Source organism: Numenius arquata, chromosome 7 (genome assembly GCF_964106895.1).
Source record: "Numenius arquata chromosome 7, bNumArq3.hap1.1, whole genome shotgun sequence".
Lineage (NCBI taxonomy): Eukaryota > Metazoa > Chordata > Aves > Charadriiformes > Scolopacidae > Numenius > Numenius arquata.
Genome location: NC_133582.1, coordinates 27,876,126 through 28,020,304, shown reverse-complemented (window position 1 = coordinate 28,020,304; position 144,179 = coordinate 27,876,126). Strand labels below are relative to the sequence as shown.

At 39.9% G+C, this 144,179-nt stretch overlaps 1 protein-coding gene across 1 annotated transcript; it reads right to left on the bottom strand.

Annotated features, from left to right (window-relative positions):
- Window positions 1-31,257: 31,257 nt before the first annotated feature.
- Window positions 31,258-115,572, bottom strand: SPTLC3 (serine palmitoyltransferase long chain base subunit 3). Its single transcript, XM_074150646.1, has 13 exons — window positions 115,519-115,572; window positions 113,246-113,359; window positions 84,070-84,261; window positions 82,325-82,479; window positions 81,229-81,377; window positions 69,712-69,836; window positions 67,461-67,554; window positions 57,603-57,708; window positions 50,138-50,357; window positions 47,856-47,982; window positions 34,832-34,967; window positions 33,711-33,840; window positions 31,258-31,371 (listed from the first exon to the last, which is right to left on the bottom strand). Exons 2-13 carry the CDS (start codon window positions 113,357-113,359, stop codon window positions 31,258-31,260), a joined length of 1,662 nt encoding a protein of 553 aa, XP_074006747.1. The 5' UTR covers window positions 115,519-115,572.
- Window positions 115,573-144,179: the final 28,607 nt, after the last annotated feature.

Below are 144,179 nucleotides of genomic sequence, written 5' to 3'. Positions count from 1 at the left end.
AAACACAGCTCAAGTAAACTTGAAACATAAATAAAGTCACCAAACAAAAAAACGGGAGTTTTGGAATCTTTGTCGTCGTTCTTCCACAGTTGGGAATGTTTTGTGTAAAAAATGAGGATACAAGCGATCAGGCCCTGTGCGAGTGTGTGACAGCTGGGAGGCTGAACCGGTATCAAAACGTCTAAATGGGCAAATTGGGGAGTAAGTGTTCCCCATCCGAAACATTTTCAGTGCGAGACCAATGTCCTCAGCAGGGTTCCTGCGACGTAAAGGTGAGATGTGCTTCCAGCGTGCGGTGCCAGGAGGCACCAGAAGTGGGACCCAGGAAGCTGGCAGATTTGGGGCACGAGGAGAGTCGGAGCTCGTGGAAGGTTTCTTGCAGGTCTTGGTGCATCTGAGTCTGTGGTCACGAATGAGTGAGAATGACGTCTCGTACCCTTCCAGTCAGATAGGTTTCCCTTCCAGTGATAATTGCTGTAAATGATTAACCATCAGGCAGCAATATGGTTAAACTAATTGCACGGGAGTATCGTTAAAGATGTGACCAAAAGCCACAAAACCAAACCCTTCAGATTTAAGGATTTTTAACCTGCAAACATGTTCCACGTTAGCACTGCAGTAGGAACAACTGGCGCAGATGATTGTGCAGGGCAGGGACTTCCATGGGGCTGCCCCAAGCGCATTACAGCGAGGTACAATCCCTCTGTCTCATGAAATCACTTGTTGATAAATACCTGATATTGCACCGATGCTCTTGGTTGCATGGGAAATCATACAGAGCTATTGAATATTACATAAAGCCATAACAGCCTGTGGGACCATCACGTGGTTTTAAAAAAAATGTGTTTTGTTTTGTTTTTTTTTTAACCCAAACATTCCTTGGACTAATCAAAATATCGAGAAGATAAAAACACTGATGTACTTCAGCTGTCATTGCTTGGCCTGGGCTCTCCCCCGCTGCCATTGCTGTGATGCTGGTGGCTGGCGGCTGCGCCTCCAGGCAAGCATGCCAGAGGGCAGCGAGCACCAATCCAGGCGGTTAAGGAGGCAGGTCTGGGGAGACAGGCAGCGAAGAGGCAGGAGAACTGTCCTCACGGGTTTGCCAAAGCCTGAGTCTACCTAGTGGCTGTCAGTGGATCCCGGCTGTTGAAGAGAAGTGGAAACTTGGCACGTGAGTTCTGTATTTCAGAGCTTAATAGTACAAATCGACAGCCAGAGTGAGACTGAGGGCTCATAATGCGAAACAGTCCAAGTGACAGCCTGGTGAAAAACACACACGGATCTGCCGCCGAGCTCTGGGTAATGTAAGTTCTCCCTCTCCTTATGAAGAGGCTGAACCAAAAGACATCTTTAATCCAGATGAGATGGGCCCGTGCTGGTGCGCGCTTCCTCGTGGGACATTAAGTTTTATGCGTTAAGCTGTTGGGCAAAGACAGTGAGGGACAGAGCAACGCTACTATTAGCAGCGAGCGGGTGGCAGCGAGCAACTGAAGCCTCTTCCCACTTGACGTCAAAGCGGCACTTGGGTTCGGCGATGCTGCCTGCGTGGCTGCGCTGGGGGCGACCAGAGAGGACAGCGTGCACATGCGTGTGCTGTAGTGCCAATTTAAGTTCACACTGTTAAATCAGCAGATGACTTCATCGGTGAATCCAGATGGCTGAATTGCAACCTGCAGGGGAGATGGACTTAAAAGCAAGGGGAGAAGCTCTCTTTTCCCAACTGGATGAACACTTGCTCCAGCAGCTCCCATCTAGTCCCTGGAAAATGAAGTCAAGGTTCGCCTGGGGGAGGAGACCCATTGGTAGCCTGAGGAGGATGCTGCTCCCAAGGTGTGGTTATGGGCACCCAGCAGGCAGGTAAATCAGCAACTGGCTCTGACAGTGCTGCTGGGGCAAGGGAGGTGTGTTCCTTTGATATCTCCTTCCCTGTGAAGGTTCGCAGCTTGCACCTCACCCCTCCACCCCCTGCCTTTACCTTCCATCTCTTCTCCCTCCTGCGATAAATGCAGACTCAACTCCTCTGCACTCCCAGCCCCTCACCAGTGCTGGGGAAACGCATTGATCCCAAGCTCTTTGAAACAGGGTTAAATTTACACATTTTAGGCAGCATTTGTGATAAGACAAGCACTCTATACAGTCAGGTAGACGTGTGAGGAGTCAGTAAATCGTGGTAGCTCATCATCTGATGTCCTGCCTCTCTTGAGCCCCACGGATCCTATGTTCCTCATTGCACAGCTTTGAAAGGGAGCTGCAGCTGTCCATGCTGCAGCCTCCACCACGTGGTGAGGACTCTCTCATGGGGAGGTGTTTCAGGGGGTTGTTGGCTCCAGTCATGGTGCTGTGAGATGAAAGGCCCCATGGTTTTCCTCACACCAGTCTGTCAACAGAAATGAACACCAGTTATTCACGGCCACTGTGCCACCTTCAGTGCTCAAGGCCAAGAAACTGTGTCTGGGGTTGAATTTGCGATGTCCTCCCTGGCATGTCCTGCTGGTGGCCATCACGGCTTCCCACCCCACATGCTGCCCACCACACTGCCTAGGGCCAACCCCGCTACACCTACACTTGCTGTAATAAGTCCTGAAAAACAAAATATTGCCTGAGACAACAGCACTTTACAGAATAGGGGTGATCCTAGTGACTGAAATGAATAGTACATTGATTATACCTGGTCAAGTGTGAAAATCCTCATTTTGGATGACTGCCACTAGGTGACATCCTTCAAGGCCAGTGTGAGAATTGCTGGATGAGGGGGCAAGAAAAAAGTACAGTATGCTATAATATAAACAACATAAGTCACTTCATATGCTTTATGTCAGAAGTGAGGAGGGCATAGAGGTGGGAGCATCACTGGGTTTTACGTCAGAGCATCATGATTCACTTGGGTCCCGCACCCCAGGTATCCCAGTGGTTAAAAGATACTGGTGCTTACCTGCTTGTCCACTTGACCCCTTTATTGTCAATCTTGGTATTGCTCCAGGACTGTGGAGGCATCCTGTCTGTAAGATAGGTAGCTTTTCAGAGGAGCATAGCTGGTCGAGCCCCATCTGCCCTCCTTAGCTTGGTCCTGCCTGCACCCACTCGCAGTGTACCGTTGTTTTATCTTTAAGCCTGGGGGTTGCTTTAAAATTATCTGGGACGAAAACCTGGCTCCGCTGAACTCGTTGGCAAAGCTCCCATTGACTTCAGAGGAGCCAGGATTTCACCCTAAGACGCTTTGTAGATTATTGGTGAATGGAAAGCATACATCTGGCTTCTTGAGGGTTATTATTGTTGGTGGTGACCTCTGCTCTGGCGAGCATTGAGCAAGCCTGGGTTGAGACAGATGGCTAAAGCTCTCCCTGCCTCTTCCCCTGTGTCCTCACAGGGGCTTTGCTTTATGGCTCATCATCTTGGATGCTGCTTATCAAGGAATACCTTCCCATTGCCTGACAGTGGAATTTAATGCCTGTTTGCCCACATTCCCCTTCCCCCAATGCCAGCAGATCAGCAGATAGGAGACAGAATGGCTGATTAGCTTCTAGCTCCAACCTCTCTCTTACCTGTAAGCTGTAAATGCACACACAAGGGTCTTCCCTAAAGAAAAAAAAAAAAAAGAAAGAAAAAAGAATTACCTTCCCCTGTAGGAAAAGTCTTTCTGTGATGCATGGTTCCTTTATTTTAATAAATTACAACTTGAATAGTAACCACTGACTTTTTAGAAGCTCTGATTAGTTTAGAGTTCTCCATTTTCCTAGACCAGTGCTTTCCTTGCCATCTACATATTTTGCCACCAGCTGGACCTAATGGCTGGGTCAAGATTTCTGAATTCTGCAGTGCCTTCTGTGACAGACTGGAAATTCAGCAGCCACTTTATTAAAACTTAAAGCCAAAGTGGAAATGTATAATGAGTAGTCTGAATTATGGACTATGGAAATGGAGAAAACAGTCCCGCCCAGTTTCTCGCCTGTTTTTTTTTTTTTTTTTTTTTTACTACCAAATTCTGTTTATTTTACTCTGCCGCATTTTCACTTTTCAACATGCTGCACATTTTTGTACTGATGATGTGCAACTGCACTGTAGCATTTGCCAAGACGCGGCAGTCTGGGACTGTGGGAATCAGCACGCTGGGCAACATTTTTCAAAAGTTGCCCAAAGAGCCTAAATTCTGCTGACTTTCATAAGAGCTTGCCACAAGGCAATTTTTGCCTCTTTAGAGAAACACAGTGAAACCAGCAAACGCCTTTCCTCTGAACGCAGTTTTATCGCTGCAAAAGTACCCGGGTTGGTTTAGCCGAGACAAGTGCTACTCATGGAGTAAAGGCTCAGACACCTGATTGAGTTACTTTGGCTCAGGGAGTCACAGCGCATCAGCTGAGGTGAGCGCTTTCCGGGTGGTTTTTCCGGCTGTGGTGCCAGTCATGTGGCAGAGCTGGCCCCCTGGCCCAAGCAGAGAGGCAGCCCCGCATTTTGGCAGAGATGAGCCATTAAATTGGCTCATCCATTAGTGGTTCAGCCAAATTTATCATTATATTTAAATTATTACATATAATAATGAATAATGTGGCAGCTCACCTATGCGTACCTATGCAGGCAATCCGTGAGCGCATGGCAGTGGGTTCTGCAGAGAAGGAGCTTTATATGAATACATCCAGTGGGAGCTAAGAGCAGAGTGAGGAGGTGGCCTTGACCCAGCTGATGGGTGGAAAAAGTTGTAAATCACCATAAGGGGTTCTGTGACTGAGACTTGAGTTGCCTGATCACTTCTGACAAGTCTTGTCCTATGTTCAGCAACGTAGCAGACAAGCAGCCTTTCTGATAGCTAAAAAAAATAATAAAGAAATAAACAGAGCAATTCGCACCTTCCACACCTATGGTTTTCAACCCTTCACTTCCCCAGGGAAAACATCAGATTACTGGCTTGCATTTGGCTTTTTTTCAAGATTACTTTTGTGACTCTGGAGATCAGGAACTTAATTAAAAAAAAAGAAATACAAAAACCCAGAAAGCCAGCTGAGTAACTGAAGGACAGCTCTGCAGCAGGGAAGGGAAAGGAGGATTTCACAGCAAACGCTGTGACAGTGGGTGAAATAAAGAGCTGTCTCCTAAAAAAAAAAGGATTTAACTGTCTACATTGCAGGGAGACTTTCATTCCCACAGAGTAGGTAAAGAAAATATAGCTCATTTCTTGGTGGCTTCAGATGGTGTCACCTGGCTTCACTTAGGTGATTTAACACAGCCGGAGCATAGCCTGTACACGGTGACTCTGACTCCTGCTAGCGCACTGCTGCACTGGCCCAGGTAAGGATCTCCCTGGTATAGTTATGCCTCCTGGAGAGCGGCTTCAGGGGGTTTATTTTATTTAGTTCTTACTAAAACAGCTTCCCTACTTGACAGCCAATGCTCTGGACTTTCTAATATCTTTGTGCAGTGCTTTGTCAAGTTGGAATTACGCCACATCAATGAAACACTCAGTTTTGAAAACTGCATATTCCAATGCCTGTACTACTAGCGTGTTGAATTTACACTGAGGTTTCTCAGCTCAGTTTTGAGCCAGCACTTTAGGAGCTCAACAGTATTAGTGATAAATATCCTCTTCTTTTCCACAACAGAATCTCCAGCAAATGCTTCCAGATAAATACTCCACACCACATACCGAAGCAAGTGGAAAAAGGCCACAGTCCTGTCATTACAGAGAGACAAAGGTGGTAGAAACGTGGAGAGGGAGGGCAGTTTTTTCCCTGCCAGTCACCTCGTTCTCTGAGGCCCATTGGTACCTCAAATCTAAGCCTAGTGACAAATGCTGTGTTCCCTGCAAAGATGTCTGAATGATCTGCATCAGCCTTTTAAAACATATATGTTTGCTGAGATGCAGGAAAAAATGGGAAGTAAAGCTCTTCTGTAGGGATTGTGACAACGTGCTTAGTAAAGGCATATCTGTTACACAGCCACGCGTGGCATGCTGCAAGGAAACAGCAGGAATAGGCTCATAGTTATTACTGCAGGTGAAGAAATCATTTAAACTAGCACGTGTCCCTTCTTTTTTTATTAAGTTGCTGAGGTCTCAAATTCATTTGTGCTGGACTAAGGGTGGGCAGTTGGATTAGATGTTCCTTCCACCAGTGTTGAAGTGCAGGCTGGTTTATGTATCCTCCCTTAGGGTAGCTTTTAACATAGTGGTGCCCGTGTTTGCGATACCAGAGCACCTACAATGATAATCATAATAGTAAACAGTGATAGAGTCCCTGGGGAATGTCCCACACAGCAGTGGACAGGAATAATTTGAAATGTGCCTTTATAAAGGAGGATCATATTATGTCAAATAAAGTAATGGAGAAAGAAAACAGAGAATCTGGGGCCTCTCATCTAAAGTATTTAATTCTAAGAAAAACATTCTCTGCTACCCAACTTCAAGCATGCTGTCTGGCAAACAAATGTGCACATCGCTGGTGCTCTCAAGCACAGTTTGGATAGCAACAGCTTCACCTGCTGTCCACAGTGGGATGGTAAAAGTCTCAGTGGATCTGGATGAGATGGTCAGAGCACAGAGCTAAGCTGGAGAAATGTGCTCAGAGAGCTTCTGCAGCAGACCTGTGCCTGGTGCCAGCAAAGATGGGGGAGGGAGCACCCACCAGTGCCTGGGAAAAAGACACAAACGTCTCTCCTGGTCCTGTCAGAGGCAGAAGTTTTGGAGAAATTGCTCTGGTCGGCTGGAGACACAGGGCTGGGCTGGCTGGAGGCTGCCCTTTATATGGCTATGTTGGGTTTACAGCACTGCTTGCGAGAGAGGGAGGGAGGGAGAACACTTTTAATATGCAACACCCCAGTAACACAGGACCAACCGAGGAAATCACTGAAGATCAAAGTATTGGTTTATTCAAGACAGCTGACCTGTTTGTAGGAGATTTTTTCTCCTCCAGTACCCTGAAGACAACAGCAAATGTGAAACAAAATGGCATGGAAAAAGCAGTACCTGGAGCTCCACCTTGCTGCCTGAGACAGCTCTTTGCTGCTAATCAACAACTGAGATTTTTCTGCTCTGCTTATCAGTAACATCCCAGTGCAGTGAGAACAGTCTTCAGGAGGTGGTGCAACCCTACACAAATCCTTACCGGAGGGTTTAGAAAGACTGGTACAAAAAAGGGGCAAGTGCCACTGAGTAACAACACAGCCCCATCTGATCACCCTCAGACTTCATCTTTCCACTGAGCTGGCTATAACCGTTGTTCATTTTATGCAGTTATATCACATAACAGTTTCTACATTTCCAGTGCATTTTCTTATACATAATGTCATTCTGCTAAAATGTGGGTTGTGTGGGTTTATTATTGTTACTGAAGCTGCTGCATTTTTTTTCTGGATAGTCCACCAGTCTGATACAATGGCAGGCAATTCTGGCCAGTCTCTTGCAGTTTTAGTTCCAGAGTTGCCCCTTCATAAGGTTAAAAACTCTGAGGCTGTTTCTAGTGCTAGATCCACAAAGCAGGTGGTTGATAAGATTATTGGCTCAAGAAAATAGAAAATTTGTGGCTGGGCCCACTATAAAAGGAAATTCTTTTCAAAGATTTACAAATAAATGAACTTCATTGCAGGCATGATCAGACCCCTGTGTACGAAGAGTCTTTTTACTGTATATGGAGACACTAGAGACATCTTTTTTAAACAAGAAATAACTTGAAATAGAACGAGAAATGGAGAGAAAGAGGGGGGAAAAGGCGAATTAACCCTTTCTTGACTTCTGGCACTTAAGTAGCTTTTTAGTAGAACCCTGGGGGAGTTCGTTTGTAAAATACTACAATTTACAAGTGGATTTAACTACAACATGTTGCTTTTCAACCACAGAGAGACAGGAAAAGAACCAATTGACACCTGCTTCAGACAACAAATGGGACACAAAAGATGAAACTCATTTCAAAGGGTCTATTTGTTTGTCTCTTGTCATGGATTAAACCAGGGGACCACCAATTCAGGATGGATTCTGCTCCTACTCCAGTCAATGGAAAAAAAAGTCTATTTGTGTGAATAATGAAGAACTGGCCCTTGGTGAGGGAACAAGTTGGTTGTTGCTGAAGTTTTACTGACAATTCTGTAGTAAGTGAGGATATAGTTCCTCTGAAATGCTTGATTTGCAAGCCAGATGTTTGAAATATGAATATTCACACTTGCAGAACTTTAAACAGACCGATGAAAGTTTACTGAAAAACAATTGGGAATACAAGAATTTTTTTAAGAATGCAAAGTACCACAGTACTTTTTAAAAATAGGTTTTCATTTATTTGATTCAAGTCTAACTCAATTTAGAAAATTCTTCCTGTCTAAAGCAATTTCTGTGTGTAAGAACAGAGAAAAATTGCTGAAATTATGCTTTTTAGAAATTCAAACCAAACGAAAAAAAAATTCCTACCTCATTGCCAGTAGTTTCATTAAAGGACATAATGAGATGTTGAAGCCAACACTCCAAATCGATACGCATCGATATGCTTAAACAACCCCCCTGCACACAAACTGTTACAGGGCTCCCCGAAACATGTGCATGCCTAATAAACTCTTTGCGTTTTCTGTTTTTGGGCCCAGCAGCCATGCTCCCTGGGTGAGGGTGAGGCCATGAGCAGCTCGGCTGCAACCCAGCTTTGCCTGCCCAAAGGACAAGGGAAAAAAAAAAAAAAAAAGCCTGACACGAACATTTTGGCAGCTCTTTGTTTCCAAGAGAACAGAACTTTGTCTACTGCTTGCCGTCCTTTGATTTTTCATGGATGTGGTGGAGGATGGGGTTTCCAAATCCCTGTTCCTGCCAAACAGCAAGCCAGATTTTGTCCTCAGATACCTGCTTCTAATTCCCTGGAGCTGCACTGAGTTTGGTCCACACAAAAGCTTGTGTATTTAATCACTGGGGGTGGGGTGTGACAGTTAGAGTCTGGACTGATATCTACTCTTCTGCTCTTATGATTTACCTCACAGTCTCTTTTTTTTTTCTTCTTAAAGCCTTCAAATGTCAAGCTACAGAGCATATTAAATTAGTGGGATTTTTTTAAAACTTGCATTTCTAATGCTGACATATATAGAGGAAATAACGAAGCCAAAGAGGCTCCAAAGCAGAAGACAAACCCCAGTACCCCAGTAGCTGCAGACGTAAACTCCCAGCTCCTTAGCTCTGGGCACTTGCAGCCAGCAGGGCTGGCGAGCCTGCCTTGAAGAGGCCAAAAACCTCCACTGGAGAGTCTTGCCCATGCTGGGGTTTGCGGCTGCAGAGAGGCCATACCATGGAGACCACTACTGCCAGATGAGGCTGCAGAAACCAGGCTGTGTAGACAACCGAGGAGTGGCCAAAGCTCACAATGTACTGTGTGTTACAGAGCACCGGTTCCATCGCCCACGAGCATGAAAGGTGATGGTGCACGGAGGAGTGCTAACTCTGAATATCCTGCCTTTTGTAACGAGTACCTCTGCCAATGTTAAAATTTCATTAACAAATAATTTTGTGTTAAATGCTAGTTTTTAGCATGCATTTACTGAAATGCTTTAAATCTGATTTCTGCCCTTTTAAGTCCCAATGGTTCCTCGAGGCTAAAGGACACAGGGTTTGTGTATCGGCTTAACTCTTCTAATATGAAACTGGGATACTTAAATACTGTGGTACAACTGCCCGCTCTCTGCAGGTAGAGATAATACAAACATAAAGTGTGTTCCCATCTGCAGGAATAAGCTATAGCAGTATAAAGCACCTTTTGCTGATAATCTTACCTTCATTAGGGCTTTTACTAATTTAACAGATTCAACTAAAAAAAAATCATACCCCTAGGTGAAATAGATAGACAAATCTATGTGTAAAACAGGTACAGATATAAAAGGGCTGGAAGGCATGGTTGTTCCTAGCTAATAATACAATTTGAGGTATTAGATTTTAAATAGATCAATTGGATGTGTGTGGAACGAAAAGCTGCTGGTTGTTGGTGCATTAGATGACACGAATGTTAGCAGTGGTTAAGGGTGCTGAGCCTGAATGCCCCCCAGGAATCCCAAACTTGTATTATTACCTGATAAACTAATTTAAACTGGACAAGATTTAGGATCTTGGGGGAAAAGAATGTGTAAATGTTTAAATTGCTCTGTTTTGTCTCTCTCTTGTGATCATCAAGGCTGTGAAATCTTTTCAAATGAGTTAAGTGTGGCAGCTTTAATTCTGTCTCTAGAAAACACATGGCAATTCTCTTGGAAGCAGTTAGACTACAAACAGTTCTGGTTCATGTTGCACAGTGGTTTTATCTATAATGGCATCTACTTACTGTAAACATCAGTACCAAGTAAAATAGTCGATAAGATCATTAAAGAAATAGAGGACTTGCAAGCACAACATGAAAAGATACCTCTCCAGTCCACTAGCATTCTTTGACTGCTTCAGCAAAATAACAGACAAAGCTTACTTGGCCTCGCAGAAAGACTCCTGCTAGAGATTATTAAATGAACTGAACAATCATGGTTGAAAGGACAAAATTCTACCACTGACTGAAAATGATTTAAATAGTAAAAATTAAAAAAAAAAAATTACACACACATATGTGTGCATATATATATGAATATAATGTAATGTAATGTAGACATATGGATCTCTGTGCAGTTCCCGGGCCGACTGACAATACATCTGCTTTTCTTAGCTGCTTGTTGCTGCCCCACAGATTCATAAGCTACAGGCTGAAAATCTCTTTTCTAAAGGATTTCAACCCTTGGAGCTCAGGACACAGCCATCTCAAGACCAATTAAAAAAAACAACTAGTGATGGGAATGGAAAGATTGTCCATTGGACTTAATTATCTAGGGCAAGGAGAAAACATCCCTTTCATCCAGGGATTGCATAATTGTCTATTACGGGCTCCAGTCTTGGCTTTAAAATGAGTGACAAAACTCATACTGAATTAAACGGAAGAAGGATTTGACCCATGAGGGTTCAGACATTTTGAAGGATCTGATCTGCCAATCACTGACAAAAAGAACCTGGGAAAAATAGTTCAGTACTCAGACAATATACTTGCAATGTCTGATAAGCCTCTCTCTCTCAAAAAAACCACCCCAAACCACACGAGAAACCCGGGCTGATTCTGCCTGTCTCCACAGTGTATACATACATTTATGAGAGAAAGTAAATTTGCCTCTTGCCCAAGTGGAAGTCCAGGCCATACAGAGGAAATAAATTTTGTATGTATTTTGGGGGTTTCCTTAGGCTCAGAAACGTGTGTGTGTATATATATGTATTATTAAATAGAAGTAGAGTACAGGGAATCTAGAAATAATCAGCACTCAAAAGACTGGTCAAGGCTATCACTACAAATAAAGAAACCAGGCTAAGAAACCAGTTACAGTCTTTGTTAGGCTGGCAAACTGGATTTTAAATTAAGTTTTAGCTGGAATGAGTTTCTAAAGTTATTTTTAGCCTCAACCATGTGAGAAGCACATGGCTCCATAAATACATTCCCCACAAGAATAAGTTAACGAGGGTGGGGTGCGTGGAAGGAAAAAACCTTCATTTAAAGTTAATAATTGAGTTACAAATTTTATAGCTTTGTTTTTGAAACATTTGTCATTAAAGTGTGATTCACTTTTGCAGTAACATGCATGCATATACCAACAGTGCATGGGACAGTAGACTGACAGATTCAAATGAGCCTCTATTAGCCTATAGCATCCCTGCATCCCCCCCTGGTGCCAAGTGAGAGGGGAATCGTTCACAAGAGCATTTTGGTGCAGCTGTGGTAGGATCTGTCTCTGAAACACCCCACAAAGGAACCTGCCTCTGGGCTTTGGGAGAGCCAGCCTGCGCAAAACTCTCCACGAATCATTCTGGACAGCTGTGCGCAAGAAAAAAAAGGAAAGAAAAGAACAGTCATGCAATAATGCTCATACATTTTCACCACATATAAGGGGAGGGACCCACTAAATGCACTGAACATGTTTGGTCTTCTGGTGGAACAGGGACCTTAGAAAGGGCTTGTGCAGCAGACATTTAGTCTGTTTTTCCAGCTACATCAGCAGATCTTACAAAAAGACAATACTTCCTCCACAGACCTCCTCTCTGCTCCGGGTAGAGATAAAGATGACAAAGGGCTTGTGCAATTAAACAGTATCATTATGTCTCAGTCTGCAAGCATTTCGGTTAGGAGATGCTCCTTAGCTACAGGGAAAAAGAAGAAAAAGAAGAAGAAGAAGAAGAAGAAGAAGAAGAAGAAGAAGAAGAAGAAGAAGAAGAAGAAGAAGAAAAAGAAGAAGAAAAAGAAAAAGAAAAAGAAAGAAAAGGAAAAAGAAAAAGAAAAAGAAAAAGAAAAAGAAAAAGAAAAAGAAAAAGAAAAAGAAAAAGAAAAAGAAAAAGAAAAAGAAAAAGAAAAGAAAAAGAAAAGGAAAAAGAAAAAGAAAAAGAAAAAAGGAGATAAATGGGTCTACGGGGCTTGTTTATTCTGGTTCCCTCCCTGACCCAAGAGGTCACAGGCCAGTCGCTTGGGTGCTACAGCTCCCTAGGTCTGCAAGTAGATGAGCAAATTCAATCCTGGTAAGAGAGCAGACACACAGGACTTCGCTGCTTCTGCAAGACAGAAGCATTTTGGTCATTTTGTTAAGTCAACAAAGGACCCAAATTGCTGTTGCAATGGCAAATTTGGCTCCCAGTCTGAACGGGACACTCTGAGGGATCTCAGGACCATCCATGGCCAACAGGGCCATGGAGCAAGGACAGATGAACCTCCAGTGCTGATAAAGAGCCTGGAGGACTTAGCTGGCCTTTGTAGTCTGGGAGCATTATTATTTATTTTTATCGTGCTGGATGGGAGGTGTAAAGGTTTTTCCCTCATTTTACACGACTGCTTTGTTACATTGGATTTCCTCTAGTGAATGATCCACATAAAGGTTAAAATAAATGCAGTCACTTTGAAATCAAGAAAAGGGACTTCATTAGCTGAAATGGCAATGAATTGTATTTTTTGGCATGCTGGAGTCTGGGTTTCACCTCCCCACTGTATATGTCCATGTGTGTATCTCTGACTATGGACTTGATTTTTATAAACTCTACAGAGAAGTTTATCTTCGGTTAGTTCTGCTGTGGACTACTGGCTTTGCCTCTTTTCAACTTACAAATCAAAGCCGTTATGTAAAAACAGTGCAATTAAACACTTTAAAATCTGTTACTGCGATTTCATCCAGATTTTTTTTCTAGTTTTGCATTAACACTCATGTGACTCAATCAGCATTGGTAGCAATAAAATACACGTGATAATCCCCTGCTGATCCATCATTTGTACCCAGAAGACTTAAGTGATGCAGCTTGTATTTTATTTCCTATTTCTAGCCTCTGTCAAAAGTACATGCCCTTATGAAATGCACACGTGATACTTAGAAATCAAAAGAACAGCTAATTAATTACATCCCACCTCCTCATATGGAAAAGGGATCTAAACTAGCATCTAAAACACAATGTGTTTGCTTTAAATAGCCAAAAGCGGAGGGACCAGAGAGATCTGTGGGGAATTTTTGGCACCATATGAAGATTCTTTCAGCCCTCGAATCCCCCACCCTTGAATTCTGTGGTGGGTTAGTAGGGAAAGGATATAAAATTGTGGAATTTTCTTTAAAGGCTTTTCTCTTTGTTTTCTATTCTCCTTGGCTGCGCTCTTATATTTTAATACCGTATAATAGTAAGGAACAAGGAGGGTCATTCAAAAATATTTTTTAATCTTTATTAAAACCAGAACTGCCTTTTGCTGCTGCCGGACCACATTTACCTACAAAGTTCTAAAATGGCTGAAAGGACTGCAACCATAGCTTCTACTTAGGGGTTTTGAGGGGTGCCCACACAAGTCTGAAAGACTGCTGGCAGTGGAGAATACCAGTCTCTCGCTAAGTTTTTACATGGTGCTGACCACTTCAGTATCAAGGCATTTCCCAGGGGTCCAAAATTAGATACCAGCATTGCCCTTTTGCTTCTGAACAAAAAAGATGCTTTGCTTAGGCCTTTTTCCACTTAGCCCCCCTTTCATTAAGGCATATTTAACTTTAATTCACCATGATGGGACAGTAGGATGAATGTGAGGGTTTTGGAGAAAGAGGAGGGGATTGCTCATGTATTAATAGCTATGAAGTGCCACAACAGCAAGAGATGGAGTGAATGCTTGGTCTCAACTGTGATCCGATTTAGTTCTTTTGCTTTCAAGGGTACGTTTACATTTGAGCTTTTTATATGGCCATATATATACTTGCACTTTCAGACTTAATTTTACTCTCTGCACCAGAAAAAGGAACTCCAAAGGCCTGAAGGAGGTTCCTGGAAGGAATAAGAAGGCTATAGGGAATATGAAGGTTTAGAACAGAAGGTTTAATAATTCAGCAGTATTAAGGCTGGCCCACCTTATTCCAGTATGGAGAATGAAGTGCCTATATTTGCTTTTCCTTCCTTCTGCATACTGTACAATCCCAACAGCTATTGCCATTTGCACAGATCAGCAATAAAGCCTCAAATGACTGGAATGAATGTATTTCTTCCACCTGCGGGGATTTCTAGTTCTTGCCCAGTTTGTAAAGGATAGCGTGGTCCCCCCAGCCTCCATGCAATGGGCAAGACCTCAAACTTCTATATAAAGGAAGTCAAACTCACTGCTAATACTTATAGAGACTAATCAGGTAATCTGAGTGCCTTGCCTAATCACACAGGCACAGCTGCTGGGAATTGGGGAACTGAATTGCTGACATGATCTCAAATAGTACGTGGAATGTAACATGGAACTATTAGGAATTAGGAGTCATACTTGCAAACAAGTAAACAAGACTTAAACAAACATAAGCGTTAGAAACAGGTGATTTTAAAAGGAGGAGAATTTAAATTTGTTTACATGCCAAAAGAAGAGCAATATAAATGCTCAATTTGGCTTGTATAATGCATGAACACACCTTCTCCATTATTATCTTTGATCTTGGAAATAAAAAGTCTCAGAAGATTAGAGAAAAAAAATAATTAGAAAGAGTAAAATGCCATGTTAAAAATCACATGAATCATTCTCATTAGAGTGTACACACCCTACCTCACACTCTTCGATGTAGTTAAAACGGAATTTTTTTTTCTCATAAAGAATGGGGGAAAGACAACTTCAGTAAATCCTGTGTAGCTACCAAAATAAATGGATCAACAGCATCTCATCCTGAATTATCTTGGTAAAAGCATCCAGCAGAAATTACAACACAGATAGGCAGACGAAGTATCTTAGACCAGTCAAAGTATCTATTATTGCTTGTTTTTATCTTTCTCTAAAGGGAAGCTATGTTTGACCTCTAAGGAAGGTCAACAACTTAATTATTGTACTCGAGACAAAGCTACTCTGTGCACAGGAAATGAAAGCTAAAGAGAAGCACTTTGAAAAGAAAGACGTTTTACTCTCTTAAATAAATGAGACCTGCAAAATTCAGTATTGTTTTCATCCTGATCAAGTCTTCTGGCTGGATGCTAAGCGATGTTCATCGGGTAAAGACAGGAAGCCCAGGAGCCTTCCTGCCTTTGCAACACAAGAGTTGTAGCAGGGCAAAGCAGATTGGGAGACAGTAAAAGAAAAAAAGTCTGTACAGGGAGGGCTTTCACAGCCATACTTTGTTAGAAAGCCAAATCCATTTGCTTGAGAAAACCAGTACCTTGAGACACTTCTATTAAAAAAACCTAATTGCTTATGCTAGGACACCAGTTAGGAGAGCATGCCTCAGATCTTCTAGAAAGCTGCAATTTGAAGAGCAAGTAAGAGGCAAGAGCAGCTAGGCTCTATGGCATGCCACCTTCTGAGAGAACAGCTAACATTACAGTTTGTCCAAGACATCCAAATCAGAACTAAGAAAAAAGCTTCTTTGCCAGCTTGTACCTCAGGTTTTACTTTACTGCCATACATAGGAACTATGAGAGGTTTGATTAATCTTTGAGGTCCTTTCAGTAAAAATGCCATGTTGTTATTTGGGTTTGAGCTAACTGGTGCTAATCAGCAGGAAGGAAAGGCTGTTGCTCACAGAAAACAAGGAAGGCTACAGCAGGAACGTGAAGCATTACAGTTATAGAGGGAATCCAGCTTCACCAAAAAGTGCAGAAAAGGGATGCTATTCACCGGTGTTGGAAAGGCATAAAACTTTAACTAGGGTGGTCTGGCAAAGGGTGTAAATCACTAGCCACAGGCCTTTTCCAGAGAGGAAAAAAAGCCACTTCCAGTGAATACGCAAAGGCTACAGCCCTGTTCTGAGGGGTGTGTGTGAACACTACCATCAATCAGATGAATGTCCAGACGACATGAGCTTGGAGTGTTCCCAGGCAGATGAACATGGGCAAGTGTGTATGTGTCTGCTACCTCTTTCTAGAGCTTAACAATACATTTTTCCAATATTTGTACCAAAGTTTGTGCCCATAGGTCACATGTTAGCACCTCCATAGAAATGGCCTGTTTCCAGTGCAGGGTGTTGCAGCTTCTCCTATAGTTAACAAGAACTGTCAGCAAAGGGCTCTGTAAAAGCCAGGCTGCTTTTGCTGAGATCTCTGCTTATGGACTGAAAACCAAATTTCCTCCTATCCATCATCGTAGAGTAGCCAAGAAGCTAGGCTCATCATCACCACTAGTCCTCTCTTTCCTTTCTCATCCTACTCACACTTTGAAATACCTCCCTGGTGTTATATGGAGGAGGGTGGGAAGCCCAAGACCAAGATGCTTATTTTTGGCAGCTTACCTGCTCAGTGATGTCTCAACGGGATGATGTTTTCCAAGAGCACTGCAGTGATTTACAGTTCGCGTTGCATTTTCAGAAGTCAGAGCGAGCTCAGGAGCCTGTATTAAAAATAATGCAAATGGCAAATCAATAAGGTAGGGGACCTGTGGAAAAATCCATACCAATCATACAATGAGAAGCTATTTTAATCCCTACCCACAAGGAAAATTACTTTGGTTTGCACAGGTAACCTTAATCCTGAATATCTGGGTATCTATATATATATGGATATAATCTGAATATCTGACAAATCCTTTCTTACGTAAAATGAAGAACAATCTGAAATGCTCAATCTTGACGTGTTCATGAGCTCCAAGAGCACAGAGTGATCTTTCCAAACCAACATCACCATCTATCCAACAGATCTTTAGTGATATTTTGAACTCTCTGATTTCCACAGGGCCTTGTTTCTTCACTTACAATTGGCAAAGCTGCCCTAAAACTAGACTCCTCTTCAAGTAATTGGTGTGATAACTGGAAATGTTCATAATTGCAGGATATTCACTGCAGACGATAAGGCACTTCAGAGGGAGAAGAATCAACTAAGTTTCAAGTTCATAATCAGGTACCTTCTGCCTTTTTCCAACTATTGGGAATACAGGGAAAAATTGTCCCAAGCATGCAGACTTTCACCAAAGTCTGCACAGTAGCTGAGAACTGAATAGTGTGGCTAACGAGAATGACCGATTACAAAGATTTAACACAAACACATTTTAAAATGGTTGAGCTTGTGTTTAATCTGTCTGCATATATGTATTGACAAAGCCCACAGCCTGTATCTGGGCCAAGACTTTCACAGTCACTGCTTCCAGGATGTAGACTGTCATCTGTAGTCTTTGTTCTCAAATGTACGACCTTGCATTTTTCTGTTTTTAAACACATGTTCAGAGGAGTCTATTTTACCGAGTGTTGCAGTTTGCCTCGCAGACTTGTTTATTTACCACTATGGCATATCTGCAACTTTTCCAGCAGCTAATTTATTTATTTTTTCTTCCAAATCCTTGATGACAATAATGAATAGCCTGGGGGCAAGAACAAATCATTGCAGAACCTTGATAAAAATACCCTTCTGATACCCTTCAGTTCTGATCTATCAGTTTACTCATTTAATATTGCTACATTTTGGGTAGTAACGTTTTCCAACTACAATGTACAGACATTTTTATTACCAAAACTATACTGACTGGTGTCATTTACGTCACCATCTCTTTAAGTAGATGTTGACTATTTTGCACATCTGATTTTCTTGTAGCTGTCTCAGAAGTGACACCAGGTTAACTGGCCTATATTTACCCAGGGAGGCTGGGAGAAGGGGATCACCTCCTTCATGCTTCTAAAATAATGAAACATTTGTTCACTTCTAGCTCTCTGGAATTCCCCTAGAGCCTTATGAAGTAAGGGGGTCCACAAGAGATGTTGATATAAAGTACAGACTGCTATAAGCAAGAGAAAAAAATATCGGCCTTGAGGCTTGGAAACAAATTTGTAACTCTTGGTTTCAACCAGATCAGTGTGGAAATGGATAGTATTTGTTTCTGTAGATTTGATTCTGATGTATTCTGCTCCCTTAGAACCACGTTCAGTCTCTGCAATTTACACCCACCTAAAATCTCCAATGTCAAATTACTGAATTGCGCTGACTCCAGCGGGAGTGTGACATGGCATTACCAAGCGCTGCCTAGTTTCCACCTGTTAAAGTAAATTTCTTGCATTCGCACTAAACTGTGCCCCAGTTTACAAGTATCAGCACAACTGGCCTCAATTGCAGGATTTTATTAGACCTCCTGAAGTAGGCAGTTTTACCTGGTTTTGAGTTTTATTAGGAAATCTTTGCTCCAGCTTCAACCGTATTTAAGGGTAACAGGGCATGACCACACCTGTTAAAAATGAAGATAACTATTCATCCTTCGGGAGAACATCACTGCATGAAGACATCACTAGGAGACTGTCTTTGACAGCAGACATGTTTTAATAATTTTTTTTCTCAACCTAATTTAAAAGGCTCAGAGAGAGATAGTATTTGGCTTTTCCCTACCACAGTAAATGAATTGTCTCCTCTTTCACACTTCGGTATTTTAAGGCTGTGCCTGCACATGGCCATTTTAATGAGACAGCAGAGTTGCACTGAAGTCACAGAGCGCTCTCTGAAGGCCTGACAGATAAACAGATGGCAAAGAAAGGGAATTCCTGGACACCAAGGAGCAGTAGTCAGTAAATACACCTCTGAGGAACAGCATGAAGTATGCCCTGATGTACATACAGCTATGTCCAGTTGACATTTCTCCTATATACACTGCAGAGGAATTTATTCTACTGAAAATTCTGGCTGTCTTTGACACTAAACCCATCTGAAGTCAGATCCTTAACTCTGGAGGAGAAAGGACACTTGAACATCGATATTGAATTACGAGAAATTCAGCTAATGAGACCTCTTTGGTTAATGATCTGTTTTTAAGAGACTCCCCATAGATTTCCAGAAAACATAGAGTAGATTCAGCTGTTTTCCCTCATTCTTGGGGGAGGGAAAAAAAAAAAGATACAGCTAGAGTTAGAGATCCCTCTTGTCTTTTTTGTTAGGATACATCATATCTGTTTGCTTAGGACATTATTTTCCTTTCATCAAGAAGTATGTTTTTCACAGACACACTGTTTACATGGGCACAGGGTCAATCTCTGCATTTTCTTCCACCCCCTACTCACAACAGAAAGAAAAGAAAATTGCATAATAACAGAATAGCTTTCACCACTACTTTTAGGGCTGATCCAATATCAGCATTTCTCTTTCAAGAATAACTCCCACTCTCAACACCACAGAGGTAGAACTGGTCTTTATTCTTCATTAAACATCCACAGGGCCAGATACCCTGCTGGAGTGCATTAGGGTAGTGGCCACTGAGCTCAGATAGAAAGAAATCATTCTGCACCATGGTTTCTTTCAGTTCTTGTGAAGTCTTAAGGTTGGTTTCCCCAGATGAAGCCGCAAAAGCACCTGCAGAGAGAGATTCCTAAGCTTGAGAGGCAGTACTGGCTCCATATCCTTCATTTTCACACCTATTACTTTAAACATTTATTCAGAAGGTCAAAATCTTAAATTACTTGATGCTTTTTTGTAAATCAAGAGCACTCCTGTTCGGTGACTATTCCATGGCAATACAAAATTGAACAAAAGGTTTGCTCAACAAGAGTATGTGAGGAGTCGCAGTGGTTTAAAGAGGGATGGAGAGCTCCAGCTGTAGACTTTGTGCCTTAAGGTTTGCTATAAGTATATTTATGCCCTGTGAAGTTCCTTCTATTCCTTATATGGTGTTTCAGGACGTCCTATATCCACTTAAGCTTTTTCATTGATGTTTTTGTGATGTTTTTCATTTATCTTCCTCAAATTTGTAATGGAAAGACTGTGCTGAACAGTGACACTATAGTTCAACCAGACTCCTCTGGTTCTTGACATTTCTGTAAAGACAACACAAATTTGGGAGCACTAGCTGTGATACACAGTGAGTATGATCCACCAGCGGCCAGGCAGGCAGGGACAGCCAGCCTCTCTTTCCAAAATGACAGTGGTGGAGTCCCAACTGCGCTTTTCCTCAGGTGTGTTATTCAGATCAGGAGGAGGAACCACCTGTAATAACTGCCTGGTTCAGCTAGTTTTACTGTAATCACATCCCACATCTTCTCTGACCTGTGTCAGCGTGCAAGCTGTCAGCAAAAATATACTGGGTCCCTCTTGTGGTATTAATTCTGCAAGCCTTACAGATAGTATTTCAAAAAAATGGAAACCTGTTAAAAAGAACACGTCTTTTGTCTCCATCAATAACAAAGAGTGGAATTTAATGTTATCTTGATGCATTCGTTGCCACAAGAGTTTCCTTCTGAAGTATAAAAAGCGACTGAAAATCAATGTGTTTTATTGATACAGCACTGATACTAGAGAACTTCAAAAGCCTTTGCCGTGCTGCTGCTTCCGTGGAGAAGGTGGCTAACTCCCTCTGTACACACATGGGCAAATGCATCAATTTCTGTCCATAGCTTGTGTCTTGGGCTGCAGCAAACAAGCACTGCAATTTATACCAGACACTGGAGAATATGAATATTTTCTTTACTACTCAGCTCCAGGAAAGGATAATTACTATAAGCAAAACCAGATGAAAATCTGAGAATATTTTATGATCCACTTTCATTAAAAAAAATCTCTATTAGCCTTAGAACAATGGGGCCAAATTCACACTTGGGGTAACATCACTGACATCAGTAGAATACTACAATTAATTTGGCCCATGGGATCTACTTGAAAATATAACATACTGTCACAAGGATGACAGCCAAATTCTGTGTAGAAAATCTTTCTATACCGACTAATTTGGCTTTAAAAAGACAGCACAGCTGTACAAGCAGTAATCCAGTGGGCTGGATCTTCAAGTGCAACTCTGCCTACATCTGTACAATAAAGCGCAGTAATAACTACCTGAGAATCTGGCCAAATGCCTTTTCCAGACCAAATGGGAAATCAAGCATAAATATTATTCAGCATCAGAAATGATGTTTATGTGACATTCAGAAAAACAAAGTGAAAGATACTGGGAGGTAGAACTTAAGAGCAACCAGGTAGCCAAGGATCTAAATGAAACGCTGATACCCCTTGCTAATCCTTTCTTATCCTGTCTCCTCTCTCTTCCACCAAGCAGTCTCCTGAACCATATTAAGCTGCAGAGAGAATCAACAAGAAAAGCAGAAGGCTCTTTGGCTGTTTCTGTCGTCATTTATTTATTTTTAAACAGAAAATTCTTGTCCATTTCAGTGATGACGTTTTAATGAATCCATCAATCACTGCAAACTCCATACTAGAATCCTACATAAAAGAGAGCTATTTGTAATACGTGACCTAAGCCCATACCTAACAAAATTAGTTCTCAGGGAGACAATGCAGGTCTTTCACTGCTGTCTCCATGGAATTGTAGATGATTAAGCTGGACAGGGCCTTGTGGGTCCTCAAATCCAATCCCCTACACCTAGCATCACTTTATCCCTGCGTTCTTCCCTTGAGTGCGTTATCTAATCCTCTGCTGACTGATTGTGACCCACCTTACAACTTCTTTTCCATGGGCAAGTTTTCATTGTGTGTTGCCTAAGCAAGCTTTTGATCACCCTTATAGGTCTTCAGTTCCCCTGTATCAATGATTTTTAGGGGGTTTGAATCCATGCTGTCTCCTCTTCCCTTAACTATTTTAAGTCTTTCCAACATTGCCTTTTGCTTTTCTTGATTCCTCACTCATTTTCTCTGTACATCTCAGTGCTGCAGGTTCTATTTCAAGGGCAGCCCAGCCAATGCTGCATCACACCTCTGCCACCATGTTGGGGTCCTCCAGGCACATTCACAGCCAAATCTTTGAGGTTTTTTGCCACCAACACATGCAGTAAATTCCCAAACTTCACTACATCATGGTTCAATTTTTTGCTTCTGTTTTTATGTCTAACAGATCTATCACGATTTGCTTTCATTACCTTTGCACCATTTCTCTCAGGTTGACGTTTCACAGTTTCTCTGCTTCCTTACCACAGCATTGCTTTTCTTTGCCACTTGCCCTGCACCTAGAGGACCTGATCTTATTTCTTATACTCAGATTGAGAAGATTACTTAAGCAGTTGCATCAGGAGCTTTCTCCATACCATCTCATCTTCTCCAGGACTCCCCCCACTGACACCACTGAGATGCAAATCCCTAAAATGATTTCTAAAATCAAATTTGACTTAGAGAAGATCCTGCCTCCGCATTCAAAACTTCTAAGCTCTCCACTCTTCCCTGACTGCTAGTTTGGCTGCTGGTGATTTAAACTTATGGAGATTACTTAAATGCATTCAGTGTGCTACATCCATGGATGAATCCATGGACAAACATTCCTGCTGGCTTCAGAAGTATCAAAGAAAGCAGTTGCTGCTCTCTCGTGGTCATCAGCATCATCCCTATTCTGAAAGCTACCATCATCTAAATTTTGCTTCTATTTATGATCTTCTATCTACTGTCTGTCTACAGAGATGCTTTTATCTATGTCCTTGGTTAAGGTAAAGCGAACCAAGGTAATGAAGATTACTATTGTAATGGCTTAACTCAAACCATGTCTGCAGCCTCATGTGGTGACTCGATAAGACTCAGGTCTTGTTTCTAAACAACTGTTTAGAAACAGTTTCTAAACTGTTTCTAAAGCAACTGGGAAATCCTGAACTCAATGATTTCTCTCCATCCTTTTCCACTTTCTTTTTTACAACTTGGTAAAGTGCTTTCACTGACTACATCTCCTGTCAGTACTGTCTGGCATGACTATGAAGCCGTTTTAAAACTTAGGTGGCCCCTTGATTTTCAAAGAACAGAAAGAGACCAGAACGCTTATATTGTATACAATACAGAAATCAAAGCTTAGATGTTATCACACAGCTGACCTCCTTCTGTGCTCACCATGGATGGCATCACACAGTAAATCTGCAATGATAAAGTGAATGGCAATTTCAATACTTTTTAGAAAAAAAAATTCTTCTTATATAGGGACAAGCACAGAATGAATACTTTGCTGTCAGTGTGATTTTATTCTTTTGAGGTCCGTTGTCCCTTACTATATTTGCTACAAAGATATTTCTTTACCCGTCTGTTAAAACCCAGCATGAAAATCAGACAGGGCTCTTGTGCCCATTTCTCCCTATTTTACACTTGAAAGCTGGCTTTACTCACAGTTGCCAATTTTAGTCCTGGAAGACCAGTATCACAAGTGGCCAAATGGAGACCACCCTCAGAGAAGAATCTGCTTTAGCCGTTTGTCTCTCAGTGATCAAACATGCCCAAATTTCCTTCACAGAGCTAGGTCTGAGGAAATACATAACTTTTTATTACCTTATCATTTTCCATTGGGACTGGAAGGGTTCTGTGGAAAAACTACTGGAGCAGCTGTGTCTTAAAGCATTGTTTAGAATTGTTCTTGACCTGTTTCCACAGTATCACTTGGCCTCAACAGAAAACATTGTTTCCATCAGCTTTCCTTATTTTCTTTTCCACTGGTTCACATCTTAACGTTCCTAGTTACAGAAGAACAAAGCTTTTCTCTGCTTTTTGGCTCAACATTGTTCCTCCCTTGTTCCAAACAATCAAAGGACCTATCTGCTGTCATAGACGCCCATGTCATACTGGTGTGGTGGGATCTTCTCTTCTCTTCTGCTTGTCTGAAAATCAGTCTGTCTCTTCTTTCCCCCTCACTCTCCCCTGTGGAGTCTCAATCCTGGCTGTCTCCACTGTCTTGTCATTTTGTCTTTGGGGGGTAGTTTCCCTTCCTTTCTTCTTTGCCTCCAAATTGTTTTCCTTCTCCAGTTGAACAAATTTGTTGTTCAGCTTCATCTCTACTGTGCTAGCTAATTTCATCCTCTCTCTTGCACTTGGGTAGGGTTCTCCCATGGATATCCCTTCCCACCTTTCTGTTCTCCAGGCCTTCTTCAGAACGTGTTGTGCTCTAGTGTTGCTTCTGCTGCCTCCTCAGGATATTCCTCAATCACATTTTCTAATTCCTGTCTGAATTTTGAGTTACCTCCACTTGCCTCTTTAGTGCTTGCATTGTTTCCTCCATGACCATGATCAAATTATGTTTCGTGTTTATATACCTTCTGTCATGTGCCACACCGCACTGATGTGCAACTGGGAGCTTCTGCAACCATCCATCATCTTTGTGAACCCTCTCCTCTTTTGTCCATTTCAAATTATTCTTCAAAAGAGCTTAACAGAGTTAGGTACCAAAATTCCACTGATACTTAGTAGGCGTTAGGTGCATTGGTTTAGAATACATGTTAGAGAAACAGGAGACTATCACAAGCTGTTAAGCAATAAAAATCTCTGCAATATGATCTGTTGTGGTTGGATGTTTTATTGAAATCCTGGATAGTCATTTGCAAAAAAGCTGACATGCAGGGTTTGGATTTAATCTTCACATTTCCACTCAAACTGTGGCATTGTTTGAACACAACTGCTTTGGGATCCTGGCAAAAGAGTAAAACTGTCCGAGCTGTTCCACTCTGGTTTGAATTATCTCTCTTTTTATTTATTTATTTTTAGCTTTGAAGTCTGTGTACTTTAAAAATCAATGAACATCATATTAACAAACAGACAGTAATTACATTTTAACAAACTGAAAAGGCTTGGCTACAAATCTTTGAAAAGATAAATTCACATTTTAAAAAGCTTCCTAATCCAACTGGCATCGTTGTAGTAAGACACTGACAAAGCTTGCACAGAATGGAAATGTTAAAAGAATCTGTTTTGAAGAATTTTTGTCTATGATTTACAATTAGTCTTCATAATTGTACTCTCTCGTACACTAGGTCTGGTAAACAGAGTACTCATGGCTTTTACAGGATTAATGGAAAAGTTCTGAGATGTAGAAATTAAAAGATAACACTTAGCTCTTTTGTAGCTCTTCTCATCAGTTCAACTTTGTGTTTTACAAATAAATCAGGATCACTATCACAGTTTTACAGAGGAATAAAAATGAGGTGAGGAACAGTAATGTGTCTCATCTGCAATTATTTAGCAGAGCAGAGACAGATCAGAACTGGGTGTCTTGCATCCAGGTTAGACCTCGGGTCCACCGGTTAGAGTGGTTTGCTGAGCAATTTTAAAATATGGGTATTGGGGTGTGCAGTGGGAGTCAGAGAGTTTGTATCAGGATGTTCTGCCCACTAGGAAATGCCAAAAGTGCAACAGATGGTCCAGGAACTATGAAAAATATCATGCCTTTTCTGACCACTCTGGCTGAGAGTAGCTGCATCCTTGGTGCTGGGGTTTTTTGAAAAGCAGCTCCCACATGAAAGCAGGATCCCCAGGAACGTGCAAAACAGTTTCTGTACAGCACAGAGAGCCAAGTCATCACGAGGTTTGTGTGGTAACAACAAGGGGAGAGTAGGACACACAGAGGATACTTGTGTCAGAACAAGCTCCAGGAAATACACGGGGGAAGCTACGATTTTGAAATGTCCCCACTGATTTCATCACTTCTGTGCTATTCCAGAACAGCTGCTGGAGAGGTCAACAGATGAGGAACCCGCTTCAAACAAGAGGCTATCTGCAGCAAGGCAAAAGCCAGCTTGTGCCATGGAATATTTACCCACTGCAGTGCCATGGACCATATAGGGTGATACTGGGCCCCAAAAAGCTTAGCTGTCCACTTTATTCTGTGCTCTGAACTGGTAAGATAGACCAGCTGCTTACTGTGCTGGGAGTGGAAATGGAGATTCCAAAGATAAGGGCAACAAACATGAGGGTATTTCATACTCATGAGAGATCAGTTCTGTGCTCTAGGAACTGGAGGATACATACATACACCTTGGCCCTCTACCTTCACAGGATACTAGAGTCAACTCATGTTCATAGCAAATTCTTTGAGACAATTTCAATGGGGGTGATAGAAAAGCAAGTTTCACCCACTACATCAGGCACCATTGCTTCACATCACACATATCAAAATGTATCTCTGTCTGTTACTACAAGTACTTGACTTGTGAAAACTGATTTTCTAGACTTCCTACAGTGTCCTACTTTCATGGCTACATCTTCTGGTTGAGCTGATTTCCCAGAAACTCATCTGCTGGAGTGACCTACAGGCCATATCCGTCTGTATCTGCAAAGAAGAGGATAGACCTGTCATGCCTGTCCTGGAGCCACAACGGTTACACCTGGCAGAGCAGCACAGGCAGTTGTCACCATACCACAGCCACTCCCAGTAGTGACATCGCAGCAATGATGCCCAGTGAGGGCATCACAACCACCAGTGATGCTGTGCATAGCTGTCACTAGAATGATCTCTGAACAATTTTCAGTATCAGCACTACTCGCTATAGATGGTGGCTATTACTGCATTTGCGTTACTGCAAACCTAGTTAGCCCTGCAGCACAAGCTGCCGAACTGGGGTATATTGATAACAATTAACACTTGTTGGCCTTGGCACAGCATCTGGCAGAAGTGACTGTCCAAAAAGGATCTATGAAATGTAAAGTATCAGGGACATCTTCTCTGGCACCCTATCTACCCTACCCTGCCTTCTCTTCATAAACAAACTGGAGTAACACATGGGGTGCAGTATCTCTCTTTGCTTGCTTCACAGTCACTATTTTGATATTAAAGACCAAGTTTTTCACTGAGCTGGTTAAAAAGATCTAACAACTCCTTTAACACTTGCACAAAAAAAATTCTTTGTATAGTACAGGATCTAGTCTAAGTCTCCAGACCCACCACATCTCTCCAGATCCTGTGTCTCCACATTACCCTTTTCATTTGATTAGCATGTGATATAAATAGATTTATCACTGCTCACTTATGTCACTTGTCAGTGACATACTACATATGTGGAAAGAAACACATTCACCTCTTAGGTAACTGCTGAACAACCAGTCTTATTTGGACCTCAGACTCCTGTTCTGATGGTGCTGAATTATCGTGTGGTCACTTGGGTGGTGGTTTTGGGACCATCCCGACAAGTCTAAAGCTCTGTCTTGCTAATGGATGAAGTGAGATTTTCATTATTCTGTGACTGGTCTGCAGTAAGCACAAACGCCACTGGATGTGTGAGTAAATAAGGGAAACACATACTTTTTTTGAAGGCATCTGGAGGCTTTAATGTTCAGCAGTCAATGTTGGAATGACATCTGCCATTTCTCAGCTGGTGGTGTGGTTTCTTTAAAATTTGGTCCTGATCTGTGTTTTAATTTGAAGAACAATTAAACTTTATGCATAAATAATGCATACACATATGCATACACAGACCGTATATTAGAGAATCTCTATTGGATTTCTAAGAAAGCTAGAAAGTACATAAAAGCCTTTACTGTAGATCACATTTCTTACATCACTATTTTGTTCCCTGTCTCAGCAGGACAGGGAAATATGTGATGCACCTTCAACCACATTTTGAAAAAAAAAAAAAAAGAAAAAGAAAAAGACAATTGAAATCCTACCTTAAACAAACGCGCTCCCATACCTTGGTCCCCTGTGAAGTGCAGAGGCTGTGGAATAGTCCAGAGACATCAGCATTCAAACCCCTCTGAAATAAATGCAGGCAGCTCACCTCACACTGACAGGTTGCTCTCATAGTTGCACTAGTTTTAAACCAACAGTATTGACTTCAAAGCAAGATTTAACCTGACCTACACTTGCATGAGTGACAGATCAAGCCCGTTCTTGGTTCAACAGCTTGGGCAGTTCAGATTTGGTTCAGCTTCAAAACTTAGCACCATCAGTAGGAAAATTATTTGAAAAGGAAAGATTAAAGTCTGCAGGAGCTGATGAGGATACCAGGAAAAGCAGGCAGCGAGGCAATGCCTAAAAAGCCAACTGTTACATGTCAAGTCCTCTGCAGCTGCCAGTGTGCTTTTCCCTGGACCCCGAGGACAGAAACCACGCAGAACAGAGAGAACAATGTAAAGAGGCAGGAGAAGTGGGTGGAGGAACATACTTGACAAGTTAGATAAGCTCAGGAAATGAAGGCTTTCTAAAAGGTGAGGTGGGATAAAGGTACAGGAAAGGATAAACAATTCAGATACTCTGTCAAACAGACAGATCTTGAGTCTTCCCATAGCATGAGGGTCAATCAAGATTTTATGCAAGATAACAAGATGCTAGAATTGCAGCTTGCCACCAAAAAGTTAGTGTATTCATACTTACATTTCCATTGGATTAAAATAAGACAACTTGAGCAATTTTTATTTATTGAAGGCAGTTCTTCTTCAAAACCTTCTAAAACAATTACAGAAAACTGTCTCTCCTGAGAAAATGCATGCCTGAAGATGGAGTATATTCTAGGAAATATGTGATCCTTATGCTAGATGTGCTAATTCCCTAACAAGTCCTCCATCAGCTTTTTTCTTAAGCTAGCTAAAATAGAGTCTCCAAGTACTGATCAACTCTAAATCTATTAAAATTGATGTAAATCTGGAAAAACTCCACTGAAATTGTGCTGAAGGAAAAGCCAGTGCCAGACCATAACTATGCCTCATGGGGAAAATCTAAAAGTCTGAAGTTCCTGGGAGTTTTATTATTGCACCAGAAGAGCAGGGATTTCTCCCTAAATGTTCCCCAAGCCCAGGGATAGTCAGCCTGTACTTTCTCTAATGTGTAAGGGATGGAAGAAATCAGAAAAGAGCATATAATAAATCAACTGACAGTCTCTGAAAAATAGCTGTCCTGTCTCCTTAGTATGAGAGAGAGTAATGTTCTGAGGGCAGGAGGAATTCAGCTTCAGACAGAAAACATTCCCCTATAGGGGGACAAAAAGTGATCATTCTGTAGCTTAATCAATCTCAGGCCTCTCTTTGAGGGAAATAGTGTGTTGCCTGCAACAGCACATGTAATAATGTTTGCTGAAATATAAACTAGGGCCGTATACCCCAAGATGGAAGGTCAGAAGTCAACTGAGGATCTGGCCGCAGATGTTCGGCAATCGAGATCAAAACGCAATACATCAAATTCAGTACTTTTCCTTGAGGAACAGGTTGCAGAAATTTCTCAGCCCATCTCCTTCGCAGTAAGTGTGCTCACCCTGCACGTAACAAAGCTGTACATCACAAATTGCCAGGTTACTCAAAGACAAAGTTTGCATTTCCTAATTTCTCTGTCCTCTGCTTGAGTATTTTAATATTTATACAGTGAGTTTGCTCTTATCCACAAACATAGCTTCCTTGAACCTCTGCAGTGTTTTTCAAGTCCGTCTACTACTGAAGTGAAGAATCATATGACACCATTTAGTCCTCCCCCAGCCCTTGATATACGTTTCCTAAAGCTGACATTTGATATTATGGAATGTGTTGTAATCAATTCTTAAAGTTATAGCACCACTGGATTTTTATTAACTTGCACAACAACAACAACAAAAATCCAACAAAAAATGGGCCCTCATAATCAATCAGCCTTGTTATATCCTGAAAGCTGCTTTAACAAGCAGGGAGTAATATAGTGTAATTGGTACTCTGCAATTTAATTGTTCTGTTCTTAAATCTAATATTGCAGCTGTGGGTTAAGTTTACACCACAGCTTTCAAGAGAACATGAAAGTGTGGTACATCTGTGCAACAGAAAGCTAAACATCTCTCATCTGATGTGTTTACAATGACATTTGATAGCGTGGAATGGTTCGGAGTTCATTCTTAAAGCTGCAGAACCACTTTTCAACGCTGCAAAAAAGGGAAAAAGCCTCCAGTCTCCTTCAAACACCTCAGCCCACATAAGCCTGACAATAATGCTGCTACAGGCATCACAGGGAAACTGCTGGCTGTAACAATTCCTTCAAGTATCTTTGAGAATTCATCACTCGGTCAGTGGAAAAAGGGACAAGGACGTCATCCCCCTCAGATGACCTAATCAATTATTTGAAAAACAAACCACTCAAAAAAGTCTGCAACTAGACAAGTAAAAAAACCCCTGACATGCATAAACCAGACAAGAATATTTCAAGAAGTGCTATTAAGTGGATGACTTTAGAAATGGCGGCATTTTCAATTTAACAGGTGGCAGAACTGCTTATGGTATCTTGAACTTCACATTGTTATAACTAACAGCTTCAGCATTATGTACTTGTTAGTGAATTTATTAAGCCCATAAGTAGTTCAAGAAACTTAGGAATGGGCCTATAAATGTCATCTGCAGTTTGTGAACTGCAAGTATCTGACTGTTTTGATCAAGGTTTTTACGGGAAAGTTAAATGGTTATTAAAATTATTTACTACTGCTACATGAAAAGGGAACAAGTCTGCTGAAGAACTTACGTTGTGATAAGATGTGAAAGGCTGTAGGTCAAATGTGTTAGCAGAAAAGCATTTCTGTTTATGTCTAAGCCCAAATTTTTGTACATTACGAAGCTTATAGTGTATTTAAGTGGCTGAGAAAGGATCTGTGGAGGGGAGGAGGCATTTTTCCTTTCCCATAATCTGCTGTCAGAAATACATGATCCGACCAGGCTACTTTTCTTGTTCTCAGCATTAACTGCCTTCTACCATTTTCTGTCCTTGGAGAAATGCACGATAGGGCAACTTAAAGAGGTTACTTTCTATTCATTCCTCTGTAGCAGTCCACACCAATGCTCTTTAACAGATAAAAGTCAATCTTAGTGATGAAGCTGAGCTATGTTACCATACTACACTGGAATACATTCAGTTTTTAAACTTTATTATTTCAGTCATAATTAAGACTATCTGAAGCTTCTTCATAAAAAGGGGCCATAACAAAAGCTGTACATTAGCAACTCGATCAATGGATGCATTCGTTCTGCATCAAAAATACAGTAAGAAGGACATATCTCCTGGGGAGGCAAATCTGTATCAATATTTCAGTCTCTTGAATACAGAAATTTGATACAATAAAATGCAACACCCGAACTTCCCCTCCTTTCAATTAACTGAGAAACAAAAATTGTCCTTAGAAGGGAAGAAATGCATTCTTGTTATTTAGTTTTCGGGTTTTCCCCCCTTTCATAGCATTATAATGTTCTCTTCATGTGTGGAAAACTTAGTCTTCAAGTTCAAGCCTAGTTTCTTCATACAGTTCAGGATGAGATGACTTGGAATACCGGGAATATTTCAGATGTAGAAAATCACCCAGTTCATCCAGAGCATTCAAAACCTGTAAGACCATTATACTGTGTCAATTCTCTTGGAAAAGAAATAAAGTTCTATTAACCTCTACTTTACAGCAGAACAAGAAGATCATAAAAGCATCAATTAAAGAGAGTTCAAAGAGCAAATGGGCAAATTTTGCTTTCACTCTCCTGTAGTGAACGTCAATGCAGTCATAGATGCATCTACAAGAACGGAATTGACTCCTTCAGTAGGTTATGGTTTATTAATAAGTACATTAATTGAGCACAGATGAAAAAACTGACCTTTTTCTAAAAGCACAGGGAGATAATAATCTAGGTAAAAAGTTATCTTTGCTTGTGCAAAAGGGATGTGTAAGGCAATACTTCAATATTTCCTTATAGATCCCAAGGACTGGAGATGCCACTGCATTTTTTTAGATGGGACTCAGCCCACTGTGCTGACCAGAGTTGTCATAAACAATCTGAACAGTTTAAGATTTTTAGTGCATTCCATTATCGTCTTGTATTAATATCACAGGCATAATTAATAATGCATTAATATAGTGATGTAATTTACTGAGCTGTGCCCTCAGCTCTTGGTAGATTCAAAAGTAGCCAGGGAACTCTATACTGTAGAGAAGCAGCTCAGTGTTTTGCAGCATCTGATCCACATTCAAAAGCAGCCAACCTTTGGGCATCAAAGAAGAAAGCAGCAATTTTCATTTTGAGCCTGTTTCTGTTAAGCCACTAAAATGAGCTCAAGAACAGAAAGGAGTAATTTAGTAATGGTTTATGCAGAGAGATAGCTTCAAGGTCATTAAGGAAGTTATTCTTGGGAGCTTGCCCTTTCATGATCTTTCCTCTTTTTAGTTCCAGGCTGAGATTCAAAACAAATTTTGCCAAAGGGAGAAGTTTTCATTGTGCTTGTTACCTGTTGTTACCCTGTTTTTAGGCATATTCACAAAGTGTTTGTCCTAAAAACTTTCCATCTGCAAGTAATTAAACTCAGGGCATTTCCACTCCCTCATACTGTAAGGACATTTAAAGAATGCTGCAAGTACTACAGCAATGATCCCACTTTCAAAGGCAAAGATACAGCATGTTCCAGAATGATGGCTGGGGAGTGTTTCAGACCCTCACTGGTACCAGGAAGCATCAACATGCAAGTAGCAGAAAGCGAACATGCAACGATGGCCCAAAAATGTAATGGGCTTGACATTTGGGGGTGGGGGGAGAAGAAGAAAATCAAAGCAGCAACTTGAAGGGATTAATCTTCAGATCAACTTCATCACCTATTACTAGTTACGTTGGCCAAAATCTACACTGTCAAACATCAAAAGCTGACAATGACCAACACAAGTACGTAGCTATGCCCTGTTCTATGCAATATTCTCTTCATGGTATTATACCTTGTTAATAACTACTGCACCTTTAACAGCAGCAGGAATTTTACGCTGCACACATGCAAGACAGATTTTTCAATCTCATTTGAGAGGGGTCTACACTGGTGTGGGAGCTGGTTAGCCATGCAGGGCTCCAGCCTCAAGCTCCACATGAATCTCAGGATGCAAATAGAGAGCAGGTGCGCGAAGGAGTGGCATCTTTAACTCAAATGCCCTCCATTTTTTTGCTTTGACCATCATACTTGTGCAAAGAGAGGAAAAAGAAAGCCTGAAATTTTCTTTTAAGCCTCCTTTAAGTCGTCTTACTTGGAGAATGAAAGAACGTTTATCAAGCCAGGCCAAAAACACCTTCGGCAAGAAAGGGAAATGGAAAATTTCAAAGAGTTTATTTTAAACACATTTCTGACTGCGTTGGAACAGAGGTTTACGATGGAAATCTCAACATACTCTTAACAGTATTTCTGATATCGTAGAAAGATACAGAACTGAAACAGGCCAGACAGCACCGATTAAACTTCATTAGGTTCAAACCGTTCCAAATACTGTTTGCAATTTCCACCTGTACCCCCAAGGCTGTCCCATATACTTATGCAATTCAAGAAACACGTGGAAATACGGAATGAAAATAAGGGTAGGGAAAACTTGATTTTCAGTTATTTCCATATCGTTTCAGGTTTCCTACTCTGATAGTTTTGACCTAACTTTTAACTTCTGTCTTGATGTGCTCTTCGTGTAGGTCTTTATTAGTGATGACAGATTTGGTCACTTTTAGAAACAGAAGAACATAACAAGTTAACTGTCCCATAATTTATTTTAAAAAATAAAATATATAAGGCTAAAAAGCCTTTAAAGATCAAGTGACGAGGCCAGAAAAACAAATGTAAAAATGAATTATTGAGATTCAAAGTAACAGACACACAGCTTCTCCCAACCTCCTTTGCATCTGAAGTTAATTTCAGCAGGACATCTGCTGTGCTTACCGTGTCTAACATCTCCCGTGTATGTGCAGCTGATACACAAAACCGAGCCCTGGATTCTGTGATAGGAGTGGCTGGAAATCCAACCACAACGACCCCAATATTTTTTTCTAACATGCGTCTTGCAAAAGCCCTAAGGAGAGAAGAGAAAAAACAAAAGTAAATTATGTCCAAATAAACTGACCACAGAGAGAAAACATTCAAGTATAATAAAACAATGGGTAAAACCCTGTCTTCAATTGAAGTGGATGGTAATACTCCCATTGAATTCAATAAGAGCCAGAATTTTACCAGTAGGACTGAGAATCTTTGCTGCTTAACAGCTCATGAAGCCAACTGGGTGTCAAATACTAGATGTGTGATGGCAGAGAGATCACTGTAGAATCGATGTGATTCATTTTTGTCAATGAAAGGCTTTTGAGTGCAAATCAAAATGTGTGGGCATTCACAGTCCCTAAGCATGGAAGAATTTGGGCTTCTGGAAGGTATGAGAGCTGGGTTCCTGCACATCAACAGGAATAAAACAAGCAACGTGATGGTTTCTTTGCTCTCACAATTACTCTGCCAGTTTAGGAACCTTTTGTGTGGTATGTACTAGAGCTAGAGCACATAGCCACCCTAAGCCACCTGCAAACACTCCCTATAGCTCAACCCTTACATTATGCTACTACTGACTTCTGGTCTGCACGTCCAAGTCAGTGCACAAGTGCTGATTGATAGGTACTGAGTGGTAGAACACGCAAAGACCATTCGAAAATCAGATGGGGAAAAAGAACATCCATCCAAAACAACTCATGCATCAAAGTCAATGTATCTCTTCTAATGATTACAAATAAAAAGACCCACATCCAAATTCAAAATGCTATCAAAAGTATTATTCCAGAGCAAGTTAAAAAAGGATAAGAGAAATCTAAAAAATTCTGAATACTGGAACAGCTCAAAATTAAGTCTAGGGCCAAATTTAAAATAGAATATAACTAAATGATGAATTCACCTAACAGTGTGTGTTTCTCTTGTGAAGCACCTACCAGACATAACTACATTTTTCACAGCATATACTGAATAACCTGTGAATTTGAATAGCGTTTGTTTTGCCAACAGGTGGGTTTTTTTTCAGTACTTACCCTATCTTACCAGGCATATAAAGGAGTAAGGGGACAACAGGAGAATCATCATTGCCATAAATGATGAAGCCCATTTCATGCAGTCTTCGTCTGAAGTATCTTGTGTTTTTCCCCAGCTGGCGCACTCTTTGGAGCCCTGAAATGAGTCAGGAAAACAGTCAGTGCAAAGATCGTAACCAGAGTCTAGTAACAGGCAAGAAACAGGGCTGTGGGTAACAGTTCAAAAAAGTTTGGCTGAAATGTATATGTTGCTATTTGACTCAGAAGAAAAACATGGAATGAGCTAAATGCAACTACGTTGATTATTATGGCATTGCAGGACAGATGGCTGATGTTCCTGTACTTATGAGGTGCCTTCCCACCAGCAGAAACTGCAGGTCTTCAGGATAGATAGGTGAACAATTCCCTTTACTGTATTGTGCTGAATAAAGCCTACTGAATGACACACACCTATAGAGAAGTAGTTAAATGTCTCTGTGGATACAGGACATGTAAATAGAGTATGTTCTTTCTCAAGATAGTTCACTATAAAGGGAAATAACCAATATCTACAGATGTTGATATACGTGTCAGCATATGCATATCTTTTATCATTAACAATATCCCACAGGGGTCCTCTTATATCTTAGCTAGTTCTGTGCATACACGTTTGTAGGGTTTTTTTACTCTGTGACCGTAATAAAGCTTAAAGTAGAAAATACTGTATTTTGAGTCAGTTAAAACTGATGCTTTTTTTTTGCAATTTTTTAGACAGGAAAAGCATGTGATAAAGTTTGTTATTACACAAGTTTGTTACCAGCATTCAGCATAACTCCAGTTACTCTAATATGCATCTACATTAGTAATCCCTTGCTGAGTTCTGCTCTGTTTCTCTGTCCTCTTATCTTGCTATTATTACCTCGGGATCATCATCTGACAACAGATTTTAGTCATCCAAGACTTTCAGACACAAGTTTTGTTCTCGCATTGTCCCTGGCCTCATTCAGTCACGAATCCACTGATGTGTCCCCAGCAAAACTGACAGGAGAGTTGAAAACAATTATTTTTAATGAAGAAAAAAGACAAAAAACACCAGAGAAAAAATGTGCTTGAAAAGTCATCCTAGCCCTTTCTTCTGCAGTGTCATTAAGGAGGTGGTTTCTGACAAGTGCAGTTGCTTCCCCACCCATTGCATACAAAAAGGAAGAGCCACACTCAACATTACAGCAGGTAGGAGATATAGTATGTCCTTTCCCCACTCCACCTGCATTATATTTCATCAGCAAGCTGATAGATGCACCTCTCTTCCAATGCTGTAAGGTGCTGACAGGGATGATGCCACCTACCCTGTACCCACACGTTGCTCTTTGCCACTGCCTACTCAGTACCAGTCCTGGGTTCACACAGCCACACGATGAATCCAGCCAGGTCCATCATCTGCCTGACCTCAGCAGAAAGAAAACCGCCAAACCAATGTCAAAGAGATCGATTCTCTAAACCTAATCACTGTGCAGCTGCTTGTGTCTGCCGAGCAGAGGTGGTGGGAACATGTGGTAAGACTGGGAATGAGCAGGACATATCTTAGCTACACTCTTAACTTTCATTTTCCTGCCATTCATCAGCCCATACTTTCAATATCACTTACATTATGTCACCAGACATGAACACTGAAGCCTTCAGTACAACTCATTTCCTCTTTTTCCCTTTGCTTTTAAGGTGCCTTTGCACAGATGTATTACGTTTTCACTCTCCGTTTACTTTTTCATTTTACTTTATTTTTTGTTTCCCTCATTCTTCACTTACTACTTTCTGCTGTCGCCCTTCTCTGACTGGATGCCTGTTTCCTAATATCCTACCTTCCTCCTTTTAACCACAGTGGCCAGTTAGGCATTTGTAGCTGCTACATACCATCTTTGGCAGATTTGTCCTCAGACCACATTCTGCCCCACCTGCTATAGCTTTTCTTCCTATTCCCTCTTGGCTGAAGTGGGGATCACCACACCTACACAAACCCCTTTTCCATTAATGATTTCTGAGCACACATAGGTTTGAACAAGATCTACGGCTTCATCTGTTCTGTATCTTCCCAAGTCAAGGTTCTGTCAATATTCTGGCTGGGAAATTTATAGGGAAACTGGGACTTGCTTCACAGTGATCAGTGTTTTGCTGAACAAATTAAAAGATCTCATAAAACCAGTCCATTTATAACTTTATGCATAAAACTGCCCACGCAGACAACCTGTTAGTTACAGTTTCAGTCATTCAGTTTAAAGCATTCAGTGGAAGAGCTCTACTGGGTTAGAAAAGGCCACAAATAGTTTAACCATCTCTCTAATGCTGCTAAAACAAAACCAGCTGTGCCAGAGCAAGGAAAACAAATGAAACACAAAAGCATCCTACTACAAAGCTTTCCAGTCACTAATAAAAACAATAGTCTGTGGTATTTCCAAAAATATTTTTGGTGTAGTAGATCTCAAATAACCAGGAGGAAATATTGAGGAGGAGGAGGAGAAGTGGGGGCAAGGGAGATGGCAAGGAAAGGGAGTTAGAGAAGAACCGCAGAATAATGTGTCTGAAGCCTAAAGAGCGAAAGTTTTCCCTTGTTAGAATTTGTAAAAATGTTATTATAGCACCTCCTGAATGCCCAAATTACAAGGAGGAGGGTGGGAGTGTAACCTGAACTGGGGGCTCAGAACCACTACTGCTTCTTGCTACCTTAGCAGCCCCTGAGCTAGTTTCCAAACTCTCAGTCTACAGCATTTGAAACTACTAGATTTTCAATTAGAGAAAGTTTTCATAAATGCAGATGTTCTTGGCGAGTGCAGTTTATGACTTGCTGCCTTCTCCTTTCTATTCAGCTGTTTACCACAAAGCTGGAAACAAAGAGTCAGCCATGCAAAATTCCAGGCCCTTCGGTATTTATCAAACCATATGCGCATGGCCCGGAGTTGATCAGTTTGTCTCTACTTATTTTAGGTACCGGAAATTTAGACTCCAAAGCAAGAGGGGGAATCCGGCAAAGGAAACATTAGAACTGAAAGAGGAGTTTCAGGCAACCCCCCAAAAGTCAAACACCTCTTCCTTTTCCAGTCTTCCCTTGCTAAATCTATATCATCCACCAGTTTGTGATGGGATGGATCCCCTTTTGAGACTCCCTATGGAACTCATTTCAAGCCAGCCAGTGCTGATGCAAAAGAGACTCTTTAATGTTTTAGCAACATCCCAGAATAGTCATTTCAATTGCAGGGATGCATTAAAGAGCCAAATAAAAGATCAGAGCACTCACATATATCTGGAGGGAAAAAAAGCACATTGGGAGACGATTGCTACACACACTGTATTTGTGGGTGGCTGGCTGGGAGGAACCTATTTCTTTACCAAGTGTCAACACTTTCCTTTCTCATGTTAAGTTTTGTGGTCAAAGACCACATGCACACATCAGATACACTACCATCTTATATGCTGTCCTGATAAGAGCAGTAAAACCCCTCAAGTTTCTAACTGTATTTCAACGCCCTTTTTCCTTCCTTTATGGGACCCTCCAACGTCAGATAAGGAGGCTGATCTGAGCAAAATATTTATTTTGGTCTCATTGGCCCATTTTTTCCCCCATACTGCAGATGTAGATCAGTGCAAGAGTGATGAATTCAGCTTAGAATCAGATCTTAGTCCAAATTCACTGTGGTATGTTTAATCAAAGACACCGCATTTAAAAACTATTTTCTTTGATTTTTGAGGCTGTGATCTTGCATCCTTTATTATTTATTGAGTGAAAATCTGCAGAATCGGACCCTTGAGCTAAAATGATATAGCTGCTTCTATTTGAGAGAAGTAAGAAATTTGTAGGAATTTGCAATTTGTAAGAATTTACCAGTATGGCACTAATTAGAGGATCAGGTCCTTAGTAAATATATTTGTTCAAAAATTCTTAGTTTGCAAAATTCTTGAGGATTTACAGTCTATTCAAATAGCTTATAGCACAGGATGCAGATAGCCAGATAGTTATATTCCATAAAACATGCAAACCACAACACAGCATATGTTTGGAGAAAACTGCCTGGACAGGGAAAACTGACCCCTAGCTAATTAAAACTAAGCCCACTAATGCTCCAGAGTTTTCAGCTAAGGTTAAGCATGACCTTCTTAAGAGCTCTACATCTTTCTATTAGCTGAATTAAGAAGGGACAGAAAGAGAGAAAACTGAACGATAAAGAATCCTTAAATTTCACAAGTTATCTTCATGCTGCTTGGAACATACAGTGACACACAGCCATCTTTCTGGGATTTTGTTGAAATATAGGATCAATTACCTGGATGGCACAACAGAAATGGATTTACTGCATCTGCGATCCACCTATTGCTGGGAAATTTAGAGTTTACATTTGTTGCACTGCGTTAAAAATATCTGGTTTACTGCAAAATTCTAAGGTGTTGGCAATTCTAGGAAAAATGCTGATTATATTTTTTTGACACGCATTATTGCATCTTGCCAGTTCTAGGTCATTAATTTCTGAAGGCCTTTAGAAGGCCTTATAGCTCAAAATTAATACGGTTTAGTTTAAGCAAAAATACAAAGAGAAGGCAAGAGAGAGAGTAATGATAAAAGATAGTGGCTTGCTCATAATTTCTTTGAAGCAACAAGCTTTTTAAGAGAGCCACTTGGAGTAACAGACTTGGTAGATGCTTTGTCACTGTCATAGCAGGGCAGGCTATGGCTTCAGAGCTCCTTCCAGTGAGGAGCTGCTCTGGAGTCTGATAGCAGAAAGGCATCCTGACTCCACGTCCACGTCAGGGGCCTGATCGCAGGCGGGGGTTACCTGGCACAGCTTCGCACACTGAATACAGCTTTGCTGCTTATGCCAGCTGAGGACCTTATCCTGGCAGCAAAAGAAGTAGTAAAATTATCAGTTCTCTGAAACAAAAGTTTGTTTTCCTCTTCCAGAGATGTCTGCTTTTCACTCCCGCAAGATTTTAATAAGCAGAGAAGCTGGCTGCATTCAGTTCCTGCACAAACATTCTACCTTTGAACTCTTCCTGTAGGCTTCTTCCCTTGGAAATTCTGACTCAGTATATTGAAAACAGGAATAAGTAACCTGTAGCCTTTCATATCAAGATCTCAGGTGTATTTTAATTGAAGGAGAGCTATTTTTCCTGAACCTGCTCCAGGAAAGATAATCCCACGCCGTACTTTTTTTTGGCATGCAGTGGACTCTTCAAGACACAAATCCACCTGCTTTAATCTTCTCCAGCTGTTGTTTCATAGGGTCTTTCTAGATAATTAGTTACACAATCAAACTTTTACATACTGGTGTCAGTGTGTCTCTTCAATCTGTGTTCCTTGGATAAAGAACTCTACTCCCTGCCCTCCTCTACTAACAACTAGATAGTAAAAAGCAAACTTTCATAGGCTGAAAAAAATTTGGAAAACAATAGCTCTTCCCCACTAAACTGTTGCAGATGGACAGATTTTCTTTTTTTTCCTCTGGTTCCATTATAAGAGCAACACACATGTACCTCCATATGCATTAAATCACAAATAGAATGCTATAAAACTGGGGTGCCTAAAGGAAATATGTTCTTAGATAAAAAGCCTTTATAAAAAATATCTTTGCTATGAATTGGGGAGAAGTGAAGACATTTTTTTCTACAATCTAATGCCAACTAAAAACCTAGTAATTTCAACTTAATTCAGCTGCTAAATAAGCCCGTAAGGACTTACTTAGTCAGTCCAATTTTAATTGTGAACTGCTGCAAAACACTTTCCAGAGCAGATTAAGGGAAGAAAAAGTGGCAATTTCAGCTGAAGCAGAAAGGAGAGAAATTGTACAAATTCTGTCATTTTTACCTTATTTCTGAATGAGTCAGCTATGCCTACCCAGCACCTTATCTATATTCAGATATATAATGTAAGCATTCAGTGTCCCACACAATGGCAGGGACAGAGCAGTCAGCCTTGGCTGAGCCTTATTTACTCCCAGCACAGGTGATTAATCACAAAGCACGTCAGTCCCCTCGCTGAAAGGCAGCCAGTGCACAACACGGTCCATCTGTATCACATTAGGTGTTTCTGAAATGCCACTGATCTAAACGCCGTTAGAAAAGGCACTTCTCTCCTTTGTGCTCCTCAGGCTGATAACAGCATGGATTCCTTGGGCAACAGCAAGCAGCATCTGGAATGGAGGAGGGTTCCTCATGCTCTTTCCCGGCAGCAAAGACACCTTTAAACAGTGACTGTGTCATGAAGCTGCGTGTTGCTCTCCCTGGGTAAAGAGTAACTTTGCTGGGGGACAGGCTATGAGTCACATCCAAGTCTGATCACATCCCTCCTTTGCCTCCAGTTAGTACTTATTTGTGAATACAGGGGACACCTTCTGCATGGCTAGGGTTTGCTGGAAGACTACGGCACAGGTTTAACTTTGATTATGGAAAGGTGACTTCATAGAATCATAGAATCGTCCAGGTTGGAAGAGACCCTTGGGATCATCGAGTTCAACCATCGAGTCCAACTTCATATGAGGTAGAATTTGGTCAGCCCTCAGAGGTCTTGGAAATCACTGTGAACACTATTACTCCAAAGCCCCTGCTTGTTCACATCAACTGACCCTCCACGGATAGATTTGGCTTCCTTTAGGAGGTGGCCCGCATGGCAGGTGGCTCCACTGAAACAGCCTGTCTCACTCATTTTGAGTAAAGATGGCAGAATTTAGCTCTGTTTCATCATCCACTGCTGGGAGACATTTGTGATGTTCAGCTCAGACAAATAATAATTGTGACAGTGTATTATCATCATTAGCATCTTCACCGTCATAGTGACCGGGAGTCCTAGTCATGGAGCCAATGCTGTGCAAACAGGGAATAAATTCGCTTAAGCGCTTTAAATGCACGCACATACTTATTGGGAATATTAACTTACTTAAAAGTAAGCCAGGGTTCAAGCATTCTGCTTGACGAGGGCCTGAGAGAAGCAATCATCATCTCAGAATGAAGCAGCAAAATGAGAATTTGAGAGGGAGGAGTAAAAAGCCATACTTCATTATGATTCTGTAAGCTGTTAGGAGCAGGTTCAAGGGTCCGTCGCTAAGAAGCTTGCAGTATTAAAGCTTACAGCTACAGTTTCATGATCAGTTCAGTCTGGCACAGATTTATTTTGCTGCAAAAGGAATTGTTCCTCTCGGCTCCAGCTGCTCAAGTCCTGGCACTGGGATTCACGTAGCCACATGGTAGATTGGCTCAGGGAACCAGTTTGGCTGTAGGCTAACCATTTGTGGGAGGGTGGGTGGGTTATTTTTCAGCTAGATCAGTTCTTTGATTCAGTTCATTGCACGGTTGCACGAACACTAATGCTGGTGTAAGGAAAAGGGGCAGGAATAAGGGGATAGGCGGGGGCAGGCAAAAAGGAGTGTGATATTTCCCTTCCCTTGCACCAGTGGTGGTTTATGCCAGGTTGAAGTGGATGTAAAACTCAGATTTTTGAATTTACAGAGGACCCTGACAGGCAAAACTAATGTTTTCAAAAGATTGCTGAGCACAGATAGCAGTGGAAAATATTGGAAATAGAGCATTTTAAGAAGCTGGTCCTCCAGTTATACAAAAATCTAAGGCAGACGGAAATGTTTTAAAAAGGAACCCTTTAAAAACAGATCTTTTTAATGCCAAGCCAAAACAGAAAGCAACATTCTGCAGCTTCTTGCAATCTGAATGAGCTCAACTGCAAGAACTCAAAGTTTGCTAAAAACAAGAAAGAAAACTAGTAGTTGCGAAAAGATAAACCAATCAGCACAAGTAGCAAAGTAAATTAACATTTTAAAGAAACATTTTCTATCTAAACAACCTCAGGAACTATCTTTTAACATAATAATTCCTGAGGATAGGGTTTTAAATTTTTTAGCATCCCATAAAAACATATGGAAAAAGCCTATTGCTGTCGGTGAATTACTGTTTGCCGTGCATTAAACAGAAAAAATGATGCCTTTGCAAACACTGCAATTTGCTTTTTATACCAGTATAATCTACTATTAGTCATTAAGAAAATTGCTTTGGAGTTTCTAGCACTCTTTATCTGCCTAGTGGCTCTATTTTTACCTATCAAATTTAAGTGTAAAAATATGCTCTTGGTATTCTCAGGCAGAAAGGGGGAAAAAAAAGGTCCAAGGTCACAGCTGGAGGGGCTCTGTTGCATGCAAGTAAGTGTACTTGAAAATTTGTGCAGGGTCCAAACACTCTGAGTCAACTACAGTCTCATCATGGGGATAAAACCACTAAGGCAGCTGCTGAGTTTCCTGAGGTATCTCCAGTGGTGTAATGAGAAGCCATGAGGAGAACACATCAAGAATATCTATATTATGAATTATAAAGAGTAAATGCCATGGGAACTTCTGCTTCCCATATCTCCTAATAAATGAGGAGAGATGTATTTGAGATGAAAAGGACACAAAGGCTTAAGAGGGATAAAATGAAGGGATTTTTTTATAGACTATATGAACTGAACTGTGGAACTTGCTGCCTTATGACATTACTAAAGGAAATACAGCTGCCAGAAGTTCATACGCTTTTGAACAACTCTATTATAGGAACTATAGAATCTATGACATTATGTTACCAAGAATAAATGTGACTTGTTCTACAAGCCATTGATTTTCAGAGTCTCGTGTAAAACATAGCATTGAAAAAGGCCAGGACTTGTACTCTACTAAAAATATGATTTTACGTGAAAATGGAAATATATTTGCAATTTTTGTTGTCATTCCGACTCTTCTGATACAAGTCACTCAGGAAACAAAGGACTTGGTTATAGTGATCCCAGTCTACCCTTCTCTCTAAGGCAGGAACAACTATGCAAATCAATTTTGAGGGAACTACTATATTCTCCGAATTCAGCATTTCTTGTGCTTCATTTTCTCAAGTCACAGCAGAAAACATGGCAAAACAAGGAAACTGTAATAGCTGGCTGTGGGGCCTGCAGTATCCTCCCAATCACATTATCATAATATAAATGTCTCACAACTATTACAAATATTGATATGGGACATACCCATACATTTTTAGATGGTTTCTGTGGGAGATACCATGTCTTCTCTGTATCTTTTTGCTTACAGCAGTGCAAGGCTTTTAAAATGAGAACTTCCCCATCCAAATTTGGAGTCTCCTGCTGTAAAGGAAGATAAACACATCTTGCTAGCACGCTTCCACAGCATTTTGCTGGCAGACAAGAACAAGGAGTGTCTGAGGTACCAGCACTGGTTTGGAGGGATGTGTTTGCTACAGTTTCTTGCAGACACATTTTTTCCTCTTCCTCGCCTTGCCCGTGTGGTGTACAGGCCCTTTTTATTCACAACCTCTCCAGCCCGTCTTCTCCACATCAAATTTTCATCCTAGTCTTCATCCTTATCACCCACTTGTTTTCTATTCTCCACTGTCTCCTTTGCTTGTCAAAGTCTCCTCTCTTTAATCTTCCTGCTCACCTCCTGAAGTGCCTGACTGTGCAGGGTGGACGCAGGTGCTCTGGGCCCCGGTCCTCTGCCCAGGCTCCAGATGGTGGATGCTCTGTTCAGGCCCTGCCCGCCTAAGCTGGAAGATTCTCCTTCATTCAGTGGATCTTGAGATTTGTTACTGTTCATTTCAAGTCGAGATTTTTTTAGAGACTTGCCACATCACAAGACTCAGATGGTATTTCATAGACAAGGCAAAAATTGTAAGCTTGGTTATCACAATCCAATTCTTCATCCCAAAGCCTGGAGAAACTAAAGCTCTTCAGGGAAAAAAAGATTTTTTTAAAAATTGTTCCCCCTTTTCTTCCCCCTAGATTATCAAAACCCCATATGTATATCTAGCCTTCTTCTGAGGAAGGATTGAACCCTTTTTGTTGATATGAAAAAATTGAAGCCTGAAACCAACACCTGTTGTGGATAATCTCCAGCTAAACAGTTTAGGTTTCATAGAATTATTTTTAAAGTGCTACCCTGTTCCTTCCTTGTAATTAAGGTGTGCCTCCTGTGTCCAAACACATTTATTCATATCCTGCAGTCATGCATCCAGTATACTGATGCTGTCCTGGAAGTGCACACCCTGGTTCCTTTCCCAACCAACCATATTCTTACTAACTGAAAAGAAATATGAGAGGATCAATCATTCGGATACACAGCAGGATAAACACAAGCAGTATTCACTGCCTTTCTGGTCTCTGGCATTACCCACCATATAATTCCACCTATGCTACTCTTTTCTGGATTAGCTGCTTAACAAATAAGTGGAAAATTACTAGCAAGAAATTGAAGGAAATGTAAAAGCATGATATCTAGGAAAATATAGAAGACAACTGTGTGAAGTGCTAAAAAAATATAGAACAAAGAGTTGTCAGAGCAGCAATTTAAATGACCAACTCAGTCTTCCTTCCCTTAGTTCTTAGTTCCCTTCCCTTAGTCCTTCCCTCCCTACTGAGCAAGTCATGAAGTTCAGATGTAACAACAAGCTGGGTTTACATATTTATCATCCCATTACTTCATACTCTTTTCAAGAAGCACCCTCTAATTAACATGGGACTTTTTAGCAAACTTTATTTTCACTCTTTTCTGAAATATTCCAGTATTTTTTGCAAGGCTCCCTCCCCTACAAAAATGCCCTCTGGAGGCCCAGCTATCAGTGGAGATCTCCTTATAAAGGATTCCCCAAATCATACTGTGGAAAGAGAATGCCATTTGAAATAAATTGCAAAATAAACTCCTTTTATCGATTCAACAGGCTTCCAGAAAACAGAGTCCATACCACCCTGTGGCAACTCTGGTTCACTTGAAACTTCTCTGCCAGGTGTCTCTACTATATGGCTCATGCAGGATTCACCATTTTCTGTGCAAGCAGACCAAAAGAACTCAGCTAAGGCCACTGTTCTCCTTGGAAACAAAAATTTCTAAGACGAGACACTGCTTTCTCCCTTCAGTTCCCCCCTCCTTTCTAAGCCACCACCTTCCTCTCCCTGATGCCAAAGCAGCATTGCAGTGTGGTCCAGTATAACATTTTTTCCTGTGTTTTGGGTTGTGGTGGGTTGGGGTTTTTTTTGTAGTCCACAAGACAGCCTAACGAAGGGAGGCCCACATGAAAGAAAAACCAATAGACTAAAATAATGAGTCTGGTTCAGAAGGACAAGAAACATTTTTACACATCATAGCCAGTTTGCTAGCCTTTTGCAATACTCTAAGTTGTGATATATAATTTATTAATTTGTTTTTCTATTCATTTGCATTTCATATTAAAAGACAATTTTTCTAAAAAAGTGACAGAACACAACTTATTTCATAAAGGATTTGCAGAAGACTTAATAAGAACTTATTTTGTGCAGAAATACAAACGTTGTGTCATCAAACAACACTGCTTCTGGAAGAGAAAACGCTGCAGACTCTTAGCCCTATGACAGCCAGACATGCGCATCTTAAAAGCCTCCGTCTTGAACCAAGTTCTCCTATTAGCCTGTGTTGAACTGCATGCAGGATCACGCTAGCTGAAGATGATTTTTAAGAGGTTTTGAACGTTTGGAAGTGCTCTGCATGTTTAATATTATTTTACACACGGCATCTGTGAGAGCCTCAAGCATGTAACTCCTGGGAAGGCTCAGTGTAAGGCCGCCCTCTGATGGCAACCATTCCTACAGCCAGCGCAGGGAGCAGTGCAGTGGGACCTGCCGCACGCTCAGTCTCCAAGGTAGAAGAAATGTGTCAGAGCTGGGCTTTATGTTGAACAGGATATAGGCATCAGCATACGCAACCTTGACCTTTCAAATCTCAAGTTGGAAACAGTTGTTAAACTCTTGACTTCTCTGCCAAAATGACAAAAGCATCATTTCCTCGTTGTCTACACATTGCACTGGAGTTTTCCTGCGCTTTGTTAATGCACTCAGCAGAATTTGGCACCGGGAATGGATTTTCTATCCCTCCTTTTGTACACTGGGGTCTTGTAAATTCTGGCCTCACTGAAGGGCTGCAATAAACGTCTTAATAGCCTCGTGTCTATCGTGGTTTGAAACTGCCTCTAGAGCACCGCAATAGAATAGCGCAGAGCAGTATCCTACCTGCTCTCATATACCCTCTTTCCTCTCCATTCCCACCTTACCCTAGTCATATCCATCAGGGAGGACTCAGACAGAATTACTCCGTTAGTTCTACACGGGTAAGAGAAAATAGCACAGCACGGTGCTGCTAGACCAACATAAAAGACAATGCAATTCAGAGCAGAATCTGCATCTTCACCTACATGTTGTAACATGCAATGACATGCTTCTCAGGCATGTCAAAACAAAAAGTATACAAATTCGAAAACCATCCCCTTTTCTCTGAGTTGTGATATAAGTCCTAGAACTCTGAATACATATCAGTATCACTTTGAAACAGAAGCAGATAGATACATCACAAAGTTGTTTTGTCCCTTGCTGCATTACACAGAGGGTTGGACAGTAGCTGCATCTGCAACTTCAGGAGAGGAATATAAATAAACCTAATTTTTCATAAGGACATCAAGCAGCCAATTCTTTTGGACAAAATGTACTTCAAAACTAGCTTCAGGACACCATAATTAATGCCTGAGCGAGGTAGGAATTACTATAATCATCTTCTCATACTACTATTTAAAATACATTACCTGCTTTGAAATTCTGCACCACGCTTGAGTTGCTTGCCATTTTGAAGGCTCACACAAAGAAGCAAAACTGATGGCATCTAGCCCATAAATGAGGGCTCAATGTCCTTATGAACCCCTCCTACAAGGGCAATCCATGTACTTCTATTTGTTGCTACAAAGAGGAGTGGGTTGGCAACTATGGAGCAGAGCAGAATTCCAGAATATTTACATCCCTGCTGCACGTGGATGAGTGTGGAAAAAGAAACTGAGTTGATAGTACTTGGAAGTATGATGATTTGGATATTAATTTTACAGTAAGAATTATTTCCTTTGCATTGCATTACCATACTGCTTTGCTGCTGGATGACATTTTGCGCATGCCTGTACACAGCAGATGCTTTGGTAGTAACTGAAATAAATGAAGTTAAAGAAGGTGGCTTACCTTGTGTTGTCCCATCTAATCCCATGAGACATTTCATTGCCCTGATGATTTGCTCTGCTACGGGTGGACACATAGATGTGGCGTACACAGCACTGTGAGAATGAGTTCGTAAAAAGTCCACAAGGTCCTTACACAAGCAAAACAAAGCATGAGTGAGCTTTGAGCTGGCCAAACAGCAGATCTCCCTCTTAACTACTGCAGGAGTGAGAACATGCAAAAGAAGAGGATGTTTCACCAGTCATTGGTTTGCTTTCTTGGCTGCTACTGTTAATATATGGCCTGAAGAAACATCAGGCAAGTGCAAATACTTTACCATATAAGCAGGGCAATTACAGCTGAAACAAAAGTCTGGAATAGAATAATATTTACTTCTGTGCTAAGACTTATTATAAAGGAGCAAAAATCATTTAAAGACAAATGAACTGCTGCAACTAAAATACTGCTCAGTTCCTTTCTGGGAATGAAGCAAAGCCAACATGACATTGGTATAGTTCCTCTGCCACAAGACCTAATCCGGGAAAAGCAACCTTACTGGGATCTATCTTTGGCTATCAGCATATAAATTTATTTCAATTGAAATTTTCCATCATTGTGGCAGGGAAATTCATGTTAGAGTTGGTATAGTTGCTTTAACATTTCCTTGCATAACTAAGAGCACAATCTGTGCTCCTTCAAAAAGCCTTGACATACTGTAGGCATGTGTAAGGCACCAGTAACTCTCCTGAACCCAGGGACACTGTAGGAATTCAGCACTTGATAAAGACCATCACTGTTATGACAGCTTATACCTCCTAGTGCAAAACATCAGATTAACAGTTACCACAGCAAAAGTTGAATTCATGTTACTGAGAAAGGGATGAGGCCTGCTTGAAAAGCGCCTTTGATAAAATATATCACCAGAAAAAAAACCCAAAGAGAGTACACAAATTATTGCCAAAAAAGCTGTATGAGTCTATGCGGTAACTCCAATGCTAAGGATAAACATTTACCTAATCTTATACTGGTTATGCATTGCTATATTGCAATTGTAGTCCTAAGGGTTTGATCAAATAGCTGAGCAGGCTTCTGTGCTCTAGCTGATGCAGAATAAACAGTCTCATGGTGAGTTTTTGGCTGCGGAAATGAATGTTAGTGTCCTAAGTGTGCTGGGTGAGCAGCTGCCACCAAGGCCTGGAAGCCTGAGGCAAAGCTTAGTGATACACACAGGTGTGAAAAGAGCAACCCACTTTCATTTAAGAAAACTTTCAAGGTTTAGATGATGAATTACTTTACACAGCGTTTCACATGTCTAGGCTTCTTGTAATTTCTAGGTGCTTTGGCCACATTGTCTTTGGTAGAAGTTAAACCTTCAGATACAAATTCAGGAAGCAAAGGAAACAAAGAAAATTGATTCTTGATGTATTAAGATAGCCTGTTTTAAGACCTTTGGGGCAACTCCAAAAAAACCCAGTAAGAAATACACACTTCATATTTTCTTATAGCCCTGTTATTCTACTCAAGTGCTATTCTTATTAATGTTATCCTGACAACAACCATATGGGCTGTCTAAACAGGCTTCCTACTCATTCAGCAAACTACTTACGAAATACATTCAGCAGGGTATGGAAAGGGTAAATAATCAGCAACCACTTGATATCTCTGTCAAGCAACAAACCCGATGACATTTCACAATGGTGCTGGTTAAGCTTTCTTTTCTTCTACACTCACAGTTAAAGCAAGCTCAGCTCTACTTTTTGTTGACATTTGTTGTTGGCAAGCTGTTGTTTTGTTAACGTATGCAGAGCAATTGAGGACACGGATTTTACTATTGCAAAAGGCCCTCAGTAACCCTCTTTCTCCATCCTCCTAAAAAATGCAACTACGACAATCCACAACTGTGTAGGAATTTTATTATCAGTGGATGAAACTGTGGCTTTAATCTCTCAATATTGCTCCACACACTGTTTACAAATGTGAAACAAAGTAATGAGCAATCTGCATGCAAATTCATGTAGTGAAGTATATTTAGCCGACCACAATGGGTCTAAACATTTCCAAGACAAATAACAATCATCAGGGTGGCAGAGAAATACCCAACCCAAGCAAATTACATAATATCAACATGAGACAAAAATAAGAAAGCCTGACTGTTTGATGTGCATTGGGGATCCAGACAAAATGGTACTAACTTTAGAATAGTGCTCCTGCAAAGCAGTCTATACCAAAAGATAATGAAACATATCATACATAATAAGATGATACTTCCCCCACTTCATGTTAAAATTTTTGTGTTTTCCCTTTACCTTTTTGCCAGCTATATATCCTCCAGCTGCGCCAAAGCTCTTTGTGAATGTTCCCATTAATACGTCAACATCATCAGGACTCATGCCGAAGTATTCCACAACTCCTCGGCCCGTTGCGCCCACCGCACCGATGCTGTGAGCTTCATCCAAGTAGAGGTAGGCTTTGTATTTCTTCTTCAAGGAGACTATCTCTGGCAGGCGCACGATGGACCCTTCCATGCTACAGACAGAGAGAATCGTGGATGAAATGTGCTCTCGTGGATGAAATGTACTCTCATGGATGAACAAAAAATCCTGTACTCTTTCTCTTAAAGGTAGTGCCAGAAAATATAGGCATTAATTGCCTTACTCCATGAAAGATCTTCTGGAACCTCAATTTGCATTTACAGTTCAAAGAAAAATTGCAACCCTTTCACATCTGCAGGTGACTATAAAACAGTCAAACAGTTTTAGAATTTAAACAATCAAAACCAGTCAAAAAGTTTTTGAACAAGTCTTTGCAAATTTTCAACATGCCAAAAAGGAGAAGGAAAGGTATGAACTGAGGGGGAGATACTCACCCAAAGCAGCATGTTACAACTCACTACAAAACAAATATCATAATGAATTATAGCGAGCTGCTGTAATTCAGTCTGATCTTTGGTTACTTCATTGTCAGCTACTGTGGCAGTATTTGGGGGTAGCAGCTCTAGAGCAAATTATCCTAGTGCAAAGCAGTTGGGTCTAACATACACAGGAGATGGGCCACCTGAAACGCACACATGGTGCTGTAACTCAGAGCAGCCCTAGTCTCCAGAGCAGACAGAATCAGGGACTAGAAAAGGGAGCTCAAACCCTCTTTTGCCAACTGTTTCTCCCAATACGTACCTTTTAGCAAATGTAACCTGTTACCTAGTACTCAAAAGGAAAAAAAGTTTCCTTCTTTTTCTTTTTACTTTCTTACAGCCATGCAGGAAAAGAAAATATTTGGAACTTGCACTAATAGTGTATTGAGATTTGTAGAGATTCTTTTGTATTGTTGGTAATCACATCAGTAAGTTAGAAGGCGCAGAGGAGCTGTACAGCAAAATGAAAGCCCACGGAGACAAAGGTGAAATGCACTCTAATCCCATAAAGATTAAGTATCAATAGTATTGCTGTGAAGACTATCACGACCTGAAAACATTTGTGAGATGACTACAGCTATGCTTGGATATGCTCTGATGCACTCAGTATTCATTTCATAATGAGTTAAACATGTTCTCTTACACGAACTCCAGTGAGCAGGTCTCTAAATGCTAAATACTTCCTATGAAAACCAAAGTGTTTTCACAAACGCTGTGTGCCAGGAAAACCAGTGCTCTGTGGCTAAGGCCTGCGGCTAAGGTGTATCCAATTGCAAATGCTACAAGAGTTTTAGGTAAGCAGAAACATCGAATTTGTTCCCAAACAGCATGTACAAAAGAGCAATGCAATCAACACAACTTCTTGGCAATTTCTAGATCCTGGACCAGTGGCTTTCACAGGGGCAGGATGTGCAGGATAGGAAATTTCTGACAATTTTAGTCCCTCTTCATCCTTTGGTCTCCTTAGTGAGCTTTGAAACAGCTTGGTCCCCAGTTTTGAAGGAGACCTACCCACAGGCACGTCTCCATTAGTTTGAAAGAACAGCATGGGGGAGCACTAAGAGCAAGGGCTGCCTGTTCTGTTCATACAGGGAGGTTCCAAGAGCCTGGCTATGTGCACCTGGGGGCATGTTTTTGGCTGTCAGGTGGCCGCTGGCAAATCTTGCCTTCTGTCTTGCCTAGCAATAGAAGAGGCAGCTGTGGGGCTGTATACTGGCACCACGGTCTCTTGCAGCACAGAAGAGTGGGCTTGTACTGCAAGCTCCTGAAGGCCGGGCTTTCTTACTTTTCCCAAATTGCACTTGGCAGCTGCGGGAGAAGCAACTTGAACCACCACAGTTATTTTCCTAATGAATACAAGGGCAGAGCCCATAGCTCTCACATAACCCAGTCAAAGAATTAGTCAGCTAAAAATTGTAGCGAGCCACTGGGTGTCCTTGGGCATCCATACGTGCTGGGGATGTCAGCTTTCAGCTGCGTCTGGTCCATCTGCAGGTTGGCTAGATGGTCAGAGAGCAACTGTGGTGCCAAGGAGCACCTCTGTGGAGGAAAGCAACTAGACATCCCACCCTCCACCTTCCAGCAATACTTGGGCAGTCCAGCTAGGCAGAGAAGGACAATAACAGTTTTTCCACATTTACATGGACATCATTAGGCTTAGTGGCTCATGGAGATTCAGATGGGAGAGACAGCATTTATCTTCAAAAAGAATAAAAATGGTACATTAAAAATACAGAGGTTGAACTGCTGCATATTTGTGGAATGTAAGCAAAGTTGTTGCTGAATCCCAGTATAGAGTTGGTACATGGCCGTTGCAAAATTTAACTATTAAGAGAATTTAATGAAAACTTCTCTTACTAGTATGAGTAGGAGATTTATCTTCGAACTCCAAGCTGTTTAGCAAAACAAAGCACTTATTTTCAGTTTCAGTGTTGATTTACTGCTCTTGAAAGATGCTTGCTGACATAAATGTTAGAATAGTTGACAGAGATACTAACATGGCCTTGAAACGTCCATGGAGTAGATAAAGTGCTTCTGGTTTTGTGTACATTTTCTGTGCTGCCATTCAAAGAGGCCTCAGCCTCCTGATGGCAGAGATGAGAACTGCTTTGTTGCCTACTCTGTTCTTGGTCTCTCTTTTGACCCTGGGAGATGGTTTGTGATATGAACACCACTCTGTTTAGAATTGCTCCAAGGTAAAGCTCACTTCACATAACCCCTTGGGTAGTCCAAATGGAAAGTTTACTGAATCCTTCAGTAAATATTGATGTTGACTGAGTTTAAACCAGAGAGCCAGAAATGAACTGTAATCATTCTATCTCAGTCTGGTTGTGTCACTTTTACAAAGCTATTGATCTGTTTCCAGATCTACTCAAGCACACAGGGCACATCGAAAAAGCTGGATACAGACAAACATAAGATGGCTCTGCCCAGGCCAGATGTTCTCATTGTGTGGTATTACATCCTGTCTTGTAGCAGAAACTCTTAGCTTGGTGGCAGGGATGTAAAGCTTCTAGGTTGCAGCTGACCCTTATCTCCCTTGTTCAGTGGGTGGGCACAAAAGCTTGCTTCAGTACACACTCAGTTTGAATCTACTTCCAGATGTGAGGAGTTAATCCAAAATTTTGGGATCACTGAATTTTGAAGCTGGATTCAATCCCTACCAAACTACTGAGATTCTTCCTGGTGCAGCTGATGAATTGTGAAGCCAGGTGCCTTGAGAGACAGGAGATATGCACTGGTTACTTCGCTTGGAACACAGGCTCGCTCTTGACAAAGTACTGACAGTTTTTGACCAGTTTATTTTGAAACTTCTCAGGAAAAGAGTTTTCTTACACCGTACTATGGTACCACAGTTTCATATTATTTTTTTCTGTCAGCAAAATTAATTTACTGCTATTCAAGCTATAATTGCATCATTCAATGTCTCTAAACATGCCATATAGCACCTCTATCTTTTCAACATTTGAAAACTTTATCTGTTCCCCTTTCAGGCTAGTTTGTAACTGGGAAAATCCCTCCTTTCCTGACCCGTTATTCCTGAGATGTATGCATTCCATTTTAATGTTTACTTTAGGTATTGTTTTCTTACATAAACCTTGCACATTCATGCAACAATATCTGTTTTGTAGTTTAGAGCAACAGTTTTATGGAAACCTCCCAACCCTGTCCTCAAATATGACCCCATACACTGAAATGTTAGAAATGTTAACCTTTAATCCTGGTCCCTGGCCAAAGACATTAAATGTTACCCCATTCTTTTCTGGAAGTCCAGTCACTTAAACCCAGGAAATAAAAAATAACCTGATAAATTTCCTACGGTATTGGCATTGAATCCCAAAGAGCTTCTAATGCACATGAAAAGGAACCGGACAATATCTAACTGATAAGAGAGCTATTTTCTGAGCTGGAAGGGAAAATACCCACATTAAATTAAAAGTAGGGAAAAAACAAATGAAAAACAACCTGTTTTGATCAGTTTCTGGTACCCCATAACTCCTGCCCCAGGTCTTGGCCTATCTGACTTGTAGGTAAATATGTGTGCAAGAAAGCAGAAGCCTACCACAAACCATGTAAGAACACAGTAACTGATTAATCCTGAACTGGAAATGGCAGAAGCCAAAGAAAACATTAGCTGGAATTTAAATAATAGAAATATGATTTAGCAAGTCAGTTTAACTTGTGCCCTGGATGCTGCCAAAACTTATACATGCTTTTTTGTACTGAAGATTGATGGCAATACGGTCTCTCTCAGTTTGGAATGCAAATGGAATATATTTGCTCCTAAGCTAGTCCAAGTTAAGAACCAGCTTTCATTAGCAGTTAGATTTACTTCTGATGATTTTTTTTTTCTTTCTAAGATAACAGAGACATTAAAAAGCAAACAAACATATACTTATTGCTATTTATTTGACGTGTATCTTGAATGTTTCCCAACTTGAGGGGCCAATTCTGCCTCCAGTTGTAATCAAACAAAATCTGCAGTTTATGGTTTCAAACACAATTCTGATTTCCAGAAATGCTCGTGTTGGCTAACAATGACCCTTTTCAAAATTTGCCAGCTGGTAAGTCCAGACTTATACACAGTGTAAACACTTAAACATACCCTGAATGGAAAAAGAAGGCAAATATTTTTTCCATACCATCAACTTCATCATACTAAGACTATGGTGTCCCATATAATGATATTTTTTTAAAGGAGGGAAGCTTAGTGTTTCTTTTGCATCTCTGGAAAAAGCATTTTTGTAAAAATTTGCCAAGCCAAACTTGCAAGTCAAGTTATTTTAACTTGGAGAATGGCTCTGACCAAGTTATTTAAATTCTGTATTAGTTGTCCCTGAAGTACAACTTAAGTCTTTTTCGGGGGGTGGGGGGAGAAGTATTAACTATTGTAAGAAGAATACATTAACAACACTCTACCTCCTCTTAAAGCCTCTAGTTGAGTGTTAATTGGGCATCTGGCAAATCTTCAAGAAAACTAACATTAGCCCATATGGGGTTGGAAAATTTTAGTCTCTTTCAAAAATCATGGGCCAAGAAAGGAGAGAACATGCACACGAAACCTAAGAGTATTTCTAATATGTCTTCTTCCAGCTCTTTTTTTTTTGCATATGAAATGTTATTAGCTACTTACTGGATTAGACTGCACGGCCTGTGAGTCTGTTCCCAGCAGTGCTGCAGGGACAGATCAGCTGTGTGCATCTGGGGTTGGCAGTGATGGCAGGGATATAGCACGGTGGGGTGTGGTGGCATTCTCCCTCAAGTCAGAGCAGACTTGCTTTGCAACCAAACCACAATCTTCAATTTCTGATCTGCTTAGACTATGAAAACAACTAAGCAACCAGCCTAGCTACTGCTAGGGCTAGTTTCCAATGAGAGACTATTAGAGAGCTGAGCTTTGTATTTCTTTTACTTTATGCCTTTCACAAGCAGAGATACTCAGGGCATGAGAGTGGTCCTAACATTATTTAGCTCTTATGGGGCTAACCCTTTCTGGTTCCTTTTTAGTGAGATTCTCTGAGTTTTAACATGTTTTTATTTTGCATTCCAACAGAAGGTTCTTCCAACTTTTGAGAACGGAATCTCCTTTGAAAATGAACTGCAAAACTAGAGGAAAAGAGAACTCTACATCAAGTACACATCTGGAAATGCAGTTATTATACTTGCAAATATCTGACAATGGATTTGTCCCACTGCTTGGACCGATCTACGCTTCTGTATCACCAATCTACCTTCTTGCTCCCTAGTGGTCAATATCTAGGGTAAAGGATTTAAAAGTGAACAAAGCTCAGCAGCTGGAGCATTTTCTGCAGGCCATGCGACCTATGGGAATATTTGTCAGTAAAATGTTGGTGGTCCACTTAAGTTCTGCATGATCAAAGTCCTTAAGTCTGAACTTTCTTTTAGTAGTGCCAAGCTATGTTTATTTGCAGTTTTGCTCTGTTTATTCTGGTTGAAAGGAGATGTTCAGCCTGCTTTGCATCAGCTGATCTGCTGCTGACCTGTTTCAGCTCTGAGTGGCAGGTGTTTAGATAAGGACTGATTTGTTCTATTCGCAGATGGAAAATGTTAGGTAAAAAGAAAGCACTGACAAATATGAAGTTGTGATGACATGAGATCGTAAAAGATTCCCCATGAAAAAAGCTAACCAGTTCAGATGTGCTAGCATTTCTCAATAAAATGGCATAAATGACTGCCTGTCCAGACTGGCTGTATTTCAGTAACACGTGATATGATCCCTACATATAAAGTTTAATGTTGCTTTCATAAACCATGTCATGTCCTGTGAATAAGTGTTTCTGGTTCCCTTTTCTCTGGTGTGGGTGTCACTACTCCCAAAATTATCCATCTCATACTCTCCCCCCTGGCCCCCCGTCATCCTCATAGTAGCCTTGCCTAGATACCTGCAAACCCTCTAACTGTCCCTGCTTCTTCAGTCTGTCCCTCCTCTTCACGATCACCACCTCTCCTTGCTTCAGCTCCTTGCCATCCACCTGCCCCATGGATGCCTCCCCAGCAACCTTCTCCTGACTTGAGCGGTTGCCAGGATGAAGCCCAGGATGGTGAGTCTGGCTGGTGTGTCTGCTTTGCTCTCAGCTCTAGTGACAGTTTGTCTTTCTGGTTGGGTGTAAGATGCACCATGGTACTGAGCCAGAGCTATCTGACAAGGATGCTCTATAATTACATGGTAATATTGATGCTGATATTATCTGCTAGATTCTCAAAGGCACTCCTCTCATTCAAATTCCTCCAGGGACTAGGGCTACATGAAATACCACTATACAATTCTTTGAAAGACAGTCTTTTAATTTTTTTCCTGTTGAAGTGTGAGTCCATTAGATCCAGCACTAATTGCTAGAAAAGTGCTGATATCACTTGGGCTATATTTAGATTGAGTTTTAGATTCCAACAGCTGGGTAAGAACTTGGCATGCAGAACTTAATTAGTTCTGTGTAGTTGTCTTTTGATCTGCCCGTGCATAACAAACAACTCCAGAAAATTCAGCTTACTCACTTAGCAAAACTCCTCACATATTATAGCTCCATGAATTTTATCGCATCTGTGACAACATACACCAGCTGACAATCTGTCTTGCTCTCACTGGATATCTCCCACCTCACTGTGATTTGCTAAATTAACATGCAGAACAATGCACAGGATCTAACTGGAGCAAGTTACACCAGGGCTCAGACTGATGTAATGGAAATCAACATATTTATAAGATCACAGAATATTGTTGTAACCTGTACTCTCATTAAGATTTCTCTTAGATACCTAGAGTCAATGTTTGTTTCACTCAATATATCATTCTGTTCTCAGAAATGATAAAGTGTACTCATGTTTCTAAAACACAAACATACCTGTAAATGCCCTCCACGAGGATGATAATTTTTCTCCATGCTCTGCGGCTTCGAGGCTGTCCATATATTATTGCATCCCTCAGCAAATTCTCAAGGCTCTGCATATCTTTATTTAAAAAAAAAGAAAGAAAAAGGACTTAGGAAAAACATTAACATAGATTTTTCTGAAGAACTTTTGATTTTCTACTGGGGCACTATTTTCTCCTATACGGAAAAAGACAACATTAAAAACATGTGTCCTGAAGATAAACTTCCTTTATTAGTAGACAAGACCCAATGATTGATTTATTTTGCCTGAAGTGACAAGGAGAGTTACAAAAAGCTTCCAGTTATGCACCTTATCTGGGAAACTTCTAGAAATTCTTGGCATACATTTTTATATAAAGGCAAAAGGCAACCACTTTGCTTAAGTACTGAGGCTACCTGCCAGCAGTTCTCTGTATGGGTTGTTGATATTCATAATGTCTCAAGGCTTCCAAATAGTGAGTTTTTGGTTGCTTTCCAACATCACCACAAGCTCATGAACATGCATTGCTTCAGCAAAGGTCTGGATCAGGCTGTGTGAAGCACGTCGGGATGGCAGCAAGAGAAATCTTGTTATTCTCCAGAAGGAAAGTGAGTGAAAGATTGTTGATGAGAGAGGGAGAGACAAGTGGATACAAGCACACGCGGCATGGACACGCTAATTTGGTGCCAAAACGCCTGGCACTGGCAGGACTTCGATATAAGGAGGCCTGGAACAATGTTAGAAACTTGGCTGCATTCTCAAGGGCTGGGTGTGGGTAATCTAACAAAATTCTTGAAGGAAAGCCACTAAAGTTTTGAAAAACATGGAAGATCCCAGGAATAAGGATCAGACCAAATGCAACTCTCAATGCAGAGTTGAAATAGAATTCTGGTGTCTTCACGTGAATAAACACTCTCCAAAATTAATTATTCTGGTGCTTTTCAGGAATCTGGATTGACGTTTCAAAATGTTTTCGAAGAACATCTTACAGAGACTCGTAATACCCCAAGGAATGCTACAGATCAGCTCAAATTGGAGGTTGAGAAAATGGCATTTTTTCATGATATAACCCCACGGTTCCAGCAACACATCTTAATGCAGTTTATCATAACCTTCTAAAATAGTACAAGGCTAATCTGTAAAACACAATTATCCACAGTGAAGAAAATGCACCTTAGATGTATTAATATTGACCTATAGTATGGTTCCCACCTGACTGGAACTGTGCCATTTCCACAGTAACTGTCCATTGTGAATAACCTATGACCTGAGAGATGGCCAAGTTATGGCCTGAACCCTTCCACCCTGACACCTCACCTCTTGCTAGAACCATTTACTGCTGTCGGTGAAAGAGAAGTTTCTCAGAAACACCTATGCCACTCTGCACGTTACCATGTAATCTCTTGATCTAGGCAAGACCTTGCTAAAATTTACAAAGCACAAAGCATGCACAGTAAGTTGCCCCTCATTTCAATAGTGCAATTATCTGCACAGCTCAATGAACTCCAAGACAGAAATGCCATTATGAATAATGCAATGCAGACAGTACAGTTTCCACTAGATGGCAATCAAGGAAATAAAAGTTCCTTGGTGCTTTAAGAGGGGAATTTATAACCCAGTTGAGCTTTTGCAGCACGTGCATATTGCACAGAAGAGAGCTGCTCACCTTCTCTTTTGTTTTGAGTAGATAATATTCAGAAATTATTTTGAGTTCTGAGCATTAATGGACTCCCCAGGATAACAGAAAGCTCAGTCACTCAAAGTAAAATTTAGGTGCCCCCTTTTCTCCACTGAATTATTTCTCTACTGATGTTACTGTCATGTAAATCCTTTTGGGACTTTTTAAACCCTCCTCTGCATCACACAGGGTTTTTCAATTCAGTATTCTGTCTATGTCGGTCCAGATTGATTCTAGACTTTAGGAAAGTCAGTTTGCCCAGCCCTCCGAGCTAAAAGCACGGCTTGAAGATTCAGTTGTTTTAACACTGACAGAGGAAAAAGGAGAGGATAAGGAGAAGTTAAATACATATAACTCTGTTTAATAGAACTAACAGAGCTGTTTAAAAAATGCATGGATGCTAATAGCTCCTCTGTCCAGGGTGGAACATGAGATTGCAGATAGGGAAGAACCTCTCCAAGGGATGAGCTTGCCTGACTTTACACTGACATAGTCCTGCTGGAGTACAGGCTAAGGACATGCTTGTTTGCAGGATCAGGGCTATCTCACTTTCATTTTGATGTCTCATTCTGAAGAACATGTATGTGTTAGGTCTGTAACAGTTAACACATAATTTGTTTAGGTGCAAATAAATTTCACTGACCTTTCTACTCTGTGCATGTAGTGCCTCATTTGGAAAGGGGAAATCAGGAGGAAGAGAAAATGTTACCTTTAATCTTCCCCCCTAAAGGCCATTTATGTTACTCAAAGTGAAGATGCAGTGCTCTCTATGTGCTTGTGCTTGGACTTTGCAGAAAGTGGAACATACTGAACTGCAGGAAAAACAACAGTGCAACCCCAGGTGACTTCTGGATACCAAATTATTTGCCCATTAAATATAGTTAGACTGTGAAACACCAGGACATTGAGAAGATGAGTTGCACAAGTCCATCTTGAACAACCGGTTATAGGGAAAATAACTGTCCTTCCTCGTTCGACCATCACCAGCCTAGGCTTTTTAGTGGTAATGGCTAACAACTGGTCACCAGCCCAGGAGGTGGTATTAAGAATTTCACTACGTTAATTAGTCAAAGCACAACCAAGTCTATCCTTGTCTCAGTTTCCACCTTCTCCCAATGGCATATTGTCTAGATACGGAGGATAAAGCTTCCTAAGCGGGGACAGTGGATCTCTTAGGTTTTTCAGAATTTAATATAGACTTGCATAATCCTTGTTTGGGATCCTTCAGAGTTACTTCAACAGAAATACTAACACCACAAACTGCCAGTGGGTCGAAGCGAGCCTGGACCTGGGCAGGCAGCTGTGTGTCATGCTGCCTCCAGTGCAGGTGGGACTCCAGGCTCCTGGAGGGGCCCCTGCCCTCTCCCAGGCACACTCAGTACCTCCTGGCAGGGAGACACGGCGCCTCCACCCCTCATCCTTACATTGCAACGCCAGGGATGTCATCACCGTTCCTCTGCGTGGGCTGAAAATCTCCTGCGTGATGTCAGCTGAATCCTTTTTAATTAAAATATACAGGCTATGACTGCTCTTACACCCTTCTTTCCTTTGCCTTGTGTTTGCCACTCTGGTTTTCAGTTTCTCCCATTTTGCACTCTCATGCAAGTTCACGCAGACTCTGTGGCTGCCTGTCCCTTCTCAGCCTCCTATGCAACCACCTCGACCCTGCTGCAGCATTTCCCTTGTCCTCTCTTGCTCTCCCCCCACTGGTACTTTTCCTGGTTACTGTCCTTTTGTGGGTGACTTGAGTGGCTGGCTCCAATGCTGTCCCTCCTTGCAGATCCCTAAAGCAACAAAGGGAAACCACAGCAAGGGTTTTGTTGATCTAAATAGTAACTAGTGAAAACTAGTCTTTGAAAAGTCCCTGACTGATGGCACAGCTCTGAACAGCAAAAGCATCTTTAGAGTCATTTCCCTGAAAAGGCAGCATTGAGTATCTTTGTTTGGAATGGGGTAATGGGAGTGGTGACTACTGCAGCCGCAGTAACAGTCTGAGACTCCCCTTCCCGCCCCTTGATAAATATAAACGTCTGTGAAAGTAAAGAGCACTTGCTCAGGAAAGCTTCCTATTCACACTTGGCAAGTCAGACGTGGCTTTCTCAAATCAGAGAGGCCAAGTGCAGACACAGCATGCGAGGAGCAGGATATACCAGTCTCCTCTCTGTGGCAGCGTCTGTATGTGTCACAGGGAAATACACGCCAAACTGGATTAGGCTGTGGTCCACCTATCTGGTGCAATAATCTTGTCTCTGATAGTGGCCAGAGGCTTCAAGGAGGACAAAACTTTAGTGGGTAATATACCTTTCATCCTGCTCTGTAATAACTATAAAACTGCCCTCCCTTCTTAAATTCACGGGCCACTTACGCCTTTGGAAAAAAATAAGTAAAGGAACCATCTTGTACTAAGCCACTGCAAACTCTGTTTTTTGCAACAAAAGAGATTTTTCGTTAATTTTTACCTATTCATTTATCTCTTTTGTTTCCCCTTACTTTATTCACTTGCTTGCTTAAAGGCATGCGCTAATGGTTTTCCACTTCTTTTTTCTCTTCTTTCCTTCCTTTTCACTAGAGAATATATTTGCACGGAAAGGTGAGGGCCCTGCTGCCTAAAAGTTCTTTCGGTGTTAACTACAACTTCTCCAAGTAGCTGTGTTTCCTCTTCAAAGTGTCTTCATGGCACATAAATCTGAACTCCAAAGCATTAATTTGACTGAGTAGACTGAGCAATGCCAGAGGTGGATTAACACAAATTCACAACTGTCGTCCAAGCAGGAAACTACATTTTGTATGGAAACTTGAACAGCTCACACCTGCATGACACACTTCTGTCATCACTCACCTGATTTGTGAGAACCCACAAAACCCCTTACTACTTTCACAACACTCTGAAAAGGTGCGTAAGGAGGAGTGAGGAATGTACTACTGTGATCCCCCCGTTTCAGATGTGGGTTCAAGCACCAGATTAGAGGCCAGATTTTCATCTAACCAACCTCTTCATAGTATCACTTGTTCTGATTGCATGTTGAAGTGCCCTTGCAATGAAGAGAACTGGAAATTTTTCTTCCATGTGGCCTGATTTCTGTGCACAGTCACGACGTTCCCACAGACTGCACATGCAATTGCAAATCTACACCCAAAAACACGACTGCTATTGAGTTGCTTGATGCTATGAGGGAAAAATGCAGTAGAACTAGAAAGAATAAGCAACTCCTCAGCCTTGTTCAACACCTTCTTATACAGGCTGATATGAACAGGACTCACTTGGATGTAGTTAGTCATTAACACACTCATCTGTCCACTGAATAAACAAAGATAGACTCCCCTGATACAGGCATAAGACCCAAAACTGCACCTGATACCAATATAAGACTCAGAATTGGTGTGAGAAAACCCTTGATAAAATCACAAGCTGTTTAATGGTTAGCTATTTGGTTTTGCTTTTCAAGTTTTATTGGAAGGGTCAGGGGATTTCGGCTAATATTTAACCAAGATAAAGGTCAGAGGTTCTGAAAAAGTGCTTTAAGATATATTATATTAATAAAGATCGTCTTAGAAATAAAAAAAGAGCAGGTGATAAATCAGTCTCTCCCTGGGCCAGGAAATAAAAACATCCAAGAGTGTAGCACCCATATAGCTGAAGGACCCACATGACGGTCACTTGGGTAGAGGAACCCAGGCCTGGTAAGGGTAACATCAGACACTGTCTGGCACAAAACTAGCCAAGGCCGGGCCACTACTGCCACAGAGGCTGGGAGATGCTTTAGCCTCACACCTTCCTCCCACTGCATACTAGTTGTTGGGCCATGCTGCTGGCTGCACACCCATTCCTCAGAGCAGGGGCTCCAGGAGGCTGAGCTCTGCTGCTAGCATCCACAAAAAATCACAAGTCTCTGTAACAGAAAAAGTCCCTTAAAGGCCAATTACTCTGTGGCATACTAGTGTGACCTGGGCAGGGTGAAGAACAGCAATAGTGCTAATTAGAGCCCACAGGAAGGCAATTCAGTAGTTTTTAGTTATAGTGCTGAAATGGAGTATTCTCCTCAATTTTTCTCACATAGAGCACCTGTAGGTGTGTGCCTGTGCACTTCTCTCAGCCCAGGCCTGTAAATTCCTCTCTGTTTACAAGGAAGGGACTGTTTACTGGCAGGTAGGATGCAGGGCACATTCCTATGTCCAAATAAAAATGGACTTACAGGTCGACAGCACATTTTTGTTCTATTATTCACCTTAAGGCTTGAATACCTTCTCATACACCTGTGCAATGTTTTTGTCAAAAAGGAGAAACATCCAGATGCCTTTTATTCTATTTTATTCTATAAAGGTGTAATAATTTCATCTGTTATAGAAAAACTATTCAGATTTTTTTGGTGAAAAGTGAAATGCCTAAGACAGCTACCCATTTATTGAAATAGAATTTCATGAACTTTTTAAAGAATAAGAATTGTATTATACATAATTAAGGTAATAGGTAGCGATTACTTCTTGGCTTACTAATGAAGTAAGCATCATTCATTATTTACTTTTGTGTAATGACAAATAAATCCTGTATCACAGGTTATATGCCTTGAATAACAGAGTTTTACAGAATTAGCTACAGCATAGCCTTTGAAAGATGAACGTGCTTCAGTAGCAAGTTTAAAATGGCAAGTTTTACTCTCTTTTCTGTGAAATATTTTTATCATAGAAGAATGTTTCCTATAATTTATCTTTTAAAAATAGTTTTTCCATAACAGGGGGAAAAAAGGGAGGGGAAAGGTATTTACAATGCCAAGCTTGTTAGAAAGCGAGATTACTCATAACACAGTTGTCCATATTTTTTGTATAATATTCAGGAAGTAGCTAGTTCAGAAAATGCACCATTGCTTCACTAAATTGCTATATAATTATTCCTCTTCATTTTGATAACCATTTATAATAACTGCAACAAACATTCACACCTCGCCCTTCTCCCAGTGTCTCCTCTACACATGTGCAACCAAGGAAGTAAGGAAGTCAGGAGCCAAAGTAAATACATTCTAGGCAGTTTTATCAAGGGTATTACACAGCATTTCAAAAGAGGCTGATGTAAGCAACAAGGAGCATGGAAAGAAGTCTGCTTTCTCAGGCTGCATTCTAATAGCAAAAAGATAACTTCAAAATCTGCTCCTTGATTGGAATTTATTTTTGATTGTCCTGCACAGAAAGTATGTCTCAGGCACTACTGGTGGTACCACTTGGCAGCTCTTTTATTGTCTTTAGTGCAGGGCAATAGTGGGTCAAACAGTGTGTCTGTGTGTAACTTGGTGCAGCTCCAAAGGAGATGAGCCAGCTCCTGCCAACACACAATTTGGCTCCGTACGCGCAAGTAAGAATGAAATGCACATTAAGCCCTAATCCTCTTTGGGATAGGACCCAGATTTATTCTTTGTTTCTGCACCTTGCTGGAGAATTATTCCAACTGCTCATCAAAAGGCCCTAGCCAAGCCTTTGACACAATAACATCCTCTAGTTGATGCCCAGGGCCAAGCTCTTTAAAGGATCGGTCATTTCCTTATATGAAATGACATATATCAATCCCCCGTACTTGGAAAGAAGATGTGGATGGTATTGCCTTTTGCAACTAGAATACAGAGGAGGATTTTAAAAAGTAAGACAAAACACATTACTCCCTGATGCTGAAATTAATGCTTATTAAAGATCTTAAATTGGTAACTCAAGGTGCAAAGTTCTCTATTCATCCACAGGGCCAGTACAGCATATGGAACCTTCCCTTTGCATCAAGCAGAATAACATGGATAATGGTTTAATTCCCCTGTTCACAGGCATGACAAATGACAGCACTAACATAGTCTGACAATTTGGGCATGCGTGTGCATGCCTGTATATATGCTGTATACCCACACATTAGCAAGAAGGATAATCCAGGAGCCTAAGCAACACAGTTCTGATCTAACAAACACCTGCCTAACTGAAAAGAACCCTCCCAACACAAGTTGGAAGTTTTGGTAATGTGTGTCCATAATTAATTTGCTGTACTGACTTGTATTACACTACTTCCTGACAGATCCACACAGAACATGGTTGTCTACTTCATTTTGGGTGAAACTGTGCATCCTACAAAGGAAGCTCTGCAGGATTATGCTTTCCACTGCTATTCTCCCCCAATACACATCCTATTTTCTCCAAAGCAAAAGGCACATACATATGTTTCTGTATATGTGATTTTAAAAGCTGTTGGTGATGTCCCATCCCCAATTATGAGTAATCATACTCATTTGTATGACTACGGAACTATTCAAAAGAAAAAACTTTCTAACCATGGAACTAACATACTGAGAGACTCACACTGTGCCGAGAAGGACAGCATGAATGTGTGAAGCTTCTTCACATGAGGTGCTTTATAAATGCAACTCAGGTTAAGACTCAAGACCTACAAAACTGTGATGACAAAAGCTGACGCTCAAATTCCAAACAGTATTCGCATAAGTTTCCACAGTTTCATTTTGAAAACAAGTTAAGGTGATGTCTCAGAAATACCATACAAGACTGACTGACTCTGGCAAATCAGATCTCTGATCTAGAAAGCAATGAGTTTTTCCAAAACAACCTGGATGGGCTTCCACTGATGTTTGCTGAGACCCTCAAAGTGACTGTCTACATTTTCCAGTGCTGGATTAGTGCTTTTTGGACAGGTCACTGTTCTTTTTAGGTTCACACATTATTCAAAAGTACATCATCTTTAATTTATCATAAGCAAAAGCAGAGGCTGGTTAGGTACCAGGTCCTTGGGAACGGAATGAAATATTGTGGGAAAGTTAGAAACCAAACTCCTTAAGGCAAGAATGACAGCTCCAAGTGAGGTCTCTTCACTGCTTCCCCAGCAGTTGAGAGTAATCCACTCCTCAAACTGGAATGTTCTTTGAAATTCTGTGGGAAGCGACACAGGCCAGCTGAGCTGCACGCAGCATAGAAGGGTGAAGAGGCTGAGACCATTTGGATTTGGGTAGTGAGTGGCCATCCCACAAGGCATGATAGAAACCTAAGTTTGAGTGGGATAAGGCATAGAACAAACTAAGGACGAGTTGAGAAAAGGCTGGTACAGCAGCCATGCCTAGCACATCCAGATTTGTGGAAGTCAACCAAGCTGGGGTATGCTACAGGCTGATCTATGAATAATCACTTCTGTAAAAACATTCGGCTTCACATGATCTTTAATCCTTGAATGATCTTCAGAAATTGCTTCTTGCCCAAATTGTGAATAGATATTAATTATAACAACACTTTATATAATAATTATAGTGTGCTTTTCATTCCAACAGATCCTTAGGCCTTTTACAGCATAGGCATAATTCATTTTTTCTCACCTCAGGGCTAAACACAACACTTAATAAAGAGAAGGGACTGTATTAGCTATTAACAAAGGTGATCAGACCTCTTTTGTCATTCCTCACCATTTCTCTGCCTTCTTAACCTCTGTTGCAATCACTGCCTGGTGACAGCAATGGGGATGGAAAGGGGAGTAACAATGGGGAATAAAGGAAAAGAACAAGCTCTTGTCATCAGTCAGTCACAATTTCTCTGACAATAACCACAGCAGCATTAACTAAATACAAGTTTAAAAGCAGGAATATTTTAGAAGATAATTATATGATTGCAAGGTTAATGTGTGATTTATATATTAAAATTATACTTCAAAGAATATTTTGGATGATGCTTTTAAGATAACCATCTGCATCTTTGGTATACCCTAGGAATTCAGAGTAATTGTTTCAAAGTAATGCCACATTAATATAACACTGGTTGCACTGAACCTGCTAGAAACAGAGGCAGGAAATATGGAGTATGTTTTTGTAAGTATGTTTGTACTATTTTGGCTATAGTGACAATAACAATGAAACCTCTACGACAGCACACAGTCATTAGGCATGTCAAAAAGAGAGCAACGAGATTAAGACTCTGGATTTTGAAATTAAGGTCCAACCTGATGACCCAAATTATGCACAACAGCAATTATAGTATTACACTATTAATTCTTCCCCATCAGAAATCACTCATAATATTGAACAGTTAATCCTTCTGTCTGGACAAAGGTATTATCTGGGAACTGACAGCAATGCAAGCATTGGAAGGAAGCATTCTTGCCTTTGAGGTGTGAACAACTCTGTCTCTAAGTATTTCCAACTTCAATACTCACTATTATGCTTGAAGATTCTAATAGTAGCACCTGAAAGCCTCGCACCGAGAACGAGAGAAGTGTGGTTCAACTCATCACTTAAAATGAGGCAGCCCTGTGGAGAAGGAGTACAATAAGCATCTGCATGAACTGGGAGGCTGTTGACCTGTGTGCATGTATGTGTCAGCATGCACGTGTGTTTATGACACAGTATTGCATCAATTAAGCTGTAAGTATTAAACATGAACTGGATTATCTACCACTTTTCTGAAGGTGCCAGGACGCACTGCAGAGGCAAGCACATATTGTGGGATCAAATTCTCAGGCATTCCCAGGTCATGCAAAGGGGCCAAATATTTCCTCTAACTGGAAAGTAGTGAATAACCATAGTAGAGATTGATTGCTTTATAGTGAAATGAGGTGATGTTCCTTCCTCTACCACCTGTCTACAGTTTATTTTGTGTTGCAAAGAAAATACAGGTACCACCCCATATACAAAGAGTGCATGACAGTAATGTAAGGAGGAGTAATACTGAGGCTGGACTAACATCAGCACTTTGGGCTGCAGAAATGAGATCAGGACAAATCGATGCCTCAAAAATCCCACTTCCATGAAGACGTGTGTGGAGCCTAGGCACCAGGCAGAGTCTTTCTCTGGTAAATGCATATACAGCTGACCTGCAGTATATTTTTAATTAACTCAGCTGGAAAGTCATTTTATTTTTAGAAACTAAGATAGAAATGCAGGAGAAATAACTTTGTATATTATATTAACAGGAGCCAGGATTCACAGTTGAAATTCAAACTGGAACCCTAATTTAGCTCGGCTTTCTATTACACATCTTATCTTATGCTGTGGTTTCACTACCCAAAGGGCAATTCAGCATTAAGTAAATATTTATTTTGGAAACACAGATTATGCCTAGGTTGAGAGATACTCAGACAAATCTGCCTAAAGACTGTTATGCAGAACTGACAGTTAGACTGTATGCAAATTGACAAGAAAATGTAGCTAGCTGCTAGGCTTAATTATAGAGAAAAATTTAGGAATAAATCTCCCCAACATAGGGCAATTACATATTATCTGTAATATAATTACAATACTACATAATATTAATATATACTAAATTGTTATAGTTATTTTCTATTTAATGTATATAGTAGCATCTTTATTTGTGCCACTTATATCTAAGTATCCCACCTTGGACAGAGGCCTGAGTCTTCACAGGAGGCCAGCTAAGTGAGGGAAAATTCCTTTATAGCTAAGCAACAGACAAGTATCTTATGCTGTTATGTAATGTCTGCAATTTCATCCATTTACCTTTATTAATTCTCGGTACCTGTTCCCTTTGAAATTGCCGGACAACTTCTCCAGCGTCGTTGCAGATTGAAGTTCATGTTCTGGGCAGCTGAAACAATTGTCCCTGCCCAGCCCTTGTATACATACACCTTAGAAATCTCTTGCAAAAGATGGATTTATCTTCAATAGTGAGTGAAAAAGTGACTTCAACTCTACACTGGTGCTTCTGAAGAAATCTTGATCACACGCCACACAGTGAGTTAATTCCGTCTCCACCAAGAGGGAAACACTGTTTCACACTTGCATAAACTAAAGAGGAGCTACCCAGTTTCTCAGCCAACAGCACAGTGTATCTGCTTGTTATGTCAGGAGTTGTGATTGACAGGATGATGGACTTTTCATGCCTTTGTGATGGGTACCCCAAATTGGAGATGAAGTCTCTTCAACACCAAATAAGAACCCAACTTTTGTCATACGGTCACAACCTCAGACTTGCATTTGCTGCCAGCTTTCTTTGCAGGGCAGGGTGGGGATCTGTTCATCATGAATGCTAAACATTGTGCTTTCTCTTCTCTGAGTGTGTTGTAAAAAATATCCTAATCATCATCTTTCACCACAGGCAGCCAGGCAATATCTCTGCAAGTAGCCCAAGTACTTCATCCCACAACACCTGAGTAATGGGATGCAACATTTGCTAACTTTTTAGGGAGAAGTAACTTCATTAAGAGAAGCTAAACAACCTTATCACTCATCCTTAAGTAGATGTTAGATGTGTGACAGCAACACCCAGAGCTATAGAAAAATGATGAAGGAGTATATTTAAGGTCACAAGGTCATCAGCCTTATGACTCATGCATTCCTGATATCAAGCTTTGTTCCTCAATCAAGCCTTTCCACTTAATAGAATACTGCAACAGTTGTTAAAACAATTAATAAATAATTGTTCTATGTATTCCTTAAGGAAGTACTCACCTTCCCAACAAGGGCTGGAATATTCATGGAGTTAGTTGCAAAGCCCATGCCAAACACCATAGCATCTTCCACACCAAGGAACGTGGCCACAAGTTTCTCTAGTTCTACATGTTTGTCTAGGGTGCCTGCAGAAACAAGCACAGGGAATCTTAAATCTCAGTAAACTGTGAAAGTTACTAATTCTAAGGATATGAAACATAAAAAAGAACAAGTTAGAAGTGTGTCATTAAGCTATATGATGTTTTCTATTTGTATCGTGTGCACGTGGGATAATGCAAGAAAAAGCAAGGATGTTAACGCTAACAAATACTGTTGCTGTTAAGGTAGCAAAGCAGTTACTTTGGGGAAAAGGTTCCCTTTTTATATAAGAACAATTTGTGACATAGTTTATTTTGAAGAATAATTTTGTGCCTTTTTCTCCCCTCTGCAGTGAGGACAAAAATACCTCCTTTTTATAGGAAATGTGGGACAAACATCTTAGGCATTCTTGAATTCCCTCTGGATGTGAAAGCAAAAACTGATGACAACAAAATTATTTCATTTTTTCTTTTGTATGTGTACAAAATCCTTAATTATGATTTTATATGGAACAACAAACAAAAGCGTTCTCCATCTTTTTCTGCTTTGGAAGGTAAAAGCTATGCCATTCTCCATAATTGATTATAACTCTCCTCTTTCCTCACTCTCAAAAGTCAAACATCAATGACAAGGCAACACTAGAGAGTCTTCTCTATGGCATGTCACTTATCTAGTATTAGTGCCTGAAGTCTCCAAACAAATAAGGCGCTCCAACTATCCAACAAAAGCAGTATCTCTCCCGCCCAACTCACAATGGAGGATAACAAAATACAAAAGGCAACAAATGAAAGAGTGGTGTTAAGAGATTGAGATAACAAATAACTTTGAACAGTAACGAATTATCTCAACTTGCCAGCTCTCTAGTCTTTGGTTGCCTGGCTGTGCATTGCAGGTACCAAGGCAGAAGCAACTCTTACAGGATGATCTGTGGGGAAGAAAAGAGAGTGGCCTGTGGATTCTGACAGAGCATTTCCCCTATTAATAAGGTTGTAAGCAGCGAGCAGAAGAAAAAAAATAGGGAAATGAGTATCTCACCTCGCTTGCACTGCACAAATTGATGTCACAATAACATAGGCAAAGTGAATTACAATTGATGGGAACAAGAAATCTGTATTCACTGTGATGGACAAAGGACAGATGAATGGAGGAAAGCAGAAGCTTGGCTACAGTGTCTCGACAAGTATGAGTCAGGAAGATGATCTTACCTTCATCATGCAGGAAAGCTCATTAAAAAAATCAACTAAAAATGGCAGCAATACAGTTTCACCAACAGCACTAACTCAGCTGGTTACAGTGAGGTAGTGTTTTGATTATTTTTTCTTGTTGAATATTCAAAGTAAGAATGGCATTCACTTGGCAACAAAATGTGAAAAATATCATGCAGGCAGGTAACTCTCCAATAGCCAGAGAGGCAAGGAGCAAGGATCATGTGGTTTCTGGAAAAAACTGGATTACACAGACAGTAAAGAACAGCGCTGCCGTGATTTTGCACAGATCCTGCCTGGGTTCTGCTAGACTTAAGCTGACTCCAGCAGAGCTTGAAGAGTGTCTCCACTCATTTTATCGCACTGGATGTACATTGAGCTGGGTTGTCTCTAGCTCTATGTTAAGTTAGGTAACATGATGCAGAAAATTTGGCTCTGCAGAACCTCCAGTAGACGTGAGCTGACTCTGCATGAAGCCCTTTGAAGATGGCTACGTTTTGCACTTGTAGATCCCGAGATACACAAGCATATGTGATGGCTCTGCACACAGGCACCACTTAGTAGCCAAGCTCCATGAAATACAAAACCACATAGTGTTTCAGAATTGAGCTGCTCACTGAAGATGCGTTCGAGAATCTATGCCTTAACTTGTAAGCCCAGTAGGTCTCTGGGTGTTTTTCTATGGTTAGTTCTGTATTTTTTGCATTTTGAGCCCAGTCTTCAACCTGGTTACAGCACTCATTGATAAGTGAGGGTTCCAGCATGGTCAGCTGCCCTTGTGTTCCCTGCAGATGTTATTTTGTCACTTGAGGGCTATAGACACACAAAGAGAAGATGAAGTCTGAAATGGAAGCTTGAAGCCAGCCACACTATGGTCACAGCTTGAATTACGAGGTTTATGAGAGCATGAGAAACATGCAGAGTCTGCTTTGCAAGGCAGGCATTTTCAGGCATGAGAAAATTGTCCCCGACTCTTCCAGGGGTAAATCTGACAGTACTGGGGTGGAGTTAAATTGCTTTTTGGGGTTGCATCACATGTTTTCTGTTTTTACAAACAAGAAAAGCCTGACTCACTACAGATTATTCTGTTAAGCATGTATTAGATGAAAACAGAAAGGAGCAGCACATTTTTGGCTTTTTTTGTTTTGTTTTGATTTTGTGATGATGAAGAATAAGACACTCCGAAAACTCCTACTTATTATTTACTTATCTTAAGGGCGAATGCAGATGATCTTGTATATCGCTATTGCCTACAAATCCTGCAATATAAATTGGAATCAATGGGGGTTCAGTTTGCAAAACAAAAACCTGAATGACAAGGATTTGCAAAATGAGCCCTACTTTAATTATAATGACAATATTGTAGGTGGTAGGTGAGGTGTTGCAGAAGCAATACAATACACATAGTACTGACAGTGGGAGGTTTGTGACAGCAATATACATCAAGTAGAGCTGATAAAACATATCAGCTTGCATTTTCCCAGCTTTAAAGTAAAAGGGGTATTTATTTAATAAATTATGCAATTATTTAACCGTATCAGAAGATTTCTCCAGTATGGGTCAGTCCTTGGACACCATATAAACCGCACCAATTATATCACTTCTCTCCACTGGAGAAAACGGGGTCAGATATGCTTTGCTGGAATGAGGCTTGTCCACTAGTGTTCCCAGCTGGTCATAGCAACCCCCTCAACATGCACAAACAGCACTATCAGGCAGATGCAAATTTGATCCAAAGGAAATTCCACTGACACAAGCTGCTACATCTCAAGCCACATAAGAAAGGAAGTAATTACACTGGTCTTCATTAAATCAACCTCAGCAGTGTTAAGTCAGGTTATCATGGCCCTTAAAATGTCTTGTCTTGTGCTGGATTCAGACCAGCATCACTATCTGGTGAATCAAAAGTAATGTATTAGATATATTTTTATTAATACACTGTATACACAGATACCTTCTATACTTGCCCTATACATAGACATTAGAATTGTTCCCCATACTCTACCTACTCTGATTTTTATGCTGACTACAGCTTGGTTTGACCTGAGAAATGAGGATACAGCTAAAGAATGTATGTAATCTTACCAGGGAAGATTTAAGACAAAAAGGAAGAGAGAAAGCTACCTGCACCTTTAAGAAACAAAATGGAATACTTTCTTTGAAAAGTTATTCTTCCCTGCTGAACAGTTAACAGTGTTACTCTGTTTCAAGTTTATAGGTGTTACAGAAAGTGAAATTGAAGATCTTACAAGAAGTGGACTTTCACAATGATAGACACCTCCACAGATTCCCACACTTTTCAAAGCAAATCCCCTCCTTTTCAAAATCTGATGACTCAGTTTCCTCCATCAACAAGCCACTGCACTATGGGGACAGGGGACATTAAATATAGTGTGCTTTGGCAGGCTTTCATAGGCTTACCCCTGCTCTTGGGTTGAAAGTCACTGTCAGCCTATCAGACAGATAAAGCTTGAAGATGCACTTCCCATGATCCACACAGTTCATTATTTAGCTTTGATGCTTTCAGCTTGGACAAGGTGGTTTATGTCACTGGTTAGTCTGTCAATAGAGTCTTGCAGGTGCTAATGACACGCACTGGTTAATCAGCCAACACTGGCAGAAGTATCCCCTAATTGAATTTTTTATTTGGAATTCTGAGCCTCAAAGAAGACAGGAAAATACCTGCTTGCTTCAAGTTAAACAAAAGCTGGAGGATTAATCTGATATAAGCAACAAGTCATTGAAAGAAAAAGAACAGATTCCCATAAAAGCCACTTCCACATATGAACAGCAACTGGGGATCCTATGGATCACCGATGTGACTCACCAAGGTGAATATGAACCATTACTCTATGAAAATGATAGTTTATCAAAGGTATCCTTAGGAGGGCAGAGAACAGAACAAAATACCTAAACTTCCCAGCCACATTTGAAACTTCAGGTCGCAAACTCACTCTACTAAGATATTTGTCAGAGATGAAAAAATAGTATTACTGAAACACATATACACATTTACAAAAACAAGATTGGATGAGTTATTACTAGAAGGACAAAGAAGCAGAAGACGTACAAAGATTATTACTTATTTACACATTCTACAAGAGTGCATGATGCAGATAGTATCACTGTCCTACAGAGCCCACAAGAGCAAAGCCTAAAATTGTAGAATGATACATATTGGCCAGAGAGGAAGCGAAGCACACCGTAATGTTACATAGTTGCTTCATTTAATACTGCATGTGCATAAAAGATCCTCAAAAGAAGTGGGTATTGAGGAAGCGTTTAAAAGAAAGGAAATGCTTAAGCTTTTTTAATGTTGCTACCAGCTGATACGGCTTTCATACTACAAAGATGCGGGTAGTCACAGATATAATAGTGTACTTGTGTAACGTACCGATTCTCAGAAAAGAGTAGATTAATTTTAACAAAACTTCCAGTTTCACTTAGATCTTCCAGTTTTGTTTGCTTTTCTCTTTTGCAAAAACACAAGGCTGAAATTTACAGTTGAAGTCCAGCCTCTTCATGCCAAAGCCTGGATGGCAGTATCTTAAGTGTCTATATATTTGCACGTACTTAGATAACATTATATATTGGAGATATGGAGATATTTTAGGTTTTAAACAGGTCACACAACCCTTAGTTATTCCTGATGCCTCCAGTTCCACCTGCCAGAAGACAGACTGTTCAGAGCTTTATCATGATTTGCAAAGCATACTTTTGCAATTGTGAAATACCAGGAACAAACTTGAACTTTTGATCCTAAGTTGGATCAGGTATTTATGAAAGAGTAGGCACAAAAAGGAGAATGATGTTAGTAGGAGATGACAAAGAAGGAAAATTCCTCTCATGAACTGTTTTCTAATTTGTAACATACCCTACCAGAAAGTAGCCAAGGTTATGATATATTTATTTCTGTATTTGTACAGTACTGAGTTTAAAATGAGCCCGGGCCCTAATCAAAGCTTTGAAATGGTATAAAAGAAAGAATGGCCAAATAACTATTTTTACCTCTTGAAACGCTGCCAGAAATTCATATTGGGCCTTAAAACCTAACAGAAGGAAGTGAAGGGGATGGAACTACTTTTGTGGTTAAAATGTTGGCACGAGTTTTCAGATCTGCTTGTTAGAAATCAGATCATAATCAAATATAAAAAAATCCTCAAACAAACAAAAGCCCTACAAGTGAGTGCAAGCGAGGCGTTAAAACGTAATCTCCTAATCATGCCCTCCAGAGTGAATCACCCTGCAAGTGTTCTGTGCAGGCTCCAGCTTGTCTTTTGGTCCAAGGTATAATCACAGGTGAAGGATTTCAAAAGGCAGGAATCCTGCCTGGCTGCTTAAGTAGCACTAATGATACATTTGCTCCTGTTACTCATGTAGATCACCTCCATCAGGAAAAATGGTGAGTTAGATAAATAGAACATCGGAACTACCAGCTGCTCATGTGACAGCCCCGTCACCGCTCTGGTGCTAAGCCTAGGAGCGTTCAGGGTATGATAATCTGCCTTATCTTAAAAAAATCGTACCACTGATCTTATTATCATCTGCAATCAGCAAGCAAGAAACAGTATTAAATAATTATTTGCATATTTCTTCCTTAATAATTTGAAGTTAACATTGCTTAGAAAAGGCTGACTATAAACATAAGAATGACAGGACAGGCTCAGACAAAAGGCTTGTGAGCTTGCCTCCAACAGTAGCCAATTCCAGAAATTAAAATACATTGATTTGCATGGGAAAAAAAGGATTTTGCATTCAAGCTGTCATTCTTTTCACTATATAGAGGGAACACACACTATTTCAAATTTAGTTAGATTCCAATTTGTTAGCATTTTTATTAAGCTAAAAAGTAACACTTTTGAGATGAAGATTAAAATAAATAAAACAGAAATAAAACACAGCATAAGAGCTTTTTTGGGGGGGAGAAATACCCTAACATTTGAAATACTCCAATTACCTGAATAGCTGGTTTCCAGTTACTTGAATCCTTCAACATTTAAGAATTACTGTCTCAGACTCAATGTTTATTCCTAGAAAACAAAACTTCCAGCTTTTTCATGTCCCGAATAGTTTCTTGACTTATGATGAACTAGCCAAAGAAATTAAAAAAGTAACTTTTTCTGCACCTGCAGGAAAGAGTGCTGCTGACAAAAGCTGTTCTAATTTAACTTACACCCATGGTCAGTTTTGTCAAATAAGGTAGCTGTAGGTCTCTCTGTATCCTCACTTGACACCTCACACAGTTAATACAGCATCTTTTCCTCTGGCTTCAGTAAGTTTAACCTTGCCATTCTCAGATGCACTTAGAATGGTCTTGCCATTCTAGGTGAATGGTCCTATTGCTCCTCCCAGCCTGTACCCCCTGACCAAGAGGGTCCTCATTCTACATCGCCAGCTGCTCCAAAATTTTTTGAAAGATCTTACTTATGCTTAAATTTTTGCTGCCAAGATCCTTGAGGAACTACTTCTGTCCCATGTACCACAGAGAACTGAAAAGTCTTCCACCTCTAAGCAGACCATGATATTGGCATTTTCTGCCTTTTGCCTACCATCTGCAAGCAACCATTTTCACACATTCACCCAAGCTACTGCTCCTAGAAGACACTCCCAAGCATATGTGGAACTCTTTCTTATGGATCTAAGTATCTTCTCTTAATGTCTTCTTATATCTAGTGTCCTCAGAAACACTGAAGACAGGCAGGTTACTGCTTCATTAGTTCCTTAATATGCTGCCTCTATTGTAAATACTGCCCAACTTTAGAAAACTACAAGTATGTGTATGTTCCTGATTTAAGCCAAATTTGTACGATAATTTGCTAGTCCATAGGTCCAGTGTTAATGATTGTCCAGCAATGGCCACAGGCATATATGTAATAATATAAATTAATATTAAACAACTAATTACATAAAATGAAGCTAAAAAAAATAGTATTGGATGCAGTGTGCCACCACCAAAGGTCCCTTTTTCCCATAATCCTTCACCTGACAGTGGTCTTGTATTGATGTCTGGGGAAGAATGAAAGCAGGACAAACATACAGATAGTAGTATCCCAGCTTCCAACTAACTTCAGCATAAGGACATCCTAAATCACATAATAGTTTTGTTTACTATCAATAATCTCTGCTCTGTATGTGGCCAGTATCCCCTAGAATGCAGAGAGTGTAAAGTTTAAGCATCTGCAGCCTTCTTTGCAATGAGTTCCTTGGGTCTGCCAGCTTCGAGTGTGAAGAGCTGCCTCCTGTATTTAGATGGGAACCCTCTACCAACTTCATACAATGCACTGTAGATCTTATAGTGGAAGAGTCAATGAACAGCCAACCCTGACCACTCTTCCACACCACACATAATTTTGAAGATTTCTATAGAGCCTTTAGGGTCTTTTCTAGCCAGATGACAGGCATTTCTGACAGCTGAAGACAGCTAGCTCAACAGTTCTCCACCCAGAAGCTGCTTGAGGCCTTTGATGATCCTTGTTGCCCTTCTCTGACACTTTCTAGTTCTGCTAAATGTTTTTGACCAGAACTGTACAGAGTACTGAAGATGACAGCAAATCACAGCTTTATGCAGTAGCATACTGAGGGTCTACGGTTGGCTTTCTGTTCACTTCCTAGTAATTTCTAGTATTTGATCTGCTTTCTGACCACTGAGCAATAAGCTAATGCTTCCATGGAACTACCACTTATAACCCCAAGATCTTGTTCCTAAGGTATAATAGCTAGCTTGGTCTTAAAAAAAGGAAAAAGTTTTTCTTTCAGATTGAAAGCCCCACAAAAGCCTCAGGAATGTGTCTTAAATGACACTGTTATGCTAAGAAAGTGATTTGGTTTTATTACAATTTAAAAAGAGCATGGAATTAAAAATGGAGTTAAAAGCCTTATATCTTTTTTTGAAGGACAAATCTAGGAAGACCAGATACTGTTTTTATCGGTTTCATATGCTTTTGTGCTTAAACAGGAGTGTACTTTAGGTACTGGAAGGGGCTATAAGTCTCCCCGGAGCCTTCTCTTCTCCAGGCTGAACAACCCCAAATGTCTCAGCCTGTCTTCATAGGAAAAGTGCTCCAGCCCTCTGATCATATTTGTGGCCCTCCACTGGACCCGGTCCAACAGGTCCATGCCCTTCTTATGTTAGGGGCTCCAGAGCTGGATGCAGTATTCCAGGTGGGGTCTCACCAGAGCGGAGTAGAGGGGAAGAATCACCTTCCTTGACCTGCTGGCCATGCTTCTTTTGATGCAGCCCAGGATGGGGTTGGCTTTCTGGGCTGTCAGCGCACATTGCTAGCTCATGTTGAGCTTCTCATCAACCAACAGCCCCAAGTCCTTCTCCTCAGGGCTGCTCTCAATCCATTCTCTGCCCAGCCTGTATTTGAGCTTGGGATTACACCGACCCACGTGCAGGACCTTGCACTTGGCCTTGTTGAACTTCACGAGGTTTGCAGCTTGGTGTTGTCAACAAACTTGCTGAGGCTGTACTCAATCCCACTGTCCATGTCGCCGACAACGGACAGCACCAGTTAAACAGCACCAGTCCCAGTACTGACCCCTGAGGAACACTACTTGTCACTGGTTGCCACTTGGACATCAAGCCATTGGACATCCACCATGGTCCATCTGTCAAAGCCATTTCTCTCCAATTTAGAGACAAGGAAGTCGTGTGGGACAGTGTCAAATGCTTTGCACAAGTTCTTTGCACTTCCTTTTTGAATTTGAGTTTCTCCAGGAGCTTCTTGTTCATCCGTGCAGGCCTCCTCATGTTTTTTCCCAACTTCCTCTTTGTCGGGATGCATCCCTCCTGAGTTTGGAGGAGGTGATCCTTGAAAATTAACCAGCTTTCTTGGGTCCCTCTTCTCTCGAGGGCTTTATCCCATGGTAGTCTTCCAAGCAGATCCCTGAAGCGGCCAAAGTCTTCTCTCCTGAAGTCCAGGGTAGTGAGCTTGCTGTGTGCCTTCGTCGCTGACCTAAGGATCCTGAACTCCACCATCTCATGGTCACTGCAGTCATGGCTGCTCTTGAGCTTCACATGGCCCACCAGCCCCTCCTTGTTGGTGGGAGCAAGGTCCAGCATGGCACCTCTCCTTGTTGTTCAAGTGCTCTCTTGGGTTAGGACCCCGCAGGCAATTTATAGCCTTGGCTCGTACAGCTCACTGCATTTTTACCTCAAACCACTTTAGCTCAGCCACATAATAACAACAAAAGTTTTTAAACATTATCTGCCCAGAACAAAACCATTCTGTTCTGTTTTTCTAAGATGAAGACGGAAAATTATAATTAAAAAAGGTAACACCTTTCCTACCTCTCTCTTGAAAGTATACGTGTATATATATTAAACTTGGATAGAATTTTTCAAATCTGTTCAACCAGGAACCAGAATAGAACTGAAGCAGCACAAGAGGGTAAAGGAAAAAGAAAAGAGGGTGTCCACACTGCGAATAAGAAGCTATTTTCCTTAGGTTGTTCATACAGTTCTTGGCGGTAGAGAGGTTCCAACACAGCCAGGGCCAATGAAATAAGCATTGCTCAGAATTGAGCAACCTTTCTCTGCACTGACTACACAAACAGAGGCTCTCTGCTAGCTACCTAGGACAAAATGCTATGACTACTCAATTACACCATCTAAGCCAGATCTTAACACCCTGCTTTCCTATTTTAATAAGTCTTCATATCCAAGCTTCTCTCTGAAATTTGCTCCCTAAAAGACTGATACCAACAAGACTTGTCCAATGTTCTTTATTTGGAGCCCATTCTTGCACTGTGAATAGTCTCAATTAAGTTCATGGGACTATTTGTTGTGGAAGCAATTAGAATGAATCTAAATCTTCGCTCAGTCTGTCAAGATAACTTTGAACACTGCACGGAAGTTCAGATGAAGAGAAAGTCCTAGAAGTCTGTATACATCAGCTCTCTAGACTAAGTTAACTAATAAGATTTTAATATCTGAAGACATAATCTTTTCATAAGGGTTTTTTTTTTTGACAATAAGTCAGAGTTATGCAAGTCTTCCATTAAAAAAATTACGTGAAAGAAAGAATGAGGAACACCAGGCATATTCTTTGACCTACTGAAAACAACATGAAATGTTCCCAGGCAAAACAGAATCCAAGACAAAGAGAAATGTTCCTTCAATACCTCAGACGAATAGTAACGGTGACCACTTTCAAGCATACAATTCAGGTTAAACAATATATTGCAGTCACCATATTTGTCACCTGTAAGGACCCATATGGTGACCCTATAAGGAAAGCAGGGTCAATTTGTAAACCCTCTCCTAGTGGTTTATTTATTTATTATTGCCAATATTTACTATTGGCAAGTTAAACTATGATGATAAGGTAAGAAGCAGATGACAAGGTTTGCATTATTTTTTGTCTGGAAATGAGACTTTAAGTAAAAACCCAAATGAAATACAATGTTTTTTCCATAAGATTTCTGGAGGAAGAGTTTTCTTTGAGAGATACTAAAAGAAAATTTTTCAGGTTGCTGGACTGGGGTGGGGGGAAAGTCTACAGAAGACTTCTCCATGCTACTTTTTTTTTTCTTTTGATAGCTCCCAAGAAAGATAAAGCCTGAAGAGAAACTCCCCTTTGCATTCTATGGCTCAATTTATTTATTTTTTTCTGAAATGCAGGCTGATGGCACCATTAAGAACGCATGGCTTTGTGTAAAAATATACAATTGAAGATAACACTACATGCAGTCTACAAACTGAAAAAGCAGACAAATCACACAGCACATATAAACCAAAAAAATCAGATGGAGCCTTCCTGAATTCATTCCTTAGAGGCACACTGGAAATTTCTATATTGTGCTCCACTAATGTCTCATGAAACATTACAATATATTCTTAGAATGTGGGATTAAAAAAAAAAAAATTACGTAAAAACTCTGTATGTGGTAACTGATATAAATCTATGATGCAATTAAATTTCCCTAGAACTATTCTTGAAGTCTCAATGTTTATTTTACTTCTTTTAAAAATAAGCCTGTTACTTCCATCATTAAAAATCCCAGGTCACTACATGACACATTTGGTTGTGCTTTTCCAATAATCAATAACTTTTTTCCTTTTAAAAAAATCCTCATGTGATAATGAATAAAACACAGCATCACTTTTAATAGTGAAACAAGTAATTGTTGATATGACTAAAATTCTCTAAGTATCCAATTCCTTCAAGATATCTGTAAGGAAAACCATATAGTTACAGAAACTTTGGTGGCTGTCCAGCTGTTTACTTACCCATTTCCTGTCTGGTACTACAGATTCCGGTCCCATATTTTTGTAACTCTATGGTCACAGTTTTCAAAGCGTTAACATCCGTTTCTGCAAAGCCGAGGTAGTTATAAGAACCCATATTGATTACATTCTTGATAATCCTTCCTGTAAACCTATAATTAAAGCAAATTTTAAAGAATAGTGCTACTTGGCCTCCAATCCCAAACAAAAAGAACAGAAAAATCCCAAAAGTTTTCCCACCAAATTTTGTTTCACTGTCAAATTCCTATTTGGGAATTTACAATCCTCATACTTTAACGTCCTCAAAGTTTTTCCAGCCTTTCTATTTTCCTGACGAAACACTATATTCTGTTCAGAATGTTTTCCAGATTTCAAGCTGTAGATGGCAATTTACTGGTATTAGGTGAAATGGTGCTTTTATGGATGCAAATAAACAAGAAAACAAAGCTAGGACTTTATATAGGGAACAACTTAGAGATGTTATTTTTTTCCAGTGAATTGTCACCAGCTTCCAGAAAGTCCTGAGTATTCAGACACACACAGAGAAATTTTATCAGGAAAATGGTGTGGGAAACACTATGATACATCCTCAATAAGCCCCAATATAGTCAACCTACACATTGTCTATGTGGTGAGTTTCCATACCTATTTAACTCAGTAACAGCTGTGATACACTGAAACCCTCAAGGTGTAAACTGCTTAAAACCTACTGCCAAAGACTCACTGTGTAAGGAAGAAGCAACATTTATGCAATGCAAGAAATTCTGATTTAAATCCTAACCAAGGGATACAACAAATTTCACTGTAATATTTTGACTTAAGGTTTATTATTATAAATGAAGCGTAAGAAGTCTTACTTGTGCTGACACAGCAAAACAAAACCCGTTTGTGATAGAGTTCAGTCCCTTCCATACTGCATTTCCAAACAACGCTCAGAAGAAAGGGGACAGATTGTCAGCACGGTACTGATTTCAGAGAAAAACATGCTGATGCATATTAGTCGAGGATTAAGGTATGAGGGGCTAGATGCAGTTTTCTGTGCTTTGCAGATGTATCAGGAGTTAAGAAGCTGACAGCTGCAGACTGTAAGCTGACTCACCTAAATGTCCAGTTGTAATCATCTGTAACGCGTTCCATGAGGTCAAACTGTGGCCCTGGGACACTGCAAATTGGACGATTCCAGTTATCCCGTATTCTCATATAGAGGTTTCTGGTGTAAAAGTTCTCAAAATCTTGATAAAGTGGCACAAAATCCTGGTTTGAAAACATGCACAGGGTTATGTTGCTAGGAGAATGTCTGCTTCTGTACCCAAGTCATTCCCATTAAAAAGGAAAAACTGATTCGTCAGTAAACAGAGAGAGTTGTAACAGCCACATGTCCCTATGTCACGAACAACTCCAATCAGGAAATACCTTACTTTAATTCCCTTGAAATACAGTGTATTTTTTAGGGGGTGGGTTTTTTTGTTGTTTGTTTGTTGGTTTGTTTTTTTCTTAAATTGTCAACAAATTGGCCTAATTCTCCAGTCCAATATTTGGAAAGTTGGAAACTCAAGAATTCATGATTCTTTCGCTTGGAGAAACCAAATGCCTCAAATTGAGCATTTTTCGATGTGTGGAGCAGATTGCAAAACTAAGCTAAACAACTCATCATATTTCATGAAATGCTGGATACATTAGATTAAAGCTAGTCCAGTGTAATTGATCTGGGAATTATTGGCCTAGACTGGACATGCAAACAGCCAGTTAAAACAACTAGTTTGGTTGACAATTAATTTCTATCTATGGATTTACATGGAAATTAAATTAAAATAAAAGTATGGAATCTAAACAAAGTTTTATATGAAACAGCAATACAGCTATATTAGACACTGGATACAATAAACTGATAAAATAACATGGCATGTAGTTACGTATGTGGGGGACTAGAGAATTAAATGAACATGTAATCCATGGTGGATGGCAAAAAGATTTAACTGACATGTCTGGAACCAAAATAACTCAACAAATGGCCAAACCATGAAGTGAATTGAAAGGATATTCCATGAGAATACTGATAGAAAGACTGCACCCATGATGTTTCATTAAGTAGTGGAAGAAGCTCATTAAGTGTAGGAAAAGCCAAAACAGGAAACAGTTTTGGGAATTTTATTCGCAAGAGGCACAGTAACACTATTCACATTTTTCCTCTATTATGCCTGGTGTTATTGTAAACGATGGCTCAAACTACACAGAGAAGGAGGAGCAACAAAAAAATCTAAACAAAGTTAGAAGGCAATTGAGCTTCCTGAGGTGCAAGTTTCACTTAAAACTACGCGGGGCAAAAGAATTTCTAAGTCAGGACTCACAAGAATTCAGGCTTGTTCACTTTGTGCTGGGACAATGATTCCCGAGTGCTCTGTAACCAGCAGCTCAGCACACATAAGGCAGCAACTACAAAGACGTTAGCACTGCCTATCACTATGAAGGACAAAGTAAGACAGCCAGATGGGACAAAGAAAAATTGGGATTTAAGAGAAGTGGAGAGATGATATACTTAACAATAAGGCTTCTCTGAGTTTTCCTTTTCTGTGGATTTACCTTATACACTATAAATAGGATTTTGCTGAGATTACTCTGACACTCTTAGAACAAGGTAAACATCTCTCTGGGTGAAAATTATGATTTTACACATATATATATTCATACACAGGTGTTTATTCTGCAGTGCATGTCATTCCTCTCATCCCTATGCAATGTTCCTCTCTAAGATGAAAGTTGTCTGCCTTACTTTGGTAAGTTATTTTACATAACTCGCAAGCAGATGAAAACTCAGCTTTGGATACATGTCTTTTTCATACATACTTTTTGTTGTTCTCTCTCTGCAGCAATGTTGCGTTTTTCTAGTCCCCAGGCTCTCATAAAGTCTCGCAGGTAGCCAAATATCGTTCCCACTCCGAAACCCAGGAAAGTAAGAACAGCAACATACATTGGTGCCTGTTCAAAGTGCTCAACAAATTTTTTTTTGTAGACAGTTCCATTTGATACACCATTCTTCTGAAAATATAGAACAGAAACTTGTGATTAATACATTTCATCTCATCAAAGCATCAGACCTTAGGCCTCAAGGCAAATCTTTTTCTCTAATACGCCACAAATTAGGAGAGACATTTAGACCTCACGCTGCATCAGCTGATGCAACCTGTACCTGAAGAGGAGGACCTTGAACACTGCAGTTGTTACTGACCACTACAGGTATCTTCTATTTTCTCTCCTCTCCACCAAGGTCCTCAGTTGCAGGTGTCTTCAACACCACTCCCTTGTCTATTTTGAAACGTGAAACTTATGAAAGATTGGCCACATATTATTGTGTAATTGGGCAATTATTTCAAAGGTGATTAAATGGAAACCACGATACTCTGTTCTTGCAAGACAGAGCTATAAAAAGGGAAGGGCAGTATTAAAAACTCACCTACACTGCACCCATGCTTCTGCAAGTCTTGTGTAACCCATTGCAACAACTAACCTATATACAACAAATCCTGTCCAAAATAGGGCACCTTTCCCCTGATGTTCTTCAGAGCTGAGGAAGTATCCAAACCAGCTATGATCCCAGCCTTCTATTTCTATTCTGATTTCATAAATGCTTTTAATCATACTTTAGTGACCTCTTCCATACTTCTAAGGACATTTAAAAAAAAAAAAAGGAAGAAAAAAAAAGAAAAAAGAAGAGACACACACACAAATCAAAACTAAAGCGGGGACAACAAAGAGCATTTCATCCATCCCTAAAGCCCCACAAAAAAATGTAGAGAAAGAGTCTCAGGATTGGAATAACTCAAAGAAGTGGATTTGCTGCTTCTGGAGAGCAGGAATATGGATGCTTTTGTGCAGCACTTCAAATCCAAGCATTGGGGTATGGCTGGCTGACTGAAAATCGTAAGGAAGCTCAACAGTTTCAGTCAACCTACATGGTCAGTGGACGAACGATTAATCGTCATTTTGCATTATATTACTGTTGACTTTTTACATGGCATCATATAGTTTCACTTTAGAAAAAAGAGGTGGAATTGGAGACCGTGCATTTTAACCACCTAGACAGTGAAGACAGATGTAATTAAGCTGTTGCTGGCAACAAAATCAAATACAGCAGATCTCCTACAAATGCCTGAAATGATTTAGAGATCACTAGTTATAGTGTTTATATACTTGGTGCCCTGCTGACTTGTACACTCACAAGTATATTATTATCTGTAATAGCACCTGTAGTAGACAGTACGTTTTCTAGCTCCATACCTCAACTGTAGCAATCCTAAGCAGCAGATGATTTGGCAAAGATTCTAAAAACAAAAATAAGAGAATGAATGATACTTTCCTCAGGATATTCTCCCAATTTCCAGCAACTGGTGGCTTTGCAATTTCATGAGATTGAGATTGTGTTATCACATTTTGTGGTCGTGTTATCACATCTGGTAGTCTTCAGTAGACAGCTATGAATTTATTTATCATTTTTGAACCCACAAATGCTGTGGAAGTGAATTGTGAATTTTGATAATTAATTTGATTTGTTAAAAAGGTATTTCCTTTTTTTATTCTAAAATTGCCTGATAATTTCATTTGACAATTTACTTTGACCATTGTTGTCTGTTCAGCTTTTCTACCCAACCAATTATACAACTGATAATTTTCTGAAATGACTTCTGCCTCTCCACTTGTCTCTTCTCAGCTGAAGAATCTTAATCTATGTAATTCTAGTCTAGTGTCCTTGTCCTTACATAGATTTTAAAAATTTTAAAAAGAGTAATTAATATATTTTAATGCTCAACTTTCTCTTCACTCTGCAAAGTTCAATAATACCTTTTTGAGGTGCAAAGGGAATTAGAATTGCATACAACACTTGAGGGGACAGTATGGATTCATACACCTGCAAATGATGCTTTGTCTTGTTTTCTGTTGCTTTTTAAAAGACTGTTAACATTCTATTTGTCTTCTTGCCACAGTTCACATTTTCAGAAATAATCTGTTATGATTACAATATATCCTTCCTCGGTTGCAATAAATACCTAATTTAGAGCACTCTATTTGTGCACTACTCTTAGGATCATTTCCCCCTATGATTCATTCATTGTTTTTTATTTAGTGACCTGTAATTTTGTCTCCTGTTTTATTAGCATTACACACTACCAGTAAGAACTTTCTGCAATGCTTGTTGTCCAGAGGTAACTTTTCACTGCCCTGAAGAATTCACTATTGTCAACACATATTGTCACCTACTTCTCTTCAACCCTTTTTCCAGGGGTGAGAGAGCACAGCTCCAATAAGAGATCCCTGGGGGACTCCATTCCTTGCATCTCCCTAATTAGCTTTTCAAAAATCGTATCTTATTTGTAACCCCCAATTTCTCTGGCAAAAAGACTTAAGAAGCAGTCCAGAATTACTCAGCAATTTTATGTCTCGCTTCCTTTAAAAATCTTGAGTAAACACCCTTTGTGATATGCTAATCCATGGTTTATTGGCTTGCTTTAAAAATTCTGCTGGCATTCCAAATCAAAATAGTTTCTCAGTAGTCTACCACAAAGTATGTATACTTTCCAGGCACAAATGCAAGGGAATTACTAATTGCCCAATGCAGAAAGGCTATAGATAAAATTCAAAATGGATGGATGTTTTGCCATGGAGGTTGACAAATCTAAGCTTTCATTGACTTCTCAGAAACCAAAAGCACCATCAGGATATCCAACTCCTGTGTGTTGACTCTCTGCTTCACTTATTAGATCATGCCATCCTGTACTCTTGATACCAAAGGCCACACTGGCAGCTCAGCCTCATAACTGTAGCACATAGTTATAGAGAACCCATGTCAACAGATTTGGCAGCAGCCTTAAACCACAGCTACAAATGGGTTTCCAATGGGACGCTCACAGCAAGTGAATTCCTGGACAAGATTTTGACGCCAAGGAAGTCAACAGGAGTGATGTCAATGCAGTCAAGTCAGCTCTAAGCACAATACCTCTTAGATCCCCATATTCTGTAGTTATGTAAAGTATTCTGAAACTCTCCCCTAATGAAGAATCCCCTCCTAAACGTCTTCACTTTTTAAAATTGAGAAATTATCACTAACAGCAATTCCAACAGTGCTACTAGAGTGGGCGTCAGTATAAATACTGACTACAATGGACACACAATCTTTATCAAAATAGCTTGCTTTAATAATAATGGAAACTAATCTCGAAGTCTATTAAGCCCACTCCTGCCAAGACCTTTATAAGGAATAGTTACAAAACATGGTATTTGCACTAGCAAAGAAAAATAAAAGATAGCTATGCAATAGCATGAATAATATTTAAATATTTGTTCAATACTGCCCTTAAAGCAAGGAGAGAATCTTTTGTTGCAATTAGGTCCTGCAGCCTCTGGAACAGCACTAGTTGGCATGATCCAGATTTGTATCAAGGGGACAGCTAAGAACTGACCAGCATGGACAGAGGTCCCAGTGTGTGCTGGCCCAGGTTAATTTATGAGCAAAGAGTTAACCACTTATGCTGGCATAAGTTAGGAGTAAACCTGTGCGAGTGGAGTTGCGTCAAGGAAACTGAGACCCGAGAACTCATGTTTTCACGCAAGTCTGTTTTGTAAAGACAACATAAACTCTAAAGAAATCCAGAAATCCCAATCTACTTTTTGAAATCTCTCCTTAATTAAATATTTTTTGAGCTATTATGGCCACTTCCAATCCAGCAGCAGTAGGTGCGGACAGCTATATCCTTGAAATAAAACTACTGGGAGACTACTAATCTCTTTGTCTTTAAATGTAAGTTGCCTTCTAGGAATAAAATCTGATCCAGAAGCAGATGAAACCTTAATTTTACTCTCTCTCATTTTAAGAAGACCGTTTCTTCTGTTTCTGGATCAAATATTATCATGTTGTTGCATACAGCCTATTAACAAAGCAATGAAGGCTGACTGATCTACGTAAAGCTTCCAAGACAGATATGTATATGAATAGATAGGTGTTGAAAACTGAACCAAGTGACAGCCATGTTTGCTCAATATCTGCCAGATTTCAAGACAACACTGAAATCTTGAGCAAATTAGGACAGTGTGTTGCTACAGCTGAAAACTGACAGGAGAACAGACTGATAATCACTGATGCAACATCTGATTGCTTGCAGATGGTTTGGTCCTACACAGATGTTTCCTCATTAACATTAGAAGAAAAGCATCTGGGACAAAACCCTAAATGTAGGTGATTTTAGATGTCCTAGGATGTAAGACAGCCACATGAGGATGACAGGACCTGTAGAGGCCCATACCCCTCTGGAGCAGAAGCTGAAGATGGGGTACTTACAGGGTCCCATTTTAGCTGTGAGAAGGACATGGTCCAGTTGAATCCCACACAGAGCTTGCCACTGGACAGTCATAGTTTGAAGTGGCTATGCCATTCTGTTTGGTATGCAATTCTGTCCCTTATGGGTCACTGTCACCAGAAGGCTGGGTCTCAAAAAATGAAACTGTTAGGTTCTATGCAAACCCACCAGGTTGACTCCCATAATTATTATGCTTTCCCCAAATCACCATACTTAGGCATCCATTAAACACTGAGGGGTTCTTAATGATTGTATGCAGTCCCAAGGAAAAGAAAAAAGGAAACTGAAATTATGAAAAGCAGAAGATTCCTACAATGAGTATACTATTGACACAAATCTCTTCAGTTACTGGCAACAATATCCTTTAAATATGTGGTTTCTTTTCTGTTACAATGCATTTCAGACCTTACAGGCTCAAGTTTCTAAAATGGCTACATGGGGAATTCATAGCTTACTGAGCTATACAGACAAGACTTAAATCAAAAATAGTTGAGAAACTTATGTGTGTAGAAGGTGCTAAATAAAGGTTGCAGCCTTTTGCAATATGATAAAGCCACAAGAAAGTAAAATTTTCACATAACACAAACTATAAATAGCAACCAATGCAAAAAAACCTTCAGTTCTTATTACCGTGTGTCTGCACAATCCTTATTTAAACTGATAATTGATTTCTGCTGAACTTTCAGGAAGAGATACATACCTAGCAGTGAGACAATCAATAAGGACCAAGAGTAAAATTTCCAAGACTGTGCAGAAAGTTTAGGAAATATAAGACACCTTCAGAACAATTTAGGAATCCACGTGCTGTTAACTTCCCAGAGATTTAGAATTTAACAACTCAGGAACTCTGAAAAATTTGCCCCCTGTGAACAGCATTAACTGCTACTTGTTCTGTTCTGCTACTTGGAAGTTTGTATGAAGACCGGGTGCTTTCACTATACTTTTCACAAGCACCAGGAAAATGATTTTGATTGTTAATCAGCTATCATCTAATTACCGATGAAAAACTTGAAGCTTCTCTGTACAAATTCATGACAGCATACTACAGGCAAATACCAACAAAGATATGGAAAGACAGGATCTTCACCTTCCAGACTTGCATCATTTTTTCAGTTGGGCACAAGTGAAACTGTAACATATTCACCTCATAATAAATTCAGCACCAAAAAATCAATGCCATGACACTAACTCTATGAAAATACAGATGTGAATGACAAGCACATTAGAAATATACTGTTAAATAAAAAACATTGTTATATAATCAGGAAAACAATATCCTTTGCTATATAATTTTCAGACTAACGCTTTTCTCTGATGCTAAAATGATACTTTTGAGTGCAACATAGGAGGTTGGAAGGATGCAGAAGACTTACTCATAAATAACATTCAGGAAAAAAAGAAGTTGACAAAAGTCTAGAGACAGCAGTGGCGAGAGGTCCAAACTAGAACAAACATAAACTTGGAAGGTGCTCATTTCATTGTCTTAGTTTTGTAAATTTTCATGCAGATATTTGTATTAATTCAAGAAGTTTTTTAGCCTGGTATGACAGGATGTGAATTTCTAGCCCTGCACACGCTACAAGTAATGTGCATTCTGGCATCAATGAATGTTTATTTGCAACTGTTAAGTAAACTGTCTACTCCGTGCAATTTTCACAAAACCTATAGATCAGCACATGTTTTCATCTGGTATGAATTTAGTCTCGCAAGCAGAAGAGCACATTGCAGAATGGTCATACTACAGTGTTTGTCAAAAGAAGTGTCGCATACATCTCTTCACAACACAAAAGCTTAGAGTCATGCACTCAGACTCAGGACTAATGCCTGTAGTCAACCATGAAAATGCAATATGATGATAGAGACAAAAATCTAAGAACTACTTTGAACTGTAAGTTTCAGAAATTGCAATATAAACCATAACAGATACTATCCATTACCAACTAAGGCACTTACATCAAACAAGTGCACAGGAGAGAAAAACCCCTGCATAGTAAACTCTTCTCCCAATGGCTTTACCTCTGTACATTGCAAACAATAGCAAGAAACATTAGAAGGAAGGAGTATGTATGCCTGATCCAGCTATTACTCTGTTTGCCACCACTCCCAGAAAATTCTAAGTGGACTCAACACAACATAACTAGGGAGGCACGAGGGCAAAGACGGAGCTTAATAATTTCAAATTATTAGAGACAAAACTATGAAGTTCACTATCCATACAGATACGTACAAACACCAGAAGGTATTTCCTAACCTTACAGCAATTACAGAGTAGAAAGCCAGGCACGTTGAATCAGACAAAAGAGCTGGATGAAACACCTGGGTTACAGCAATCCTGACATAGTTCATGGCATCAAGTTGCAGCAAGTGTTTGCTATTCTTTCCGAAGCTTATAGTAAGCTACAAGATTCGCACTGCCTGGCCACATCATACTACCTCCTGAGCTTTCAAATCCTATGGCTTTGGTTTCAAGAATAAGCAAACAAACAAAAAAGATGATGATGAAGTGGTATCATTTCAAAGGCTGTCAGTTTCTGCACATCACTGGTGATGATCTACTAATATGGGAAATTTCTCACAGAAGTGATTTAACATTTAGAAATTCATTCTATGGATCTTATATATACATTTTTGATAAGAAACTGATATTTGTTGGGATCAAGACCGTAACTGAATGGAGATATACTGGAAATGATCTAACCAGACTGCTAGTGATTTTGGGGAGTGTGGATTCTGAGCTAAAATCTACACAAAGCAATCCACCAACTCAATTTCCCACATAGTGACTTCACACAGAAAATGTTTTAACTAGCATCAAATTTCTCTCCCTGCAAAATTCCCTTGTGAAGAAAACACTGTAGGTGAACAGACAGATCTTATGCTCTAACTTGCATAACTTAATCACCATTGGATCCCAGAGCTCTTTCCATTATGTAGTACAACAGCCTCAAACAGGGCCAGGATTTTACATAGGTGAACAAATGGAAACAGTTTAATAATGAGACATATATTCCTTATCAGAAAAGATGTGTCCCTGGACTTTCCTGGATCACGCCAAAGGTATCAGAAGCTTCAATCTTAATTTGTTAAAATTTCAGAAACAGTCTCAGGCTATCATTGGTTCCTGAGATGACAGCACTGGTTTTGATGAAGACTTCTGGTAGGCAAAATACATCAGGTCTCTTGTTAAAGGATCACAAACGTAATTTACAGCATCCACATTTCCTACCTGAAAGTTGCGTATCATTAGAATAATTTGCACATTATTCTAATTATTCTGAGAGTTGCACAGGTTAAGTTGAAACAGTGTGCCCTCAAAGATATTCCTATTATTGCAAGAAATAGCATATCGTATTTCAAGAAAGGTGATGACAGAAAAATAATTACCAATTTTGTTAATGCACTCAGAGTCCTAGCTGGATTTATGCTATTGCTAGTAAAAGCAGTAATGAACTACTTTTAGATTACACTTAAATACAGATTTCTTAGCATACCACAGATGAAGAGGAAAGAGAGAGGTATGAAATACCATAATAAAAAAATTTAATGATGGGAAAAACCAATTTAATGATGGGAAAAGCAGAATTTCTCCAGAACAGCTGGGAAAGAGGAAATCAGGATTTGTGTTGCTAGTTTTACAGAGAGGGGGAATTAAAAACTCGGTAGGAAGACAACCATCTGGGTAGACAAGGACTTTCTCTGAGCTAGGATAGGACTTAAGCATCAAAAAAGAGCCCTAGGGAAAAAAATCCCAACATTCAGAATAAACTCACTTATTGTAGAGCACATAGGTTTTTAGGACAGAAGAATTCAAGAATGATGAGGGAGACAGGCATCCTATAAACGTGCCAATAGTCTCAGCACATCACAGTGGGAATAAAATTGAGAAAATGAATAGTTTGACTCCTTCAAACACAAGAGAAGATGTCTTAAGCAAGAAGACAGGAATTCATTTAAATAATAGTTAGGCAACTTGGCAGCAGTGCCCATGGCATAATTAGTCAGATGGACTATACCAAAGCCCGCATCAGAACTGGCATACGTGATCAAATCAGTGCATCATTTAATTTAACAACATGACAAGGGCTGCAACCCACCTACCCTCAAAATTATCTTGCAACAGCCTCAGAAAGTTTACAGAGTAACCTAAGACTCATCAACTTGTGCATTAATGCAGAAAGGCTATATATTTTAACAGATGACACCCAACTAATTACTTTAGATTCCCCCCCTTAAAATGCTACAGGAAAAGTAACATCCTTCTCTAGCGATATTTTCTTTGGAAAATGTCAAGAAAAGGTGGTTTCAATCTGTTATGATTAAGCAATGCCCACCTCTATACCTATGAGGAACTCACAGGCGGACTCCTCCAGGATCCCAGAAGTGGTACAACAGTTCTGCAAGAGGTGGTCTCTTCCCACTGATTTCAATTTCTGCCTTGCACAATTGAAAAAGATAATCTGGGCCTTGATGGCTTCTTAATATGGCTTCTTAATATCTATTTAGTTGTAATGATATTAATGAACGATTATTAAATTGGCTAATTCAATCTTAGAGTTAAAAACAAAATAATTGAATTCTACTTCAATTGCTTGAAGATTAATAAAAAAGAATCTAGAAATAAATTGTTACACGATTATTTTTTTACTACATCATACATTAAAATACTCTTTGTAAGTTGTTCTAGTAATTATGTAAGTCATAAGATGAGAATGGCTGGCTTTCTCTCCTCTGAACCTTCTGTAACTACCAGGTTTGCCGAAATCACCCTTAAATAAATGCTTTCCTCAGGTTTTATAGCAGTCTAGATACAGACAAAAAGGAAAGTCCTCACCCCACCATGTACTAATGTCAATCAGTAGATCCACATCTACCTAGATGCAAACACCTACAGGCTGTGGTTCTTGGCTGAAAAGACAAGGATTAGGAAAAAGAAGCACACCACAAATCTGAGAGACAGAAATCAGGTGCAAGAACACTGAGAGAAAGGCATGGACTGAAGCATGTTTTGTTGGTTCAGCAAAGGAAGGCATCTTTTCAAATGCATAGCAAGAAACAAAAAGTCAGTTGAATTAGCCTTTGGATTTGAACAATTTTAACCTGTTTTCTAAGAAAGCAATGGTTTATGCCCTCATGCTATCCCTCTGTCAGCAAGTACCCTCTAGTAGCTTTTGAGCTCATAGACCGATTTCAATCAAATCTGCCGGAAGAACAGAGGTCTTCAAGATAAGAACTTTCCTGAAAGCTTCAAGACAATCTGATCTTGATAGAGCAAAGAGATCCAAACCCATGTGCTGAAGGAAAGACAGCAATAACTTGGCTCTTTAGGCATTCTTGGAGCGAATTACACAAGTACAAGTGTAACGACCCACGAGCCAGCATCTACATAGGTCTGAACAAGGTTCAGCACATTCAGTCTCTTGCCCATCTGGAAAGTGAGAATGTGGTAGGCAAGCTTGGGGTGGTGGAAGATGCTGGACACAAACCAAGATGAAATCAGGCTTCATTAGACGCATTGCTCATGGGAAAAACAGCTGTGGACATTTCACAAGCCTTTGTCTTACCTCCAATATTATTTCTTTCCATATTGCCGTGGGGCAAATTAAAAACCAATACTCAAAACATTGCTGCACCTTGGATGTAGTTTAAGTAGACATTAGGGTATCTTAACTTGAAGTTTTCGTTTATACTGATACTGATTTCGACCATAAAATGGTTGAAATCAAGGGACTTCGGAAAAGCAGGAAATGGAACAGCAGAATAGCAGATTTCAGGAGAGCACAACTGTACTCAGAAATAGCAGGCAATTCTATAGGAAGTAATATTAAAGCTAAAAGGAGCTAGAAGAAAACCCAGCCATATCTTAAGAAAATAATGTTAAGGGCAAAAGGACAAACCACTCCAGCACTATTAAGCAGTATGCAGCTTTTGGCTGAAGTACTCCATCCAGCTTTGGGCAGTGCTTTTTAGAAAGAAGAGGTGAACCAAACACAGAGAGCTGAGAAGAAAAGCATAAAGTCTGGTCAAATAAGTTATGAGGAAAGAATGAAAGAATCTGAATTACTTAGTCTAAAGAGAAGAGAAAACCCTAATGACTGGCAGCCTAAGAGGCTTCAAACATGTGAAAGGTAACTGCAAGAGGAAGAGAATAATCTGTGCTCTGGAAAGCATCAACATGCATAAACCACAGCCGAAGTGATCTAAATCAGACATTAGAAAGAATTTTTTGCTGATAAAAGTAGTTAAACATGAAGCTAGAGCAATGGTGGTGTTTAAGATGGGTGTAAACAAACCTGCGTCAGGAACATCTTATGTATAGTCAAAGCTTATACTGTCAAGCAAAAGGTATCAGAAAGCAGTGCTGTCTCTTAACAAAATCCCAAAACACAGTGGCACAGCTTATGGGCTAAGAAGCTCCAGAACAGCTTACAAGATACTCTAGCACACAACTGGCCCTGGCTTGCTGTAGAGAAACAGACTAGATGATATCTCAAAATACTTTTAAGCCTTATTACCTATTTTCCCCATTTACCTTATGTCCTGAAACCTCACCATGACATGAAACATGGAACAGAAAAGACCGAGCACTCTGAAAATAGCCGATACACATTTTGCACAGAACAAAATTCAGGCATGGTTTAGAGAACCTCTAAACCATGGATTCTGGAAGAAGGCAGTAGATATAGAGTTTCTATTGACAATAAAATTAACATGACACAAGCTTTTGGCAACTATCTGTATTTGGAGAACTTAAATCTGTTCAGCACACCTTACAAATCAGTGAACAAAGTTCTGGCTAACAAAGACTGTCTAGACTTTTTCGTTGTTGTTGTTGTTCTTTTGTGGCCACACAAGACCCCCTGTTACCTCTATCTCATTAACATCTTTACGTAGCACCATTCTAGTATAGCAATCCTCCGAGAGATCCGATAGCGTTTCTCTGACTTTTCCATTAGGATAACACTTCTGTCCTTTTGCTCCTAAATTTGGGAAGTACCGAGACCAACAATAAGTGGCAAAGCAAAGACTGGGCAGGATCATCTAGAGGGATGTGCTGAAGCTCTGATCACCCATACACACTCCTGAACTACCTGATACATTTCGGGAGTGACAGAAGAGAGCTATACAACAATCTTATTTCTCAAACATGACCATTGTGAAAAAAAAAAAAACCCACAAAAGGAAGGCGTGCTCTCTCAGAAAAGGATGTAGTTTTAAAGCCCATTACAATGTAAAGATTTTAAAGTATTAGTAAAACAAATAGTCTCATATTTATGAAAAAAACAGTTGTTTAAAGTTACACATGATAAGCATGTCACTGTAAAACTACACGTAGAAGATAAATAAACCTTTTTGAGAAGACCACATGTTTCACCTCTACCCTTCCACATCTGCAAAAAAAAAAGAAAAAAATTACAAACCTGAACATAAGATTAATGTTGTGCCTGTCTATCATGGCTGCTACAAATACATTTATGCAATGAGGCAAATACTGAGCAATGACAAAAGGTGTCAGTGTCTCACTCAACTGCAGTGAAGAGAGGTCTCAGATTTGTTCTGACAACTTTAGTTCAACCAGTAACTACTCTGAGAGGGTGAACTACATACTTACATCCTACCATCTAGCAGAGAAAAATATTATTTACTTCTCAGGAATGTCCACATGTGCAAAGTAATATGATCTCACTAGCATGTCTCATGGTACAAATCATTTGATAAAGAATTAATATAGCTCAGTTACTGCGGGGAAAAAAAAAAACAGCCAGTACCTGAGGTCTCATGCACATAAACTCCTCGCAAAACCTATCCAGGGAGACACTCCTGTAGGTAAATATTCAGATGTTTCAGACATAATGCTTCACAGTGAATTCTGAAACAATACTAGTATACTCTGATAACTCCTTGTTTTACATTCCTTTCCACTCCACAGGGAATGAAGCTCTGTGCTCCCCTCATTCTTACATAGAAAATTAATCATCCTAAACTGAATTTAGAAATTTTCTGTGTCCATCCTGACAGCTCCCTTATGGACTAATGGAATAACTTCAGCCTGTGTAAAAAAATCAGTTGATACAAAACCAAGAATGACAAGAGGGACATGCAGAACAACCATCATAATTCAAGAATATCCCTCTTTGTGGACCAATTTCATACCAGATAGTATGGTTGTCTCTTTTTTCCCCCCCTTTTTTCTTCATTTTCATGGATCAAAGCTAATCTCTTAGACCACAGTAGCTGCTGGAAGATAAAAAGTATAGTAAAACACTAATTGCAGTTCCTGCATCTTATTTTTTTTTCTGCATTCCGCTCAGGAGGAAGAAAGTGGAAGCTCCTAGAACACAACTGACGTAGAGTTGCCCAGCAGCAGGGACTCACGAGGCAGAATTCAGGGTCTGTCAGTGAAGGAATACAGCTAAGGCACTGTGAGATCCAAAGAAAGCACAACTCAATACTCGGGAAATGCAGCTGTGGGCACCACCACACAGCCCTGGAGAAACTTCTAAAAAAGATGAATCTTGCTTCCAGAAAACAGAAATGTCAGCTGCAAAGGCTAAACTATGTAATTATCTTGAGTTACCTGTTTAAATAAATCCTTGAATTATGGGAGGACCTGACATTTCCAACGATGTCTCTCACTCTTCTCTTTAACCAGCAGTGCTTCCACTCCAGGCTGGAAGGAGATCACACATAGTGCCATCCGCTGCCAAGCTACACTCCTTATTCTGCACTAAGTCAGTCCATGTGGCAGGTGATTTCTGCAAAGCCCAAAGGCGAGGTCTTGCCTTAGTGACATGCAGGGGCTCCTGGCTCAGAGCTTGTACAGGAGCCGCCAGCTGCTTCCTGACGCTGAGTTTTACGAAAGCAAGATACCTTGGCAGAACCTTTCCTCTGCAAGAGGTAGTGGCTCTGGAATCAGACTCAGCTCAATCAGAGCAGTGGTCTGGCCTGAGTCTTGCCTACATCCACACAGAAGGAGATGGTAGTTCATATCCCCATCCAGTTGTAGACTCTAATCCCCAAAGTGTACTATAAACTCTAGCTTTAAGTCAAGTTAAAAGAGAAATAAATGAAAGTTTCTCCTTTTGGATGAAAGGAGGGTTAAGGCAGTTCAGGGCTAAGTGCTCAGTACAGCCATGACCATTGCAGCTGTTGTGTGGAAATGATACAGAAACATACAGTGAAAGGCACCGGCTTCCTTGAGGGACTTTGAAATGTACCAACAAAAAGTTACGCCCATTTCACAAGAGACAGAGAAAAGCATGCAGAGACATTATATCACTTCATGTCAAATACTCTAAGACATAAATTCTGTGTTCATGTAGTTTACTTACAGGTTTGCCTAATCAAATGCATTGCTCACAGAATCACTATAAGCCAAAGCGTGGGGGTAAAACCCACTAGCCTCTGTTATTTATTAATGAACAAAACAGATTAGAAGTTTTTTTGTAAAGGGAAACCCCTGAACAATGGAAGAGTATCCAAACTGGGATTCTACCATACCATTACTCAAAAAGGTAGGCTTGGCTAGACCTGTCCACTGTATGCCGAAATTGCTTGACGACAGCCAAGTAGTAAGACTATATGGGTCCTATACCACGCCTAAAGAACTGAAAACGCAACTGTCAGACAGAGCAATGGTAAGGGAAGATATACAGGAAGGTATAGAAAATAAGAATATAATTATGCTTAAAGTTCAGATTATCATTTATGTCTTGACTGCAATGGAATGTCAAATTTTTAAAGTACCCTCACTCAGGTGCATCACACCATGTAGATTATTTGCATTAAAACAGAACATAACCTCTGGGGGAGTAAATTCATTCCAATAGTGGAAAATATGTGACACGGGCATTCCTATGCTGTCAGAAGAAAGGATCACAGACCACAGAATTTTGAAAGACTTTTGTTTTCTGTGGCAGCCATTCAAAAAATCTGACCACTTAGTTTGCAAAGCAGAGCTAAATTATTTTGAAATTCCATATATGTCCCTGTGTCTCTGGAGTGAACGAGAGCTAAGCGTTACCAACTTTTTCCTGTGTTACAAACCTCAGTAGAATAACGTGGAAGGCTTGCATTCCTACACAAAAAACTGCAACTCTATCCTCATTTCCTAAGATCTGTCTCAGTCCCACACAGCCCTCAAATCTGCTTCTGGTATCCTAAGACACATAGTGCAGAAGAGACCACATTTCCCCAGAAATACTACAGCCCAATTTTGGATTTGAAAAGAAAATTGTTAAATTTAAGTATATTCTTGAAGAATGTATGACAAAATGGATTAAGGCACTCTTACCAGCCCAGATGAACAGAACAACCGCGTTGCAAACAGTTACAAAAAAGGTTATCCTAGAATTCTTCTAATGGGAATATGGTAAAAAGCTGGTGGTAGCAGCCACGGCAAGCACTGCTGCTTTTAACTAAACATTCAGTCAACACTGAAGTATTTCATTTCAGAGTATTACGTGTTAGTCAATACACATGCTGGCTATGAAATGATTAATGGTTCTGTGGCTACCCACTTGCCAGTTCTATTTCTTTGCTATTTGCAAAAAAAGGAAGGAAAAAACCCCCACCCAAACCCCAACTCCCTTCCTTCGAGATTGCAGCTTCTTACAGATCCACATCTTTCCCTCCTTGCGCCATTCCTTCCCCTTGGTTGCTTGCCTTCACCCTGGCTGAAATCACCTGCCACAGACTCAACCCATCCACCTTTCACCTCCTCTTGGCTTTCTCTCTCTAGCCTGCAGCTACGCCAGCACCCCCAGCGAGTTCGGCACTCCCCTGACCTAGTTCTCACAGTGCAATTTGCTCCCTCGGGCGGCTCCACCTCACTCCACCCGAGCACTACCTCACTGCTGAATGCAGCTCGCTCCTCAGGACAACCAAGCAAGCCAGACTCTCCAGTTCAACCACTGCTTTATCTCACTCCCCCTTTTCCACCTGACTGGCCAATTGTCACTTGGGAAAGAGCTCTGTCCCTTCCGTTGACTAATAATGATTTTACTGACCTTGACTTGAAAGTGGGGAGTTACAGAAGTTCAGCTATGATTCCTCGTCCCTGGTATTGCCACTTGAATAATTAGAAATCGTGCCAGGCAGGTATGTCTTATTCACAACTATGTTTTTCTCATAACAGATGTGAAAGTGGGATCTAAACCAAACTGTTTATAATTGTAACCTGCTTGGCTTATGACATACATGGTTTTGTATCTAGCTGATGACTAATTTGAATACCTGAAAAAATATTAGATAAATTAGATGATATGTAGCTCAAGAAATAATTTTCCTACTCCAAAAGTGACCAGTATCCATACATAAAGACCTGTTTCTGGCAGCTTTAGGGATATCCTTCCCTTGCAATGTCTTGCATTATGTGCGCAGTTTTAATTTATGTTTTTTCCAATTTTCTTTTCAAAACACAGATACTTTCAAAGTCCTGACAATGTTCTTACCTACTCAATTGTTAAAAGTGTTGTTTATGAGCTCTGCTAAATCTTACATGTTGAACAATATTGGCTGAAAAAAACACCCCAAATCACAAACTCCAGTTCAGTTTGCAATGATCAGCCAGAACATGAGAACAGATAAAGCACAGGTGTGTTTGCTTGTTTCAACCACGGTTAAATGAGGTTAATAGAAAAACCAGCAGTTACTTCAAGTTAAGAAAAAAAATATTTGTCAAATAGCATAGAAAGTAATACTGGTTTCCATTTGCCTCTACCACAAGTTTCAAGAAATTGTGCCAGAAGGCTTATCATCAGACTTTCTAACTCTGTTTATCAACATGATCTCATAGGTAAAGCTGTCTCTTATTCCAAAAAGGTATAGTTGGCAAATATGATTGCATTACACATGATTGATGCCCACCTCTCATACCTCTGCTGAAATATTGCATTGCAAACGCTGTGTAAGTCCTATGGCAAATGGCTGGGTTTTTTGGCCACACAGCTAAGTGGGCTTGTAGCACAGCCAAAAATGCAACATACTGTGCAATAGTGACTAAACGTAGCCTTGAAATATTAGCCATAAACCAGGAAGATGTACAGGGTTGGAAAAAAGGAAGATAGGAATAAGCAGCGAACAGTGAAGTCTGCAAACAAATTACTGTCAGTCAACCATAATGGTTACTTACTGAGAAGTGTCAGGGTGCGGAGATATTTTATCAGCTTCCCCAGCAAAACATCACTCAAAATAACAAGAAAACTAAAGAGCCCTCAAACCATCCTCTGTCAGTCTTTTACAGCACATTTTTTAGGCAGAAGGCCTTCTCGGATATCTAGTCAAAAGCTCTTTAACAGGCTTTCCACACTATTCAAGTTATTCTATGGGTAGCCCTGAAAAACAAAATACTTTTAATTATGATTGCCTAAATCTCAAGGAAGAAGTAGTTAGGGCTCTCTAAAGTGCCTAACCATCAATCTTCAGCCCAAGCTTACAGAAAGTACCTGTCACCAAGTGAGAGGTTTGCATGCATTCCATTCTGTCCTTATGCTTATGTCCTGAAATACAGCTCCCAATAAAATGCCATTGCAGAGTAGGTGAGATGCTTGATCAACAGGAGGTGAACTGAAATCATGCAGCCTTTGTGAAATGGGTAAACACCAGCCAGATGACAGTGATGAGTTTGAATCTGCTCACCTTTGGACCAGTCTCCTGTAAAGATGAAGAACTGAGGCATGACTGAAGTAGAGTTGAATTACTGCAAATCAATAGCATTTAACTTGAACTCAAGTTTCATCTGTAGACAGGCTGGTAAGGGAGAAATGTCCCATGAGAAATGAGATCAAGATACACTTTTCTATCTTGACTTACTAGTGGCAACAAGAACAGGAGACAGGTAAACTGCTTTACTAAATAATGATAACAAATCACTGGTATTTGAAAAAGTGGCAAGACTTTGATGAAAACCCCTGTGAATGAAGGTACTGCTCTCCTATGTGTACCAAGTATTTTACAAGAAAAGGACAGAAAATAAAGTCTTTATCTCAGAAAGTTTACAGTAAATATTACAGTATTATTATATATATTATATTATATATATTACAGTAAAGATACTGAAAGTATTACAGTAAATAAATTCCAGAGAAATGCAATGGTAAGATATGCACCATGCAGAAATGAGTTAGAGCAGAAGTAAACAGAGCACTGTGAACTCTGGGAATAATAAATTCTGGGTTTCTATGTGTGTCTCATGTTGACTAACTTTGGTGTCAAATAAAGCAACACACTGACAGAAACCTCCTTTTTATTGGGGATGTAGATAAAATCTCCTTTCTACTGCAGATCTTCCAGGGTACAGGGGGAATGAGTTCATACAGCAGCTTCTCTTTCAACAGGGAATGTGCAGGGCCTTTCTTCTGTGCCCAGCTGCCTACTTTAAGGAAAGAGTGGGTGATACGCCTTTGCCAAATCTGACTGAAAATGGCCAGCTAGTTCAGAAGTTGTTAAGGAGTTGACAGACAGAACCACTAAATATGCCTCGCTTCTACAGGGAATGAGGCCAAAACCAACTGAAATTGTATAATGCTACCACGCTGAAAGAACAAACTATGTAGGTGGGTTTTTTTCCTCTCAGAAAACACTCCCTTTCCCCAACCACATACATTTTTGACACCTATAGTATTCGGCAGGGAATAAAAATAAGCATGCCTACCCGACATTTTAAGAATTTGCATAACTTGTCATTGCATGAAATTTTGTTTCCTGTAAATGTTAACATCTTTATAACAAAATCACAGGATTGTAACACTCTGTTTCTCATTAGATACATACTGGAACAGTCAAAAAAGCCAAAGTCTCTGATAATACTACTGACAAAATCAAACAAAAATATATTTCGCTTCACTTACATAAACCCATGTAATTCTCAGCCCACACGTGAGAATTTTTCAAAAGGTCTCCAGTTATACTGAATCACAGGTATAAAAAACTACTAATAGTACCTTATCTCTGCAGATTTTAAAATATTTTCCACCTATTGATGGGTAAAGCTGATTTTTACCTTCTGATTTGCTTGATTTAATTCTGCTGTGCTGAAAGTATAAAGAAGTTCATGCCAACATTTTCAAAAGCATTAATTAATTGATACTTTGGGTTGGGGGTGAGGTAGAAGCTGACAGAGCTCCATTTTTCATCTGTCATGCTTGGTAATGCTGTCTTGCTCATTACTAGTAGGGAGTCTGATGACTTTCACTCTTGTGTAACCTCCAGAGATGGACACCTCTAATGCAAAAGCCACAGTGATTTCTTTACCAAATCAAAGAGGCGATTACACGACTTCCCATATATAGTAAGACGATAAAGATAAGAGATTTGTCTTCTCACAACAGAAATTTAAGAAGAGCCAGGATGCTAATGAAGTGCAGAGAAAAGCTTGTTGGAAATGGGACAGATGAACCTGTATACTTGGGAAGACACTGTATATGGAGGGAGACGGAAGGATCTTGTAGGCATTACTTTATGCAGAAAACTACTGCTGTAACAAGTCCTCTGCCAGGTTTCTACACCGAGCACCAATGCCCAAGGGTCAGATCTTTGGGGCCAGCCTGCTCAGCTCTCCATCCTTACAACAGACATAAAAAAAAAAAAGGACAGCCTCCTTGCAGCCCTTCTTGATCCTGTATATCTCTGGTTAAAGACACCAATCTTTTGCAGAATTTTATTTCTTTAGCTTTCACTGGTGAGCAAGAGATACGAGGAGGCCAATTAATTCCTTTTCAGGGATACAATGAATTACACCTCTCCTGGGACAAAAGGTTTAACCCAAGGTGAAACTGAATTTTATTAAAGCTGCTACTCAGTTCTCAAAGCACACGTCTCACGTCCCAGGACACAAACTTACTCATAATTACTTTGCCAAGTCTTACTAATCCACACCACATACTACTGCACATCAACATACTCGTTCCACTAATATACATCTGGAAATAAAGGCAGATTACAGCATTGATAAGCTTTCTATCCCTTGAAAACATTTAGATTTTAAGAACAAGCAGGTATTCTTAGCATATATCAACAGCATACTTGTCACAGAATGAAAACCAAAAATGTTAACTTTTTTCTTTAAAAGGTGTTGATTTGGCAAATGCTTATTTTTGTTTTGGAATCTGTACTTGTTCCTCCCGAGTTATGCGTAAGAATTAGATTTTAGAAACAAAGATTCAGAGTTCAACTTGAACAGAAACTGGTAAGAAATGTACTGAAATTCAAAAATTACTAATAGACAAGTTCCACCCATATGGGATTCTTCCTAGATTATTTCACAGAATCACAGAATAGTAGGGGTTGGAAGGGACCTCTGGAGATCCTCTAGTCCAACCCCCCTGCTAAAGCAGGGTCACCCAGAGCAGGTCGGACAGGATCTCATCCAGGCAGGTTTTGAATGTCTCCAGAGAAGGATATTGATAAAGTGATTTCATATTTCTTAACCTGGGATGAAACTGGGCTTTACATACAGAGAAAGTAGAATCTACTTTGTAACACCCCTCCACCCCATTCACCGACAGATGCACCAGTCCAATACTTAAAGGCTTATAAAAAAATCTCACTATTGATTTTTTTAATAACCTAAATCAAGTGAAAAGAAATCGAGGACAATGGCCCATAGGTGAAGAATGATTGGGATTAAAAGGAAGGAAAAGGGGTGGAGATTACATCAAAACAGTTTGAACAGGGTTTGTTTCCTTTGTGATCAAAACAAAACAACACAACCCCAAGAAGATTTCCCCCTTCAGGATTAACACATCCTGGTACCTGCTAGAACCTCCCAAACAATCTTAACACCCACATATGCAAACAAAAAAGCTGTTTATATAACAATGATGCAAGGAAAAAATTGCACAGGAGAGCAATGCCTAATATAAAGAAGATACGACATCAAGAGACATGCAGACACATTTTTGTGCCAGAGACAAAGTAAAATGCTCCCTTTGAGCATGTCTGATGTCAAGAGGTTGCTGGAAGTTCAAAAGCTCAAATTCATGAACTTACATGAATATGATCTTAAAAAGCTGGGAAAATATACTGATTTTTCAAATGCTTTCTTAGACCATGAAATGCTTTTGACAAAAGCTCATTCACTTTGAATTGTTTCATTTTTTGGTGTTGGTATCTGTGTAACACCTGAAACTTTGAGGCTGATCAGCAGGTGGCCCAAGTGGGAGACATATTTGATCAGATCACAGGGCTGGGATTCTTTCAGGGAACAGCTGACAACGAGGTACAATGTGACAAGCATGAGTGGTTTTAAATTTACTTCTCAGGTTATATTCCCTGGCCTCCAAGGTTCCCATCTAAATCACTACAGTCACTGACACATGGCTGCCAGGACTGGGTGGAAACATCCTTATCCTGCCCTCTTTGGGCAGTGGCTTGGGATCTTTACAGATCTCCCCCACAACAGTGTGTGAAAATGCCTGACTGCAGTTATCTTTACCTTCATAAAGTGCAACCACAAAGGGAGAAATGTTTCTTTCAGAAGACAAACACAGTTTTGTGAAGACACAAGGAACGTACAGGAAACTGAAATACGGGGACAGACTGAAGCACTCTCTTGCAGAAGAGCCCTAAGAAGCTCAAGAACATACAAAGGGCCGCTGTGATTCCATGTGTAGGCTGACAGCTTTGCAACGATGAGAAGATTAGCCAGTTTGAAGTCTCAGATAGCTACATGTGAATCACAGAGAGGGATGGCAGCTCTTCAGACCACATGAATCAGCAGCAGCGACAGGGACGCAGAAACTCAAATGGAAGTTCCTGGAGGAAGCAGAGTGCAGTGTGATGTCAGCTGAAATGTGTATGAGTCTCAGCTCCTCATCACAAATTTGTCTTTCCATATTCCTGTTCCTAAGTGAATAAATCCTCACTTCTTGGTAGGCTGAGGGGGAGCACCAGATTTTTTGGAAGAGGGGGAAATTACAGAGCATGCGCTAAAGCCTGTGCTTGGCCAAATGAACAAAGGAAAGAATACAGCTGAATAATTTCCAAAAAGACTGAGATGATCAAAGAACAGACAAGGCTTTGCTGTGTTACATTTACACTGAATGTTCTCTCAGAAATTCAAAATACTTTGGGAGGGAGAAAGTCATCCGGCCAGAACAGGTTAAATGTCACTTTGTGCTGAAGATACATATGCCTTCACATCTGTGCTGCACATAGATGGCATCTGCCCTGGAAATTCATCTCTTCACTTTGCAGTTTTGCACTAAAGGTATCTTGCTGAACGGTCTAGTTATCTCACTGAATTAATATATCCTAAAGTCCGAAATGCTCCAGCTCCTCTTCAGTCCGGCACACAAAACTGCTGGTTCCTGCTGTGTGCTCTTCTCCTTAAATGACATTTTTCTTCCCAATTCAACATCCATCCCACAATGACAACTCTCTGAAACAATAGTCTCACAAAGCTTCTGGCTTGGTTGCTTTCTAAAAGTCTTTTCTGTGGAAAAATCTGCTGCCAGGAATGGCAGGAATTCTCTGGCTGAGGCACTAGTCATTGTAAGGAAATTTAATTTCCTGTTTTGCTGGTTAATGCCACAGTTCTAGCCACAACAAAAGTTAATTCTCTTTTAAAAGAAATTAAAAAATAATAATCCATGAGAGAGTTCATATATCTGCTGGCAGCAGAACCAGACTTGCATATCATGATAAATTAAGGGCTCTTTATGGTTGTCTGGTACCCTATAAAACAGGATTTGAATCACCACTGCACACTTGCAAACAGCAAGCTGTAAGAGGCAGCATGATGTTAACCATTTTTCTGGCAAAAAGTCAGGTTTTATAGAGACTGTGGGAAAATAACGGAAGATTGGCAAGGAGGAGTATAAACATGCTCAAGTGACCTGCAGCTGAGGTGTAGAAAAACACACGCATCATACTAATTGTTGTGTATTGGACAAGTAGAACTTCTGTGTTTCAATAACAGAGGCCTGTGATAGACTTAGAGGCACCCTATCGAACGTGCTTGAGATTCCTTCCCTGCTGTGGGAAAGATCAAAGCACAATGGTAAACTACGCCTATGCGAATCCCTGAAATACAGGCAAAAAAAGCAGGTTTGGTGATCCTCTAACATGGACGAAGCTCCACGGTGCCTGCATCCCTGCTTGTGTGCCTCTGCCCAGGTGCTGCTTTGGGGATCTGCTGGTGGGTGAGGTACTGAAAAAAAATTTACTCTTTGCATTTCATCTGTGGTTTTGCTGTTCCGTGTCCTCAGACTGTGTCACAGAGAGACCTGGACAGTCCCTAAGCCATTATCTTATCATTCTGCCCATTATATTAATGAACTTGCTTCTGCAGTGGAATGCAGCCAGCTACGTCCCTTGATGACATATAGCAGGTAGAAAACGTATATTACGGTACTTGTTTCTGAAAGCTAGACTGCCACTTATGACTTGCAAAGGTAACTAAGTCTCATGCTGAAGGGACACGAGTACAAAGGCAGTGGGACTAGCCACTTCATGGCTTTCTTTTACTAATTACCTTTACTGAGCAAGAATAAGCTGCTTGTGAGGTAATTACCCAGAGAAGCCCCACTGGGGTTCTGCATCAGTTCTGTCCATTTTCAGATCACTGCAGCTGACTCTCACCAGAGAAATTCTGCTTACTTACAGTAAAGGGTCACAGAGTCACTTAGACTGGATGGGCCCTCAGCTGGTTTCTGGTTCATTCCCATGTTCAAAGCCAGATCAACAGCAAATTCCCAGCAGGGTGGTTGGGGTTTTGCCCAGTTGGGTCCCGAAAGCCTCCATGATGGAGGCTCCAGAGTAACATATCTCCGTCCTGTTATCTGCATCTTGGTTTTGTTGGGGTTTTTTTCCCCTATATGAAACCTCTCCAGCCTCCAGGCAAAGTATGAACCATTAATCACTACCCTTTGAGTCCAAAGATCCAGCCAGTTATTAACCCATATAGTAGTTTACCCATTGCGACCATAATGTCCCAAGCAGCCTATGAGGACAGTACTGCTAAAGTCAAGATAGATGACATCCATCACTCTCTCCTCATTCACAAATATAGTCACTTCATCAGAGAAGAAAATCAGTCAAACATCATTTATCTTTGGTACACCCATGCTTGCTATTCCCAGTCACCTTCCTCGCTATGCTTCCAGAAACAGCCTTTGCTAGAAATGATCTATCTTTTGATGACAGGTGGAACCATTTGCCTTTCTTAAGTTATCAGGGATCTTCTTTGATATCCATAACCTTTCAAAGATGATAGCATGTGATATCACTATGACACCAGCCAGCACACTTGGATGCTTCTCTTCTCATCCCATGTACTTGTATGGGTTGAGATTTCTCAAGAGATCCATGACTCAATAATCTTCTTCCATTACTGGTAGTTTGATGACACGGAGGCTTGGAAGACTTTGTTGTTGAAAACTGAGGCAAAGATAGCATGGAGTACCTCAGCTTCACCTGCGTCTGCAGTCACTAAGTGACCCAACCCATTCAGCAATGGGTCACATTTTCAGTGTTTATTCATTTACTACTAATGTAGCAGTAAAAGCTCTTCTTGCTTCACTTGATGTCACTTGCAAACATCGACTGCAGGTGAGCTTTGGCTTTCCTAACACCATCCCCACATGCCCCTGCAATGTTTCAAAATTCCTCTTTTGTAGCCCATTCCTGCTTCTACCTCTTGTACACTGCTTTTTTCCCCCTGGAGCTCAGTCATGGGTTATTTGGTTAGCTAAGCCAGTCTCCTGATGCACTTACTTGAACAGGATGATCTGTTCTTGTGCTAGGAGGAGGCTGTCCTTAAAGACCTGACATGATAGGTCTTTCAAGCCAAAGCAAATCAATACATGCTATTTTTGTCAGTAATATTATAAATTGTAACTCCAAAATTTAATTACCTGAATTTAGAGATTTCCAGGTGTTAACAGGGTAGAGAGTCCAGTCCTACTGGAAACTTATTGTGCTATGTGAAAAGTCTCTAGCCTTGCATTCAAAGTCTCATGCAACACACTTAAAGCATTCCTACAAATGTTGACTGTTACATGTACCTACACAATGGTCACATCTCAGTTTGCAGAGAGACGTCTTCAACATTTCCTGCTTCCAATGCATTGAGCTCATCACATAGCAGGGTAGATGACAGAAACAAGGGTGTGGATCGGAGACCTGTGATTATTAGCTGAGAGTGCTGGTGCAAAGCAATGAACTTCTGGGGCTCGAAACCAAGCAGAAGAGAAGGCAGGAAATGAGGATGAGGAGATCATGTCTGTGGTGCAGCTGAAGCAACAGGTGTAGTAATTGGTAGAGAACTCTGTCTGGAACCCTATTCTCAGTATCTTCCTGTTGTCACTACAGCTATGGAACCCAGAGGGGTTATGGGGATTGCACTTTCCACTAATACATGCACAATGAAACAGGTCCAAAAGGCTTAGGTGCTGCAGGTGAAACAGGCTGGGGCTAATAAAGTCCCCTTTGAGTTTGCTTTTACCCAAAGCAACATCAAAAAATGAAGATATTTCAGGAAAAAAAATGATTCTGTTGGTAGATCATTATGGTTGCACAGCTGAGGCTGCAAACATTTGGAAAAGCTATAGTCTGACCAGCCTTAACCCTCCCTCCTTTCTCTTCTCTTCTTTTATTAATAAACCTTGTTGCATGACTCTAATTGTGGGGATTAGCGTATTTTTTCCCCCAGGAGTCATTAACATTTATATTGAGTTTGCATCCAAAATGCCCCAGTTACACTAACTGCTGCAAAAGCACATGAAGTAAGTGCTATCTATATACGTGAGAGGACAGAGCACAAAGAAATTACAGCAGGCATTTACAACATACAAGAAAATTATTCTTATGAAAACAGTTGCATGGCATATTCCTTTCATAAACCCCTTTTAAAATACTTTCTTTAAGCTCTTCACTAGGGAATAAGTGACACTGTAGTGCATAAAGGAGAGGAAGAAAAGCAGGGGAGCCAAAATCACGGAAGGGACTGAGACAGGCTGCTGGAGTATTGAATCAATTGTAGAGGAGAATAGTTAGGAGGAGGTCCACAACAGACTGTAAATATAACCAGCTTCCTAATTTTAGAGCCCCCAGATGCCAGAGGCCATCACATTTTCAGGTTATCAAATAAGTGGGGCAGATGTTACTAGGTTTGATCTCATTGCAGGCTCTTTTTTTGCTTTGATAAAGGAGCTTGAATGCCTCAGAAAGGGCTGTAGGCTTGTTCACTGCAAGTTTCTTCCAAGCTACTGCCATTCTCAGTACAGAACAGAAAAAAATAAATTTGCAAATAGCTTTATACTGTCTTGGAAGCTCTCTAAGGCATCCAAGGAAATAATTTATCAAAGAAATAGAATTGTTGCATGTGCACTATAGGAAAAAAATGTTTCCACTGGACAAACGGATTAATTATTTTAAAAATCCAACATCCCCTACAATTGACATCCAATCAACAGCAATATAACAGCAAAAGAAAGCATCACTTGGGAAACACTTTCTCCTGGCTACTACAGTTACATAAATAACTAACTTAGCTATTGAATTGTACTTTGGATAAAGGCAGGTCCAGGTTATAGGTTCTGGAAGAATATAAAACATCTGCTTGTGTTATAAGCACTAATGAAGTGGAAGACATGGCTCATGACCCACCTCCCAAAGCTGAGGGCTTACTGTGTGTGGCTCAACTTCCAAAGAATGCAAGGATGCAACATGGTTAGTCATGGTGTCCATTACGACATGGAAATCTATGCTATCAGCTAGAATTGAGCGAGTCAGTCTTAAAATAATCACAGAAGCTATTCAAACAAGCAGTCCCACCCCAAAGTGGCATATCTCTTCCCCAAAAGCAACAGCTTCTCTTCTGGTAGGATGCTTCACTGCTTCTTTATCACTCAGCTACCTTCTTTCCTGTCCTTGGTATGCCACAGATTCCTTAGAGGCAAAGAGAGCCTCTGTACTCCCCCACATTTGATCATCCCTAATTACCTTCCCAAACCCATTAAACAAAACCCTTTCTTCAGAAACCTGGGGGGTTTGTTGTATCAGAATTGCTATTTCTGCCACGCATACACTGACACCCAAAATGTTCTTACGTCATTAAGATGCAAAACACATTATTCCTGAGCCAGAGTTTTCAAAACCAGTGTTTCCAGAGCCAGCACTTCCTGAAGCCAGCATTTCCTGTGGGATCCCTAGAAAAAAAAACGTTTATGGAGCCAATTCCTGCAAAGCCTGATGTTCCAGTCAATTGTGTGCAACTATTGCTACATATTCCTGGCTTAGTAGCCTTCACACTGTGCCAATGCCCTCGCTGGCATCATCTGCATCACCAGTTGCCTCTCTCAAACCAGAACACATCTCCCTCCTCCCCTTGCAAAGCAACGCAGCTGTAACTAATCCCAAAAGTTTCAGAACTGCTACAAGTCTCAAGTGCTAGAACCAGCATCATCAGTCACATCCCCCGAGTATCCTAGCACTATATTTCCCCTCCTATGTAAGATGTTTAATGGTGAATTAATTTACTGAACAGGTAGTAAAGTACATATACCTGTGTGTGTGTGTCAGAGAGCTAGGGGGAATCAGGGCAAGGTGGAAAAGAACACAAGAAGAGGAAGGGAGAAGGATGACTGGAATCATGACAAACCTGGGTCTGGCTTCCTCGTGCACCCAGCTGCCATATTCCCTGCTCCTCAGATCCCAGCTATAAAGTGAGAAGCACATCTCAGCGAGGTGTTGTGAATATAAACACACTGGAAGACTGTGTGAAGTCGCACACCTACAGCAGCAGACCACGTAAACAGATCAGGTAGGAAGGAACAGTATCTGTTCCTGTAAAATAGGATAGAGCATAAGTACTGAACAGGGTGAGGCAGCTGGGGCAGGGAAACAGACCAGACAGGAATGGGGAGATTCCTACCAGGAATGAGATTCCTGGTTCATACAGGACTCTTGTCTGTTATTGTTTCCGTCTTTCCCCACCTGTGTTTGGAGCAGGAAGAGAGGGGAAATGGTATGTAATTCAGAACATGGTGCTATACCCACACTTACCAAATCTGCCTTTGACAAGCCTCCTGAACTTTCTAAGGCTTCACTTCCTCACCACTTCCTCAGCTGTAGATGGTATTGGTTCAGAGCTTCTTCCACTCGTCACACAGCAGGGTAAAACCCCTTCTCCTCCGACCATACAATGCTGGTAAGACTTCACTAATCTAGCAGGTACACCTAATAACATTTCCTTCATGTCTTTGCCACGCCTTTCAGGCCAATTTTTACTTCCTTTTTGCTCGCCCTCAGTAAAATCTACTTTATTTCTCTAGCCATGTCTTTCCTATTAAGGAGAAAATTCTAATTAATCCCCTCTTGGGAGTCTACTACTTTCAGACCTCTCATTTGCAGCAGATTAACAATAAGTGAATGGCAAGGCTTAGTCCTTGAAATTTGCCACTCAAACTGCAAGCAAAGATTTCAGACGTCATTGTGGCAAATAATTAATATATAAAATGATAAGATATATGCTAATGATGAAAATGATGAAATATGCGATATATAAAAGGATGCTAGAGTAGGTTTCTGGAAGCAAATCCCAAGAAAGGCCTTTTCAATCGCTGCACAAGCTTTTTCGCTTTCTTCATCCTACACAAGCCAATGATTGCGAAACACCCATACCAAGGGAGACACCTAAAGCCAGACAATCATTAAGCATGACACTGGGCGTGCCTTCATTAGAGTGCTAGGTGCATGACAGCCCCATTTAGACAAAGATATAAGATAGCAGTTTATTTCTAAAACAGTGGAGCCCACCACAGTCCTTGTCTAAAGCTTTCAACAGGGATGGTCAGGTGAGCACTCAGGCTCCAAAGGCGACTTTCTCCATCCCCCTATCCCCATCACACTGCGCTGTAAAGCCAGCCTTCCTCTAGTCACTACAAGATTTTCTACTAATGATCACATCCAGAATTAGGACACTTCAAGACAGACAATACATTCCCATTCAGAACAGGTGTCACAGGCAATCAACGTTTAAGATTTGGGCTTTTTTTGGCAAAAGTATACCTTTTGGTTTGTGGTCCATTCTTTAGGATCCTACATGGCAACTTCTACAAAATGTTCACATAGATGAGAAGCGCTGGTTTCAAAGAGAACAGCTCGAGAAAACAGTACGTAAACTGACTTGGATTTTAAGCAGTGCAAGGCTGGAGAGCAATCATCAGTAAAGTGCAGGCATCAGTTAAACCAACCTTGCAGTAATGTAAACATCAAGAAAAGTCAGCTTCCCCTGTGCACATTTTTTTGTTGTTATACTTCTACAGCAATAAATCACACTTTAAAAACCATTGCACACACACTTTAAGTTGATAAAACATCTTTCTACTAGTGATTAATACATCACAAAGTCAACTTCACCATGGGTTAAGCTTTAGAAGGAAACTACTACATTCCAGTGTGCATATGTTTGATACTAACTAGAGGCTAGTTAGTCCACGAGACCAACACTATGTTGCATGAGCATTCACAACTCTCACTGCAGTTTAGGATGATAGAAAAAAAAGCAGCTTCAGGTCTCAAGATTATAAAACTTAACACACAGCCTAATCCATAGAACATACAACCTGTTCAATGGAGACTAAGACCACCATAAAACTAGCTTAATAAGTAATGTTGCAACTACCTATTTGTTTTCAATATTGAGGTCATTAGGGTAAACAAATAAACCTTACCTTGATTCCTTTAGTAATTCCATTTTTCTTATAGATTCCACTTTTTAAGAGGTTATTCTGTTTCTGATGATGATGATGTAGATGTCCATTGCAGACAGCACTGGGATTAGCCATCTGTTTAAATTAGTCAGATTCTCTGTTCTTAAGGGTGTCTCAGGTCTTTCTACTTTAAAAAAGACAGTAGGACGAGCAGATAAAGTCCTCGGTTAAGGCCTGAAAGGTATCCAACTGGTCCGTCAGGATTTTCCGGGATGAGAGGAGGAACTATCTTTTGCAATATCTTAGAAACTTAAAACTGTTTCTTTCATACACCTTCAGTCCCAGCAAGCTAGAACGCGAAATACATAGCAGGAGGTGTGCTCTTAAAATCTCCGAAAAATACTGCTCATTGCTGTCTATTGTATGAACACAGCTTCTATGAGTCAACAAGACTGCTGCAGCTATCAAGAAGTGGGTGGATTCAGAGGCGGAGACACTTAAAGATATATTACCTCTTAAATATCTCCCAGGGAGGAGCATTACATTTTTTTCCTCCTGATTACACTCAACGTAGAGCTACGTTACTCTATTTAGAGTAATAAAATGTTTTGAAAATTTAAACAGAGTAATCTTTAAAATTACATGGGTCGCCTTGCAAGGAGTATCCTGACTGAAAAAAGGAAAAAAGTATTTTGCTGAGTAGAACAGAACAACTTTTTTTTTTTTTTTTCCTTTTTATCACAATAGACACAACATTAGCCCCGCAAGGAAACAGAGGGCATTTTAGTATTAAAAAGAAATTTTAGCTAGAGCTAGAAACAATACATTTGACCCTATCCTACAGATGTGTGCAAAGGTGTTTACTAGAGTGAACTGTTTCTTTAAACTCAGTTTGGCCAGTAATGGCATGCTATTGTAATTAATGAGAAATGGACTTTTATAAAGTTGATTAATTTAGTTTTAAAACAAGTCAGGCTTTAATCACATGTAAAACTACTACGCAGGACTAACATACGTCCTTGCTTTTAAGACAAGAGTTTATTGATTGTGGAAATATATATATTCTCTTTGCTGAACCAAATTCTCACGTTTCAGATTTTAGTGGCAAAACATAAAAGTATAAGCATTTCTGGCAGCATTTGATAGAGTCTCTTCCTCCCCAAATAATTAAAATTCACGTGGAGACAGATTAAAGGAAAGTTGTATTATAATATCCATTTTGGAAAACAGTAAGGATGAAAGGCTGGTAGAATAAAAATACTTGGAGTGTTCTAATTTGAAAAAATTACTGTCATCTTGGCAATGAAATGTGATATACAGAAAAAGCAGCCTAAAACTTAAGTATTTGGAATGCGGGAGACTAAATGTTAAATGAACCACTGTGAAAATATACAGGGAAACACATTGCATTGGTTTTGAAAACTTGTCTTGCTAAAACGTATTTTCTCCTTTGAAGTGATTCGCCAAGTGGGATATCTTCAATATGCTGGAAAACTTTTCATCCCTACCTAAGAGAGACCTGAACTGAACTATGTTTAAAAGAAATATCTGTGCATCTATCCTACCACATTTCACTTAATTTCATACCACCCACTGGTCTGCAGAGACTTCCATTAAGATCTGTAGAAAACCTCCATGATACACTATAGAGTAGAACAACTGAAAAAGCAGTCCATCTCTAAGTTAGTAGCCTTTTACTTACATATAGCAATTAGTAAGACAGTAGTAGTTTTGGTCAAGAAATTATCCCCTTAACTGATTAAAATGACACAGAAACAGTAAAACACCAAAATGTTTTGCTCCACAACTACACCAGATTCACCATCAGAACTCAAATTTCCTAAGTTTTGCCTTTCTGATGTTTTTCCTAGGCAAGGATGACTCATTTCCGAATGAATCAGTCTTCTTTAGGCTTCATTAAGGTATCTGTAAGGATAAATCAATTACAGATTAATTGTGACTATGTAGTGGTAAGATAAATTGTTGGTCATGATAAGTGGCTAGGTGTTTATGTTTGCAAGGAAAAGACTGAGATGAAGACAAGCCAAAGTAGGCAGAAAACGGTCAGTAATGGTCAGTAATGCTTCCCTGCATATCTCTCATGTATGGAACAAGATACTGTCCAGCGTGCTCTCTGCACCTGGCAACCCCCTACCACCAAGAAGTACTCTTCCTTTAGGAATTATTTCCTTGATTGTCACAGTAAATCAAACATCTGTAAAACATGCCATCTGCTCAGTCAATTACTGATCATCTTGACCCTGTTGTGATAAAGGTAAGACAAGAAAACTTACCAGAGTAGCATTCGTCTCCTTAACAGCTTGCAGTGTCTCAGCTAGAACCTCTGCCAGGTACGCTCCCCAAGAGATTAAGCACCTTTCAGGGCACAAAGTGATAAAATTAACATCTCATGTCTGTCTTATTCTTTTTTTTTTCCATTAGGTTTATGGGGTAGAGGAATCTCTGATTACAGAACAGATCAGAAGATGCAAAAGTGCCAGGCTGTAAAAGTCTACACTTGTTCTCTATTTCAAGGCCCATGAAACACCAGTGCCCTTATATGAATAAAACAGTGAATTAAATATGCCATATTAATTTTAGTTTTCATTGTCTCTAACATTTAAGATCAAAACCAGGCAGCACTTAAAAAAAGAGACTACGTTAAGCATAAATTTAAATGAGCAATTTTCAAAAACAGCTGTCCTTTCTGATTTCTTTTAACCATGTTCTAAATGCCAGCGCTCACAAAACAAATACCACTAGAGGCTGAGTAAAATTCCTGCTCTGATTCCATTCAGAGCAAATGATTTATAGAATGGATGAGTCTGGCCAAATACACACAGATGATCTGTGATATTTTTCCTGCAGAAAAAAAATCATGTTGAATTGTCCCCTTCAGAACTCCATCTTACTCAAAGCCATCTGTTACTCAGGCTTCTATATCCATGTCTATAATGCTGTCGATTAGCTGCATCTAAATCTATTATTACTCAAAAATGTAAGAGTCTACACTGCCTGGACACTGGAGGAATGATTCAATAATTGTGTACATTTCAACACCAAAATGTTGGTGGCATCACCAGCTGCCTCTTTTTACCATTCTGGGAAGTGGGATGAAAAAAATTATTATGCTAACTGTACAGGAACTGTGTGTATTTAACTGCAGGGGACCCCCATCCTAGTAAGATCATACGCACGCTTCACTTCAGTGGCTTGGGAAATGGTCAGAAGTAACAAAGTTACCCTTCATACATTGGCAAGAAGATGGTGAATTCCTAAGGTTACTAAGAGGCCACTAAACACATTCTACATACATGCTAGTAAAGTCTGTAAGACATGGCTACAACTACTATAAATCTGTAGGAAAACCACCAATGAATTCCCAGGATCTAGGTTTTATTTCTTGCTTTATCATTATGATGTTAATGCCGTTGGGTCTCTGCTGACTCACCTCTTGAAACCAGGATAAAAGTGTTTAAATCCTTTGTAAATGCCCTGAGACAAATTGCTGAGGAGCATGGTGCAAAAGCAAAGTCAAATACATAGTTAATTAGCCAAGGTTAACAACAGAGCAGAGAGAAAAGGGAGGGGCAGGGCTCTGTCTAAGCAGTCTCAGTATCTGAAGGAAACCACTTTTCTGCCATGCACTGCCATTGTTATGCAGGATAGGTTAAAAGGTTGACCTCTGCTGATGCACTCAAGAAATGGGGACAAAACCATCTAATCTTCCATTAGACTTTTGGCCCAGTGAGAACATTTAGTGTCATTAGAGTGGCCACAGGGTCCCCATTTATAATAGCACTACTGGATTCCCTACTGATAAAAAAAGGTACATGTTGCAATAAAGCGTGAGAGCTGATCCCCAGAAACCTGTAATGTCATAAGCCAGAAGGATTTCCACAGGATTCCTGCTCATCCCAGAGAACAGTTAGTTACTGAATAGTTGTGAAATGGTCTTGCAATCCAGTTGCAAGATCTTGATAATTTCAGTTCATGACAGATGCAAAATTACATACCACATGAAACAATAAGGATCTAAGCAAAGACACCTACTAGCTTTATGCTATTTTCATTGGACAGACACCAGTGTCAAACCACAGCTGAAAAAAAATGGAAGCCTAACTCTATTCCTTTGTTAAAAGTTGTGGTTCTAATAATATTTTAATTAGCTGCAGAGCAGTAGTGGAGTACAGTTAAAAAGCCCTCTTCCTCTCCTGATCACTTCTCTTACCACAGAAGTCCACCCTTATAAATTCTGTACACCATTGATAATTTATTCTCTGATTAAGATCCCAGTATGTCTGGTACCCATGGACACATGGATATTGGAGACAATTCCTGCCTTGGATGTGTAAATGACTTATGATATAGCAACATGAACAAACAGGGAGACACCGTAACAAAGCAACATAAGCAACAGCAAGTACCAGGTATCAGCTGGCCGATCATCTCCCTGGATGTCTTCCCAAATTCATCCAGACTTCACTAGCACTTGCTGTAGGATAAAGTTCCTAAATGTTCACATGGAAGAACCCCTAAATCCATGTTTGCTGTTCTAAACTCCATCTAGCCAATACGTATGTGGGAAAGAATAGGGATATCACCCTATACCTGATGCAAAACTGCATACCTGATGCAAAACTGCACACCCCCCCAAGCGCCCTTGCACAACTTCCCCTTGAAGGATATACAAAATGCTTTGAAATTGGTCAGGAAATAATCCCAGAGCATCTCAGAACCAAGACCCATGGCACAGGCAGATGCATGCAACCAGCATTGCAACAGAGAGGACATGGTACAACAGGCAGGACTCCTCCAGCTCTGGCAGGTCCATGCACCACCTGCAGAGCCCTGGGGCTGGCACAGCTGCCTTTTGTCACTTCTGCAGTCTGGGAGCCAGAGGGGAGAGAAGGGCACAAATGGGGTCCCCAGGGGTGAGGTAGAGGGGGCTATATGCTCTACTTTCAGTTACATCACATATCAATGGCTGGGAAGATCAACCACATGGAAAATTTGCACATTTTACAGTTTTGTTGGGTTGTATGAAATTCTAGAAGAGAGGCTGCAAGATATGCACAACAGGAAGGTCCTGCTGACAAAGTGGTCTTGTACCACTTAAAAAACAAATTTCCTTGAATTTTCTGCAAAGTGTTCACACCCTGGCAGGAAAAGCCCAGCCAGAGGTGGGGGCACAGGTGCAAGAAGCCACGTCCAGCTACTAAAGCTGAGGTAGCCCTAGGAACCAAGAGCCAGGGGAGCAGGCAAGGACTCGGATGGTGCAGTCTGACATGCTTACAGCTGCTGCACCGTAGCCTGTTGTTGGATCCAAGTGTTGAACACACAGATTAGACTTACGCAGTCATTTGATTGCTTGTTATAAAAACCTTTCTAAGTGAAGCAAGAATACCAGTTTAGCAATTTTATCCTGTCAGCATGTAAAATGACTACTGCGTGCTAGGAAGCAACTTTTTTTCCCCTACTTATGTAAACTCCTTTAACTTTTGCTCTACAAGTATATATCATCTTGAGTTTTCCTCAACGTTTCTCCTGTTCTAAGGGACATGGAGGTTGCCATTCTGCTGGCAGAGGTCCCTCCTCCACACTTCAGTCTGCAACTAAATCTTAGAAGGGATGGAGGCCTCTTTAAGGGCTAGCAGATGGAGAAGTCTCACTTCGTAGCCTGAAATGTGACTCCAGGCTTCTCAACTGCGTTGTTTTTCCCTAATTTAGAAAATTCACTCTGGCTTGTGAACTACATTAAGAACTTCTTGGGGATCACGGATATAGGTACCTGAGGAAAGAAAGCCTATTGTGCAAACTTGCAGTCTTTACAAAGGATTCACACAGTTGAGGGGTCTAAAAGAAATTGAAAATTTCATTTGGTGCATTATGAAGCTACAGTATTCCATGCAACTGTCTTGCATTGAAAAAACTTTAACTGATTTTTTTTTTCCCCAAATGGGCCTTGAAAATTTGTTGTTATTGTTATAGCAACAGCCCAGATGGATTTGTTGATTTTTAATCACAGAGGAGGGACATTACTAACCTACTTTCAGGCTTCAAGAAGTGGCACAACAGTATGTTTGTGTGTGAAGTCACATTCACATAGGTGCATGAAGCACTTCCACAAAGAAAATAGGAAATTCCACATTTTTCAAGCAGTTGGCATTTTCTGCACGCCCCCCACCCTGCCCTGCCATGTGATTTCACTGTCTCTAAAAAGGAAAAAACAACACCTAGTCTATAAGGCCCCCAAAATCCAGCTCTGGGCAGCCCAGAACAGGTGTCACCTTTGAAACTTGACACACCTCATTAATTCTCTCCAGTTCTTTCTTTGATGGGTGGCCCAAGGGAAGCTCTTGGGAAACAGCATGAAGCAGGCAGAGACTTGATCTTTTACATTTTCCATCTGAATTTCATCTGTATTGCTTTATCATCACAATCGATTATTTCTCTCTTTCTTTCCTTTCAACAGATTTTTGTGGATAGGCTCTCACTAATGCACAAAGAGCTTTTGGCCTTCACCCATTCTGCTTGCCCACGAAATTGTCAGCGGGCTCAGAAAAAAACAACAAACCACCACCACCACACACAAAGTGGCCACTGAAAATTTTGAGAATTCATATTGGATAGCACTGATAAAAAACGTTTGCATGGGTATAAGGAAGGGAAGGGATTTCCAGTTATGATCACAGGCTGGCAGCAAAGTAATGACATATATGAGTATTTATTGGGAATCAAAGGTTTACTTTGATGTGAGTAAAGTCACTGAACTGGTCAGAGCATGAAATCTACAGTACACAGGCATAAATCAATACACTCATTGAAAAGATGTGGAGAACTAGGCGCCCTGTATGAACACTTGTTAGATCACCCAGGCTGGCAGTCCCATACACTTTCAAAAACTTTTCTTCGGGCTTTTAACTCCTGTGAAAACAGAGGTGAATTCAGTTTAACAACTTGATTACACTAACTATGGTCATGAAGGGATCAGAAAACTTTTTAAGAACAAATGACCCTCCTTATCTCAGAACCTGTTGGCTTAAGGGACTGAAAAGAAGTGCCAGTGAAAGAAAAGATTTTTTGACAAAATCGCTGCTGAGAGAAGGATGAAGTGCTAGTAATTTAAATGAAGATATGTTTCTACTAATTGTTTGTTTTGAGGAGAAAGTTTCCTCACACCTACATGAAAATACGTGGTTTTAAAGGGAAGCTCAAACATTGCTGATGAGGACAGATGCTCTACTTACGCTGCTTGCACACCCCTGGCACAGATCATGTTCTGAATTTGGCTTCCCACCAGCTCTATGTCTTTCATTTCAAATTTGTTGTAGGCTCTTCAGAACAAAGTTCTCATTTTACATATTGAACATAATGGAGCTCTGATAACACCTCCAAGTGCTTGTATAATACCGGAAATAAATTTTCTTGAAAAGCAGAATAAATTACAGCAGAGAGAATTTCCAAACTTCCATATTTGAGGGACTATTCAAACCCTTAGCACAAGAATTACAAGTTTACCTTTTTCCACTCACTGTACAAAACAGGCTTCAGGCAGATAACCTCAACACTGCTGGAGCAGGCAAGAGTGAAAAAGGTAAACAGTTCATCACTTGTAAAAGGGGTGATCGGAGTTTACCCACATCTCACTTTCCAATCTGGATAAACCAGTCAATTTTATTCACTTTTTATTTACCAAGCAAGTAATTTTACTTATTTTTAGGGGCTTTTGTTTGTTTATTTGTTGGGGGTTTTGCTGTTTGTTTGGTTGTTTGTTTTCTCGTTGCTTTGTTTTTTCAAGTCCAGTATTGTCAATACTCCTATTCCTTCCTAACTATACGTATACCTCAGACAAAAACAAGGTGTTCACCAGGGCACAGAATAAATTTCATAAAGATTCACACCAATAAATATGAGTCTTTATATACCAAAAACCTTATATTTTGTGTTCTGTAACAACCTGTACCACAGGCCCCAATAGAAAAAGCTCAAAAAATTTCCTTTTTTGTGGAACAACAAAATCTGCATCTCCTTGTTCTTTCATGATGTACAATAAGATGACAGGAAAACAGTTGCAAGCTGTAAGCATATAAATATACTGTCCCCTGGTTTCTTAAGCAATATTACCAGAACTTGTTCTCTGTGTGTATCCAGATGCCAATCAGCTGTGAGTACTCATAACATTAGGAATTTGTTGGGATTTTTGATATATGGTACACACATCTGCTTAGGAATCTGTACCCAACCGCAGGACATTTGTGGCACCTGACACTTGAATCTCCTCGCAAGGATTAAAACTTTATAAATTGCTCAGCTGATATGGTTTGCCCTTATGATACAAAAATAAAAAATATCTGGCTGGAATGTCCTTGTCAGACAAAACCAACAGTAATACAGAAAATTGGACCTAGACAAAAAGAATAACAGTACAGTAAGTAAGAGTGTGCTGCAAAAATACAGCAGTAAGCACAAGTCTAATAAACCCTTTTGCTCTAGCTTCTTCCACTTACAAGTATCTTGCCATTACTATATTCTTACCTAGCATTCCATCATAAAGTCAAATCTGCAATTCTCACCCTTTAAATGAAAAACTTCTTCACGTAGCTAGTAGTCAATAGAACTACTCACCCAAGCCAAAGGCTGAAAGAATTTTGCAAGCACCAGGTAGAAACAAAACCACTTTCTTGGGACATTTTTCTACTGACCTCTTTCACCAGCGATGTGATCCATAGCCATGTAACTTCTGTAGCTGACCAAGGCAGATTTCAGTCTATTTTTCCAAGACCTCCTGCTTGTCAGGCTAATTTGTTTGCTGGACTCCATCATTTGGAATGAGCCAGTGTGGTATTGTCATTGTTTCCAGTCATTGACGTGATGAATGGAGCAGGGACAGTTCTGTGCCATCTGCTGCTTCTCTGTGTCATCACCACATCAATTCAGACAAGTCGTTCTTAGCTACAAACATCTGGAACATTAAGACAACTGATACTTAACCGGGAAGACAAATTTCCTTAATATTATTAATAATACTGAACCAAAAGACATAGTTTTAACTTATGTTTAATGATGAAATGTCAGTCTCTGAACAGGAAACTAAGAAGCGATTTCACACAAAGCTTAAAGGTTATTGCTCATTGTTCTTGTAACATAATTGTTTGGTGCTTTCGAAGCATGAGACCTATACAGGCCCAGATGAGAACTAGTAATGCTACCTGGTTTAAAAAAAAAAAAAAAGCATTGCAAAATGCCCAAAATACATTTTTTTAATCTAACAATCAGTGGCTACGTTTTGTAATTCTTACTCATTCAATAAAGCACTTCATGTGATTATCCACAGTGAGGTCAACAGCCCTAACTCATCCAAGTAGTAGTTATGCTTCAACATATTTTTATTAGCATTACTAAATTTGATGACATGACACAGATTATTTGCCTTCCCTATTACCAATGAAAAATAATTTCAAGACATGACACAGAATGAGATTACTGTGTGTTATCCATAGTTTCATTTCCTGTTTTCATTGTTTATAATTTTGTTATTCATCATTTCAGTTCTATCCATCCTATCTCTTAGGGAAATACAGGTTGAGAGAGAAAAAATATAATTCTGTGTTTATTACCAGTTCTTATGGTAAAGAGCTGGTACTAAGTTGCCTTACAAAACCTAAAAATTTTTCATTCAGATGCCTCATGATACTTTACTACGGTTGACATTAGTTATTCTTACAACATTAGTTTCAGTCACAAGATTTTCATTAAACACACTCGTATTCTTACAGGAAGCTAGTTTATAATTGGAGTCTTTTAACTGTCATGCCAAGACACCAGAAAACCAAAGCTTCTTTCCTATGATGTTTAGTCATTTTTAGATTCCATGAAATCTCTAATTTTAATATTAAGCAAGGTAAGGTTGAGAGACCTGGCATCAACGGTTGCTTTTTTCCAGTCTCTATCGTTCTCTTTTGCAACAAATCCCTATGTCAAACAAAGTAGCGTATTTTATCTCGCTGGAGAAGGCTGGGCAAGTTGGGCCCTAGAATACTTTTAAACCAGGCTTCACTCCACTCCCCAGCTGGGTGCATTCATCGCTTAGCATGGGAGGTGACTACGTGTATATTTAGCGGCCTACTGCTTGCAGTAGATTTCAAAGCAACCTTTCCAATACGTGAGAGTGTAACCCAGGATAGAGTTCTTGTGCTGCTTTTTTCAATGCTGCTAAAATTTCAAGCTATTAAGTGATCAGCTACATCTTGCTTGGAGACTAGTGACGTCCTTCAGTTCCAGTGCTTTCCCTGTAGCTAACAGACACCTAAAACAGTCTTTTACCTTGAGTAGTTCTTTTCCTTACCTGCTATTCACTATGCTGGCAAAGAGCAGCTAGTGTCATAGATTCACTGCAACATTAATGTAGTTTCTTTGCATAAGGTTTCCTTATCTTCCTTTTCTTTGCTGAAGGAAATCATGCTAAAAATAGAACAGAGGTGACTCAAGATTCTGACCGGGATAGGAAAAAATGGAATACTCAGCAGGGAAGGAGAGAACCGAGGGCAGGGGGAAGTTTGATAGACTCTGTTTTCATTGAAAACAGGTGTATAGAGAAAACAGGTGTATAGAGGAAACAGGTGAAGCAGGGATTGAGAACTGTCAGGAGAAATTCTGGAAATTGAGGTTTACTATCATACTTCTGTGAAAGAAATATGAGGAAAAAGGCCTTACTCCTCCTTGCCTTCTCACAGCAACTGGCATGCTTCAAACTCCAGCCTTTCCCTTGTCAGGTCCAGCAGCCGATTTAGCTCCTAAGATTTCTAGTCCTGGTAATGGAGACAGCTGAGCCATGGCCATTTTACTGCCCCAGCTGCTGTAGACTGCCTCTTTTACATGATATTTAAGGCAGTCATTAAGCAGATCTGTCAGAAGCACTTGTTTTTGGAGACTAGTTTCTATAGTCCTATGAACCAACTTACTTACACCAATAGCATTATTAGAGTATGGGCTACTTCTTGTCATGTAAGAACTTCAGAATTCTGATACTGTTTTTAACCCTTTTAAAACAGTGTGAAGATTACATCTTTATCCCTAGATTTCCAAGGCCAGGAGACATCACTAATCTTGAATCATTAGATTCAAGATTAATACAATTTCACTCAGTTTGGTGCTTTCCTAGTTCATAGTCTGGTGCTCTGTTAGTGATCTGGGTTTGACTAAATGATCTCTCAAGAAAATTCTCTGATTTAACCCGAATTCCTCAACAATGGAAAATGTACTACTTTAGCAATACGTTCAGCATTTCCCAAGTCCAGATTTTGATGTTTAAGATAAAGACACAAACACCTGCACAAAATTAGTAGTTCCATGTAAAAACAAAATTTAGAAAGGAAAAAAACAAATCCTGTGATAACTCTGCAATGAGTCATGGCCCTCCCCCTAAGAAGATACATGTGCCTCTACAGAACTCTATTGATTCTAGTTACGATGTCCAGATTCAGATTTACACCCAGATAGACTCAGATCAGAGCCTATCTAGGCTTAAATGTAGTTTAAGATTGCTTGTATTCTTATTAGCTGATTCATTGTATCCTAGTTAAACTTGACAAGAAAGTTAGCTATCCACCCTGACATCAAGCATGAAAAGTTTCAAACAAAACCCAACTTCAACATGATGCTTACGGCAATACTTTAACTTCAAGAAGCAATATAATTAAAAATAAATCCCAGATTTCATATAGTACGGAACAGCAAACAAATAATGCACATACTTCCTCTTTTCCATATATGCTTATTAGAATTGTCAGTGGACTTTACAAGAACTCAAACTATCATGACCTTTTGATAACACAGAACACCTTTGAATTAAGTTTTTTTATCTAACTAGTCACTCCCAGAATACCAGACAAAGCTTTTCCTGTAAACATCCCTGCCTTCATACGGTTACATACATACTTTGAATATTTCTGATCAAATCAATGCAGCTACTCACAGTGTAAAGGTAAGGCTGACAATAATTGTTTATAATATACAGCAAAATTCCTTATCATTCTTAAATCATGATTATTAAATGTGGTTACAGTTTGGATTCTAGTGAGTCATCTTTAAAGGGTTGTCATGGATTTCCTAAGGCCTCACAGCGTCCCCATCAGCATCACCGTCAATAAAATTCAAGTTGTTTTGCTATCTTGTAATGGTATGAGATAGCTAATTATTAGTGAGTTAACTCTAGTAAAAAGCAGAGACTCTTGGGTTAACAATAGCTGATGTGGCAACAGAAGCCAGGATACTGCCTTGTTCAGTCTTTGATCAGACCTCAGGGCACACGTGATGATGTTTGATCCTGATGGAGTGTGTATTTTATCAAATACTGGAATTCCCTAAATCATTCACAAGGACTGTGAAGGTTTACTAGTCAGTTCAAAGCTGCTTCTCTTAATATGTGTTTATTGGACTGACATTTGAGCTAGACACTGAGAGGATTCTCTTCCCACACTCAGCATTGCCAACTGGCACCGTTTTATCAATAGTCTAATGACATTTAATGTTTTCTCCTGTAGCTCCAGCTCCTGGAGCAATGGGACTTTGTGAGATTAGCTTTATACTTTTGTTTGTTTGTTTGTTTGTTTGTTTAATGACAGTAGAGGAACACTTGAGTCATTGCTTTTTGTGTTTTCATGTGTTCCTCTACAGGCACAAAGGCAACAACATGGTGTCTTAACAAAAGCTGAGATTTTCAGATGACAAATGGCTGTGGGAACCAGGCTTCAAGATAAACAATCAAGAGAGTGAGATCCATGTTGAACCTGAAGCCTTGGCAATTCTGGTTGTGCAGGATTTTGTAATATTTATTATCCTCTGAGACTGAGTTTCAGTGTTTCTTCCAATAAAACCAGGTTAATAAATTGCATTTTAAATTTTGAAGTGACCTTCTACACTTCAGTTTTATTTTCATAGCTTAGTTGCAGATAAGAAGCAGTTCACATTACTATTTCTGCTGTCCAGGGAACTAAAATCATATTTCATAGAATGTTTCTATGTTTCAATATTTCTTTTGGGTCAAACCCAAAATTGTTTAGAAGGATTTTTTCTCCTATTTAACCCCATTCTAGTTACCTTTTTTTTGTTTACCTTTTGAATTTGTCTTCAGAGGGAGAAGATCCCATAACTGACAGACCATTTTTATAGTGGGAGACAGAAGTTCAAATTCATTCCCTGCCAGATTCATAACAGAGATACTCAGCCCTTTTCTGTAGCAGGGACTTAAACCATTAGATTCACTGTCTTTCTTTCACTCTCCCACATTACAGCCAAATAAAATTTTATTCATGTTCCTCTTAGGAATAGTTTTCAGAGAAGCAGATGCAGAGGGATACAGAAATAAATATTGGTTTGGGAAAATAAATTTAGAACTTCCTGAACCTTGTATTCCTTAGAGTTTTGTTGTACTTTCCATTTTTAGCAGTTTATAGCATATTTTAAAAAATAAATATAGCATATTGTAAAATCAGTTATAAATCCAGAGAATGTAGCATTCAAAAGTTCATTCCTTTCAACTGAAGATTATTTAGATATTTTTTTGGAGGGCACTTTGCTGCGGCCCATTAGTATTGGGCTCAAATGAGCCACTGAAATAACTCATTGCAAGGTGTAGGCCCTTTGCTGTAGCTGTTCTGGTGCTCACTCTTAGCAGCCTAAGCTTCATAACCAGTAGGATTAATGTCAAATAGATCTCAACGAGGCACAAGCATTAACCAAAATCTGGAAGAACACTTGATATAGTCCTTTGACATTTGATGAGTTATACTCACAAAACCAGAACTAACACGAAGTGGAGTTTTTCCTGGCATACTATATGGCATCAAGATATTAGTGTAAGCTTTTATTTTGTGTTCATTAGCTTTTTACAGTTCCCAAGAATCTTCTTATCTAGTAAGATGTTACAGACATTAAGGCTCATTTTCATCTTTATCAAAAACTTGTGTAAAACTGGAGGAATAAACTGCTCAGATAAATAAGCCTGTACTGACCTCTGATGGTTGTGAATGTGTATGAAACATGGTACTGGGTTATTTGTGCTCCCTTAGGAGCTCCAGTGCTCTAATTAAAATAATGTTCACATGACAAGAAAAAGGCCTTTTGAGATGGAAACAAAATGATTTATAAGGGAGTCCTGGGATTATTTTTGCTTTGCATCACCATTTTCTTTTGAAAGCAAAGCGAAAATGTATTCAAGCCAAGTGTTTGCAAAAAAGTTATTTCCAAAGGAAAGCCTGATTTTTTATCTTTCAGCTGTTTGGAAATTTCAAAAGAAGGTTTTATTAAAACACCTGTCCACCTTATTCCTTCTTTATAAATGAGTTTATCTCATAGGGCAGAAAAGATATGAAGCATGAAAAAACTACTGTCAAAATTTTCATGGCTGCCGAGTTCACAGTACACTACATAAGACCTGATTCCTAGCACTGCTAAGCTGGGAGAAGCATGTGAACTTAAACCACTGTCAGGATGCTAGAAACTGTCTTGTGATCTTTGGAATGGACCCACCTGGGCCACCAAAAAGGTTGGCTGGGGCAGGGGAACAAGCTGCTTTCATTCTGGCAAGATTTTTCTCCTGAGCGTTTGTCCCTGTGGCAAAGTCTGAGAATTTCTAAAACTTCATCCAGGAATCTTATCAGCAGCAACTTTCAGCCTCTTTAGTAGAACTATTGCCCTTTATTTAAAAAAAAAAAAAGGAAAAAAGGAAAAAAAAGGCAAAACCCCAACATATGGGTCTTGTAAAGACAGCCTAAACAAGCCCCAAAAGCCAGATAGAAGAGCTTTGGGAATGAAAGAACCATGTGCCTAGGTTTCCTGTGTGGAGGAAGAAGCTGCAAACCAAACATCTACTTGACCATCTACCAAAGATTGTAGAAAAGAAACCACCTACATTTTGAGTCAGTCCAAACCAATCACATCTCATAAAAGCACAATGGCAGAAGGAGAACACAGTGTGTATCATCAAAAAGACTTTTGCCTATTTCAACAATATACCACTAATTTTTCAAGAAAATCACTTGGTTACCAGCGTACGGTTCCTTTCTAAAAAAGTGGTATCTGCTCCCTTTACATGTTCAGAGTCACATTTTCTGACTTGGGTGACATGAGATATAAATTAAAAAATGAGGATTGATTCTCTGTGCTTAGCTTGAATGATTGAGGAGTGAGAGACTTTACTTCCTCTTGGTTCACCATGCTGCACAGAGAAAGGCAGAGCTGAGGAAACAGCAGGCCCTCCATTACAGCACAGGATGGGGTATATGGACGGTGATGAGATAAACACTTTGTATATGATAATTTCTTATCACTTCTACCTGTGTTACCTTGAATAGGCAGAGAGGTTCATGCAAGCGTAACAGAGGAGGTGATTTGGCCTCTTGTCCTGAAGTACTTCTGGTGGCATCAAGAGCTTGTTAGAGTGCTCCAAATCAACCGTGAAACACTTGAAGTAAAGGACTTAAATATTGACATCTGACCCAGTGTCGCTTCTGTGCTCCATGTCAACTCCACATCCAGTACCCCAATACATACTGGCTGCCCCAGGAAATCTGTTCAATACCTAAAAAAAAAAAAAGCGCAATCTATATAAAAATCTTCAATATTTATAAAACATTGTCCCTGAACGTTCAACATCACAGTGTTGAAGTAATACGGCACTGGAGTCAAGTAATGGTTCGTAACTGATCCCACTAAACTAATGCTCTGGCAAAGTTGGGATTCAGTGGAGAAACTGGGATTCCTCTTACTTTCTCATGTTGAGTTAAATGTGGATGTTCAGCACACATTTCCTCCTGCCAGTTGAGTTTTCATAGTAGATAGCACCAGGAATATTTAAAATTAAAAGAGAAAGAAAAAAAATATCTTGGCCTCTATAATCAGTTTGAAAATTCTTTGGTCTTAAAGTTCAGTCCAAAGTCATTAAATTCGAGAGGAAGATTCCTGTTTGTTTTGGTGGGCACACAATCAGGTCCTTGGAGCTCAAAAGCACAGATGGGAATATGAAACCTGCTACAGAATTTCCATCTTGTTGGATAGTCTGACTTTTCAAAATTTTATTTTGTTCTAACTTTGGAGAAAAATTCATAATCTTGAAATACTAAGCAGGCTGGCAATTCTGAAAAGCCTTTAATAAATTGATATTAAACCTGAAAATATAGCATAACATTCTGTCAAAAGAAAAGGAAATGAGAAAGTCAAAACTAAATCAGAAAATGCAAACAAATCAATTCATTGATTTTTTTGAAACATGCATCTGTCAACAGTATAGTTGGGATGGAAATAATCCTGCAAAGAATTATTATTTTGATGAAATTACATTTTTCCAAGGGAAATATAAAGGCGGCAGTCTTGGCACAGCAGTCCTGATACCCTAGACGTTGCCAAAAGCCTTTCCTGAATTACAGAGGTTCAGTTCCTCTGCAGGGAAGGGGCAAGGAGAGTTTTATGCCAACTTCTTCCTGTTGATAAAGCAACAATTAAGAGACTGTTTCAGTGATTGGTTTAAATTAGAGGAGCCTCATTACTGCACAATCTGATTGCACATGAAGACAGGGACTTTAAAGTTTGAACTTGCCAGACTGGATCTGAATCCTTTTTAAAAGCTCTTGCTAATCACAGCTAGCTGGAACCTGATACTGAACAAAGCATTTTTATTCAAGAGCACCTAAAGTGGTCATTGAGGAAAAAAAAAAAAAAAGACCTGTGGAGGAAAAAGTCCCAGCAAAGTCACAGCATCCTCTCTGCACCTATTTCCGCCTTCTTCAAGGCTTCAAGGCTGCCAGAGAAGCAGGCTTTGGCAAAAATCAAGAACCTTGCTTGTCTGATGTATCAGAGACTTTTGTAGCTTGCTGAAATATCACTACTTGTGAGCTTTAAATACAAGCAGGTGTGATTCCATGTAAGAAAGGAAAAGTAAAGTGGTCATAAAAGAACATGCTCTTACCTTACACTATTTAGATTTTTGAGAGGCAGGTCGTATTATGTGCTATAAATTGAGTGAGAAAATACAGCTGGCTTAGTACAGCACGGCACTTGGGTGAAGTCTATAATCAACAGGAAAAGTACTCATTTGCAGATGAAGAAATAGAATATTGTGGGTGACTCAAGTCACAACTCCTTTTGCCAGAGAACTGTTGAAAACTGGTGCCTGGGTGTCCCCTGCAGGCCTGATGCTGCACAGACAGCAAGCATTGGTGGCTACCAAGCCTTTGAACCAGAGCCTCCTCTCGCATAGATACAGTGCAACATCCAAAACCATTTCATTGCTTTCTTTAATAATAATGGCATGTTAGAGTGTACTGAGAACACAGTGGATATATCTACATACTTTAAAATAAAAGACAGCATATATAGACACACATAGATATACATCATCTGTGTTGGTTTTAATTTCTGCCGTGGCTTGGATTATGCCAGGTAGACAGTGGATTAATATGGAGCATTGTGATTTAAGACTAGAAATTCAAATGTATGTCTTCAATCACTGGAATGTCCTTAATACTGAAAATTACATGAACAATCTAAAAAATAATAAACATCTTGCGTAAATTAATTGCCTGTTCAAATGACTTTTACAGCGAAGTATCACAAATGTATTACAGAACCTACAATTCACAGTTCATTATCTGGGATAATCATACAATCAGCAGGAAAATTGGCCAATCTATCAAAAATTTGATTATGTTTGTGAGCATTACACTAAATCCAACTTCTGCTCACTTGACCTTTAGTTTCTGAGCTGCCACTGTTAGCCCAGATTAACGCCATTGCAAGAGTGGCTCTGATCAAATCTATACCTAAAAATTCTTCAAAGAAGAGGATAAATTTTCTTTTACCATTAAGCAGGGAAAATAAAACTAAATTCACACTTAAAAGAAGATTTTTCAGACTGGTGAAGCAGCAGGCTTTTCTAGTCTATACTGGAAAGGACTGGATACTCATCAAGTTCTTCACCCTCTTTAGTAGAAAGAAAAATCTTGCTAGTAATGTATTTTCTAGAGTGTTTGAGCTGAAACACCTCAGGCACTTAGCTGCGCTCAAAATTATGGTCAACCTTTCTGCTAAGTGACACTATGTGCTAGAAAGTTCTTTATAATACTATGGCTCTCTTCAGGGTATTTGATGCAACTTAACTGGATTGTGGTTGTTGGGAGATATTTCAAGAGAGGAACGGGTGCACATGAACTTTTAAGAAAACTGGTAAGAGATGCTTCCAAATTAGGGAAGCACAATACAGTACGATACATCAATCAGTGTTAGCACCTAAAATAACCCAATATAACTTCTTCAATAGTATAGTCAGGAAATTCTGGGTGCAGTGGGAATACAAAGTAATTTTTTTTTATTTAGAGTGTTATACAGACTTTTTGCCATTACACAATGAAATGAGAAGTGAGCGGCACAGGAATAGGGTCAGGATCCTGACCTATTAATTCACATTTGACAGAGAATAGAAAAAATTAAATAAGAATCATGAGAAATTCATTTTGTTTATGTAAGTGCAGGAAAGTAAGAAAATCTCAGGCTACCGCTCAGGGGTGGAAGGATAAATTGTGCAGAGATATCAAACACTGTTCCTATATTACACCTGCTTCAGTAGACAGCAGCACAGGAAGCCCACAGCTGGATAAGCACTTTAGAAGTAGTTAAATCTGAGCAGGCACATCTGCTAAGGAGAACAGTTTGATTCACAAACCAGTGAATCAAATTGAAATACACAATCGAGTGATGAACCAGGAGAAGGGGGAAGATTGCTTGCCTATAGGAAAAGATAAATTACTTCCAAGATAAGTATTGTACCATTCGTATTGTGATCTTCACACTAGCCTAACCTAGGAATGCTGCAGCTAAAACGATTCATTCATTGCTAAAGATGTGCTGTGTTTTAACTGGGGCAATTGGCACACGCCAGGTTGTGTGAGGTTTAAAAAGAAAAAAGACAAAAAAAGATAGCAGTGTCAGAGTACTTCAGTTTTACTGCAAGATAAATTTAGCTAAGTCAACCTTAGGCAGATACATAGCACACATCTTGTAAACTGAAGTGTCTTGCCTTCACTATGTTTTACCTCAGGAAAGCTAAGGTTAAAAGGAAATAAAACCAAACCAAACAAGCTGCTTCAGCCATAGCAAAGACAAGTAGTCAGTTTAATTTGTTGTAAGGTAAGCAAAAAGGTTGTGCCTAGATAAGAACATAGCACCGGCCTTACATTCTTGGCTAGAGGCCACTACCTGAAGTGTCACCTTCCCGTTTGGTATTTGTAGTGACATAATCCACATTTGTTATCTTGCTCAAACTCATCTGTCTTGATCAACGAAGGCAAACCCTTCTTCTATTTTGGTTTTGAGGTCAAACGCAAAGCTTGGAGAAGGTTATTAAAGAAAACATATTCAGAATTGCTGGGAAACCCGTCTGCTCTACTAAAAAAATTGGTATCTTCTTGTTCCCATATTTCTGGGTTTTTTAGTTTTGCTTTCAGTAATCATAATGTAGCTCTTATCTTATTCTGTTCAAGCTTTTACTTTTCAAGTTTTACTTTTCCCTTGCCTTCAACACAAACTGATACATCAATTCCCATTTATATATCCCACTCCAGATTGCCTCTGAGAGTGAAGTTATTTATGCAGGATAGAACTTGTACCTTCTCCTGAGGTTAGGGATCAGTCCCTCTTCCCCAGGAGCTTCTGGAAGTGAATGCCCCCAAAAAGCAGCAGTCAGCAATTTCGAAAACGGGTCATTTAAATTAAAGGGAAAAATCCAGGCTTTATAGATTAAAATGGAGGCAGAGTCATGAAATTCATATTAAATATAACATAAAATCAGAACCAGTCTAGACCTTTTCTGTTATAATTTACTGACTAAGCAAGAATAAAACCTTATACAGCAGAAAGGCCAGCTTCTCTTAAAAGCAGCGCACAATCTGTCAGGCATCTTCCCTGAATCTGAATAACCTTTTTCTTCTATCCTTTTAGGGGCCTTGTGTTCAGGTAAGACTCCTTATTAGCAAATGAGGATTACTCCTATTCTAATAGTTTAGACTGGAACGCCTTCCCAACTGAATTGTTCATTGAGTTTGGACTGATACCACGATCTCCTACATGATCTCTCTCCATGATCTCCTACACATATTGCAAACATTTTTGCATATCAAGGACACATGGTCATATTAAAGAGTAATTTTGATCCTCTGCTAGGAACTATAGAATTTGTATTTAATAAATCCTGCCTGTGTAATTTTAAAACTCTCAGAAAGTCACAACCTGAATGGCAGCCATTCAGCCCACAGTAAGATCTGTAGGGATGTTAACAAGCTGGTCTACCCCAGCTGGTACCCTTGTCCTTCCAGCTGTATCTGTTCGGTATCAGCTGAAACTTATTTAGAACATAATATTAATCTGCTGATGATAACATATGGGATAAACACATCACAATCAGAAACTGTCACAGTCTAAGCCAAATTACAGAGGAAAAAAAAAACAGCACAGGATTTCAGAATATGAGACTCATGATTATCACATGGAATGCAGTGGTCAAATCCTCAGCATTTGCAAACAATTTGAGTATCTTCACCAAAGCAAACACATGTGTCAAATATTCACAAGGGATGTCTGCCACAGAACACGGTAAACAAATCACATTAGTGCAGATAACCAGTATAGCCTTCTGCTCCATTATTTAGCATAGTTAGTTATTTGGATACTTTCTTATGGTTCAGATGCCCTCAACCCTCTCCCCTTTACTTTTTACAACCACTGGCTGTTATCCAGTCCTGAGATTTCACTGACCTACAAAAGAACATGTGACAGAACTTAAAGACGGAGAAGGAAACAAAATTAATTTAAATTTCATTAGAATGAGAAAGTGACCTTTTACTTTGCTCTAATTTTTAATTGAAATTCAATCTATTTGTACTCAGAGGAACATGTAGGGTGTGATTTTCAGCACTGGATCAATTTTTGCTGGCTTTAAGTGTAATTGGCCTCAGCAGGGATAAAAAAAAAGGCAAGCCAGGGATCTCTCAAAAATTGCAGTTTGTGCCAGATAAAAACACTGATAATATTTCCATTGAATTCAGTGTGGTTTAGAGGCTAGTCCTGAGTACCAGCATGCAGCTGTAAGGGCTAATGACAGCAGCAATATGTGAGAGGCTTACAAAATCCCTGCCCAAACACCCAGAGCCATGGTACCATATTAAGAGTTCTCCTTTGTGTTATTGTCACCTGGAAGAGAGATACTGTGTGCTCAAGCATTACACTGAAGACTGTGGTGAGAGGGGGAGCCAGCATTTCCACTATTTTGTCTCTGTTGCTAAAAAGATCTGGAGACAGACAGCAGATTGCAGTTACCTCCTTTGTATTGGGAACTAAGCCCATCTAAATGGCCCCAGATCTAAGAAAGGTACAACATCAGTTCAGAATAGAAGTCTGGCAGAGTATCTCAGATGGGAAAGATGCACTGGCTCAGACCCTCATCATGAATGGCAATGACATGCAATTTATCAAATCGTAAATCTGGATCAGTACATCTGGGACAACAAAAGACACAATTATTGTGTCAGTTAATGATCAATATGATGTAAAAGCTTTTTAATAAAAGCCAATAACATACAAAATATAAGCATCCAAGATATCTAATCCAAGCCTTACACTAAACCCAACTTTTTAAAGATAAATCTCATTGTGACCTTCACTAGTAAGTCCTTTACGATATATACATGATGGTGTCATACGAGTCCAGGGACAAGCTAGTCTTCTGTTCTACAATGATGTACGTGTGGAGATCAGCTGCACATTTGCTCTCCCCAAGCAGTGGGTCAGCACTAAATCCATCATTTTTGATGGCAGCTGGCAACATTGTCCTTCACTACAGAATCGTTACTTGTGAAAAGGCACAGAAAACCTCTGTACAAGCAGTAACATGCTGATGATAAAGCCTTGCCTGCATCCCAGATGTCTGCAGCACTCCTAGGACCGATTTTCACATGCCGATATTTCCTTCATAGTGGACCTATGCTCAGCCTGAATTTAAACTGTCCACAAACACCATCTGCCCTTGCAATGAGTACTGTACTTGTTCCTTTCTGGGCTACTGGCAGCCCACACTGAGACCTGGAAACCAAGCATGTTGCTGCGCAATCCAACAGATGGCTGTCTTGCATTTCTTTCCATTAACAATCACATTTGCTATAGAGAAACAACTGTCACTGTTCTCTGGAATCTATTTCCCATTATGACTCTACACAATTTTGCAAAAAGAAGGAATAAGGAAGTCCCTGAACCCTTCCACCTTGTATATGGAAGAATTTTAACTATGACGTGACCGCTGCACTGTTTAAATATGAGACTGCTATACTAAACATTCATTTTTTTCTCATTAGGTCTCATCAATTACCATACCAGATTTTTTTCTACTTTTATTTAAGCCTTTTCAGTCTATCTACACTCAGCAGAATTAAAACAATAAATGCACACAAATATAATCATCATCCAGCATAAGTAGGTAAGAGTACCTGGTCTACACCACCTACGAAATCAGAAAAATGATCCAACGGTTCTACCTGGTCTTCAGAATCTTTAGGTCAGCAATTATTTATAGATCCTAAGCCATCTTGGCTAAATACCACAAAAAATAGTGAATAATTTTGTTAGAAGCACTGTCGGCTCATTCAGTTATTATTTGTGGCTTATTATTATTAACTGCATGTGCATATCTGCATGACAAATGTTTTTAGTCCTGAAGATGTTTATGAATTCTAAATACTTCACAAACAGTCAGTGAATAATTATCCATGCTGAAAAGTAATATTGCAAGTCATTATGGGTTAGATGTTTTTGGTTATTTTCTCATTTTAACAGACTAAATTATCTAACCATAGTGTAGAAACACAAGACTTGCCTAAGCAGACAAATCAAATGCCTGAAAAAATATCAGATTCTTAAAGAAATAGTAGCAGGGGATAGTTCATCAAAAAACTTTGTTGTTTTTTTTTTTTATTGGCCAGAGTTAGAAGAATTTTTGAGCAATTAACACATTCATAGAAAACCCGATCAGTTCAGGAACAGGACAAAGGAAAAAAAAGATTAATCATTTCAATAGTTCATCAAGAATAATTTTGAACACTTCCAGTCCGTAATGGATTTTAAGATTCACAATTAAACACCATTGTTAAAGTAAAATCCCCTCTATTCTTTAGGATTTTAAATAAATTAGACTGCATTCCGGAAAACTCCATTGTTCAACAGACATAATCAACACAACTTGAAAGAGTACTTTGTTCAGATTAGTGGACAGAGGAACCAAAGACAAGCTGAAACATACCACTTACAGATATTTGCATGGATACCAGTTTTAATTCTGTTTTGCCTGTGTTCACATTTGCGGTTGGCGTTCCACAGAGAACATGCTATCAAACACATACCAGCAAATATTTCTGTAGTGGTCACATATCAACATTTCTTCTTCATCACCCTCTGCCCACAGAAAATGTTGTGGAAGAATACTCCCTGCTCCATTCTAAATGCTTTAGCCAAAAGCAATAATATTTTGGATTTGAAACACATTCTTGGAACTTCACGGTATTTGCAGTCCTTTCTATGTTGGTGTCAAAAAATAGCATGCTTTCTCCTCTCAGGAAATACACATAATGCAATATGAAATGTAGACTTTAGGAAGAGAACCCAGAGAAAAAAATAAGGACATAGGACAATATGACAGCATTTTGTCATTAAAATGCTTATAGTTTTGGTGAGGTTATTTAATCAAAGCTGAAAACCAGTTAGGGATTATAATTTCATTTTCATTTATTTATGTTTTTTTACACAAACTTACTCTCAGAAAGTAGACTGTCTAGATTAAAAAATCTTTTTATACTTCTGGTGGAAAACAACACAACCAATCCACATAGACAAATTCACTACTCTAGGATAAGAACTAGAATCCTGATTAAAATTTTTATGGCTCAGCCATTAAGAGAACAGAAACACTATCACATGACTAGCATGTCAAATCAAATAAACTATTACCTCCTCTGAACAGATGTCAAAAGGAATTTACAGCTCAAAGTTACTCAGGTAATAATTCTAAACCACAAATATGTTTGGAAAAAAACCACTGCTAGTTTCAAAACAGAATGGAAAAATAAAATTTATCAAATAGAATTTCTGCCTTTACTTACCATAACACACCATTCTTCAGTATGCAGTTGCTGGTCTTACAAAATTGTGCTATCAGAGGAAAGAGAATGATGATGATAAAGCAATACATAAAAAGCTTGACTTTTTTTCTGTTATAATGGAAAAAAATATCTACAGTTACTTACTCTGGGGAGAGTTCACATGGTATCAATTCCTCATCTTGCTTTTTCCTTCTCTTTTGGTAGGGGGTCTTTTTTTGACATTATAGAGGCTAAAGATGAACATAAGGCCAGTGGATGAGGCAAGAATCAGAAAGAAACAGGCAGGTGACAATTTTGTGCAATGTCTTTGCCTGGAGTCTTTCACCAGAGTCCAATCTCCCCAAGTTGCCAAAGATTGTGAGGAAGATGAAGTGCATGGACCTCAGCAGCCCACCAGGATGGTCAGTCACTCAGAGAAAGTCTGTTGCTTGCAGTACATTCACATGCTGGTGAATAAGAACAGGCAGAAGACCAGGGATGTGCCACTGATTGCAGTCATGATATTCCTGAGGTCCCTTTGTTCCATGCACCCTGGCACTTCATCCTGAAACAACATCCGGAAACAGGAGAGTGAACAACGAGCTCCTGGGTTGAAGCAGCACAGCTATTTTTATCATTTTATGCTCCCCTGAATGGAACTCGCATTTCTTCTGCAAATAGAAAGAAGACAGTCTTGCCTTTACTGTGATGCCTGTGTGTATTTTTTGAAAGCATATACTGCACAGCAGGTTTTTCATCTGCAATAATCAATGGCCAAATATTTTTGTGTAGCACTAAAAAGAAATCAATGGCCAAGTTCTTACTGGAAAAATACCTAGCCCACATTTCTACGACAGCAGAATATATTAAAAGACAGTATATTTGTGAAGTGAAACAACCACAGGTAAATTGTTCCTGGTTCAGTAGTTGACACAGCTTGTAGTCTAAGTGGAATTTTTATGGTTTACGTGAGTCCTTGCACAGTGGGGACTCACGAAGCAAATACCAACAAAATCTTTGCTGAGAACCAATCTCTTCTCAGATTCTCAGCAATTCTTAAAATCCGCGGTCTTATTATCTCATATAAAGCAGACTTCTTTCCTGTATGACTTTTTTTATTTTTTTACTCTTTCATTTTTTAAACAGAAGGCTATTTTCTAGTGCCAAGATGCTGGGAATTGTCCAGACTGCTGGATTTTGCTGAAGCCGCATGACCTCTTCACAGACACTCATGTCCATATGTGGCTGATACAGCGATGAATAGTCAGTCTCTCATCACAAGCAGGTCACCACCTACAGACCAATGATCACAGCCAGGTCTCCTTAACATACTCCAAGGTTACCTTGGCATTTAGATGAAACTTAAAATCCCTAACAGTCAAAAATAACTTCTGGCATTGGCTATGGAGAAGAGTGACATTCTGCCAGTCTTTCCTCTGAGTGCATTGAAGAAGGCACTATGGAGAGGGGCACTACGGGATGTTGCCAGGACCCCTATCTTTTGTGGCCAATAAAAGGAATCAATATGAGTACTTATTCATTCCAGTCTTGGTGGATATTATCAATAGCTCCTTCTAAGCAGGCTGCATTTCATATTTACAGCTAGTGCATTCATAATGGAGCTATCAAACCTTTTACTGTTACTTTAATTTGCTTTCACATCAGTTTGGCTAAAACTTAGGATTCTTCCCTGCAGTCTCCATCCTTTCTTCTACCAAATTCCTTCCTGCTTCAGAATACTCTTTTTATGTTTCTGAGTTGAAGCTAGTGAGACCTGATGATCTGGCAAGCAAAGAGACTAGCATTGCATTTTTAGAGATGGACAGATATCTCATGCTATGGTAAAGTCTTCAAGAGAGTGCTCTTCAGTCCTGGAGCTCTTGAGTTTCTGCAGTCATTTAGAGGCCTGCTCAGGAACTAGCTTTCCTATTAGGAAATTCTTCAGTTTTTGATATTGAGGACGATATGCAGACTACATTCCTTGACCTCCTAGGCATGATGCAGCAGCTGCAGCAGAGTATTGTCACTGGAACTGATTTAAAATATACAAGAGAGGCAGATAGGATTTGCCTATATGCCTGTACACTTACCTCTATGCTCATTTTAAGAGTATTGATAATATTAGGTTATTTCTATAGGTTTATAGTTTCTATAGGTTTATAACTATTTAGGTTATATCTATAATATTAGATTTTTCTCTACTTTACACACACTTAACGCTTCGCTATTTCAGATTAACTGACAAACCACAGGAATCCCATTCCTTGGTACAATATGGTCTTGGAAGATTTTCATGGTACCCACAACCCAGTACGTCTTCAGCAATACCTAAATGGGTGAAGACCGCATGCATTATTTCAGAAATTGGGTAGCAAAGAGGGTCCGTGTGAAAGAGGTGTCTTCTAGTGACTGTTGTCACAGGAAAGAAGTAGTTTGTATGTAGTTTATCTCTCTGTAGAGGTGCAGGAAGATCACACAGATCTATACCCAGTTAGGTTAGGTTTATAAAACCCTTATCCTTCTTTAAACAGAGGAAACATTCTGGATCTCTGCTTCCATAGTCTCCTGGAGAAGAAAAGATTTACCCTAGAGGAATCACTGCACAACATAAGTAACAACTGTAAATACAGCTGGAGAAAGCTTCCTGTTTTCTAACTGGAGTATGCTCATAAAAATATCTTTAAGCAAGTCACACTTTATAAAATGATGTTGATACAAAAACCTAACTTTCACACACTGAGAACAAAAATAAGGGAGAAAAATGGCATGGAAAAAAAATCACACATGCAACAAAAAATTCTACTATTATGTTGAGGTCAGTAGCAATAATCATTGTCATAATTTCCTCTTTCCTTTGCAATAATATTTGTCTTTTTGACTGTCATGCCCCGATTTGAACAGCACATATGAAGAGCATGTGGGCCATCCTCTTCTCTGAGGATCGCCTCAGAAATGGGTAGGTCAAGTGATTATTAAAACCTCACTAGAGGTTCTTTCATTTAAGGTGAACAATAAGAAATTGACTGTGATTGTAGGAGGTCCATGCTTCATCGCTACGCCAGATTCACTATAAACATTAATCATTCCCAGTCTTCTAGCAGAGCATGCATGTATGCAGCTGATCAGATGGGAGCCTGCTCTCCTACCATTCAGTTCAGTTCCACATACACCAATTTAATTTCTAAAAATATTCTCTCATGTAAGCCATGTTCTCTCTTGGATTTTGCTCCTGCAAATGTAGCATCTCCTTATTCCCAGGCCTGCTGTGATTTTTATCAAGCTTAACTTGATTAAACAACCTCCAGACTAATTTCAGACTAGGCACTAGGATAGTTTTAAGTCCATAGATGCCATTGTTATTAAGCTAGTCAATAAAAGGACAATGAGGGATAGTAGCATTGTGTTATTAAAATTACTTGATCTTCCCTACTTGAACTTGGGATTTTGTTGCTGAGATTAAGGAAGGAAGGATTCAAGAGGAAATGGGCACAAACTTGAATACAAGAAGTTCCACCTAAACATGAGGAGGAACTTCTTTACTCTGAGGGTGGCAGAGCACTGGAAGAGGCTGCCCAGGGAGGTGGTGGAGCCTCCTTCTCTGGAGACATTCAAAACCCACCTGGACAAGTTCCTGTGCAACCTGCTCTAGGTGGACCTGCTTTGGCAGGGGGATTGGACTAGATGATCTCCAGAGGTCCCTTCCAACCCCATGTGATTCTGTGATTAGGATATGGACAAAAGACAAACTCCTAGAAATAAAGCACAGTAACTGTCTCTAAAAAAAAGGTTATGAATATCTTTCTCCGTCCAGCCGCTTACTGGAAAAGTTTATGAATGAACATTCTCAGTTTCCTGACTGAGTCAGGAGGTTGACAAAGAAACACAGACCCTTGAATTCAAGGTGCTGGTTCATATTCAGTCTAAGAATGGTTAAGGGTCAAAATTATCCCCCCATAGAAGCACTATTTATATTAAATGAACTTGCTGAAGTAAAAAAAATGTTTCCAGGAGGAATAAATACCATGTTCCTCATCACAAAGGGCATCCTTTAATCCCTTTTAGAAGAGATCTGATTAAATCTAGAGATAACCCTAGCTAGAAGCTGACACACACTGCTGGAGAAGCTGATTCTCTAGATCAATATAAAATTAGCAGTTTCTTTGCTTCCAATGGTTGAACGTGTATTCTACTTCTTCTAAAGTCAGTGATAAAGTACATATTGACTACAATGGAGCAAACCTACCTGGACTGCAGTGCTGCTCTTTACAAATACCACTCATACATAATAAACCAACAAAGGATAGATTTACAGCTCAGTCCTGGATTGGGACACAGAAGATCTAGATTTATCTCCTAGCTCTACTTTAAAGTTCCTGTGTAACTGAAAAAAACAGTCATGTCATCCCTCTGTATCAGAGTTGCCAGATCAAAACCAGAGCAAAGAAGCCTTCCATCCCTTGACTTCTTTTCTTGGTCTAAATGGGATAAAGAAGATTTATCCCCATATCCTACCTTCCTGAACACCATATTTGTAGGAACATAATGGAATCATGAGGTGCTCTTGCATGCACTGAACCCCATGGGCAGAAGTCTCAAACTGAGACCAATACCAAGTAAAGGGCTGGTGTAGCTCACGCTAACAGGGCTGCTATCAGACATATTTCTCTAGGAGCCATCTCATACTGTAAAGTTGTACAGAAACCCCTGATTTAAACACCTGTGGAGTAGAAGCAGCTGAGCTGTGACAGCAGAAAACTTTGAACACACTGATGTAGTTTTCCAAAGAAAACAACGCTGGTATCTCTTCTCTATGCTGCAGCACTGACATATCCTTTGTTAAAGACAGGACATGGTTCATCTCTCTCCAAGTACAAACGTCTTACAAGTCAATTCTGCGGTTAATGCAAGCTGACAAAAGGAGGTTTATACACAATGCAACAATATCCACTGCCACTCACTGGGGCAGCCTGCTCCTGGCTGAGACAACTACTGCGTTTTCACAGAGAACAGATGACTTGCAGTGGTAACACTGTTTCCTTCTTTAAGTTCCTCAGCTAGAGCTTTAACTTCTATCTTGTGACACATTTGAAGATTAATCGATAGCTGGACCACTGCAGGCTGAGGTAATTTAAACACAAACACACTCTATGGAGAGCAGAGAGCCTGAAGGAGGTAGGAGGCGAAAGCTGGTGGGCTTTGAAGGAAGTGCAGCCTGCTAGTATCTGCAAAAACTGAACAAGAAATAGATAAAACTAAATTAGAGCTCTATTAAAAATAAATTAATGGCATCTGCAAATGAAATTAAATCTAAGATAATCACTCTAATAGCAGTGTCTCTGGTGACCACTAATGCTTAATTTTTTCTTATATTTGATGAAGGCATCTATTAATTAAAAATATTTATACAAGGTAGAGGCTTGACAGGAATACTCTGTGCAACCGTTCTTAAGGGAGCTGCTTCTGTTAATCAGTTATTTTTGAAGAAAATGCCTCTACTATATACAACGAAGGCAGGACTGTACTTCAATAAATCTTATTTAAGGCCTGTGCTTTCTAAATATCCTCTGTGGCTAGAATTGGATGGAGTAGGCTGCTTTCTACAGATGATATAATACACTTTCCTTCCCATTGTTTAGTTTGCTGGTACTGAAAATAAACCTTCATCTTATCCTCCCTCTCCCTTTGACTTCCCCTTTATTGTTAACCTTTTATTGAATTGTTAAACATCCAAGTACAAAAGCAGATGATAAGTATGAGTGTATTGTACAAATGAGGAGGACAAAGCTAAACACACATTCAACAGTGGGTATGAAAATGCTATCGGTCTTTCAAGCAGGGACAAACCAAGACCATGTGTCATTAATGAGACTATTCAAAGTAATTTTGATGAAAGTATGATACTATTGTCCTCCAGTACTGAGAAGGAAAAGCTTAGCATGTGTAAAAAGATTCGTTAATTATGCAGCTCTCTGGGGCACTAACTTTTTTAGGATCTTCCTCTGTGTTTCACCACCACCACCACCTTTTGTCCTTTCTTTTTTTCCGCTCATCTTTTCAACACAAGCAGTGCTATGAAAAAAGAGAGGATTAGAAGTTGTCCCTGACATAATTCATTGTAAGGTTGTTGGTTTTGTCTTTCTGCATTTATTAGTTTAAATTCTCTATGAGGCACCTGTTGGCTGTTGAGAATAAATCAACAGGAAGGTCACAAATGGCTTTGTATTGTATGTTTGCCTCTTTAAGCCTGTTGGGAACTCACTGCTTTGCTATACAGGAATAAACGCTGGAAAGGCAACCAACCATGCTGTTTAACACTGCTTCATTGTGTGAATTGTGTAGGCTTCTCAAACATAAGTTAATCTTAAAGTCCTGTTGCTAATATTGTCATAATTAACTCAGGCTAGCGACGGCAGGAGTCTCAGTTCATGGTACCAGTTAACTAAGCTATAGTTAAACTTACCTACCGCAGCTATTGCTATGCTGTATGAAGAGAAACAAGTACTGTGAAAGGGCACTTAGAGAAATAAACAGGGAAGGTGATATATGGCTGTAGCTTTCTGAAAGCTCTGATAAAAAGGCCTGGCTGTGCAGTCCATCATGATTGGTAAGTCGAGGATGGGTGGCATAAAAGCAAGTAATGAATGTGTTAAATTGCTAAAAAGTGCAATAGGGGGACAGCATAAGAAAAGTGACTTTGACGTAATGATTTCTTTTGATTATGCTACTGGTACGATGTAACACCATGACTGGCCATATGGGAACAACAGAATAAATGCTGTGAG

Coding starts and splice junctions, on each gene's coding strand:
- SPTLC3 (XM_074150646.1), bottom strand. CDS start 113,359: ATGGCTAATCCCAGTGCTGTCTGCAATGGACATCTACATCATCATCAT. Junction 69,837..81,228: donor TAGTACCAGACAGGAAATGG/GTAAGTAAACAG, acceptor TTGTTTCTGCAG/GCACCCTAGACAAACATGTA. Junction 47,983..50,137: donor GATATATAGCTGGCAAAAAG/GTAAAGGGAAAA, acceptor TGCTTGTGTAAG/GACCTTGTGGACTTTTTACG.